The sequence below is a fragment of the Oncorhynchus mykiss genome, chromosome 15, assembly GCF_057628025.1.
Source record: "Oncorhynchus mykiss isolate SJ-2025 chromosome 15, ASM5762802v1, whole genome shotgun sequence".
NCBI lineage: Eukaryota > Metazoa > Chordata > Actinopteri > Salmoniformes > Salmonidae > Oncorhynchus > Oncorhynchus mykiss.
Window position 1 is genome coordinate 63,903,873 of NC_143036.1, and position 144,179 is coordinate 64,048,051.

Sequence of the window (144,179 nt, forward strand, 5' to 3'; positions counted from 1 at the left end):
TATGAAATAATAGGTTACGATTTTTTTGCTTCCTAAAGCAGGTCCTAAAATTCTAAATCAAATAGCTAAATTATCCATAGTATGGTCATCTTAAAACAACTCCATATTTCAGCTTAGCACCCCCCCCCCCCCCCCTCCACATCTTAGACAAATTAAGGAAAAAACAAAAGGTGGGTTGTTGGTCGGGTGTATAATGTGAATGTCTGGCAAACCAAATGTTGCATGTTCAAATCTCATCACGAACAACTTTAGCATTTTAGCTAAAAGGGTAACTTTTCAAATTAATACTTTTTAGCTACTTATCATGATCGGCACTCCTTCCCCTAAATCCTTTAACCTAACTCCTATACTTAACCCTAACCCTTAGACTAGCTAACGTTAGCCAGCTAGCTAATGTTAGCATTAACCACCTAGCTAAAGTTAGCGTTAACCACCTAGCTAACGTTAGCCACAACCAATTGGAATTTGTAACATCATATTTTCAAATTCGTAATACATTGTACCTTTTGCAAATTTCATAACATATCATATGAATTGTAATTCGTATATCATACGAAATGTATGATGGACATCCACAAATTAATACAGACCATAAGAAATGTAACATCTCTTAATAAAAGCAGTGTCTTGGATTTACACACAGAATAATACAAAATGCTCTGACACCAGGTTGACAGACAACACTTTCCGGAAAAACCACCAAAGAGGCCCATAAAACAATCATGCAATGCCATGAATAATGTAAGTAAATTGCTCCAGACATTAAAATAGACGTGGGAGCTGGACAGAGAGGTTGATAATTACTCTCTCTGTGTTATGTAACGGTAGCCTACTGATTTCTGCTTTGCCTTTTGTAATTAGGCATCAGGTTCCAGTGGCTCTAAATGGCCAATTATCTTCTGAAATATAGATGGGCTCCTCTCTGGCTCCATGCAGCCATTAGGCCCTTTATCTATTCATGATGTATAGAGGATGAATATTAATTAAGGATCTACATGTTGGAACACATCTGGCTGCAGTAGCAATTCCATTATCCTCCTTTACAGTATTGGATGTTTTGAATAATTTACTACATTTGTAAAATTATTTTCATTACAGAGCACAGTCTCAAAGTGCACAAAATGTCAAAGAAACAGAAACAAAAATGGAAACAACTAGACAGGGTAACCAACGCAAAGGAGACAGCGGACGCTACACGGGACAAGGACACCAAGGAGCACAGTTATCAACAGAAGGCTGTCCTAAAGAGAAAGGTCTTCAGGCCCGTTTTAAAGGAGCCTTCCGGTAGTAGTATTCATTAGGATCCCCAACTAGCAGCTGCCGAGGCAGTGGCTAATCTTCCTGGGGTCCAAACAGGAATCAAACAAATAAAATACTTAGAGCTACATTTACATTACAATTGAGTCATTCAGCAGATGCTCCCATCCAGAGTGACCCACAGCTAGTGCATTCATCTCAAGACAACCAGGCGAGACAACCACATATCACAGTCGTATCACTACATAATAAATGACATAATACACAGTGTCCGTCATGTTTTTGAATCTGGTTTCATTGCTAGTTTGAGTTACCTGGGGTGGCAGAGAGTTCCATGTAGTCATGGCTCTATTTAATACTGTGCATTTTCCAGCCTCTGCTCTTGACCTGGGGACTGTAAAGACACCTCTGGTTGCATTTCTTGTGTGGTACCAATGAGTGTCTGAACGGTGTGCCAACTGCTTGAACAGACAGTTCTGTACGATCAACACCTCGCACAAGGCCAATAGTGATGCAGTCAATTTCTCCTCAACTTTGACATGCATGTTGACATTCGCCCTCCGTGTACATTAAGTGCAGTACGTGCTGCTCTGTTGTGGACCAACTGCAATTTGCATATGTCCTTCTTTGCCACGCAACTGGGCAGTAGACTAGGTGCGACAAAACTAGGGTCTGTGGGACCTGTCTGGTTGATTGAGATGTCAAGAAAGCAGCGCAATGCCTTATGGACAGACCTCTTCCCATTTTAGCAACCATTGAGTCCATACGTTTTGACCATGACAGCTTGCTATCTAGGGTGACACCCAGCAGTTTAGTCTCCTCAACTTGCTCAATGGCCACATTATTCAATAATAGACCTAGATGAGGTTTAGGTTAGATTTGTCCCAAATATGTTTTTAGTTTGAGCTATTTAGCACCAGCCATGACTGTCCTGTGAGGATCTGAATGGGTCAGATCAGCTTGGCAATGGATGACAATAACCAGACCCTCTCTCATCCACAGAAGAGGGGAGGAGGGAATTACTGCCGGTTCCACAGCTCACACCCTGTCGTAAATTAAAGGAGAGGGTGTCTAGGGTTTTCCCCACCAGTATTAACCAAAGGAATGTCTTTGTTAACAGAGTCTTCCCACCGAAACTCTAACACGTTTTAATGTGAATACTGGAACATTATATCTAACATAAGAATGTGGGGAATGGTCAGAAATGATCTATAGAAAACTAATGTCATACTGGTTTTTATTTTGTGATGTCATTGAACAGGTTATAAAGGAAATACTGTTACTTGGAAAGTATATCCCCTTTATCTAACAAGTTTCCATCCTTAACATTGTCTATGAAATAGGACACATTATGAAAGTATTTTTGTTAAGATATTAATGTAATTTTAGGAGGCATAAGATAATCGATCTCCTATAAACTGTGCATAGTAAGTAGCCACGCCCCGAGTGAGGTCAGAGAGCGAGTCAGACTGATGGAACCATCCCCTTCAGCCAGGATGCATAAAAGGATTGGTAACAGAAATTAACATTTGACCAGAAAAGCGGGGAGGGTGAAGGAAATAAACTTGCCACCCAGACTAGAACATCGTCGGGCTGCAGCTACGGGTGTAAAGTGGTGCAAACACTATCAACACGAGGTGGAGAGAGGAGAAAACTCCCCGTTCGGACAATCACTGGTACGGCTGATTAGCTGTCATGAGTCACATATCTAGAAAAGAGAATCTAAGTGGGACCATCCTACTCCTCTTCAAATCATCCTACTTTACTACTCTTCTCAAATCACCTTAGTACGCTACTCTCATCACCCTGAGGGAACCATCGACACGGCTAGCTAGCTAGCTATCTTCCCAGGAGCATCTTCCAGAGTGAACAACAGAAGAGACAGGTCCGGACCCTTTCGGACAATCCGAGCCTTACAAGTGTGACGGTGAAAGGCCAACCCACCCCCCTTCCTAAGGAGGGCTAGTTCCGACAGAAATAAGGCATTCACACGTAAATACATTCATGATTTTTTTACTCCAAACAGGCGGCGTATCGCGTGCAAAGTATATGATTACTGTGAGAATAGTTCTAAAATGAACCAATGATGTGTCCCTTTTTCTCTCTTTTCCCACCTCTTCATTCTCTGTAACAAACCGCCATATGTTGTCGGTCAGTTAGGGACCTATTTCTCATGTATTAAGTTAGTAAATAAATAATTAAACCAATTTGTGTAGTACTGAATCATGAGTGAGACTGGAGTTTTTGCAGATGCATGAGGTTACGACTGATAAGAGGTAATGATTAATACATTGACTGTTTCATGGATGTGATAGGAAAAGACCTTTAGTTTTTAATTTGGGAGATGGTAACACTTTAAACAAACGCTCTCGTGGTGCCACAAATCCTAATAAGTTAATTGTTACATAATTTATATTGGGTAACAATTAAACCTAGTTGATTAAATAAATAAGTCAAGTAAAGTCACAACACTATTGGTGGTTACACATTTTAAAACTGACTGTAGCTCTATGTTAAAGGTGTAGGTTATTTATTTTACTGTTGTAGCTGACGTGTATACTGTTGAGTTGTCAGCGTACATAGACACACAGGTTTTATTCAAGGTCAGTGGAAGGTTATTAGTAAAAACAGAAAACAATGCACCCCACCCCCCCACCACCCCCCCTTTGTTTTTATACTGCTGCTACTCGCTATTTATTATCTATGCATATTCTTTTTACAAATGACCTCAACTAACCGGTACCCCCGCACATCGACACGGTACCGGTACCCCTGTATATAGCCTTGTTATTGTTATGTACATTTATTGTGTTACGTTTTGATTGATTTGATTTCCTTCGTTTATTTAGTAAATATTTGACTAACTATTTATTGAACTGCATTGTTGATTAAGTGCTTGTAAGTAAGCATTTCACTATAAGTTCTACACCTGTTGTATTCGGTGAATGTGACAAATACAATTAGATTTTTCTGGCTTCCATAAAACACTGTTCTATTAGATAGGCAACTCATCCATGATGAGACAGAGGATGGAAATCCATAACACCTATGTTTTTTCAAGCAGAAGGTTATGATCAATGATATCAAAAGCAGCACCGAAGTCTAACAAAACAGCTCCCACAATCTTATACATTTCTTTCAGCCAATGATCAGTCATTTGTTTCAGTGTCAAGCATGTTGATTGCCCTTCCCTATAAGCATGCTGAAAGTCTTACGTTTTCTTTCAGTACAATATCATTGTATTTGGTCAAACATGATTTTTTAAAAAGCTTGCTAAGCACCGGTAACAGGCTGATTGGTCAAATGTTTGAACCATTTGTTTGAACCAGGAAAAACCACCTATTGCCTACAACCTGGTGAATTACTGGAGGTTGGTAGTGGAATACATGAATATGAAGGCTCAGCATTTGTTTGCTCGTTAACAAGAAAATAAAAGTGGTTGCAATATCAAAGGGTTTTGTTATGAACAAGACATCTGCTCAATGAAGGATGGAGCTAGCTTTAGTTAGCTTTTTTGCCTAGAGTTTTATTTAAGGTACTCTAGAGCTTTTTACAATCATTCACCTTTGTTCCATAGTATAGTTTCTTATTATTTTTGTATAGTTACGTGCTTTCTCATTTATAGTATGTTTGCCAATCTTGCCAAACTTATTTGCTATTCCCTTTGCCTCATCCCTCGCAGCCATGGAGTTTTTCAATTCATCATCTATTCATTGCGATTTGGCAGTTCTAACAGTGCGTTTCTTGATGGGTGCATGACTATTGTCATGACGTGTCCCTTTCTGGGTGTAGATAGTGGCTTCCCCCTCTCTCACTCTCTCCTACACCCAGGTTCTGTTATCTCAGGCCATAAATTCCTGGTGGAGACTCTCTCCCCCTGGTCATGCAGAGAGAGAGACCACAGAGTGAACAAAGGTTGACCTCATGGAGGGCAGGAAACACACAACTCAAATCAAATGTATATGTCACATACACATGTTTAGCAGATGTTAAATGTTAGATACTAGTTCCGACAATGCAGTAATAACCAACGAGTAATCTAACCTAACAATTCTAAAACTACTACTTTATACACACAAGTGTAAAGGGATAAAGAATATGTACATAAAGATATGAATGAGTGATGGTACAGAACGGCATAGGCAAGATGCAGTAGATGGTATCGAGTACAGTATATACATATGAGATGAGTAATGTAGGATATGTAAACAAAGTGGCATAGTTTAAAGTGGCTAGTGATACATGTATTACATAAAGATGCAGTAGATGATATAGAGTACAGTATATACATATACATACAGTGCCTTGCGAAAGTATTCGGCCCCCTTGAACTTTGCGACCTTTTGCCACATTTCAGGCTTCAAACATAAAGATATAAAACTGTATTTTTTGTGAAGAATCAACAACAAGTGGGACACAATCATGAAGTGGAACGACATTTATTGGATATTTCAAACTTTTTTAACAAATCAAAAACTGAAAAATTGGGCGTGCAAAATTATTCAGCCCCTTTACTTTCAGTGCAGCAAACTCTCTCCAGAAGTTCAGTGAGGATCTCTGAATGTTCCAAATTTGACCTAAATGACTAATGATGATAAGGAAGGAGAAACCTGAGTCCAAAGGGCTTCTAGTAGCCTACAGCCTGAGAGTTATGGTTACACCAGCCAGGACCCAAGCCTCCTTACAAAGCGGACAGTTTGGTTACTATGAGGATAGTACACAAACAAATACATGACATCACCATTGCCCCCATTTTCCTAAAGTAGGACAAAACAAGTACATGAGCCATAATCTTTTGCATTATGAATGATTCATTCACAGGAAATCAGCAGAGGCCCGCCCACAGACAGACAGACAGCGGGAGCTTGAGAGATCCTCAGCAGTGGCCCAGTGAGCAGCCATAGTGGTAGGCCTACCTACACCGCCTGGCTCCGGACTTCATCTCCCATAAGCCTTTGCAGCAGCCTCGTGGGCACAAACTCCTGTCTGGAAGTGGGTAACCCTTCAACCCTCCTTGACCACCACCCTACCCCAGCCAGCTCATGTGACTGGACCCAGGCAGTGGGCACACAGGAATGTTAAGAGTCTGCAAAGGCTGTTTAATCCCAGGCATTTCACATCAAGGCACAGAGAGAGCGAACTCTCCCTGCACTATTGTTCAGGCTGCAGAAAGGAATGGATGTGGTATTAGAGCTGTAAGAGCTGTAACTGTTCTTAACACATCTGGATCACTGGGCTCTCCCTGCACCGAGGCCTATGGAGAAGATGGGTTCTTCACCCCACCCCCCACACACGTTGTGCTATGGATTTGATGTGGGTGGTGGTGGTGGCATAGTGTAGTACACACGTGTTACTAGATTTAGGCACACTGCAGTGGAGAAGTGATCAGTGAATCTGTTGGTGTGTCTGTGTCAAACTAAATGAAGCATTATCACAGAGCAGTCAAGGACAGGAAAGAACAGGAAAGAATGAATGAGAGCTATAAAACGAACTGGAAAAGAAAAGCAGAATTAAAAAGCTGGAAATGATAGCATTGCTCAATGCAGTTGTGACGATTACCTGAAGAGCTTTTCTTGGTTCAATGCATGCACTCTACTTGAGGAGACGTGTTGTCATTGATAATAAAAATATATATTTTTACTAAATCTTTGGTCGGCGTTATTCTTCAATTGGCCCCGTAGAGTCACATGACCGCCTCGTCACAAAGACCCAATGTCCCATAGGCAGAAAACAGCTTGGTGATGAAAGATGGCGTTTTACGTCCCATCATTGTCTAACACATAGAAACATCAGGAGCTATATATAACGCGTCTCTTCTCCACTGAGCTGAAGGTAATGCCTGTCTAAAGGAATATCTCTGCCTGTTGCCATGGAGCCCAGCGCCGATGACATCACGGGGAGAGGAAGAAGATGAAAGCGAGTCACGGGGACTGAACAAGAGCAACAAAGATCAGGTGACGTGTTGTGGGGTTGAGGGGGGGGGGGGGGGCTGGGGAGAAAAAGATAGAAGCAAGGAGCGTAAGCACAGGCTGTATAGTTACACACAAATACAGTAGTAGATTGATATGTACACACACACACACACACGTTTGTTTAACTATCCTTGTGGGGACCAAACAACTGATTTCCATTCAAAATCCTTTTTATGGGGTGGTTAAATGTTTTCAGTTTTAAAGCTAATTCACTGCAATTCTACACATTATGCCATGACTAATGCCATGTTAATGATATCCGAATGAGAGTGACTAACAAAATCTGGAGGTCAGGGCCCCTGGGCACGTACTACAAAAATAGATAGCTGGCTAGGCTAACTTCCCAATCAACATTTATTTTGCTGACATGGCTAATTTATTGACTTTCACGCTAACTATGCCACATCTGTTGAAAAACAAAAATCCGCCAGGGAAACATTGTCTCTCTCACACACACACACACACACACGTCAGAGAGAGAACATCCATACACAATATCAACAGGTCCTCTGACTGGTAATAACAGGAGAACTGGTAAGACCAGGGTTGGCCAGCTGTGGACAGTTTCCAGGCTTTGGAAAGTGACATTGATCAATTTCTCCGTCTCATGTCATAGCTTCAGTGGTGTATCATATAGAATTGCTAATACCGACACTGATGCTGTGCACTGACTATAGTCTCCAATCAGCTGTGTCCCTTATTGCATGCAGAAGTTTATGTTGGTGCTCCCTGGGGTTGTAATATAAACAATGTGTGTGTGAAGGTGAAGGAGTCTACACCGGCAGACTGAAAGCAAACATTGCAGATTGTGTGTGTGTGTGTGCGTACGTGCGAGTGAATACAGCACCCCATGACGACTTGGAGGTGGCAGCCAGACAGACTAAGTGTGGCAGCCAGACAGACTAAGTGTGGCTAGTTTAACTATGTGGCCGGTCCAACACAACCACCACCAGGCCCAGATCCCACCGATAAGCCTGTCTTCTCCCTCCAACGGCCAGCTGCTTCATACAGAGATATCAGACAACAGGGGCCTCCCGGGTGGCGCAGTGGTTAAGGGCGCTGTACTGCAGCGCCAGCTGTGCCATCAGAGACTCTGGGTTCGCGCCCAGGCACTGTCGTAACCGGCCGCGACCGGGAGGTCCATGGTGACGCACAGTTGGCCTAGCGTCGTCGGGTTTAGGAAGGGCTTGGTCGGTAGGGATGTCCTTGTCTCATTGCGCACCAGCGACTCCTGTGGCGGGCCGGGCGCAGTGCGCGCTAGCCAAGGTTGCCAGGTGCACGGTGTTTCCTCTGACACATTGGTGCGGCTGGCTTCCTGGTTACGTGCTGTGTTAAGAAGCAGTGCGGCTAGGTTGGGTTGTGTGTCGGAGGACGCATGACTTTCAACCTTCGTCTCCGAGCCCGTACGGGAGTTGTAGCGATGAGACATGATAGTAGTTACTATTGGACACCACGAAATTGGGGAGAAAAAGGGGTAAAAAATAATAATAATAAAAATAAAAAGATACCAGACACAGTAAACAGAGTAAACGCTGTACAGTTCCAGGCAGCACAGGAATAATATGTCCATTGTTCTCCATCACACACACACCACAACCTCCCTCTTTTCTTCAGCGTTAACCGTTCATTAACAGTGTCACTTTTGTTTTTCATTATTTCACACTGCCGCAGCCGAAGCCTGCCACCCCTGCTCTCCAAGTTTTTTTTGTTCTCATATTTTCGGGGTGCTAAAAATATACCTCCCCCAACCGTGGCGCCCATGGGAGCCAAATCCCTGAGCCCCGCTTCACATAAATACATCTTCCTCCCTCCCTCCGTCCGTCCGTCACACATCTGTCTCTCCCTCCTTCTCTGTCATATTGTAATGACAGCTAAACTATGCAAATGTAGCCTTCCTGCACAGACACACTGCCACAGGGATGTGCATGCATCTATAGATGCAAATCAGCGTGTCTATCATGTGCGCACATTATGCAAAATATGGTGCCCAACCCAGTCCTTAGAAAGTCCTTAGAGAATAGAGATCACCGGGTGGAAGACAATCTGTCCAGGGATGGAAGGACGGAGGAAGTAGTGAACGCTCCACAGTGTTCAAGGGTTGTGTGGCTGCTAAGGGGCATCTGTGCCAGTTCAATGCCTCCTCCGCTCCCCTGAGGTGGCCCAGATCTGACTTGGGATATGGGAACTTACAAGAGTGTGTCATAGAAGTGGGCAGTAGTGGTCTATGCCTATGGAAAGTGCCAACTCATTTACATTGCAAAAAGTGTATCTGGGATAACATCTATGACCAATACAAATATGTATCAGATAATCTGAACAAGTTCACACGATATGGGAACTGAATAGGTGTCTCTCACACACGTTAATTCAATGTCTATTCAATGTTGGTTCAACGTAATTTAATTGAAATGTTGGAAATTGATTCCACCAGTGAGCCCCCAGTGGGAGGTTACTGAGGAGATTCACCATAGAGAACATTGTCTCTCATGACAGGCTGTTCTGAGTTGTAAGGTTATAAAGAACCTGTAAACTCCCTGAAAGGTTATAAAGAACCTGTAAACTCCCTGAATGGTAATAAAGAACGTGTAAACTCCCTGAATGGTAATAAAGAACGTGTAAACTCCCTGAAAGGTTGTAAAGAACCTGTAAACTCCCTGAAAGGTTGTAAAGAACCTGTAAACTCCCTGAAAGGTTGTAAAGAACCTGTAAACTCCCTGAAAGGTTGTAAAGAACCTGTAAACTCCCTGAAAGGTTGTAAAGAACCTGTAAACTCCCTGAAAGGTTGTAAAGAACCTGTAAACTCCCTGAAAGGTTATAAAGAACCTGTAAACTCCCTGAAAGGTTATAAAGAACCTGTAAACTCCCTGAAAGGTTATAAAGAACCTGTAAACTCCCTGAAAGGTTATAAAAGAACCTGTAAACTCCCTGAAAGGTTATAAAAGAACCTGTAAACTCCCTGAAAGGTTATAAAGAACCTGTAAACTCCCTGAAAGGTTATAAAGAACCTGTAAACTCCCTGAAAGGTTATAAAGAACCTGAAAACTCCCTGAAAGGTTGTAAAGAACCTGTAAACTACATGAAAGTGTTTCATTTCCCCCAAAAACCTAAACCAACAATAGCTCTGCAGGGTAATCTGGCTAATGAGATTAGAGAAACAAGATAATGGAATAGTGATGTTATGTCATTATGACCAAACATGTCACCATGGCCACTGACCAGACTCTGCCTCTCCTCAAGTCACCCACAACCCAATGACAACAGGCTGTCAATCATTCAACACCCAACAAACAACAGCAGTGCCACACTCCATACAGCTGTATATTCAAACAGACAGGGAAATGCCACCAAAGGAGAATCATCTAGAGACAAGGAGAATTGTCTCCAGTTTGCCAGTTTCCTTGATCACACACACTATGATGTGATGTGTTTTGAATGCGTTTGTGCCAAACACTCAAGAAACACTTGAAATTCAAATATTTAACGCTATGTTAAAGTAACAAAAGTTAAGGAACAAAGACATAGGGAATTAGCATGGTGGGAAAATCACTCCCGTTATACCACTGTTTCACAGTGAAGTGTGTCACACCTTGTGAAGTAAAACTAAAGTTAAACAGACGGATACATTTTGGGGTTTTCCCCAGCAAGCTGTGACATCAACATGGCATAAAGAAACAGGATGGTAAAACAGAAAAATGATGACTACACAAGGATGAATAGATGAGGGTGACTACATGACACAAGGATGAATAGATGAGGGTGACTACATGACACAAGGATGAATAGATGAGGGTGACTACATGACATACGGATGAATAGATGAGGGTGACTACATGACATAAGGATGAATAGATGAGGGTGACCAGAGGAAATGCTCAATCTCACCTGCAGTAAGTTGACTCCCTCCCCCTTTTCACCAACTCCAACTCAGGAGAGCACTGAAGACGCCAGGTTCACTGAATGGTTTGTAAAGGGTTTTATTAGCAAAATAAGGGAATGAGTGTACAAAGGCTCCCTGTCTGTTGGAGAACACAGACAGCTGTGGCTGGTTACAGACCATAACCATGTGTTTGTTCCCCATCCATTTTTACTTTGCTTTACAATTGTGATTCTGCAGTGATCGCAGAGACCAAGTCCCCGAAATCTCCTTAAATAAATCTTAAAATATACAGTAAAATACTACTCCGGTTTAGCTGTTCTTTAATTCCACAGCATAACGTAAGCTCCTTGACCTAGCTAGGGTTCATATTGGATACACATTTGATATGGTGTACTGTTAAAAACCACATCCCTTTGTCAGTATGGGACAGCCTGTGGGCGGGGGCTGCGTTGGTCACCATCGAGACACACACAAACACACCTTTGGACCATGGGGAATTCCGTCACTAAATTGGTTGGGAATGTGCACAAAAGATTGTTAATATCCCTAAGGAAACGTTTCACCTTTTATGTTGGAACAATTTTAGCAGGCAAAAAAACTAGCAATTTGGTCAGTGACCGCAGAGAAAAGGACATGCAAAGGCACAGTACCAACAAACTGAGCTCAAATCAAATCCTTTTCCCCTAACAATTGGGGAGGGAGAAAAGGAATATTTCCACCAAAAGGCAAGCTTCATTTTCCAGAGGGCATAAAAAAGGAACAAACTAAATAAAACAAGCTTCCTTTTCCAGAGGGCATAAAAAAGGAACAAACTAAATAAAACAAGCTTCCTTTTCCAGAGGGCATAAAAATGGAACAAACTAAATAAAACAAGCTTCCTTTTCCAGAGGGCATAAAAAAGGAACAAACTAAATAAAACAAGCTTCCTTTTCCAGAGGGCATAAAAAAGGAACAAACTAAATAAAACAAGCTTCCTTTTCCAGAGGGCATAAAAAAGGAACAAACTAAATAAAACAAGCTTCTTCCAAAAAAGAAGTGTGAGAATGATTTTACAATGACAAACATCCAACACAAATGTTTAAACACAAATTCAAAATGTTCCAAGATAAAAACATAAATAAATCCATTAAAAGTGGAATACAGTACAGCAATGGTCCATAATTGATTCTCCCCACTCAGATTCTCCTGATCTTCTCCCCGAAAATGCACATTATGCAGGCTTTTCACCGCCTAGAGAGAGAAAGAAAGGAAGACACACCATTAGATCTTATTGTATGCCTGGCAGTACAAAAGGCCGTTCCATTCAAATATCCTGAAAATATTGTTTGACCATGCCATGATCATCCCCCAAACATATTAATGAAGCAGAGCATCTAACTAGACTCCCGAATAGACTCCAGAGGGCCTTGATTTCAGATGACTAGATTTAACAAGTAGCTGATAATGAAAGGGTTAAACTGCATCTCAAATGCAGCCTGGAAGCAGCGCAATTCAAACACGTCAATTGATTATAAAACGTTTGAAGTTGGATGCCAGTCTTCAGAAGGTAGAGATACACACGACAACAAGAGCTCCTGAGGATAACTCTCACCATCTGGGAAAGCTAGCATACTAGTTTAGCACACTGGCACTGTGTGCACTCATGGCAGCCACCAGTCAGACATGTGCCCTCAACCATGTAGCGCCAACATCGATCCCCCAGCACTCTACACATACGAACACAAGTTCACAAGTCTGCAGTGCGTTGGGCAGGGCTATGTTGCACAAGGAGAAGCGATGAGAAGGGAGAGAGAGGGAAAGACTGATGGAGAAAGGGAACAAAAAAAGGTGGGCTCACCAGAAAACTTCCATCGATGAAATCCAGGTCTTAGAAGAGTCCACAGTCCTTCAGGTTGTTCTTGATGATGACGTCAGTGACGGCGTCGAAGACAAACTGCACGTTCTTGGTGTCGGTGGCGCAGGTGAAGTGAGTGTAGATCTCCTTGGTGTCCTTCCTCTTGTTCAGGTCCTCAAACTGACACTGGATGTAGGCCGCAGCTTCCTCGTATGTGTTGGAGCCTGGCCGCAAGACAAGAAAACCCCCACATTTGTAATGGTGTTCCTCATAAGGGATGAATCCCAACCTCCGCTTCAGTCATTCTCACTATGTCATGAATTGATGTTAATAGGAGACTAAGTGAGAATTGAAGTGCAAGTCAGAATTCATCCCATAGTTAAGACAGTACATACAGTTGAAGTCGGAAGTTTACATACACATAGGTTGGAGTCATTAAAACTCGATTTTCAACCACTCCACAAATGTATTGTTAACAAACTATAGTATTGGCAAGTCGGTTAGGACATCTACTTTGTGCATGACACAAGTCATCTTTCTAACAATTGCTTACAGACAGATTATTTCACTGTATGAGAATTCCAGTGGGTCAGACGTTTACATACTGTGCCTTTACACAGCTTGGAAAATTTCAGAAAATTATGTCATGGCCTTAGAAGCTTCTGATAGCCTAATTGACATCTTTTGAGTCAGTTGGAGGTGTACCTGTGGATGTATTTCAAGGCCTACCTTCAAACTCAGTGCCTCTTTGCTTGACATCATGGGAAAATCAAAAGAAATCAGCCAAGACCTCAGAAAGAAATTGTAGACCTCCACAAGTCTGGTTCATCCTTGGGAGCAATTTCCAAACACCTGAAGGTACCACGTTCATCTGTACAAACAATAGTACGCAAGTATAAACACCATGGGACCACGCAGCCGTCATACCGCTCAGGAAGGAGACGCGTTCTGTCTCCTAGAGATGAACGTACTTTGGTGCGAAAAGTACAAATAATCCCCAGAACAACAACAAAGGACCTTGTAAAGATGCTGGAGGAAACAGGTACAAAAATATCTATATCCACAGTAAAATGAGTCCTATATCGATATAACCTGAAAGTCCGCTCAGCAAGGATGAAGCCACTGCTCCAAAACCGCCATAAAAAAGCCAGACTACGGTTTGCAACTGAACATGGAGACAAAGATCATACTTTTTGGAGAAATGTCCTCTGGTCTGATGAAACAAAAATAGAACTGTTTGGCCATAATGACCATTGTTATGTTGGAGGAAAACGGGGAGGCTTGCAAGCTGAAGAACACCATCCCAACCGTGAAGCATGACTGTGGTAGCAACATGTTGTGGGGGTGCTTTGCTGCAGGAGGGACTGGTGCGATTCACAAAATAGATGGCATCACGAGGCAGGAAAATTATGTGGATATATTGAAGCAAAATCTCAAGACATCAGTCACGAATCTAAAACTTGGTCGCATTTGTGTCTTCCAAATGGACAATGACCCCAAGCATACTTCCAAAGTTGTGGGGAAATGGCTTAAGAACAGCAAAGTCAAGGTATTGGAGTGGCCACCACAAAGCCCTGTCCTCAAGCCAATAGAACATTTGTGGGCAGAACTGAAAAAGCATGTGTGAGCAAGGAGGCCTGCAAACCTGACTCAGTTGCACCAGCTCTGTCAGGAGGAATGAGCCAAAATTCACCCAACTTATTGTGGGAAGCTTATTGAAGGCTACCGAAATGTTTGACCCAAGTTAAACAATTTAAAGGCAATGCTACCAAATACTAATTGATTGTATGTAAACTTCTGACCCAATGGGAATGTGATGAAAGAAATAAAAGCTCAAATAAAAATCACTCTACATGATTATTCTGACATTTCACATTCTTAAAATAAAGTGGTGATCCTAACTGACCTAAGACAGGGATTTTTTGAGATCCTCTTTCCACTCATGGAGACATTCAGTTCTATTTGTTCAGTTGTGCAAATGACAAAGAAATCATAGAAAATGTACAGACAACTCCAGTGATAAGTCACACACTCATCACCAATCATTCAATAGACAGTCTACCATGGCTGGTTGGCTGTGTTACTGTACCTGCATATTCTGGGTAACAGATAGTTAGAGGACTCTTCTTGATCTTCTCCTCAAACAGGTCTTTCTTGTTAAGGAAGAGGATGATGGAGGTGTCTGTGAACCACTTGTTGTTGCATATGGAGTCAAACAGCTTCATGCTCTCGTGCATCCGGTTCTGGGGAGAGAAAACGGCAACATTGGACAATGGTTTTTGTGGGGTTTCGAGCTACAGGCCTTCATTTGTATTGTTTTACCTTTATTTAACTAGGCAAGTCAGTTAAGAACAAATTCTTATTTACAATGACGGCCTAGGAACAGTGGGTTAACTGCCTGTTCAGAGGCAGAACGACAGATTTGTACCGTGTCAGCTCGGGGTTTGAACTTGCAACATTCCGGTTACTAGTCCAACACTCTAACTACTAGGCTACCCTGCACTGATGTGGAATAACGGGACAGGTGAAAGCAAACACCTGCTAGGACGGCCACCATATTGCTTTATCCTATGTTTTCAGATCAGTGCAGATGAAGGAAAGGAGTTGAGGAGAGAAAGCCTATTTAGACTATCGAGATATACTCAGAAACATGTTTGGACTCGTATAGACAGTTTCACAGACCCAGAATGAAGCTTAGTCCAGCACTAAAATGCATTTTCAAAGTAAATATTATATTGAGAACAATTTTTTGTTCAGGACTTGGCTGGTTTCATACAGATACACAATACCAGTCAAACGTTTGGACATACTCACCTACTTATTCCAGAGTTTTCCTTACAAAATAATAGTGAAGAAATCAAAACTATGAAATAACACATATGGAATCACGTAGTAAACAAAACAGTGTTAAACAAATCAAAACATATTTTATATTTGAGATTCTTCAAAGTAGGGACTCTTTGCTTTGATAGCTTTGCATATTCTTGGCATTCTCTCAACCAACTTCATGAGGTGTTCACCTGGAATGTATTTCAATTAACAGGTGTGGCTTGTGAAAAGTTAATTTATGGATTTTCTTTCCTTCTTAGTGTGTTTGGACCAATCAGCTGTGTTGTGACAAGGTAGGGGGTGGTATACAGAAGATAGCCCTATTTGGTAAAAGACCAAATCCATTATATGGCAAGAACAGCTCAAATAAGCAAAGAGAAACGATAGACCATCATTACTTTAAGACATGGAGGTCAGTCAATCCATAAAAGTTCAAGAATTTCGGAAGTTTCTTCAAGTGCAGTCGCAAAAACCATCAAACACTATGATGAAACTGCCACAGGAAAGGAAGGCCCAGAGTTACCTCTGCTGCAGAGGATAAGTTTATTAGAGTTACTAGCCTCAGAAATTGCAGTCCAAATAAATGCTTCACAGAGTTCAAGTAACAGACATCTCAACATCAACTGTTCAGAGGAGACTGTGAAATCAGGCCTTCATGGTCAAATTGCTGCAAAGAAACCACTACTAAAGGACACCAATAAGAAGAGACTTGCTTGGGCCAAGAAACATGAGCAATGGACATTAGACCGGTAGAAATCTGTCCTTTGAGCCAACAAGTGCTCAGCATATGTGGGAACTCCTTAAAGACTGTTGGAAAAGCATTCCAAGTGAAGCTGGTTAAGAGAATGCCAAGAGTGTACAAAGCTGTCATCAAGGCAAAGGGTGGCTACATTGAAGTATCTAAAATATATTTAGATTTGTTTAACTCTTTTTTGGTTACTACATGATTCCATTGTTTTGATGTCTTCACTGGTATTCTACAATGTAGAAAATAGTAAAAATAAAGAAACCCTTGAATGAGTAGGTGTTTCCAAACTTGTGACTGGTACTGTACATGTACACTTATTTCATGTCCATTGGTTGGACAGGAACTCACCATCTCCTCATCCTCAGCCAGCACCAGGTCATAGTCGCTAAGCGCCACACAGAAGATGATGGCAGTGACACCCTCGAAGCAGTGGATCCACTTCTTCCTCTCTGACCTCTGACCTCCAACATCAAACATCCTGAGGAGGAAGTGGAGGATAATGCACCAGACAATGTAAACGGAGCATGTTTCCATGCACGTCGCACACAAGACAAACAACTTTATTGGCCATTGGCCACTAGGGAAAAGATGGGTTTAAGTGTTAGATGGTTAAACAGGCCACCAGATGGAAATGACAGAGAATACATGAATTTTTATTTTTTTGTAGGCTTTTCTGTGTTGTGGAGAGATGGTACACAGTAGAAATGCTCAACACAGAATAAAATACTTAGAAGGGAGGGTATAATTGTTTAATATTTTTTTGTGGGGTATAAATGCATAAACTTTGTTAAATGTAATGTTTTTGTATTTTAAATAACATTCTTGTTAATACCGTTAACAATTTGCACTTTGAGCTGTGTAACACATTAACGCAACCCAAGGGAACAAGCCCTAATAATGTCACCCGCTTTGTGAGCCAGTTTCCACCCATTGGCACACAGACGGCTGTGGGGCTCTAATGTACTTAGATATGGTTTGCATTGGAATGGCTCCACATAGTTCTCTGTTGAGTTGCACTGAGTGGCTTGGCTGAACAAACTGTTGAGGAAGAGCATTTTTAAAGGGCTTGATATTCAACTAGGATGTGGAGTGGGGGACAGACGTGATAAAACAACTAAATATGCAGTGTTGTGGAAGCTACTCTGAAAATATAGTTTACCAAGCTACCAATTACTTCACACTGAAAGTAGTAAAGCTACACTAATGCTTTCATTAAGGTAAATATAATTTTCTTAACTAAAGTTACTTTTAATATGTAATATAGCCTATTTAACACAAAAAAACTGTTTCAAGTGACAATTAGGCAGGTATTATTTTTTCTTTTTGCAAAAGTAGTAGTGTGTAGTTCCAGTAGTTAGCTACACCACTACATGGTAAAGAAGTATTGTGTAGTTCCAGTAGTTAGCTACACCGCTACATGGTAAAGAAGTAGTGTAGTTCCAGTAGTTAGCTACACCACTACATGGTAAAGAAGTAGTGTGTAGTTCCAGTAGTTAGCTACACCGCTACATGGTAAAGAAGTAGTGTAGTTCCAGTAGTTAGCTACACCACTACATGGTAAAGAAGTAGTGTGTAGTTCCAGTAGTTAGCTACACCGCTACATGGTAAAGAAGTATTGTGTAGTTCCAGTAGTTAGCTACACCGCTACATGGTAAAGAAGTAGTGTGTAGTTACAGTAGTTAGCTACACCGCTACATCATAAAGAAGTAGTGTGTAGTTCCAGTAGTTAGCTACACCACTACATGGTAAAGAAGTAGTGTGTAGTTCCAGTAGTTAGCTACACCACTACATGGTAAAGAAGTAGTGTGTAGTTCCAGTAGTTAGCTACACCGCTACATCATAAAGAAGTAGTGTGTAGTTCCAGTAGTTAGCTACACCACTACATGGTAAAGAAGTAGTGTGTAGTTCCAGTAGTTAGCTACACCACTACATGGTAAAGAAGTAGTGTAGTTCCAGTAGTTAGCTACACCACTACATGGTAAAGAAGTATTGTGTAGTTCCAGTAGTTAGCTACACCGCTACATGGTAAAGAAGTAGTGTGTAGTTCCAGTAGTTAGCTACACCGCTACATGGTAAAGTAGTAGTGTAGTTCCAGTAATTAGCTTCACCACTACATGGTAAAGAAGTAGTGTGTAGTTCCAGTAGTTAGCTACACCACTACATAGTAAGACAGTTAACTACAGAAAACACAACCTAGATTTGAATTTAGTAGAACTACCACCAAGCTACCATAAAATGCAGTTCAATTACTAGTTGAACTACATGTAGTTCACTAATCCCCAACACTGGAAATATGGGTATTGACCAGTGAGCCAACCGTTCCCCTTTCCTCTCTGGCATCAGCCAATGGAATTCTAGAACAGATATGATTCACTGCTGATGTCGTATGGTCAGCTCTGTCATCCAGTCACAATGAAACCCCTGGACTAAGGACATTTCTATGGGTTTGAGAGATTCAATACGCACAGTAGGGAAGTAGATTGAGTTATCCTGTTTAAAGTATGGAATATGACTACACTTAAAAAGAGATTTGGAGGAAGTGCTCACTTAAAGTGGAGGTCCTTGAAGGTGAAATGTGTCTCCACAATGCCTGTGGTTTTGACTCTGGTCCTCAGGACATCCTGCTGGGTCGGGATATAGGTGGCTTGGGATATCCTGTCCAAATCGTTTAAGTAACTGGGGGAGGGGAAGAGAGAGAAAATGTTTAGATGGGAGTCAATGCATCCAATTCACATACATCAACGGAACAATAGGACAATTTTTATTTATTTTATTTATTTGACCTTTATTTAACCAGGTAGGCAAGTTGAGAACAAGTTCTCATTTACAATTGCGACCTGGCCAAGATAAAGCAAAGCAGTTCGACAGATACAACGACACAGTTACACATGGAGTAAAACAAACATACAGTCAATAATACAGTATAAACAAGTCTATATACAATGTGAGCAAATGAGGTGAGAAGGGAGGTAAAGGCAAAAAAGGCCATGGTGGCAAGGTAAATACAATATAGCAAGTAAAACACTGGAATGGTAATTTTGCAATGGAAGAATGTGCAAAGTAGAAATAAAAATAATGGGGTGCAAAGGAACAAAATAAATAAATAAATTAAATACAGTTGGGAAAGAGGTAGTTGTTTGGGCTAAATTATAGGTGGGCTATGTACAGGTGCAGTAATATGTGAGCTGCTCTGACAGTTGGTGCTTAAAGCTAGTGAGGGAGATAAGTGTTTCCAGTTTCAGAGATTTTTGTAGTTCGTTCCAGTCATTGGCAGCAGAGAACTGGAAAGAGAGGCGGCCAAAGAAAGAATTGGTTTTGGGGGTGACTAGAGAGATATACCTGCTGGAGCGTGTGCTACAGGTGGGAGATGCTATGGTGACCAGCGAGCTGAGATAAGGGGGGACTTTACCTAGCAGGGTCTTGTAGATGACATGGAGCCAGTGGGTTTGGCGATGAGTATGAAGCGAGGGCCAGCCAACGAGAGCGTACAGGTCGCAATGGTGGGTAGTATATGGGGCTTTGGTGACAAAACGGATTGCACTGTGATAGACTGCATCCAATTTGTTGAGTAGGGTATTGGAGGCTATTTTGTAAATGACATCGCCAAAGTCGAGGATTGGTAGGATGGTCAGTTTTACAAGGGTATGTTTGGCAGCATGAGTGAAGGATGCTTTGTTGCGAAATAGGAAGCCAATTCTAGATTTAACTTTGGATTGGAGAATTGGACAATAAGCTATTTAAATAATAAACAAATCTTGTTTGGCCATGAACCATGTCTGCTTCTATTTCTTGAACTGGTTAAAACAAGTGATATTTTTCCAACTCTCTTCCACACTATCAGTGCCCCCCAGAATGGTCCCTATAAGCCAATATTTCCAAAAATAGTCCACATAGGGCTCAGTTCTGGACTTGTCGCACACACCTGCCCCCTCCTCAACAGTAAATCTACAGTAGAACCCCCCACACATCAAACACTCTACCCTGTATTACTCTTCCAAAAGATTACGTCAGCAGTAATTACACACTACTCAGCACAGGTGTTTTAACCCAAACAAACAGCAGCCTCGCTGTGGAGGCCGGTCGGCAGGCTACGTGACGCTGGTCTGTGGGTGTGGGTGGGTGTGTGTGTGTGTGGTAGTCCTGGCCAAAAGGATTCTGGGTATTGATTTGGAAATGGCCAGCAGCTACGGCACTTGAGGCCAGAGAGCCAATCGATGACGTCTGTTCCGTTCCAAAACAAGGTGGAGGGGTTTCTCATGACACAGCGCAGGGGTTGCCCCTCTGGTGACTTCATTGGCTAATGGAAAGGCTGTGGCACAATGCGGACGAAAAAAGAACAACCACTTCAGAAAAAAAACAACTGAACTGAGGGAGTTGAGCTCAAACGCTGCCCACTGACAAAGGGATTTGGACATGTTTTCTAGCTCTGCTGTCTGTGGTGTTTTGCTACCAGGGTTTGGTAAACACAACAGCCCTGGCCAATCTGCTGTTAGACAGCTACATGAGATAAATGCTAAGGTTAAGGAATCAGCAGACATGCTGCAGCCTGTGTGTTACAGTCCTACTACAGGGGTGACACCCCCACACAAAACAAATATTGACAGTTTCACTCAAGGTTGAAACACCAAGCAGACTGGACTGTAGGCAGTAGAGATCTACATGTCTGCCAGAGAGTGGGCGGGCATCTGTAATAAATGGACTGCTCAAGGCCTTTGGTTATTGCAGAGGAATGAGAATTAGGGAGGAAGAGGAACTGCAGGAGCTGTGTGTGTGTCAGACCAAGCTGAGCAGACTGTGTGAGCAGGACAAGGTGGTGTGTGTGTGTGTGTGACCCACTATGCTGCAGAGTCGTTGAGCTGGTACTCTCGTGAGCGGCTGAAGCAGGCCTGTACCCCTCTGTCCTTCCACAGGCGTTTGATGACCCCGGCCAGCTCCGCCGTCATGAAGCCTTCCTCTGCCGACCCCGCCAGCACAAACAGCTGTCTCGCATCATCCTGTGAGAGAGCAGTCCGTCAGCACAACCATCACTATTACCATCAAATCGTCACCATCAGTTCCACTGTGAAAATCATCCCTACCATCAATAGCATTATTAATACTGCCATGGCATCATCAGCGTTGGGCATGTGATTGGGTGTGTTTATAGTTTTAGTCAGAAGGCTTTGATAAATGCAATCCATCATCATGTCTAGCCCACTCACGGCTCTGGCGGCGTCTCCAAAGTCGATCTTGAGTCGTCCCATAGCTCTGATGACAGCGATGATGGACTGGATGGTGTTGCTGTAGACCACAGCCCTGTACTGTTTACACTCCTCCTCCGAGTAGCCTGCCTCGTGGATGATCCTGACACACGGGATGGAGGACACAACTACAGTCAACCACCATGAAGAACACAACTACAGTCAACCACCATGAGGAGCAACACAACTACAGTCAGTGAGTCACCATGAGGAACACGGAGCAACACAACTACAGTCAACCACCACGAGGAACACGGAGCAACACAACTACATTCAACCACCACGAGGAACATGGAGCAACACAACTACAGTCAACCACCATGAGTAACATGGAGCAACACAACTACAGTCAACCACCATGAGGAGCAACACAACTACAGTCAGTGAGTCACCATGAGGAACACGAAGCAACACAACTACAGTCAACCACCACGAGGAACACGGAGCAACACAACTACAGTCAACCACCATGAGGAACACAACTACAGTCAGCCACCATGAGGAACACAACTACAGTCATCCACCACGAGGAACATGGAGCAACACAACTACAGTCAACCACCATGAGGAACATGGAGCAACACAACTACAGTCAACCACCATGAGGAACATGGAGCAACACAACTACAGTCAACCACCATGAGGAACATGGAGCAACACAACTACAGTCAACCACCATGAGGAACATGGAGCAACACAACTACAGTCAACCACCATGAGGAACATGGAGCAACACAACTACAGTCAACCACCATGAGGAACATGGAGCAACACAACTACAGTCAACCACCATGAGGAACATGGAGCAACACAACTACAGTCAACCACCATGAGGAACATGGAGCAACACAACTACAGACAACCACCATGAGGAACATGGAGCAACACAACTACAGTCAACCACCATGAGGAACATGGAGCAACAACTACAGTCAACCACCATGAGGAACATGGAGCAACAACTACAGTCAACCACCATGAGGAGCAACAACTACAGTCAGTCAGTCACCATGAGGAACATGGAGCAACACAACTACAGTCAACCACCATAAGGAACATGGAGCAACACAACTACAGTCAACCACCATGAGGAACACAACTACAGTCAGTCAGCATGAGGAACACAACTACAGTCAGCCACCATGAGGAACACAACTACAGTCAGCCACCATGAGGAACACAACTACAGTCATCCACCACGAGGTACATGGAGCAACACAACTACAGTCAACCACCATGAGGAACATGGAGCAACACAACTACAGTCAACCACCATAAGGAACACAACTACAGTCAGTCAGCATGAGGAACACAACTACAGTCAGCCACCATGAGGAACACAACTACAGTCATCCACCACGAGGAACATGGAGCAACACAACTACAGTCAACCACCATGAGGAACATGGAGCAACACAACTACAGTCAACCACCATGAGGAACATGGAGCAACACAACTACAGTCAACCACCATAAGGAACACAACTACAGTCAGTCAGCATGAGGAACATGGAGCAACACAACTACAGTCAGTCACCATGAGGAACATGGAGCAACACAACTACAGTCAACCACTATGAGAAACAGTCAGCCAGCCACCATGAGGAACAACACAGTCAGTCAGTCACCATGAGGAACAACACAGTCAGCCAGCCACCATGAGGAACAACACAGTCAGTCAGTCACCATGAGGAACGACACAGTCAGTCACCATGAGGAACGACACAGTCAGTCAGCCACCATGAGGAACGACACAGTCAGCCAGTCACCATGAGGAACGACACAGTCAGTCAGCCACCATGAGGAACACAACTACAGTCAGCCACCATGAGGAACACAACTACAGTCATACACCACGAGGAACATGGAGCAACACAACTACAGTCAACCACCATAAGGAACACAACTACAGTCAGTCAGCATGAGGAACACAACTACAGTCAGCCACCATGAGAAACAGTCAGTCAGCCAGCCACCATGAGGAACAACACAGTCAGTCAGTCACCATGAGGAACAACACAGTCAGCCAGACACCATGAGGAACAACACAGTCAGTCAGTCACCATGAGGAACGACACAATCAGTCAGTCACCATGAGGAACGACACAATCAGTCAGTCACCATGAGGAACGACACAATCAGTCAGTCACCATGAGGAACGACAGTCAGCCAGCCACCATGAGGAACGACACAGTCAGCCAGTCACCATGAGGAACGACACAGTCAGTCAGCCACCATGAGGAACACAACTACAGTCATCCACCACGAGGAACATGGAGCAACACAACTACAGTCAACCACCATAAGGAACACAACTACAGTCAGTCAGCATGAGGAACATGGAGCAACACAACTACAGTCAGTCACCATGAGGAACATGGAGCAACACAACTACAGTCAACCACTATGAGAAACAGTCAGTCAGCCAGCCACCATGAGGAACGACACAATCAGTCAGTCACCATGAGGAACATGGAGAAACATGACACAGTCAGCCAGTCACCATGAGGAACGACACAGTCAGTCAGTCACCATGAGGAACGACACAGTCAGTCAGTCACCATGAGGAACGACACAGTCAGTCAGTCACCATGAGGAACGACACAGTCAGTCAGTCACCATGAGGAACGACACAGTCAGTCAGTCACCATGAGGAACGACACAGTCAGTCAGTCACCATGAGGAACGACACAGTCAGTCAGTCACCATGAGGAACATGGAGAAACACGACACAGTCAGTCAGCATGAGGAACATTGAGCAACACTTTTTGTTCATGTTCATTTTTATTAACAGCAAAAAAATAACAGAAAAGTAGCAGACCAATAACCCCAAACCCCATGGCAACCTTTCCATCATAAAATGACAGGAGAAAAAAACGAACATTGATAACACTATCCAGGTAACAATGTTTACAGCATCTGAATTGAATGGGGCACTAGGACAATAACAATGACTGATTTCTGAGAACTGTCCACACAGAAGGGCAAAAACAATGCTTTGTTTTGATGGTGTGGCAGATATGGCATCTGGAAGAATGGAAGGAACATACTCACTTCATCTGCTTGACTATTGTGCTCTTCCCCGACTCACCAGCACCTGAGAGAGAGAACACATTTACCAAACCAGTCAAAGCTTATAATGGAACTAATTGCAATTATGCGATAAGAGCGATGTGTTCCGAATCTGCAGTGGAATTTCAAGCCAACACTGATCATAATGTTGATTGCCTGGTATTTAAAAAAACATTTTTTTTATGGGATTACACTGACGAACATACTGAGAAAGAAAAGTCAAATTGTAAAGAGCTACTCATTACAGGCCATTATCCAACCCCATTTTAATTGGAGCGTAGTGGAGAACCCCGAGGTGGTCAAACATACTGATCATTCCCTTCCTGTGTTTCTGTATTGACATCTCTGACCCACAGCGTTGCTCTGCAGCCGTCCGGTTGATACAGACTAGAGGTCGACCAATTATGATTTTTTTCAACGCCGATTCCGATAATTAGAGGACCAAAAAAATACCGATTTAAATCGGCCAATTTTTAAAAATGTATTTGAAATAATGACAATTACAACAATACTTAATTAACACTTATTTTAACTTAAAATACATCAAAAATCAATTTAGCCTCAAATAAATAATGAAACATGTTCAATTTGGTTTAAATAACTCAAAAACAAAAGTGTTGGAGAAGAAAGTAAAAGTGCAATATGTGCCATGTAAGAAAGCTAACGTTTAAGTTCCTTGCTCATAACATAAGAACATATGAAAGCTGGTGGTTCCTTTTAACATGAGACTTCAATATTCCAAGGTAAGAGGTTTTTAGGTTGTAGTTATTATAGGAATTATAGGACTATTTCTCTCTATACCATTTGTATTTACCTTTGACTATTGGATGTTCTTATCGGCACTTTAGTATTGCCAGTGTAACAGTATAGCTTCCGTCCCTCTCCTCGCCCCTACCTGGGCTCGAACCAGGAACACATCGACAACAGCCACACTCGAAGCAGCGTTACCCATCGCTCCACAAAAGCCGCGGCCCTTGCAGAGCAAGGGGAATAATTACTCCAAGTCTCAGAGCGAGTGACGATTGAAATGATATGAGCGCACCCCGCTAACTAGCTAGCCATTTCACATTGGTTACACCAGCCATTAGGCTAATAGGCTTGAAGTCATAAACAGCGCTGTGCTTGCGAAGAACTGCTGGCAAAACGCACTAAAGTGCTGTTTGAATGAATACTTACGAGCCTGCTGCTGCCTGCCACCGCTCAGTCAGACTGCTCTGTCAAATCATAGACCTAATTATAAAATAACACACAGAAATACGAGCCTTTGGTCATTAATATGGTCGAATCCGTAAACTAGAATTTCGAAAACAAAATGTTTATTATTTCAGTGAAATACGGAACCGGTCGGTATTTTAAATTAACGGGTGGCATCCCTAAGTACAGTCCTCATGATCTACATTAACAGCAGTGAAGCATGCAGCCTGCAGAAGTTCCCAGCAACCACTAACACACTATCAACACAACGCTGCTATCAACCAGTTAATAATCGGGTCATTGGGTCTTTGTACATTAAATGAGTTAGTTGTCAGCTCTGCTATACCACCAGAAAAACAACGATCCCTAGTTGTAACCAGGGTTTGCCTGAAAGGGCCTATGAGCACATATTGTGTTACTTCAAGATGGTACAAGCCTTCTATATTGAAATTACACATTACTGACTGATAGGCTGTGTAAACCACTCACATGGGGACAAGAGCCAGGAGGGTGGACACTAAGCTAGCAGCCAATGAGTGAGAGGTGGAGAGGTGATTGGCAATACTCCTATGAGAAAGGCAGGGAACACAGAACAAGCGTTGCTTGTGCCTGGCTGCTGCTAGGGGCTCCGTGCCTCCGTCACACTGCCATGGCAACCGGGTCCGGTACCAAAGCGCTCGCCACACGGTCACCTGAGGAGGGTTGGTGGCGGTTGTGTAGCGATGGCTCATCTCCACAGCCAGGGCATGTATTATTAATAGGAAAATGTCCCCAAAATGTCCCCAATGTCCCCATAACACATAAGTAGAGGATGTGTCATGGGGATTGACTAAGGCAGGCCCCTCCTCCTTGACATAAGAGGAGGACCACTGGGAAATATGGGTTGACCCTGTAAACAAACTCATGATGTTTTCACTTGTTTCGTGGGCTTGCTAAGTCCCTTCCCATGGGGGTTGCTCAGCTCGGACACAAACACAGTCAGAAAAAGGGGAACTGTAGCCATGTCAGTCTAAACTTTACTCATTAGTATTACTTACCAATTCTATAGAAGTTCAGTAGTGGAATAAGAAAGTCTCAACTCATGTTGTGTAATTACAAACGCCATTGCTATGCAATAAAATGCAATTACCAAAGTAGTATATCACATTTTAATACAATGTTGTTGCTACTAGTGTGATTAAAGTTCTTCACTGTTTATTCAGAACTGTAAAAAAACACCCATTAGATTTGCCAGGAGGAAGCTATTTCTGTAACACCCAACCTTCCCATCTCACAAGAACCAGCTAGTATTGCAATACAGCAAGACAATGAGCACATGCACGCCGCACCACACACACACCCACCCACACCCACACACTACGTCAGGGCTTCTCGTTGTGGCAAGTGAAACTTAGGGGCCTGGAACTTTCCCTAACGCAGAAGAGAACCTGAAACCAACATGTAGAAGTGAATTCCTGTGGACAAGCCTTTCTCCAGAGCCTTAGAGCATGCTGATACAGAGTGTGTGTGAGAATGTGTGTGTTTTAACAGTGTGCCAGGCAGGTACCTCCTACTGTTCAGCCTAATGGAATGGCTTTCACCGGAGGACAAATTGTTTTAATTACATGTCACTGCTGTGGTCCTGGCCCCAGAGAGGAGAGGACTAACATGTCTCATTGCTCAGGAGCCAAAAACTAAGAACCCCAGAGGGACTACGAGACAGCAGACACACGTGCACTGTAACACACATAAAAACAAACGTGTGCGCACACAGACACACAGCATTGGCAGCAGGTAAAGTCACCTCCCTCCTTCTGCTAAGGGCCTCGGTGCCAAGGCAGCGACACAACACAGCATTCCACTCCCTACCACACTGACTGGCTGCCTCTCAATCTAGAATAAACATACCCTCTTTACAGGCCGTTGTGTGTTCACTGAACCCTCCCTCTAGATATATGTTTTACTGTCTGACCGACACACTTGATTTCTCAATATGGAACACAAAACCCTGCATAGGGTCAACAAAATGTATGCTAGCAAGTCATAGGAATAATTATTGGATGATATCGCCAAGGTACTGTTCCCTTATGACATTTCTTTAAGTCAGTCCAGACTGAAGCATTTGTTTGCCTAACTGACCTTGCCCTATCCTTCAACTCTAGTGATGTCATAGGGGTGTGGCCCCACCACAGTAACTTTAAAGTCTGATTTGAGCCACATGGGCCATTAGAGAAAGCAGAGACAGAAAAGTGGACCTCATGGGCTCGGATAGACAGAGTCATGTTACCCACCCACAATTTGATACACCCATCAAAGAGCCAGACCAAAACCACAGTGAGGCAGCTGCTTTCTGGCGGTTGGGAAACGACTGTATTTTAAGAAAAATTGTTGAGGCCTGCAAACAAAATGGACGTTTATAGAACAGTACTTCTAAAGCCCACCAACCATCCAACCCATCTCTCCTAGAAAGTGCCCCACGGTGGTTTTCCACAGAGTGAAAAGAGGACATGAATGGAATGCATGTCAACAATGAAGGAATGTTTTTCAAAGTGTTGTGGTGGGATTGGCTACAATCAGGTCTTCATTCCAAATGACAGCTCTGTTGTATTTTAATCTTAAATTATGATTTAGTTGGAGCTTTTATATAACACTAGGGTGGGGATAATAGCTTTTGGAGTTCCTCCCACTCTCTCTCTCCCCCGCTCTCTCTGCCTGTCACGGAGTTGAAGAGGGCTTTCAATTGAGCCGAGGGGTTATCTGTCTGGGTCACTAGAAGAAACCAGGGCCTGTCCTGCCTGGGTTTCAGTTAGGCTGGCCAGGGCATACAGTCCTCTGGCCAGGCTGTCCTGGTAAACAGGGAGCGAGGGACACGGGCTGAGAGGGAGCGAGGGACACGGGCTGAGAGGAAGCGAGGGACACGGCTGAGAGGGAGCGAGGGACACGGCTGAGAGGGAGCGAGAGACACAGCTGAGAGACAGGGGACAGAGCTGAATGGGCTTACGGCTGGGCCTGGCTCACTCTCCAGGAACCACATTAGCGGCACCACATTAGCGACTTGAGCAGGCACCATCCCTCTCTCTTTTCCTCGTTACCATCGGGAGCTGTTGAGCCTCTGAGTGACTCACAAGGGAACCCAGGAAGTTACAGTAGCATTAATTAACCAATCAGGGAGTCATGTAGCTAAATCAGCTGGATTCATCTGCCCACATCCAGGCCAATGGATAATAGAATGTTTCCTCAAACTCCATGGAGGCCGATACTTTACTGGAAGAGACCAGTAACAGTAGTAGATCTAACGGGACGGTGCTGGAGAAGTGGAAGCTATTGAATTCCTCATAATTCATAAGCACTTCAGTTTACAGTAGGCCTACATGAAATCACCAGATGTGATGAATGACATGGTAAAATAGCAGATAGTGATAACCTAGGAATTGCTTGTTTGTTTATTTGAGAGTTATTGCTACACATTTGGTGACAGGTAATTAACCACCATGTGTTGAACTATTTGAAGTACAAGAAAGACAGTTTCCTATCAAACATCCAGGAAATACAAGTGGAAGCATTAGTACTGTAAAATAAAGCCCTACCCGTAATGCTTTACATAAAATGTTACATAGAACACCTACAGAATCCTCTCGACACCAACGTGGTTGGGTTTAGTCAGCCTAATATAGACAAGATGTTGCTTGTACAGACTTGACAGCATACACCCAAACATTCATAGCACTCCTCATACAAATGATTGTTCCTCTGACAGCAGGATGTTGGTATACTCTGCTGACAGACTGCTCATTATGCTGTGTGTGTGTGTGTGTGTGTGTGTGTGTGTGTGTGTGTGTGATATTAGCCGCATGTACAGGATACACATGGTATACACTGGCCAATTAAATGCTTACATGCATCTGGACAACGCAACAATTGTTTTATGCGTGCGTGCGTCCTACCGTATGCCACCCCCCATGAAGTCCACTGCACAGACATGGACATTGTGTGGCGTTGATGGGCTGACAATGTAAAACACGGACGTTTGACGGTTGGTGTCCTTGAAGTGATTTAATATTCACCACCGTTTCTGAGGTGCTGCCTGTGCCGATGTATGCACCATCAGCATCACTGATATGGCTGTGACCTCTTGACCAGGATGTAATTAAACAAAGTATGTTTAGTGGGGCGACTAGGAGGCAGATGAGAGGAATTGAGACTTTTGTGACAGAAGTATAGTAACTGAAGAGACTAATATGTAATCAAACAGCAACCAAACATCTTTTTCCTCTCCATGAGTACACCTTCTCAATTCATAATGAGTGTTAGGGTTTAGACCTGATCTAGAACATTCCTTCCTGTTGCTCCTCTATTAGCATATCTCACGGTCATCTGACAAGGCTGCGTGTGTTACCTGGTTACCAACCTGAATGGCTGACACAGGAAGCAGGTCAGGGTGCCAACGTGCAAACAAGTTTCAATGTCACGCGCACAAGTACAGTGAAATGCCCTACTTGCAAACTCTAACAAGCTGACCTTGCGTTTCAAAATAAATTGACACGTACATATGAACTTGGTTAGATTTTTGAAGTGCTGCAAGTCCCACCTCTCCCATCTCCTCATTGGTTTTTAGGAGCATATAGCCACGTGGGTGATTGAAAGAGGAACTGCAGTCCGCACTCCAGTCAGTGGTGGTAATACACCTTAAAGTTTGTTGCCAACCGACAAAGTCCGACGACATATTACTATTAGGAATAAGGTGACAAGGCATCAGGAGATATGATTTAAAAAAGTAGCAGCAGCATAAATGATGATTGTATGCAAGTGTGTGCGCGTGTGTGTGTAGTCCATATAGATGTGTCTGCGTTGGAGTGTTAGTGTGCGTGCAGAGTCCTATGAGTGTGCATAGACAGGGTCAACTCATTTATTCTGTGTATCCATTCTGTTAACCATTTAGCAGTCGTATGGCTTGGGGATAGAAACTCTTCAGGAGCCCGTTGGTGTCAGACTCGATGCACCGGCACCGCTTGCCGCGCGGATGCAGAGACAACAGTCTATGGCTTGGGTGGCTGGAGTCTAATGATTTTCCTGGCCTTTGAGTCACACCGCCTGCTATAGAGATTCTGTAGCGCCATGCAATCGAGCGCGGTGCTATTGCCATAACAAGCAGTGACACAGTCAGTCAAGATGCTCTCAGTTAGAGGTCGACCAATTATGATTTTTCAACGCCGATACTGACTATTGGAGGACCAAAAAAGCCGATACTGATTAACTGACTTCAGTTACAACGCCAAACTGCAGTCAGGTCAAGTGGTGAGGATGACGAGCATGCAGAGGAGCTTCCCTGAGACGGTTTCTGACAGTTTGGGCAGAAATTATTGTGTTGTACAAACCCACCGTTTCATCAGCTGTCCAGGTGGCTGGTCTCAGACTACCCCGCAGGTGAATAAGCCAGATGTCGAGGGCCTGGGCTGCCATGGTTACACATGGCCTGCGGTTATGAGGCCGGTTGGATGTACTGCCAAATTATCTAAAACTGTTGGAGGCAGCTTATGGTAGAGAAATTAACATTAAATTCTCTGGCAACAGCTCTGGTGGACGTTCCTGCAGTCAAGCATGCCAATTGCACACTCCCTCAAAAGTTGAGACATCTGTGAGATTGTGTTGTGTGACTAAACTGTACATTTTAGAGTGTCCTTTTATTGTCCCCTGCACAAGGTGTACCTGTGTAGTGATCATGTTGTTTAATACAGCTTATTGATATGCCACACCTGTCAGATGGATGGATTGTCTTGACAAAGGAGAAATGCTCACTAATAGGGATGTAAGAAACATTTTAGAGAAAAGCTTTTTGTGCGTATGGAAAATTTCACTTTACATGTTGTGTTTATATTTTTGTTCTGTATATGATACTGGGAGAGACCATTTTCAAAAGAGTTCAAAATATTGGATGTCACAGGTCTGGGATTGACTTTACACAAACTTTATAATTTCACTCAGAGGAATATTTGGAGACCTAAGTCGCAGCCTGCAGCCATAGTACTTGACCAGACTTGCTTCGAATCAGTTTCATCATTCATAGCAACACAGATGAATGTAGCCTTGGCTCTCAACAACAAGGAAGAGGTTTATACCATATAACCATACAAACCTCCGAAGTGCCTTATTGCTATTATAAACTGATTTCCAACGTAATTAGAACAGTAAAAAGAAATGTTTTGTCATACCCGTGGTCAGCCAATCAGCATTCAGTGGTCTAACCACCCAGTTTATAAATGGTAAATATCAACATGTAAAACCAGAAGAAAATAGCAGAAAAACAGAACAGAGACAATGTCCTCACCAAAAGCTTTCATAGCCATCTACTGACAGGCCTACAGTTATTCAGGCCTACAGTTATACAGGCCTACAGTTATACAGGCCTACAGTTATACAGGCATTTCAGGACAGCTGTTCTTGCTCATGGCATCAGTGAAGAATACCCGTATTAATAGAGAAGACACATCCAGTCCTTGTGACCCATATTCAACATGAAAATATTATATGACATGCGTGTCTAGAGCTCTCTTCCCCAATGGAATGGATGGTAGAGCAGTATTTCAAAAACAAGCACTAGTTTCTGTCCAGGGAATGGGCTCGTTTGTTTGTCAATGGAATGTCCACGGTTTTAAATGATTTTAGGCAAAACATATTGTGCAGTAGGCTACGCTCAGGGATAAGTCCATCCACTATTCCACCAACCAATGAGGGTAGTGGTAAGAAAGAACCTCAAGTTTAATTTAGACCTCTTTATCTAAGCAATGGTGGACTCATAAACAGCCTACATCTATGCCTGAAGTAGCAAAACAGGTGATTAAGTCTCAAACAAAAATGTTTTGAACATAGTAGTATAGCACTTGCAATTCTTTATTCCAACAGTTTCTGGGCCAATTACCAAATTGATAACATCATATGCACTCAGCTGGACTTAGCATTCAAACACAATGCTGCTGACAGGCGACAAGGTGTCAAATACTGGGAGGATTAAGCCAATGCATATGGCCCATAGAAACCATTTGTGTTGCTGGATAAGCGTAACAAAAGGGGTACTTTGTTGCAACTGCCTGCATGGGTGGTGACACACCGAAGGCTGGAACTGATGAGCCAGTGTGGACAACAACCTTTTCTGCCTATATGCTAAATCGGAAATGATTCTTCAACTTTTGTTAATTAGGCAATCCACTGTAGCCAATGTGCTTTGTGATTTCAAGGTAGTCTATGCAAAAGTCTATGCAATGTTTTAAATTTGATGATGACAGCTTGTCTGCTATGCGGAATTGTATGAAATCGTGCAATAATTCTCAATTCAAATTGTTGCCATTATGTGTATGCAGACCAATTGTATATCACTGTAAATAGTGCGTTTGACATTTAGTTACAATGTCGCAATCGCATATAATATTGCAGTCATTGAAGTTCACGGATAACCATTGTTTCGTCCCACAATGTATCACGTTGCGGGACGAAGCAAGGACAACCACTTCCCTTACCGAGAAGCAGTAGCTTGACCTCTCTTGCGGCTTTCTCCCCGTCGTCCCGCAAATTCCTGTCGATCATTTTACTGCGCTCCACCGCCGCTTTATCGTCCGTGCTCAGGGTACACCCCATCCTCAAGCAAATCCTCTGGACCCAAGTGATGCAAAAATATCAAATATATACAGTACCAACATGCAAAGGATAAAAAGCGACCTAGTGCTCCCGAGACCCACACACGCCCTTGTGTGAAAGCTATCGGGTCGCTTGGATTTACACTTTTATTAAATATTTTTTTAAAGGACCAGGAGTGTGCTTCTCCAGTCCACTATATTCCTATACTTTCAGTCAGTGTAAGCTATTTCTCTCGTCGTGGCATAAATAGTTTTAATTGAAAACAGTTCCACCGCGAATTTCTCTGTCTCAGGGCGTCCGTCCTTCACTGCCACAGTGAGCTCTGCTCATTCAACTACAATTACCACCAGCTGGCTACACGAATACTTCCTGTTTGTTTTTTTCTGTCAAAATACCAGACTGACCTTTGAGTCAATATGTTGTGGTCTTTGGAAATGCCTAATACTGTAAGTGACATTTGATATCACGCGAGAAAACAATGTACTGTACTTTACTGTTTCTTGTCTGTGTATAAAATATTATAGGGAACACTGGGGCCATCCCACTTCTGACACAGATATAGCTAAACCAAGGCAAACACGCTATTCACCCCCAAGAGAAACCTCAAGAGATATAGCATACGGTTATTATTAGGCTACTAGGGTGTTATAATATATTTTCATCATCAAGCCATGAGGGTTACAGTACAAATATAATGAATTAAAACGTTTTTAATTCCCAGAATAAAACAATATCAAAAGGGTATGCAACACCTGAGTTGTAGTTGTATTTCTGCCACCTGGTGGTTTTATAGAGAAAAGACATCTCCATGAACAGACCCCATCTCCACCTTCTGATAGAGATACCATATGAATAGTATGCATCACAGGAGACTGCTGAGGGGAGGATGACTCATAACAACGGCGGGAATGGAGTGAATGTAATACACGTTTGATACCATTCCATTTCTTTCTTTCCAGCCAGGCATGCCGGGAACATTTCCAGCATGCCTTTTACATAACATTTTACTTTCAAATGGGGATGTTTAGGAGGACATGCAAAATAATTGTTTCCTATAAACAGATTTCCCTTTGTGACCACAGATACAGGCCAGGTGCTGAGGAGAGTATAAGAGGTAGATACAGAATTGTAATGTGGTATGAGACCGCTCCAAACAGCATTACAGCTTGGCTAATGGAAAGCCACAGGACCCATTTTTCAACTAATCTGTTCTGGGTGATACTTTCTTCGTTCTCGAATATCCATGCACAGTTGGAGGTGGTTCTCCACCTGTGGTCTGTCTGTCTGTCTTACAGAAAAGCTAGGAAGATGTGAAGGAGATGGTGAGCCTGGCCAGAGAGACCATCGAACCAGTGGCTGCTTTCAGGAAGGTGCTGATTGTCAGACGACTCCCCAAGACCAGCTCTGGGAAGATCCCTGTGCCAACCTCGTCAACGGGAAGCCATACTGTAACTCCCTTCACCAGCCATTCACCCAAACTACATTTAGGATGAATTCAACAAGCCCATTGAATCATATAAAAACATGTGAGACATTCAGACACACTTTGAGGGATGGTTGCATATAAATTAATAATGGTTGTTTCAGGACAACAAAGGTGGAATTATTCAGTAAGATTCCTGTACAGCTGCCAATTCAGTTTTCTGGTGAGCCAGTTGTTGGATAAATTGAATTCATACAAACAAATTGGATAAAAGTTGGAGGATCATATCAAATATAATTCCATTTAAACTGATTTAATATATAAAAAAGGCTGCCGTGGAAGCCTCTGTCTCCACAGATCACTTCTACCATTGAGGACCCAGATGTGGGCATGGACATTGAGAGGATGGTGAAACAGGAGCTGAGACCTGCTGGACAGTGACTCTATAGGCTGCTCCTGTAACCTCTAACCTGGGCAACAGTCTATTTAGCTATAGTGTCCTTCTCCTGAGTTGTGATGCTGTGAATGAACATTCTAACCTACTTCCTACAGTAGGGGGCTATCTTCACAAACCAACACTCGACCCCAAGCAGTAAGCTAACCAACAGAATATGCTTAAGTCCTCAGCAAGATCCAAAGTAAAACATCTTGTGATTGTAATGAACACGAGGGGAGACAGAGAGCTGGTTTCAAGCGCAGCAGGTTGTAACGGCATTCTTCCTCCTCTTCGGAGGAGGAGTAGCGAGAAGGATCGGAGGACCAAAGCGCAGCGTGGTAAGTGTTCATGATGATTTATTCAAAATGACCTGAACACTAAAATACAAAACAATAAACAATGTGAACAAAACGGAAACCGAAACAGTACCGTGTGGTCCAAACACTCACACAGAAACAAACACCCACTCTCAAAAGTGAAACCCAGGCTACCTAAGTATGATTCTCAATCCGAGACAACAAACGACACCTGCCTCTGATTGAGAACCATACTAGGCTGAACTCAAAACCCCAACAGAAAAACACACATAGACTGCCCACCCCAACTCATGCCCTGACCATGCTAAATAAAGACAAAACAATGGAAATAAAGGTCAGAACGTGACACAGGTGTTTATTGCAAAGAACAACAGGAGGAGGCAGAAGGTCAAACACAGGGCAAAAGGACAACAGTACAGGCAGGGAAAAGGCTAGTAACTAGTCTGGGAGATCAGGCAATAGGTAGATAACAGGAAATCCAATAGGCTGAAGTATAGGCAGAGAGTAGGCAAAAGGCATCATTAGTGAGGCAGGCAAAAACTATCATACACTGGATGGGGGTGTGGGATAAAAAAAATAAAAAAAACAGCACTCTGAAAGACGTGTCACAAATCAAACAATACCTCACAGTGATGGGTTGCAAAGAACTGAACTAAATAGTATGTGATAATGACATACAGGTGAGTGAACAGGTGATTAGAATTCAGGTGATTGGGATCTGGAAAGTGAGCTGCGTTCAGGGGATCTACGTGTTTGAGGGTGTGAGTTGGAAGCATATGTTACAGTGATATCAATTTAAAAAATGAAACTTGGCCATGAACAGGATCCTTTTCACTTAATAATACACTAGAGCCTTCAGTGGCCTCTCATTTAAACTGCACAGGATCATGCTGGTGGCCATCTGGTGGAGAATACAAGTGAAGAGAACATAGTGATGAATACTCATTTGAAGCTCTGAACCCCTGAGTTATTCAATAGCTCAACAGGTTAGTGCTGGAGATCAAGCCAACTCCAACACAGGTTTGAATGCTGTTAGATCACCGCCAAGTCCAAAAAACACTCAGCCATTTTTCCAGCCAAAGATAGGAGTCACAAAAAGCAGAAATATAGACACAATTAATCACTAACCTTTGATGGTCTTCATCAGATGACACTCATAGGAGATCATGTTATACAATGCATTTATGTTTTGTTCGATAATGTGCATATTTATATCCAAAAATCTCAGTTTACATTGACACGTTACGTGCAGTAATGTTTTGATTCCAAAACATCCAGTGATTTTTCTGAAATACTCATAATAATCATTGATTAAAGATACAAGTGTTATTCACATAATTAAAGATAGACTTCTCCTTAATGCAACCGCTGTGTCAGATTTTTTTTAAACTACGGAAAAAGCATAATCTGAGACGGCGCTCATAGCCCAATCCAGCCAGAGAAATATCCGCCATTTTGGAGTCAACAGAAGTTAGAAATAACACTTTAAATATTCACTTACCTTTGACGATCTTCATCAGAAGGCACTCCCAGGAATCCCAGTTCGACAATAAATGACTGATTTGTTCCATAAAGTTCCATAAATTCCATAATTTATGTCCAAATAGCCACTTGTTGTTAGCGTGTTCAGCCCAGTAATCCATCTTCATGAGGCGCGAGCACTTGTCCAGACAAAAACTTGAAAAGTTCTGTTACAGGTCGTAGAAACAAGTCAAACGATGTATGGAATCAATCTTTAGGATGTTTCTAACATAAAACATCAATAATGTTCCAACCGGAGAATTCCTATGTCTGAAGAAAAGCACTGGAACGAGAGTTAACTCTGTCGGGAGAGCGCCTCACAAGCCTGAGACACTCTGCCAAACCACTACCTCAAACAGGTCTCATGAGCCCCTCCTTTATACCAGAAGCCTGAAACAAGTTTCTAAAGACGGTTGACATCTAGTGGAAGCCATAAAAGGTGCAACTTGACTCCATAGGTACTGTGTATTCGGTAGGCCAAGCTTTGAAAAACTACAAACCTCAGATTTCCCACTTCCTGGTTGGATTTGTCTCAGGTTTTTGCCTGCCATATGAGTTCTGTTATACTCACAGACATCATTCAAACAGTTTTAGAAACTTCAGAGTGTTTTCTATCCAATATTAATAATAATATGCATATATTAGCATCTGGGACTGAGTAGGTAGGGATACCCCATAGGGGAGGGATAATGGGGGCACTGGCTCCCTTGGGGATAGTGGGGAGGAAAGGAGGCGCTATTAGCAAAGGTGAAGACAAACAGGGGTATTAGAGAAACAAAAAGAACAGGACAAGGGCTAAGGCAGGCATCTACTACATGTGAGGCATGGGTTCAAATCCTGCAATTATTATCTTCAATCCTCTGATCATTTGCATGGTTAGATATGATGTCATGTCTCAATGGGTTAATGCACACTCATTCAATTCCTAAACAATCAGGTCATTGACAGACACTATGCGCCCCAGATGTACAGCTCACAGCACATTTTTTATTAACCTTTGACAGCTCTTCCAACCTATGTGAAATGAAAAGCAAAACGAGACTGATCTGAGAACCTTGAGCCTGTAAATAATCCCGGCAGTAATTGTAATGTCATGACCCCAGTCTTGCAATGCCATTAAATAGAACTATATTCACTAGATTTCTTCTAATGTAATTTCTAATATGTTGTAACTATTCCAATAGGTTTTACATGAAGAGAGGCATGCTTATGTGCCTGTTGGCGAAGCAAGGACCAAACATTGAAATAGGTTAAGAACTTTCATTGTGGAAATGGAATGGAGAGAGGAGGAAGCCAAGCTCTGTAGATGAAGGATCCAACAGGTGGACTGTAGTGTAATAACACACAATTACACATAGCTGTGGTAGGCTGTTGTGGTGATGGTGTCATTCTGAAGTATCTTAATGTGTGAAAGACAGTCATTTCAACCAATATTTTACTGACAGTAGTTTTGTTGCTGTTGACAATTTACATTTGCTTGACCAGCCTCTTTCAGATAGCAGTTTATTATGTAGAATGCACATGCTGCTTTGGTCTTTGAACAAGGAATCACACATAAGCTTTATTTATGTTTGGCCCTGGTTTGTGCACCTGTTTTAGTGATTCTTCAGGTGGAGTTTGATGCCCCCCTGTGAATTAAATGCATTTAAATAAAAATGTACAATTTAGCAGACGCTCTTATACAGAGTGACTTACAGGAGCAATTAGGGTTTAGTGCCTTGCTCAAGGGTACATCAACAGATGTTGAATTTAGTCAGCTCAGCGATTCAAACCAGAAACCGTTTGGTTACTGGCCCAACTCACTTAACGACTAGGCTACCTGGTGCCCGTAAAGGGGAAGAGCAGGGTGTGGCAGGTCAGGAGGGCAGAGGAGGCTGGTGGGAGGTGTCATAGGAGGATGGACTAATTGTAATGGCTGGAATGGAATATATGGAACAGTATCAAACATATGGAAACCACACTTTTGAATACGTTCCATTAATTCCAATCCAGCCATTACAATGAGCCCATCCTCCTATATGTCCTCCCACCAGCTTCCTCTGGGTCAGGGTGGTTAGGGTCAGGGTGGTTAGTAAAGTAGAGATATGGATGTGGGACTGAGGGTCACCTGGAGGGAAGAGGAGGAACCTAATAACTCTAAGATAACAACACCTGAAAAACGCATGTCAGTATGGTACTGCAATTATAAATACAACAAAAGTTGTAGGTCTGTATTTGCAACAACAGGGGGCATATTTGTGACACAGAATCTCCCGCATACTGAATAACCTGACATTTGACCAGAACCGAGGGAGAAGATAACTCCAATATCACTCAAATTTATGGCTGTCATAAACATGGTTTGCCATAATCATATAATCAAGATCAAGCTTCTCCTTCTTCGTTATCAGCATGGGATTAATAAAGCTCTGCAAATTCCATTGAAAACATAGAGTTGTGGATATATTCTCTGAAAAGTACCCAATTCGTCTCCTCCGACACACCTCCAACAGTGACCATCTCATCTCTTCCTCTAAGCAGGGGGAGACTATAAAGCAACCCACATCCCATCAGGAAATAACATTAGAATAGAATATCCAGTTAACATGAAATACAGAGACCTGTCTGTATTTAAAGGTACAGAAATCACAGTTCCTCTCAGGGAAATCTCCTTCCTTCTTGACTCCTCCTCAGTTAAGCAGAGCTCTAATCAGCTGTCATATAGTGTAGGTCAGGAGTCATCATCACCCAACCTTCAACCCCCAACATTATTATATACCTCTTATCAGTAGGTGGCCTGGTTTAGGACCAGCTACATCTGTCTGTACTTGTCCTTCAGTCTCAGTCTCTCGGTCTCTCCACTGGCACGGCTGCTGCAGGGCCCTACATACACCACAGACAGAAACACACACCACCATGGGTTGCTGTAACAAGCTGTGTGGGCTAAAGGCTGGAATTGGGGCTGGAATTGCGGTGGCCGTATTAGGTATAATCCTTATCCCCGTGGGGAACAATATCATCCGTGAGACTGTTACAAAGGTGAGTGTCAGCTGGCTAGAGCTGTAACCATTGTGGATTTCTAAGAGGCCCATTTAGGAAAAAGTGGTTTGCTGCTAGCGAGAAAGGGACATGAGAGTAGATTCTAAATAGTAAGTGAAAGAAACATCTTCATTTGTTAAATCTCTTACATTGCTATGTCCCAGGTCATATTTTCCAAATGCATCTAAAATGTTGACAGCCACTTTGGTCATAACTTAAATAAATGAGTGCTGCTTTACTTAAAACCAGGGCACTGTGTAGAAAGAGTTAATGTCTGTCTGGTGAATGCAGGAATTGGTCATCGAGCCTGGAACCACAGCCTGGGACAACTGGGTGTCTGCAGACGCACCTGTGTACAGACAGTTCTGGCTCTTTGATGTGCAGAACCCACAGGACGTGGTGGAGAATGGGTCAAAGCCCAAATTGGTGGAGAAAGGGCCCTACACATACAAGTAGGTCCCTACTCACTCAGATGTCTCTAAAAGATCAACAAAATGATGTATATAAGATGATAGGGGATTTCAATGCTGTATAGAGGAAAAAAAACTATGGTGTTCATCACTTTGTATATTAAATAAAATTGGATGACTTTGAATGATAAATTGCTCTTTAATATCTATAATTAATATAGATGAAGAGAAAACACCTATAGTTTAATAAATCTAATCTAGAATCCAATTTAATATGATATAATGTACGAGAGATTAAAAGTCACTGGGTGAGAAAGCAGGAGACGAAAGGGTGGGTGACACTCTTTCGTGTGTCTCGCTCTAACCATCAGGACGCGGTACCTGCCCAAAGAGAACATCACGGCCAACCCAGAGCACTACACCATCTCCTTCCTGCTCCCTGCGGGGGCCATATTTGAGCCCTCCATGTCTGTGGGGTCTGAGGAGGACAGTGTCACCTCCCTCAACCTAGCTGTGGCTGTAAGTGGGTGACAGCTCATACCTTGTGATGGCTCTCTACCTGTCTGAGTGGATGTTGTGTATTCCACCTCTGGCAGAGGTTACTTTGTCTGGAGTAGAGAAAAAGGACAATAAGGAGAGCTGGGGTTGAAGGGAACTAAGTGTCTGGATTGTACGAGCACAACATAAGTTATGGGGCCCTAGCTTTCACTGTTTTTACAAACCACAATTGATTTAGTTGTGAGTCTGGCTGTGGTGGTCTCACAACACTCCATTGTTATTGTGAATGTTTGGTTTGAAGTGCACATGTACAGTGCCTTCGCAAATTATTGAGACCCCTTGACTATTTCCACATTTTGTTACTTTCCTTTGTTACATATTATTCTAATATGGATTCAATTGTTTTCCCCTCATCAATCTACACACAATACCCCATAATGACAAAGCAAAAACAGGCTTTTAGAAATTGAAATATCACATTTACATGCACTACCGTTCAAAAGTTTGGGGTCACTTTGAAATGTTTTTGAAAGAAAAACACTTTTTTTTGTCCTTTAAAATAACATCAAATTGATCAGAAACTTGATGGTTAATGTTGTAAATGACTATTGTAGCTGGAAACAGCAGATTTTTTAAATGAAAGGCGTACAGAGGCCCATTATCAGCAACCATCCCTTCTGTTCCAATGGCACGTTGTGTTAGCTAATCCAAGTTTATCATTTTTTAAAACATGTTTTTACATTTTTTTCTCCCCAATTTCATGGTATCCAATTGGTAGTTACAGTCTTGTCTCATTGCTGCAACTCCCGTACGGACTCGGGAGAGGCCAAGCCGCACTGCTTCCTGACACAATGCATATCCAACCTGGAAGCCAGCCGCACCATTGTGTAGGAGGAAACACCTGGTCAGCATGCACTGCGCCCGGCCCTCCACAGGAGTCGCTAGTGCGCAATGAGACAAGGATATCCCTGCCGGCTAAACCCTCCCTAACCCGGACTACGCTGGGCCAATTGTGTGCCGCCCCATGGGCCTCCCGGTCACGGCCAGCTGCGAACCCAGAATCTCTGGTGGCACAGCTAGCACTGTGATGCCGTGCCTTAGACCACTGCGCCAACCGGGAGGCCCAAGTTTATAATTTTCAAAGGCTAATTGATCATTGGAAAACCCTTTTGCAAATATGCTAGCACAGCAAAAAACTGTTGTCCTGTTTAAAGAAGCAATACAACTGACCTTCTTTAGACTAGTTGAGTATCTGGAGCATCAACATTTGCGGGTTCGATAATAGGCTCAAAATGGCCAGAAATAAAAACCTTTCTTCTGAAACTCGTCAGTCTATTCTTGTTCTGAGAAATGAAGCCTATGCCCTGCGATAAATTGCCAAGAAACTGAAGATCTCGTACAACGCTGTGTACTGCTCCCTTCACAGAACAGCGCAAACTGGCTCTAACCAGAATAGAAAGAGGAGTGGGAGGCCCCAGTGCACAACTGAGCAAGAGGGACAAGTACATTATAGTGTCTAGTTTGAGGAACAGACACCTCACAAGTCCTCAACTGGCAGCTTCCTTAAATAGTACCCACAAAACACCAGTCTCAACGTCAACAGTGAAGAGGCCAGTCCGGGATGCTGGATTTGATTGGGGGAGTGTGGCAGAGATGGTTGTTTTTCTACAAAGTTCTCTCATCCCCACAGAGGAACTCTAGAGCTCTGTCAGAGTGACCATCGAAAATCTATGTCAGAGTGACCATCGGAGAAAATAAGGATGATCAATGGAAACAGGATGCACCTGAGCTCAGTTTCGAGTCTCAGCAAAGGGTCTGAATACTTATGTCAATAATGTATTTCTGTTTTTTATATGCAATACATTTGCAAATTAAAACCTGTTTTTGCTTTGTCATTATGAGGTATCGTGTGTAGATTGCTGAGGATTTTCTTTATTTAACCCATGTAACCTAACAAAATGTGGAAAAAGTCAAGTGGTCTGACTCCTTTCCCGGAGGCACTGTAGATAACAAATTGGGACTTTTGTATCCTATATATTCAAGGATCTATAAGGTTAGAGGCAATGAAGACAACCGTTTGTAGGACACAGCCCTCTCTCGCACGTCACCTTATCAGTCATAAAACGTTGCTGTTGTAATCTTCTATCTATGAGCCAGGGAAGCAGTAATATGCATGTGTGCTGACATTGTGTAATGTACTCGTTTTGAATAATGGAAATGCGACTTCATTTTTCTTCTCCTTCCTTTCAGGGTGGGTACAAGTTGTTTCCCCCATGGGTACTGGAAGCTGCAATAAAGTTAAACAATGTCTCCCTCTTCCAGCGACGGACAGTGAGGGAAATACTCTGGGGTTACAAAGACCCCATTCTGAAAGGGACACTGGGCCTCTTTTTTCCTGTAAGCTCACCAGCATATCAGTTTCATACACCTTCCCTATATAGAATAATACAGATCCTTTATTTTCACACACCTTCCCTATATAGAATAATACAAATCCTTTATTTTCATACACCTTCCCTATATAGAATAATACAAATCCTTTATTTTCACACACCTTCCCTATATAGAATAATACAAATCCTTTATTTCGTTTTATATGTACATTATTTTAAAAAATTACCAATTTAGATTATTTACAGTGGGGCAAAAAAAGTATTTAGTCAGCCACCAATTGTGCAAGTTCTCCCACTTAAAAATATGAGAGAGGCCTGTAATTTTCATCATAGGCACACTTCAACTATGACAGACAAAATTAGAAAAAAAATACAGAAAATCACATTGTAGGATTTTTTATGAATTTATTTGCAAATTATGGTGGAAAATAAGTATTTGGTCACCTACAAACAAGCAAGATTTCTGGCTCTCACAGACCTGTAACTTCTTCTTTAAAAGGCTCCTCTGTCCTCCACTCGTTACCTGTATTAATGGCACCTGTTTGAACTTGTTATCAGTATAAAAGACACCTGTCCACAACCTCAAACAGTCACACTCCAAACTCCACTATGGCCAAGACCAAAGAGCTGTCAAAGGACACCAGAAACAAAATCGTAGACCTGCACCAGGCTGGGAAGACTGAATCTGCAATAGGTAAGCAGCTTGGTTTGAAGAAATCAACTGTGGGAGCAATTATTAGGAAATGGAAGACATACAAGACCACTGATAATCTCCCTCGATCTGGGGCTCCACGCAAGATCTCACCCCATGGGGTCAAAATGATCACAAGAACGGTGAGCAAAAATCCCAGAACCACATGGGGGGACCTAGTAAATGACCTGCAGAGAGCTGGGACCAAAGTAACAAAGCCTACCATCAGTAACACACTACGCCGCCAGGGACTCAAATCCGATAGTGCCAGACGTGTCCCCCTGCTTAAGCCAGTACATGTTCAGGCCCGTCTGAAGTTTGGTAGAGAGCATTTGGATGATCCAGAAGAAGATTGGGAGAATGTCATATGGTCAGATGAAACCAAAATATAACTTTTTGGTAAAAACTCAACTCGTCGTGTTTGGAGGACAAAGAATGCTGAGTTGCATCCAAAGAACACCATACCTACTGTGAAGCATGGGGTTCGAAACATCATGCTTTGGGGCTGTTTTTCTGCAAAGGGACCAGGACGACTGATCCGTGTAAAGGAAAGAATGAATGGGGCCATGTATCGTGAGATTTTGAGTGAAAACCTCCTTCCATCAGCAAGGGCATTGAAGATGAAACGTGACTGGGTCTTTCAGCATAACAATGATCCCAAATACACTGCCCGGGCAACGAAGGAGTGGCTTCGTAAGAAGCATTTCAAGGTCCTGGAGTGGCCTAGCCAGTCTCCAGATCTCAACCACATAGAGAATCTTTGGAGGGAGTTGAAAGTCCGTGTTGCCCAGCAACAGCCCCAAAACATCACTGCTCTAGAGGAGATCTGCATGGAGGAATGGGCCAAAATACCAGCAACAATGTGTGAAAACCTTGTGAGGACTTACAGAAAATGTTTGACCTCTGTCATTGCCAACAAAGGGTATATAACAAAGTATTGAGATAAAGTGTTGTTATTGACCAAATACTTATTTTCCACCATCATTTGCAAATAAATTCATAAAAAATCCTACAAAGTGATTTTCTGGATTTTTTTTCTGTCATTTTGTCTGTCATAGTTGAAGTGTACCTATGATGAAAATTACAGGCGTCTCTCATCTTTTTAAGTGGGAGAACTTACACAATTGGTGGCTGACTAAATACTTTTTTGCCCCACTGTATGTAGACATTCACTGAAAATGTAAGAATAACTTAATGAAATGTAATGTTGTGTAGCTACCTTACTGTACTATGGTGTGATGTGCTCTTCCCTCAGTACAACGGCACCTATGATGGGCCATACAGTGTCTTCACAGGCAAGGATGACATCTCTAAAGTGTCTATCATTGACAGCTGGCAGGGGGAAAAGTGAGTCTATCTTGAGCCTCCACACACTGAAGTTGAAGGAGAGTTGTTGTGAGGGTTGAATCTAAATAGTGCAATGAGTACACACTAACCTTCCCCCCATATCATAACAGGGACCCATGATGTAATTCTCTTACCGTTTTTCCGTTACCAGATGTAAATCCACTTCACCTACTGTAATATCAATAAACAAAATAAAAAATAAATATACTGTAATTCTGTTAGAAAAATGTGCATCTGCACAGTTCTAGTAAATTGTTCAAAGTAGTCCTTGTGCATTGAGTTTGTTATTAAACTTTGAAATCAAGACTTTTTGTTTGGCGTACATCTTAAAATGAAACATCTGAGTCTGTTACCGTTACCGTAGGGTCCATTGTCAGTTCAGTCTAATGACATCATGGATTTACAGCATCATCTGTAGAATTCTCCTTGCAAACCACGTAAAACCACAGGTCTTTGGTGATTGTAGGCAGGCGCGGACTGGCTATCTGTTATTTTGGGCAAATGCCCCAAATAATTATCTGGCTAATAATGGGGGCCTCAAAGAAACAAAATAGGCCTGTGTGGGGACCTCAAGGGGAAAAAAATAGGCTGGTGTGTTTGAAATGCCAGGGCCAATTTATTGTCGCAGTCCGTCCCTGATTGTAGGTAGTTTTTGTCTGGGTCCTATTACCCAATAACTGATGGTTTTACTGATGAGTCCATTTCTCTCTAATAGGAAGGTGTCTTTTTGGAACAACACATATTGCGACATGATCAACGGCACAGGTACAGTCACCAAAACCCCCAGGCAGCAGACAACTTGCGTTGCATCCCTGTCTTGTTGAATGACATTTTACTCTATCATCACACAACCAAAACATTTCAAATGTGTAAGAAATGAATTAAGAACACTGTAGAATCGTTACTAAGTCATCTTATACTCCCATGGCTAATATATTAAATTCTATGATCTTTACCATTGTTCTGACTGTTTTCACCAGATGGCTCGTCATTCTCTCCCTTCCTGGACAAGAAGAAGCCTCTGCACTTCTTCTCCCCTGACATCAGCAGGTGGAGTGATCTGTTCTTCATTTACCTATTGGGGTGGATAGTAATGTTCAGATCTCATGTAGACTGTGGTGTTATGGTAAACAAAGACAAGTGGAGATGGTAACTGATTTAGGTTTTGCAGTGGCCCTAATTTGTAAAGTAACTTCTATCAGCTTTAATCCTGTTCACTGCCGTCATACAGCCAATAGAAATGTACTACTTGTTTATCATACCCCTTAAAGTCTGGAAGGAACTCTTCACTATGTCCATTGGCCTAATATTCACAGACACTGTAGTCAGATCTGGGGCCATATGCAATGAGCATCTCAGAGTAGTGCTGATCTAGGATCCCCCCCTCCATGCAATCTTATTCATTCATCTAAAAGGCTGAACTGATCCTCAATCAGCACTCCTACTCTGAGGAGCTTTATACATACATTATGGCCCCTGATCTTTTATTCTCATCCTCACTTTTGAGGATGCCTTTCTAATCATGACCACAAGAGGTCAGGCCCCAGTAAAAACAAAGAGCCTTGTCTTCTAAAAGCACTGTTCTTCAATGTCTTCAGGTCTGTGTCAGCTGAGTATGAGAGGAGCCTGGACCTGAAGGGGATCGAGGTGTACCGGTTCAAACTGCCCCCGCTCACCCTAGCCTCCCCTGCAGTCAACCCAGACAACCAGTGCTTCTGCACGGACTACGTGGTCACTAAGAACTGCACATTGGCCGGAGTCCTGGACATCAGCTCCTCTCGTGGTGAGGGACACGGGCAACAGTCACTAACTGGTTCCTGCACTGCTGGACATCAGCAGATAAAAATCATATTATGATCTAATGATCTATTAGCACAGTATGAATGGCACAGAAGTCTAATAAATTCATATTTTTGTCATGTTAGCAGACGCTCTTATCCAGAGAGACTTACAGGAGCAATAAAGGGTTAATAGCAACTAGCATTTACTGCAGTTCCATTGGACTACAAGCAGGTCCCAGAGTTTTTCCTGGTCAGGGAAAACTGTGGGTTCTACACAGACTTGTTGCACCCTCGACAACTACTGAGATTATTATTATTTGACCATGCTGGTCATTTATGAACATTTGCACATCTTGGCCATGTTCTGTTATAATCTCCACCCGGCACAGCCAGAAGAGGACTGGCCACGCCTCAGAGCCTGGTTCCTCTCTTGGTTTCTTCCTAGGTTTTGGCCTTTCCAGGGAGTTTTTCCTAGCCACCGTGCTTCTACACCTGCATTGCTTGCTGTTTGGGGTTTTAGGCTGGGTTTTTAGGCTGGGTTTTTAGGCTGGGTGGTACAGCACTTTGAGATATCAGCTGATGTAAGAAGGGCTATATAAATACATTTGATTTGATTTGATACTGTATGCATGTACTGTGTACAGTAACAGGTGATCAACATGCCCATCTTTGATATTCTCAACCAGGACAACCAGTCTACATCTCCCTGCCTCACTTCCTGCATGGTAGTCCATACCTGGTTGAAGATGTGGAGGGCCTTGGTCCCAGTGAGGAGCATCACGCCACGTTCCTGGATGTGGAACCGGTGAGAGCCCTGCATCCATTCACCTTTCACCTCTGACCTCTAGGATATGTCAAAGGACCTTCCCAACTATGCAGTCATCTTTGAATACGCTCCCCAAAAAGTCTTAGCACACATCTTGTGCTGTTCTCTCAATAAGCGACATCCTTTTGCTCTCGCATCTATTTAGATTTTGACAGATCCTGATTGTCTGTTGCTGGCGTGTACAGTACAGTAGGCCTAACTGCTGTGGGAATAAATGTGTTCGGTGTTTGTTTGTTTCTGTCAGACAACAGGGTTCAGTCTGAGGTTCGCTAAGAGACTGCAGGTGAACATGATGTACGGCCCCTCCAAGATCATCACGTAGGTTTAATATCTTGGTCTATTATTTTCCCGTACTTTACTATTGTATGTACAGCCACTCATCCAAGGATATCTCTCTCTCATTACATATTCTCCAGGGTGTTAAAGAAAGTGAAGGACTACACCATACTCCCTATAGTTTGGCTAAATGAGGTAAGTCATTTGAGCTGTACTTTAAAAATATATATATATTTCACCTTTATTTAACCAGGTAGGCTAGTTGAGAACAAGTTCTCATTTGCAACTGTGACCTGGCCAAGATAAAGCATAGCAATTTGACACATGCAACAACACAGAGTTACACATGGAATAAACAAAACATAGTCAATAATACAGTAGAACAAAAGAAAACAAAAAGTCTATATACAGTGAGTGCAAATGAGGTAAGATAAGGGAGTTAAGGCAATGAATAGGCCATGGTGGCGAAGTAATTACAGTATAGAAATTAAACACTGGAATGGTAGATGTGCAGAAGATGAATGTGCAAGTAGAGATACTGGGGTGCAAAGGAACAAAGATAAATAAATAAATACGGTATGGGGATGAGGTAGGTAGATAGATGGGCTGTTTACAGATGGGCTATGTACAGGTGCAGTGATCTGTGAGCTGCTCTGACAGCTGGTGCTTAACGCTGGTGAGGGAGATGTGAGTCTTACTGCTGCCAGGTCTTACTTCTAAAGCTTTAACTTGCCTTTGTTATTGCATCTTTCCAAAGTATTTCCTGAGTATATAACCTCTCGTTTCTGTACATGCTATACCTCAACGACTGTCTGTTTCCACAGACGGCATCCCTGGATGACGAGACAGCGGACAGGTTTAAGAAGGAGCTGTTATCTCGTGTTGACATGCTGGAGACGGTGCAGTTCACGCTGATAGGCTTAGGGTCAGCAGCCTTGGTACTCTGCACAGTGGCACATTGTTTGGTAAGCAGAAACAACAACAAGCTTGTGTGAGAGGGACAATGCTGCTGGACAACAGAGGAACAGTGGGGGTACAAGGACATCAGTGTGCTGTAACTTGTCACTTTTAATATCACGCACATTCTTAATTTCAGTGTTATTTACGATGTGAACATTCTTGCTCTTTTACATAGCGAGGATATATTGTGGACATTGTGTGAGTTAGAAAGTACTTTTTTTTGGTACAAATTCTTATAAATTGTTCTTTCATGTTGTTGTAATTTGATTTGCACACACCTCCCTGGTAGATTATGGTCAGGGATCTTGAAAGCTAGAATATAAAGCAGGTTGAAATTGCTATGACATTAATGTAGTGAACATTCATGACTCCAATTAAAATAAATCAAGCTGATTCAAATGTATTCAACTTAATCTCGGCTCCCACTGAAGTTGAGCCATGAATATCAATGGAGGCAGGAACGGGGAGGAAGTGAAGTTATTTTATGATACCCTGCTTCTCAAGGGGTCTTAAGTAGGGTTATGACACGGCATGAGTCTAGCAAAACTGGCCCACATCCCCATGGGAAGTAACCAGCTTAGGTTCTCTCATTGCTGGAACAAACCGCTCTATTGTACATTTGAAGCCAAATTATTTAGTTTCCCTTTCACCTCAGGTGGCCCGTAAATCAAAATGAGAGTGAAAACACCCCCATACGGATGATTATTCTGTGGTTTGTTTGGTGAGAAAGCACTGTTTTTGCCCTGCAGGAAACCTCTCTTACGTTTAGGGGGTTTTAAATGACCATTTGCCAATTCCCGGGGCTCTTTGATACTTCTGTCTACTCTAGAGAGTACAGAAACAGTGGAAAGTGAGATTGAAGGAGACATTTCTCGCCTTCTCTGCACCAGTTCACTCTGTAAGGAAGCCATTTTCTTTCTAAGCCATATTTTCTAAGATGTGTGACTGTTTGTAAATGAATATTAAATACTGAGTATGAATCTACAAATGGACACTAACCAATATTCAATGCTAGTTCTAACAACAGCTACTGATATCTTCATTGAAATATTCTGAAGGAAAGTAGGCCAATTTGTAAAATGTTTAAACTTGTGGGTACCTAATAAATCACATTGTAAGTCTAGTCAGCTATCACTTGGAGTCATTACATTGTTTCCCAGAATTCTTACCCGTTTTCCATATCCACCCCATTTGCATGGGCAGCTTCTTCCTACCCATAATTCCTCAGAAGTGACCCCTGACCTTTTTCTCAGTATTAATGCTGTGTTCACGTGCTAGTCGGAACTAGGAAACTTACATTTTCAACTTGCTAAATGGTTGTAGTTATTATACACGTACCACGTTCAACCAGTTAGCAAGATGGACATTTCAGAGTTCCGAGTAGCACATGAACATGGCAAATATCTAGCCAATAGAACAGTAATGTGATTGTTTTCAGTCATCATACAATTTCATATGTGGAGGCTGCTGTGGGGAGGACGGCCTATAATAATGGCTGGAATGGAGTCAATGAAATGGCATCAGACACATGGAAACCATGTGTTTGATGTATTTGATACCATTCCACCTATTCTGCTCTAGCCATTACCACGAGACCGTTCTCCCCAATTAAGGTGCCACCAACCTCATATGAATTTCATACATTCAATAAATCAATGTAATTCCTAAGCGTGACTGTAAACAGTGAAAGTGTATCACATCTGAAGAGATAAGGAATGATCCTGCTGTTCCTCTCCTGTCAGATTCATCTCTGACTACTTACGACCTAAATGTAGGAAATTCAAAGTAGTTTCTAAATGCATTTATTCAGGCTGTCATTACATTAATAAATAGAAATACACCACTTTTATGATGACATGGAAATGACATTGAACATCACCATGGCGACACTTCTTTGTTAAAAGTTTGAATCGATCTCAAAACTTAAACGAGTAGTCAGTTGTTATTTTGTCAAAATGAAAATAGTATCTCTACGATTTGCAGATACGGTCGAGAATATCTGATGAAATATGTTAAATTATATACACTAGGGTCACATTCAAAAGCGCAGATCCACAAAAACTGGACACAATGACATAAGTTATAATGATGAAAATATAGAATGAAAAACACTCTGTACACATAACAACCATGAATACATCTACACAGACTATACTTCTGAGACAAACAGGAAAGAGCTATTCACACTATATAAACAGAGTGTACCAATCTGACCATCTCACAAACTGTGAATTAAATGCATTGTTCAAAAATGATTAGAATGATATTCAAGTTAAATGGTCATCATGGTTATTTTTGATCGTTCATGTCTGTCTTGCTGTACGTGACATTAAAACTCCGTAAGGGGATGAAATATATCTCATCAAATCATGGATCAAGAAAATGCAAACCCCAAAATCAGGAGTGTACATGTACCTGAATACAAAAGCTAGGATGTGCGTCACTGCTATACTCCATCAGTATAAAACCAATCCAGCGATGTATTGCAAATAGCCACAAAGTTTAGATGGATTTGATTTACATGAACATGCTTATGTGCTGACAACACAGCATCACACACTATCGAAGAGATCATGGAGAGATACTTGTGCAGTATGGCACAATGTCCCGTACCATTTAAGAACATAAATGTTCCAAGTAACGTGAATAAATACAGGAAAGACGACAGAATGTAAGAATGCTGTGACCTAACATGTTACATGACCTTTGTCCTATTCAACGTGATGTTTAGAAAATGACTGAGTAAGGATTGTGAACATGTCGGGTTCACTGTAACAAAGAATTCCTCCCAAAAAAGGTTCTTTGCTCACACAGCGCTACGTGTTCTAGTGTAACGGTACTGTCCATATGGGTGGCAGCTGAGCTGGAGGTGTACTTTGGCCTAGCCACTATGTTTTCATTTCCAAGGCTGGAATATTTTTATTGGGACCACTTACTATGGACAATATGCCCTTTGTATAGACAGTGCTGCCATTTTATCTGGTGTTAGGAGGGATAGAGTTCCTCCATAGAGACAAAGCTACAATGTGAACATAGAAACAGGTCATACAATGATGGATTTGTTTTGATCTTGATGATAACCCTGTCGTTTTGTTAAATGTGAAACTGTAATAGGTGGTAGTTGTAAACAGTGTTCATGTGGAGGAATATGATATGAATATGAGTCAAGGTTCAGTTGCAGAGCAGAGTGTAAACAGCTAGGGTGCTCCCCATAAAACATCCCTCTTGGATATGTAATGATAATACGCCAATGATTTCCCTACTCAAATCACAATCTTCACCATCTGTAACTCCAGGTTTGTTCTCCTTGGACCAGACATTCATTCATATTAAGCCAATACATGCTGCCTGATACAGTCGCCCATTCTGTAAATGTCTATACTGCAATATACTACATTACTGCTATCAGACCATTGCCTACTGTATAGCGTGACCACAGTATACATGTGTGGCAAGTATTATCATACAACTACGTGAGCAACAGTGAATGCAGTAAGTTATCCTGTGTATGTAGCCTATGACTCCTGAACCCGATGCCTAAATCCACACATCTCTATGTGTCCTGATCCAGGGTCAGGATTTACACCTCTGTCTAAATGGCGAGTGTGACAGGGTGTGAGGTGTGTATGTATATCACAGTAATCTGGTCAGCGTACCTCATGCATATAAGACTACAGACAGCCCCAGGCAGGGTGAGTCCCACTTCCTCCTTGTAAACCTATAGTAGCTAGAGCTGGGGAAGCGTTCAGTTCAGGTCCATTGCCTCTGGGCAGGACGGGAGCTCAGGGGTTGTGTGTGTGTGGCCAGGTGTGTGTGTTCATGTAAACCCCCCTCTCCACAGCCCTGTTAAACCCTTGTCTCCCCCAGTCAGACATCATCAGGCAGTTCCAGGTGGTTTCTGCGGTTGCGGCTCTTCCTGAGGTCTAGCAGGGGCTTGAGCTTGGCCATGTCTCCCCGGAGAGGAGGCCCTCCCCTCGGCCCCTTCTGCTGCCTGGCCCCTTGCAAGCTCTGGAGCTGCTTCCTCTCCTTACAGTACTGCTGTACGGCCAGGCTCTCTGCAGGGCTGAAGGCTGAGAGCAGGGCCTTGGGGTGCAGGGTGCTGGCCCAGGCCCAGGGAGACTGCTGCTTGTCCGTCAGCACCGACACCATGGCCTCACTCAGGACATGCAGGCGGAGCTTGGCCACGGTGCGCTTGAAGGTGTTCTCCGTGGCCAGGCAATAGTACAGGCCCTGGTCTGACAGCTGGACGGAGCGGATGAGCAAGCCGTGGTCAGTGGCGACCACACGGTCACCCAGCTTCACCTGGAAGGGATGAAAGAGCGGTGTCAGTAGAATGGTCTTAATTGTCCTATAGCATAACACATTATCCCACAGCATGATCTGTAGTCAAGTAAATCAAGCAAAGACAAGTCAACTTCAAGTGGCACTCCAGTCTCCTTTTCAGCTCATTTAACACTGGATTGACTTAATGCAAGGCACATCTCAATAGGTGGTCCTGGTATGTCATGACATAGCACAAGGAAGGGGGAGGGCTTTCCTCTTTTATTCTCTATTGTTCCTCAAGCAAGGGGGGAGGCCCATGACATCGCAACTTCCCATCAGCCATTAATGTCCAGCTCCTTGAAATTTGCAGTTGTGTCTAAAAAACACAATTTTGCTGAAAACAAACATTTTTTTTTACCCTCTAGTGTGTCCTTTACTGTATGAATACTGAGGATATCGCTTTTCAACTGTAAAAGGTCAAAAATCACTGGAGGACGTCTTTAAACAGTTCACCTGGAATACTCATTCTCATTGAATCTCTGATATAAGTATTATTCATGAGCTACAAACAGTGAAATCTGTAAAAGATGTGAATCCTTATAAGAGCAGGTTCTCTTTGCACAGCCCCATATCATTTCTCATGGCCTGATGGGCAGCAGGAAGTCTCAGAGGGTGTCAATAATGTGAAATGTTTCCCCCGTTGAGAATAGACTCATTAGTTAGGTCCCGTATCACATGTGATCTACAGTATATCACTACTCATTATCTTGTTACACAGCCAATAAATACTTTACAACGTCATCCCCGAGGCATGACATGATAGTGGTCTGATATTACTTCAAACACGTCGTCACAATCGAAGGATTGTGTTCAAATGCTTTGTTCTAGTTCCAACTAGATCAAGGCATTCGACACAATTATTCGACACAATCATTCGATTGTAACGACGTGTTTGATAATGTAATCGACCACCAACAGCCTTTGTACTCAGTCTGTCCCGTGTGTTACTGAATGAGGAAAAACGATACCCCCTCAAGCCTCCTTCACGTCATGGGATTCCATATTTGCTTAAAAAGTCATTGATTTCCAAGAAACTGGAGTCGGAATTGAGCCAATTGAGCCAGCTCTGACGTTGAACCCATAGAATGAATCATTCCATTTCTGTGGTTCAACACAGCTTCTCAATTAACTTTGACACGGGAAGTTGTTGTCTGACCTCTTTCCTCCTGTCATTGTCTCTGTGGATGAGCCAGCGGACGGAGGCCTGAGGGGACTTAGGAAGACACTCTAGGAAGGTGGTGTTGTTCTTCACTCCATACTGGGTCATCTCCACCGCATTCCTGTACGCTGAAAGAAGAGCGTTTCACACACATCAACTCACTGAGACATAAACCATACAGTAGGTCCCAAGAGTTAGGGTCAAAAGTTGACCTGAGGGTTAGTGACACCTGCAGTACAACCAAACCCTCCCAGTCACTAGGGGGTGAATCCTAACTTCCACTGAAGTCTAATTTTCACGTAGTCTCCCATTGGCTTCAATGTACTAAAGAAATTTGAAGTTAAGACTATCCCCCAAGGATGCTTGTTTGTCAGATTGCATCCAACACTGAGATGCACTTCATATCTGTATAGTAGAACAAGCTTGGTTGACCTGGTCTTTAACTGACAGCATTGTCATCTGATGTTTGTGTCCCAGCCAACTAGCTCATCCCCATGCTGGATGGATGACAGGGTAATTAGCACCGATGACCATGTGGTTTGGTCCCATGACATATGTTCATTTACACAGACTTATACTGGAATGTAGCACTATGGGGACCGTAGCGCCTCCCCTTGTTAGACTGCTTGCCGACAGCTGATTGAGTGAATCATCTCTGTATAGTCTGTTTGCTTACTCACACACACACACACACACACACACACACACACACACACACACACACACACAGTCTCAAGGGGACAATACAGTAAAACACTATGCACCTGCTGCTGAACCACAAGGGCCTGAACTCAAATGACCCATAAACCAACAGAATCTATGTTAGACCCTTTTAGAGTAAAATGAGTACAGCTGGGATAGACCAGCCACAGAGCAAATGAGTCGAGGAAATCAGATAAATGGATTAGCTTACCAATGCCCTCTGTTGGCCAATTCAACAGAGCTGTGGGTTTCTCAGGCATTGGGCACACATTGGCTGGATGTTGTCATACCTTTCAGGTTGAATCCTCTGCACTGAGTCAGTGGGTTGCCATGGATGATGTCCTGTCTTCTGCTCCTTCTGTATAGAAACCATAACCATCCAGAAATATTTCCAATGCCACAATACAGTCCCGTATATATGTTATGTACTGTGAAATGGCATAAACGTTGAATCCTGTCAAATATATTGTATATCTAGTTTAATTACCTACACAAACTAGCTGGAGAATACATACATTTCACAAAGCCCAGTAGCTTAGAAACACGGTTATACCAACCCTCCAGCCCATTATGAAAATCTCTAAAATCCCATAATATCAACAGTGAGGAAGGACCACTGAGCCAGACACAGCGGTGTGAGGAACATTTGACAATGTTATTCCACTGTATGGTTCAGTCGCTTCACATCCAACAGCTACAGGGAGAGAGAGCTTAAACAGCAGGCACATTTCCAGCAGGTTTTCTGAGGAGTAAAGGGGCAGAGACTCTGTTCCCTAACCAAGCTAAACTTGAACTGCGGTTGACTGCAATGGCAGCTGAGCAGCCGGTGAGGAGGGAAACCTTGAGGGGGGACTGTTCAAAGTAGAACAGTATCACTCACTGCTACAGCTGTGTTATGGCTATGGTTGGATCAATTCAATAATACATGGTGTATACCAAACATTATGAACGCCTTCCTAATATTGAGCTGGATGAGCTGGATGTTCTTTGGGTGGTGGACCATTCTTGTAAGAACCGACGCTGATGATGAGAAGCAGGTACGGAGAGTGAACGTTTAATCAAGCACAGACGAGGAGCAGGACAGGAACAGCGTCAGAAAAGGGGGAACAAAACGACATGACGACAATAATGCTGAAACAGGGAACAACCTGGGAACAGACAGATATAGGGGATGAAATGAAAGCAGATGATTGAGTCCAGGTGAGTCCAATGAATCACTGATGCACGCGATGAGGGAAAGGAGTGTGTAGTGCTGGGCAGCCTGGCGCCCTCGAGCGCCAGAGAGGGAGAGCTGGAGCAGGCTTGACAATTATTTATACACACAGGAAACTGTTGAGCGTGAAAACCCCATTTGTCTTGACGCTTTTGACACAAACCGGTGCTCCTGACACTTACTACCATACCCCGTTCAAAGGCACTTAATTATGTTGTCTTGCACATTCACCCTCTGAATCGCACACATACACAATCCACGTCTCAATTGCCTCAAGGCTTAAATATCCTTCTTGAACCTGTCTCCTTCCCTTCATCTACACTGATTGAAGTGGATTTAACAAGTGACATCAATAATGGATCATAGCTTTCACCTGGATTCACCAGGTCAGTCTGTCATGGATGTTTTCTATAGTGTATGTTATCATTATGACCTGCAGATACATTGTATAACCAGCCTAATACATTGCCTTATACCAGTGGAATAACCTAGCTAAGTAATTACAGTAACATCAGTGTATCGTTAGCTCAAACCTTTTGGTATTTTGGGGAAAACCAAACAAACAACTAAGAGCTGTATAATGACTCATTCCCCATGAATAACACCTAAGCTATGTGAAGTGTTGCCCTATACTGTAACCCTTAACAACCTGGGTCCTCAGCACCAATGTTTTACGGGTAAAAGCAGACTGCACCATAGAGTGGAATAACACTGTAAAATGTTAATTGTGCCGCTCGGTTTGCTTCAGAGCGCTCCTTTCTCACAACTGGTATTGTTCTGTTGACCCAGAGTCTGTAGTACCGTACCTCTTGCCAGTGGGGTAGAAGCGGGAGCAGCTCAGGCCGTCCCAGGCACAGTAGGGGTCTCTGGCCAGGCAGCAGTCGGCGCAGGCTGAGCCGTAGGCATGGCAACGGTGCAGAGACACTTGGGACACGCCGTGCTCTGAACTTACGTACAGCTGTTGCTGCAAGGCAAAACAGTTCAAATGTCAACCACACTGTTTGTTTTAATAAGTGGAAGCGTGACTTAACTAAGTTAAGATCACGGACAATTATGGCTTATTATCTGGCTTTCCGGCTGAGTCACAATTTTAATGCAGAAAATAAACTATTGCACTAGGCGATAGCAATGAGCTAATCAGAAGCATTTTGAAACAATATTGAGATACATTAAGCACTGCTTGCAAATACTTACTTTTTTGGAAGATATTCTCAAGTTTGTCACTGGAGCTTGGTTCTGGGAAGAGAGAAACATGCCACAATGTCAATAATATTATGTAACAAATGTTGTGACTCTATGTCATAAAAGTAACGGACCATAATAACTTTCTTATCTTATCATATTACATAAGACTGTAGGTGTGTTTGAGCTAGTCCTTGTTGCACACCGTGAATCTTAGGAAATTCATTTGGTCCTTTACATTCTGTGGAGGGATCTTTTAATCAACGCTCTCACTCGTTCATCACACACTCAGGTTATCTTGCATCCTATTGAATACCATGTAACCTTCCACCGCGCGGCACTAGTAGGAACAGAATGTGAGATCTCCATGACACAACAAACCACATTAGTGGGAGACTGGGAGACCGGTGTAGTCCAGGTGCAGAGAGAGATTAGCTTGGTTGGGCCTTGATCACATGGATGACTTGCTTTGTTTATCAGGCTAAGATAAAACAGAGCGTGTGAAGGTTGGTATGGGTGACTGGCATCGCCCTCTAATGTCAGTATGCTTCCCATCAGTCTTGTGTGGTGGTCTAGTGGCCGGGTCATCACTCTCCTGAATGCCCCTCCCTTAGGAGTACAGTCTGCAACCCCTTGTGAAGAAGCCAAGAGCTCCTATTCTGTCTGCCTTTGATGTCTGTCTGTCTGTGTTTGAGAGAGAGAATTCAAACCTTAAACACTTCCAGCTCTTCTAGTATCAGATCCTGGTCCAGGGAGCGGTTTGTGGGGAGAGCGATGACCTTTTGCACTGTCCCTTTGTCTGAGGACACACACACACACACACACACACACACACACACACACACACACACACACACACACACACACACACACACACACACACACACACACACACACACACACACACACACACACACACACACACACACACACTTTGATTAGATTTTTTTGACAAAATACTTTACAATTGAAATACATTTAAAAACATGAACATGTAGTGTGTGTGTGCATCTATCGGTTCCAAATACATGTTAGAGAATGGAGACAGTTTGCAAGCAGAGGGAGGAGAGAGGAGAGTTACAGCAAGATCTCCTGGAAATCCCTGAAAAAAACTCTCCACGTCCCTGAAACAAAGCCTCCACCTCTCCGCCCTGCAGTCTGACATTACTGGCATGTGTTCAGGAATCTTGGAGGATTGGAAGACTGATAAACATAAACAGCTGTGAGTGAGAGAAAGGAGAGTGGCTCCCTGGGATGCAGGACGTACAGCCAGCTCCACACTCCCCTCTGTGTTGCTCAGACCTTTCCTCTTCCTCTTCCTCCTCTTCCTCCATCCAGTGGGCTGCATCGCCCTCCTAAACGTCTGTTTGTCTCTGTTGCAGCTCATTATAGTGCCGTTATTGTTCTATTCACTGAAGAGCAAGACAGACTACTTATCTTGAGTTCATATCCCCTCTGTAATCATTTGCCTATGAAATGCCTGTGTTATGGCATGAGGGAGCAGAGATAGATTATTACAATATAGAATATAATGGAATTAAGTGGGTCATGTATAATGAGGGCATTGTGGTGGCGCCATCCCCTGGTGACAGAGAGAACAGGTCATTTAGGCCGTCATGCCGGGGCCTGGAGATCTGTTAGCATCCGTAGCCAACATGGATGCTCCATCATGGACGATGTCACACTCTTTACGAAGCATCCCACTCATATAAACCACCGCGTTAGTCAGAGCTCTTTAAAGTGTAACTCTGATGGTTATTGAACACAAGTGGCGAGACGAGGAATATGAGAATGTTAGTCTGAGGGCATCCTGAACAGGCATCCTGAACAGCTACTTAGGTGCTGATGTAGGCGATGTACAGGCCCTGTGCTGCTCCCAGCCTGTGGTGTGTGTATGTTGTGTGGTGGGGCTGGGTGCTAGTTGTCTCTAACAGATCAATAAGGATGTATCGTTCAGTACAAACCTGTGCCCAGGAAGAGGACCTGGTAGTGCCCGTCTGCGGCGGTCACCTGGTCCACAGCGATGGAGGTGTACTTGTAGTCAGCTTGCGTTCTGACCACCAGGGGCCTCCTGCCCACGGGGTAGATAGAATTGAACATGACCGGGTGGTTCCTGACAAACGTCACCACGTCGTCAGGGAACTCCTTGGTGCTCTGAATGTGAGGGGTGAAGGCTCCGCCTGGACACTGGAGGGAGGGAGGCAAGGGGGGAAGGAGAGAGCAAGAGCAAGAGAGAGAGAGATTTGTTATAGAGGTGAATACATCCCTACTACTCAGCTCTGTGACAAAGGTACATAAAGGAAAAGCCTACCCCTGACCCTGAACTCTGCTGTCCTCATCCTCATTGCATAGTGTTTCTCTGACATGGTTTCCTTAACCACATTGATAGACACAGTAGATACACAGTACATACTGTGTAGGAGAACAACAAGGGACTGTACATTTGCATTGGAGCTCTTGTCTTATTTTGAGTTCAATACAGATATAAGATCCTAAACTCACTGTTCCAGGCCGGGGGTAGGGGATCCGTCCCTGGTACGCCACCCACTGAAAGTTCGGCCCATCCCTGTGAGCGAACGGCCCGTTGAAGACTGTCAAGATGTCTGCCATGTTGTAGACACACACGGCCGAGCCCTTAAACACTGAGCTGTGGGAAACGACACACACACATTCTGGTGGTCAGTGTGATGTGAACTGACATCCCAGAAGCCCCCAGATCCACCCAGTTAAAACATCACAGTCCTTTAAACCCTGCTGTTCATAGGATATCCAAGCCATCAAATCCGGGTGAAGCTTACTGCCACACCACTCCGCTCTACCCAACTTGCCCCTCTTCCCTCATTCTTGCTCCATTCCCAGAAGGTTATGAGGATATGATGTGGTTTGGACCGGAACCTAAAAACCACATGACCATCAGTAATACAGAGAGAGCCTTTGTTCAGCGAGCGAAACAGAGGAGAAAGCCTGAAGGAGCCAGAGGAAGAAACACATTGTGCTGATAGGAATGACAAAGTTGCCTGCAGACCTGGAGACTACAGACTGTGTTGGCTATAGAGAGAGAGAGAGATATGAATGACAACATTGCATAGAGACTACAGACTGTGTTGGCTAGAGAGAGAGCGATATGAATGACAACATTGCATAGAGACTACAGACTGTGTTGGCTAGAGAGAGAGACATATGAATGACAACATTGCATAGAGACTACAGACTGTGTTGGCTAGAGATAGAGAGAGAGATATGAATGACAACATTGCATAGAGACTACAGACTGTGTTGGCGAGAGAGAGAGAGATAGATATGAATGACAACATTGCATAGAGACTACAGACTGTTGGCTAGAGAGAGAGATATGAATGACAATATTGCATAGACTACAGACTGTGTTGGCTAGAGAGAGAGATATGAATGACAACATTGCATAGAGACTACAGACTGTGTTGGCTAGAGAGAGAGAGAGAGAGAGATATGAATGACAACATTGCATAGAGACTACAGACTGTGTTGGCGAGAGAGAGAGAGATAGATATGAATGACAACATTGCATAGAGACTACAGACTGTTGGCTAGAGAGAGAGATATGAATGACAATATTGCATAGAGACTACCGACTGTGTTGGCTATAGAGAGAGATATGAATGACAACATTGCATAGAGACTACAGACTGTGTTGGCTAGAGAGAGAGAGATATGAATGACAACATTGCATAGAGACTACAGACTGTGTTGGCTAGAGAGAGAGAGAGAGAGAGAGAGAGAGAGAGAGAGAGAGAGAGAGAGATAATGACAACATTACATAGAGACTACAGACTGTGTTGGCTATAGAGAGTGAGAGAGATATGAATGACAACATTGCATAGAGACTACAGACTGTGTTGGCTAGAGAGAGAGAGAGAGAGAGAGAGAGAGAGAGAGATATGAATGACAACGTTGAATAGAGTCTACAGACTGTGTTGCTAGAGAGAGAGAGAGATATGAATGACAACATTGCATAGAGACTTCAGACTGTGTTGGCTAGAGAGAGAGAGATATGAATGACAACATTGCATAGATACTACAGACTGTGTTGGCTATAGAGAGAGAGAGAGAGAGATATGAATGACAACATTGCATAGAGACTACAGACTGTGTTGGCTGTTGAGAGAGAGATATGAATGACAACATTGCATAGATACTACAGACTGTGTTGGCTATAGAGAGAGAGAGAGAGAGAGAGATATGAATGACAACATTGCATAGAGACTACAAACTGTGTTGGCTGTTGAGAGAGAGATATGAATGACAACATTGCATAGAGACTACAGACTGTGTTGCTAGAGAGAGAGAGAGAGAGAGAGAGAGAGAGAGAGAGCGATGAATGACAACATTGCATAGAGACTACCGACTGTGTTGGCTAGAGAGAGAGATATGAATGGCACCATTGCATAGAGACTACAGACTGTGTTGGCTAGAGAGAGAGAGAGAGATATGAATGACAACATTGCATAGAGACTACAGACTGTGCTGGCTAGAGAGAGAGAGAAAGCTATGAATGACAACATTGCATAGAGACTACAGACTGTTGGCTAGAGAGAGAGATATGAATGACAACATTGCATAGAGACTACAGACTGTGCTGGCTAGAGAGAGAGAGAAAGCTATGAATGACAACATTGCATAGAGACTACAGACTGTTTGTGTTGGTGTTACGTTCCCCAGTTTCTGTGTTCTGGTTTTGTTTGTATGTGTGTGTTTCAGGATGGCATTGCTAATTGGAGCTGACCCCGCCCTCTCGCCAGAGGATACAGCTGTATGCCATTAGACTCCTTCTCCAGCTATATAAGCCAGTGTTCTGTTGCGCAGAAGAGAAATTATTAGTGTGTCCTGCGTTGGTTGTTGCTCAGAGACAGGTTTTTGTTAGGTATTTTTGTAACCGCTGATCTGAGGTATGTGTGTGCCAATAGGATCCAGTGTTTTTGACTCTTGAAATGGATTACTTACGTTTATATTATTCTGTTTCATTTGTTCCCAGGGGGGAAGGGGAAGGCACCCAGGGAGTGCTTAGGCAAGAGGCCTGCGGGCATACATAACCCGTAGTATTTACTGTCTATACACACTAGGTAAGACCTGGGCGGACCACCCCCTGTATTTTGGTAAGCGCACCAGCTGGTGCTAAGTCAGATAAGTAGTGGGTAGGCAGGTAAGGTAGGAGAGGGGGCTTTGACATTTTACTTTCTTTGCTTTGGTTCCGTTCAGCCCATTTTCCCCAAATTTACAGCGTGAAGGAATAAATTCCCAGTAAACGGTAAATTCTCTGCCTTTGTCATCCTTACTCGCACTTACAGTCCCATACCTCTTTCACTCAGTTGTAACAGGGTGTTGCGTTCCCTCTCTAAGAGGCATACGCAACAGTTGGCTAGAGAGCAGGAGAGAGATAGGCATGACAATGCTGCCTGGAGACTACAGATTGTTTGTGTTGGCTAGAGAGATAGGAATGACAATGTTGCCTGGAGACTACAGACTGTTTGTGTTGGCTAGAGAGATAGGAATGACAATGTTGCCTGGAGACTACAGACTGTTTGTGTTGGCTAGAGAGATAGGAATGACAATGTTGCCTGGAGACTAGACTGTTTGTGTTGGCTAGAGAGATAGGAATGACAATGTTGCCTGGAGACTGGACTGTGTTGGCTAGAGAGAGAGATATAGGAATGACAACATTGCCTGGAGACTAGACTGTAGAGAGAGAGAGAGAGATAAGAATGACAATGTTGCATATAGACTACAGACTGTGTGGTCTATGGAGAGCGAGAGATACGAATGGCAACTTTGCCTGGAGACGACAGACTGTTTGTGTTGGCTATAGAGAGAGGATGAGTCTCAAATGGCACACTCCTGCCTATATAGTGCACTACATAGCCCTATGGGCAGGGTCAAAAGGTACAAGCGCCTTAGGATTTATGGAAGGGTCACGGATCTAGATACTGCCCAATTACCCTTGATGATTAAAGAAACCAGGGTTGTATTCATTAGTGCACACCAAAGCAAAATGTTTTGCAATGTAAAAAAGAAAACGTGTTTCTTATTGATAGTTCCCTTCCCGTTTCTGCGCATTTGCTTCTGTTCAGTTCCTAGTGAATACAACCCAGTAAGTACACGTAACAGGCACGCATAGCCATCCTGCAAAAGACCTTGAGAATAAATAAAGTAATTGAACACATATAGTGTCTGAGTTACCACATACAGTAACAGTAGATCTCAGGAAACACCAGGGGTACTACATGGTGATACTCATGCATAATGAACTTGCTGTCAACATTGCGAAAGGAAGCAGAGCTCACTAAATGCATTAAAAGTACATAAGGAAAAGTGATCAATGTAATGAGAACGGTATGGCAAAGTTAAGTCAATGAGCCAAATACTGTAGTGCCAGGGGAGGCTGGTGGGAGGAGCTATAGGAGGATGGGCTCATTGTAATGTCTGGAATGGAGTGAATGGAACTGTATCAAACATATGGAAACCACATGTATGATGTGGTTTCCATATTATTCCATTACCATGAGCCCATCCTCCTATAGCTCCTCCTCTGGTACTACATGCAGGTCCCTATAGTTTGCTCCCAAGTGGCTCAGCGGTCTAAGACACTGGTTTGAATCCAGGCTGCACCACATCTGGCCATGATTGGGAGTCCCATAGGGCGGCGCACAATTGGCCCAGCGTCGCCCGGGTTTGGCCGTCATTGTAAATAAGAATTTGTTCTTAACTGACTTGCCTAGTTAAATAAAGGTTACATTAAAAAAATGTTTAAATGCTATGCTGACTGGCATGTCCAGTGAAAGGTGATACTGGGGGTCTCTATCCAGGAGCTCCTGTCATGTCTGCTTCATTCCTGGTGATATCCGGTGCTGCCATGCCAGTCGAGCAATATTACCGTTGGCCTCACCTTGTGGATGTGAAGACGCCGAACACCAGGAGGCTCTTGGGGTGATCGGTTTCCAGAGAAAACACACTCTCTAGAAGGGAAAACAGAACGTTGTGTTATGGAGTCAGCGTTCATCATGCACCTTATCATTTAATACTCCTGGAACGGAAGAGTCTGAAGTGGAGATGAATTGAATGAATATCTGTTTTGACAGACCTCCATAGACTCACAGAGGACTAAAAGAATACTAAGGGATGAATTGGGTCAATCTGTTTGGATAGTCCGGATTGTCATATTATCAACAAACTATCTGTTAGGTTTAGGTTTAGAATAAAGGTTAGGGTAAGGGTTAGGTTGGGGTTAGAGCTAGGGTTAGTAGATAGTTTACATGTTACTAATAGTCTGTAGATAGTCTGTAGAGCATCGACAGGTGGACTAGCCAACTAAAGTGCAACCCTGAATTCTTTCAATACTGAGAAGGTCAAGAAACAGATGTAAAGACCCTTATAATCTGAAACACCTGAGAATCTGAGATCCATTGGTATTTGTTAAGACTGGCCAGGGAGATGTTGAGTTGTAGGTAAACAGGAGAAGTGGTTTGGGTTGGAACAGAATGTTCCAAGCCTTGGTAAACACAGTAGGTAGGTGTTGGCGTATTCCTCACCGAGCTCGTCAAAGTGTGTCTCGGTGCCGTCCTCCTCCAGAACTGAACACACCATCCGGGCCTTCAGGAACGTGGTCCACTTGTTCACCAGGCTACGCTGGCCACCTATGTCATTCTGTAGACGTTGAAAGAGATGCATGTTAATGTCTCAAGCATGCAAACATATGCAATGCACACACACACACACACACACACACACACGCACACACACACACTTACAGGACACACTCTAGCGACCATGGTGTGGATGTTCTTGGTATTCCCACTGTTGTCCGTCAGTCTCTCTCGGAGGAAGAAATACAGTTTAGCATCGTTGGGATCCGATCCGTCTGGGATTAACTGGGCATCTATGAAGATGGGTTCTATGGAAAACAAATAAACAGGGTCAAAGGTTATAGTATAACGTTATGTCCACTGTCTCCAGTGTCAAAGGAGTTGAAGTACTTTTGATGTACTAAATGTGGATCTCCAACTCCAGATGTGTTAGTGCAGGGATGGAATAAAAGCCTGCCCAACCTCTAGCTTTTCAGGGTCACAGTTGGAGACTTCTGGTGCACATCACATGTGCGTCATATGTTTCTGCTGTACGTGCTCACCACTCAGCCATTTGGAGTTGTGCTGGTCTGTCCTCACTGCGTTCCTCCTGGTGAGGCTCCTGAAGATGGCAGCGTCCGTCCCCATGAAGTCTATGTACATGCCTGAGAACAGCTCCTGGTCTGGAACACAGAGACACATACAGGGCTGTGTTCATTAAGGCACAACATGGAAGAAAACAGAGTGCAACAGGGAGGTACTACCGGAACTTGTACTACCTGAACTTGTCCACTAAGAAAAGCTTGTTTTAATTTTCCTTTACAAAAAGTGTTGCCATATAGTGTGCCCTAATGAACACAACCCTGCCTCATAGCTTAACCATCTTACTCCCATCTGACCAAACAGAACACCCCCCCCCCCCCCCCCCAAGCCCCTGACCCTGAAGACTTGGCAATACAAGATCAATCACTGACTATTAACGGCCAACGGAACAAAGATGTGCCTGTGTCGACGGATATTCTGGGTTCATATTCAATGGTGATGGAGTAAACACAACTATCTAATAATATTTCATCTTTATTTAACTAGGCAAGTCAGTTAAGAACAAATTCTTATTTACAATGACAGCCTTTATTTACAGAGACAGTACATCACTGTGGACAGGGAATGGTGACAGTAAACAGTACTGGAGCCAACAGCCATAGTGTTTGATCTCCCTGTACTCTGCTAATGACCCTGGCTGTGAGCCTGCACTCTCTCTCTTTCTTTCCTCTCCCCACACCCGCTGTGCATTTCATCATTCCATTACTCTGCCACTTCATCATTCCATCAGCCCCAGCCCAGCATGCAGCAGCCTGTACTCTGGCGGTATGGCTCAGGTCCAAGTGTGAGTGTTTGTATGTGGTTGGCTGCTCTGAGGGGAGCAGTGGTGTCAACATCCCCCAGACAGCAAAGGCTCATATGAGGGGTTCAGTATGGAGATAGAGCCTTTTTATCTAGCCCAGACACAGGCCAGATTGTCCACTAGTCTGACTCAGAGGCCTTCTGTCTGCCACCACTACCCCTCCTCTCTGCCAACCCTCGCCTTGTGACCGGACGGCCTGGGCTTGAGGGGCTGATGATGGGTAGGGCTGCTGACCCCACGGGGCTCGGGTGTCAGAAAGGCGAGCTGTGCGTGCGACACGGTGACTCTGGCTATTTCGTCAGCAACTTGACACCCGGCAACCAATCAGAGACCATAGGACGACACAGAGTGACGAGGGTGTGCGGCCCGACCTACGGCAGGGTCACCGATAAGGGGGATGGGGAGTGGGGTTAACCATAGGGTGTTGAAGTATAGCGGTTTGTGTTTTTGGATGACACGTGCTACAGAGACATAAATAGAGCCAATAGGGGGACAGAGAACTTACTAAGCATGACGGAGACAGTGTTGACTCTAGGACTGAAGGAGCACCTTCCCTTCCCAGATTCCGCCCTGGAGTCAATGTGGAACACTTGCTCCTACAGGAAAAGAAAATGTAAATAACAGATTTTAGAATGGGAATTGGGCAGAATTCTACGTTGTACGGGACATTAAAAGAACATGTCCTCTGATGGGCTGAGATGCTGTGGTTCCATCTCAGACCTGGCCCTCTGCCACCCCTCACAGTGAAATGGATCATCTGAATTCACAATCTTGACGGTCAGCGTAAAATCCCCCCGTCCCATCCCCCCGATTTGGTCCTACCCACACTTCAACAGTTCTGACTGAGGGAATGAAGGGGAAGGTGGTGTCGTCAGCCCAGGGACGTTCTCCAGAAAAGCGTGACTGCTCTCCACTGCGTGAAGATTCCCCGTGGCTCTGGCGGTGAACCGTGGTCATTCATCACAGGGTCTGTACGGCGACACCCTCAAACAAAAGGTGACCTGTCTGTGACACTGAAATCCTCCTCACTAGGCTCCCATACAACAATGTGACACAGGTTTAGGGGTCAAAGAGCCCAGGGAGTTATGCGTCAAAGTCCCACACTAGCAGCTTGTTACTGTTAACCCAGTCTGAGACACGATACTGACCCATCCAAGCATTGGCTGATGGGAAAAACAGAGCAAAGCAGCTTTTCAAACAAAATCCTAAATAACAGAAGACGCCATACTGCAGAAAGAGCATGGTTTCGAACTCTGTGCCGATTAGCATTTGGCAGGCGCTGCAGACTGCTGTAACTATGAGTGAGTTCAGTGAGCGCTTTTCTCCTGGAGGGGTTTCTCAGTCTCGTTTCCAGGGCCGGGTGGCCAGAGACCGGGTCGCCAGAGACTGGGTCAGACAGCTCCTCCATCCTTCTCTTCTTGGTCTCAGAGAGACTGACACACATGACTAAACTCAAATGGCTGCTTTCCTGAGGATGTCTTGGATTAAGACAGACTTCCTCTTGCCACAGATGAAACATAAAAAATCCCATAGTTTGAATTCAGAAGCAGACGCCCAGCCGTAAACCTACGAAGCTTTCGTTTCAACAAAATCCACATCACATAGCCACAGGAATTTCCATTTGTATGATAATATGGTGGTGGAAACTAATGTAGGTCAAGTATAGCATAGCTGTCATGGTCTGACTATAGGTCAAGGAGCATACTAACTTCTGGTCTCCTGCCCCTGTTGATGAAGGCACAGACAGGACTGTAGGCACCACTCCCACAGATGAACAGATGGGTTCTGTTGAACGGCTGGACCACCCGGATGAAGTTCCCACATCCATGCTGCAGAGAGATGGGGAGGAAATTAGTTAGTACATGTATGAAATAACCAAAGTATCCACACATCAATCAATCAATCTATCAACAGCAAAATCCTTCCAGACTGCAATTGTTGAGGAGGTCATAAAAGTTAACGGTGGCCAAGTTGTGATTGGTCAGGGACTATGCTTCATAAAAAACAATTACACAGTTGGTTAGCTACCAATGTTACTCCAACTTTCCTCACTAGCTACTTAAAGCTGAAGTCGGACGTTTACATACCCCTTAGCCAAATACATTTAAACTCAGTTTTCACAATTCCTGACATATAATCAGAGCAAGAATTCCCTGTCTTAAATCAGTTAGGATCACCACTTTATTTTAAGAATGTGTAATGTCAGAATAATAGAAGGGAGAATGATTTATTTCAGCTTTTATTTCTTTCATCACATTCCCAGTGGGTCTTGTTGTTGTTTAACTTTGGGTCAAACGTTTCAGGTAGTCTTCCACAAGCTTCCCACAATAAGTTGGGTGAATTTTGGCCCATTCCTCCTGACAGACCTGGTGTAGCTGAGTCAGGTTTGGAGGCCTCCTTGCTCGTACACGCTTTTTCAGTTCTGCCCACAAATTTTCAATAGGATTGAGGTCAAGGCTTTGTGATGGCCACTCCAATACCTTGACATTGTTGACCTTAAGCCAATTTGCCACAACTTTGGAAGTATGCTTGGGTTCGTTGTCCATTTGGAAGACCCATTTTGCGACCAAGCTTTAACTTCCTGACTGATGTATTGAGATGTTGCTTCAATATATCCACATAATTTTCCTACCTCATGATGCCATCTATTTTGTACACCGGTCCATCCTGCAGCAAAGCACCCCCACAACATGATGCTGCCACCCCCGTGTTTCACGGTTGGGATGGTGTTCATCGGCTTGCAAGCCTCTCCCTTTTTCCTGCAAACATAACAATGGTCATTGTGGCCAAACAGTTCTATTTTTGTTTCATCCGACCAGAGGACATTTCTCCAAAAAGTACGATCTTTGTCCCCATGTGCAGTTGCAAACCGTAGTCTGGCTATTTTATGGCGGTTTTGGAGCAGTGGCTTATTCCTTGCTGAGCGGTCTTTCAGTTTATGTCGCTATAGGACTCTTTTTACTGTGGATATAGATACTTTTGTACCCGTTTCCTCCAGCATCTTCACAAGGTCCTTTGCTGTTGTTCTGGGATTGATTTGCACTTTTCGCACCAAAGTAGCTTCATCTCTAGGAGACAGAATGCTTCTCCTTCCTGAGCGGTATGACAGCTGCGTGGTCCCATGGTGTTTATACTTGCGTACTATTGTTTGTACAGATGAATGTGGTTCCTTCAGGCATTTTGAAATTGCTCCCAAGGATGAACCAGACCAGAGGTCTACAATTCGATTATATATTTTTTTTAGGTCTTGTCTGATTTATTTAGTTTTTCCCATGATGTCAAGCAAAGAGGCACTGAGTTTGAAGGTAGGCCTTGAAATACATCCACAGGTACACTTCCAATTGACTCTAATTATGTCAATGAATCTATCAGAAGCTTCTAAAGCCATGACATACTTTTCTGGAATTTTCCAAGCTATTTAAAGGCAGTCAACTTACTGTATGCAAACTTCTGACCCACTGGAATTGTGATACAGTGAATTATAAGTGAAATAATCTGTCTATAAACAATTATTGGAAAAATTACTTGTGTCATCCACCAAGTAGATGTCCTAACCGACTTGCAAAAACTATAGTTCGTTAACAAGAAATTTGTGGAGTGGTTGAAAAACAAGTTTTAATGACTCCAACCTTAGTGTATGTAAACATCCGACTTCACCTGTATATACTGTCATGAAGTACAATCATCATAGTTATTTCCAGTTTTCTCCCTGGCACTGGTAGAGTGGAAAAAAGCGTGTCAACAGTGAAATGTATATTTTGTCAAAGCCCCGTCTCCAGTGCTGAGTAAATACAGCCCTGTGATCTGATTACAGATCCAATCGAGATCTTCCCCTCTTCAGCACAAGGTGGGAGTGGCCGGAGCACTGGGCTTTGTGCATAATAAAAACTCAGACCGCGGAGCGAGCCAGCGGAGGAGAGGAGCACCCAGGGAGCCATTAGGAACTTGGCCATCGCCACGGAAACGGGGCAGCTGCTTCCGCTCACACTCCGCACACCAACTCTACCGAGAAAAACAATGATATGTCCAACATCACACACCCTTCATTCCCTCTCTCGCTTTTTCACTTTCTCTTTCATTCCCTCTCCTCCTAGCAGATAAACACCCTTCAGACGACTCCCTCCATCAACTCTACACCCCCCACTGCTCATATCCAATAGCAGATTTACATATTAACTAATATCATGTCCCAGAGCTTGCTTGTGTTAACTATCCAGTCACAGGCCCCCTTTAGAGACAAGCCAGAGCAACTGTAGTAGGGGATTTAAAACCAGGCTGATGGCCTTTAAGGGAGGATCACACAGTGAGGGAACTTTTAAACATGGATTTATTCAATCTCAACCTTTTATACATACAATAAAGGAATATTTCTCCCCAAATGCCATCCTCCAGCGCTTAACAATGTGTGGTCGTAGTCTGGAGGCCCGATGACCCCAGATTCTATCGTAAAGGAGGAATTGAATATATACACATCAGGAGGGTAACCATAACAAACTGACAAGGGCTGCGATTCAGGAAGACAAATAAAATGTCCGGGAGAAACGGCATTATAAAAACAGAGTTTAAACAGAGCGAGAGAAAGAAAGAGTGAGTGAGGGGTAGAGCGAGACAGTAAGAGTAAAGCGAGAGAGAGCGGAGAGGCCGAGAATGCAAGAGAGAGAGACCAGGCAGGGCTGCGAAAGAGAGGGATGGCAGAGTAGAGGCGGAGGAGGGAGGTAAGCCAACCACGAGTCTTCTCCACACAAATATTTGTGCGAGGCTGTCCACAGAGCTGGAGCCGTGACTATAGGCAGCACTAATAACCCTCCACTGACTGGAAACAGCTTCTTCTCTACTCCTACAGTATAAGACTATGGTCCTACACTGTAGTACTGTACAAGACCACAGCTCTCTGCCATGGTGGATGTTGTTACTAACTACGACTACTAGCTTAGAAACAGTACACCACATGCATGCCTTTGAAGTCACAGTCCAAATAAAAACAGGCCAACACAGTCCAATAAAAACAATGGAACAAAAACAGAACTTTTGTCCTAACATGCAAAACAGCCTAATTAGTTTCAGAAAACTGAATCCCCAGCTGCTGTTTTGAGATTGCCAATGTTGTATATGCTAATACAGAGAAGCAGTGCAGTAAGGGTTCAGGCCAGGTTATGAGATCTGTTGTCAGTCACAGTGGTTAACGTACTGCTTTTATGCTCGTTTGTTTTCTCTGGGTGGATTTGAGCACTCCTACGCCTCATTCTTCTATCGACTAACATAAGGAATGCCAGGAGGAGTCAATGACTCTCCTCAACATCTGCAGCCTCATGTGTTTGGAACCCAGGATGCTAACATGCTAATACATGCTAATGGAAAAGGACCAGAGACATCCTCAGTATAGTGTGTTCATTCATCTAGTTAGCGGTTAGCATCACACATGACTTTCAGTGGATTTAGTTGGCAGGTTAGTGCTACATATTGAGTGTTGGTGTTCTTACCGTGGGGTCCTTGCCAGCCATTTGGCATTCCTCAATCTTGCTAACAGATGCAGGCCAAAACACCTGGTGAGAAACACAGAAAACAGCTTCATTAGGGACCATTGCACATCCTGGTCTTCTAGGAAACCTGGGAATTTTTTTAAACCCAGAAACAATGGACAGTTTGTGGGAGCGGAAGGAAGGAAGAGAAGAGAACATATTGAACAGAAATAAACAGATTCTGAAGCAAACGGACAAACTTCACTTACTGTAGTGACTTCCTAATAGAGATGCTCTACACTGTAGTGACTTCCTAATAGGGATGCTCTACACTGTAGTGACTTCCTAATAGGGATGCTCTATACTGTAGTGACTTCCTAATAGGGATGCTCTACACTGTAGTGACTTCCTAATAGGGATGCTCTACACTGTAGTGACTTCCTAATAGGGATGCTCTACACCGTAGTGACTTCCTAATAGGGATGCTCTACACCGTAGTGACTTCCTAATAGGGATGCTCTACACTGTAGTGACTTCCTAATAGGGATGCTCTACACCGTAGTGACTTCCTAATAGGGATGCTCTACACCGTAGTGACCTCCTAATAGGGATGCTCTACACCGTAGTGACTTCCTAATAGGGATGCTCTACACTATAGTGACTTCCTAATAGGGATTCTCTACACTGTAGTGACTTCCTAACAGGGATGCTCTACACCGTAGTGACTTCCTAATAGAGATGCTCTACACCATAGTGACTTCCTAATAGGGATGCGCTACACTGTAGTGACTTTCTAATAGGGATGCTCTATACTGTAGTGACTTCCTAATAGGGATGCTCTACACTGTAGTGACTTCCTAATAGGGATGCGCTACACTGTAGTGACTTTCTAATAGGGATGCTCTACACTGTAGTGACTTCCTAATAGGGATGCTCTACACTGTAGTGACTTCCTAATAGGGATGCTCTACACTGTAGTGACTTCCTAATAGGGATGCTCTACACTGTAGTGACTTCCTAATAGGGATGCTCTACACTGTAGTGACTTCCTAATAGGGATGCTCTACACTGTAGTGACTTCCTAATAGGGATGCTCTACACTGTAGTGACTTCCTAATAGGGATGCTCTACACTTTAGTGAACTTCCCAATCATGATGATAACTTGTCTACAGTAAATGCTATATTTCCAATCCCGTGAGGAGCTTGAAGGATCTAATGCTGGGAACATATCAGGCAATTACTTTGCAAATGGATGTGCTACAGCTCTCTCTGGGGTAAACTAAATGCATTCCCATCTGTTCTGCTCTTCACACCTGTCAATTACAGACAGGATGGCTCCCTCACTGCACACAGAGATACAATTAGCAGGGAACTTCTGTTACAGAATCACAGAACTGCATCAAGCACCACTAATATATGTCATATATTTTGCTCCATGAAATGGGTGTGATCTAGCATATAAAATGTACTATATTATAATTTAATTACCACCATTACTGTTCTTGTATAAATAACTAGCATCATGTATTCAGCCATGATCTGCCACATGCAAGGAAAGCTAAATGAGATCAAAATAATTTTGTCTCCTTGATAAATAGGATGGAAAGTAATGGAAGTAATGTAGGCAACGGACAGGGAGTTATGAGTCAACACACCATCATACTATAATTCTGTAAGGCAGATGAAGTCAGTATCCTGCTATATCCATTCTCTACTTACAATACTATCACAACAAGCAATGATCAACTAAACATTTCCCTGATGCTGCAAGGAAAATCCTCTTAGCACTTTAACGGACTGCTCAGAGGAACTCACCTTGAGTGTCCCATGGGTGATGTTGTTGATGTCCATAGACAGGACATGGTCCTTACAGCCTACATACATCCTGTCCTGGTCCTCATCCATCAACAGGATCCTGTAGTCCATGGCCTTGTCTGACAGACTGTAGTACTCCACCGTCTGGGAGGCCTGCAGGTCTGTGGGATATGGTGGGAAATAATGAGGAATCTGTTATCGTTTACAGCAGGACTATACCAAGTCAGCTAACACTGACTAAACAACAAGTGCATAAAAAGTGATTGCATCTGTTTTGCAACACATGCAATAGATTCCACACAGCACAACTTTCCAGCCACTTTATGAACACTGGACTATCATGGTGAGCAAAAGAGATCTGTGGAAAAACCATTTACTTGGTTGTCTCTCTGACCGACCAGCTACTGTAAAAGCCCTTATTGTCCTAAAGCTAGAAGGAAGAAGTAAACATCCTCTGTCTCTAAGCGTCCAGAGACGGAGAGCTCTCCATCCAAACCATCAAAGGCCTTCACTGTCTATGCCAAACTCATGCATATTCATCACTATTGACAGAGGGCAGGAGTGGAGGAGTTGAGAGCAAGTTGATCCTTCTTCCTTTGTCTTCTCTCTCTAATCAACAAACAGGCTGGCTGTGCTCTCCTTCAGGCCTCCAGGCTAAAGTCACTTTTCATTATTCTATTCAATAGTATTGCACATTGCTTTTGAGGTCGAGGCCCTTTTATCCTGAATGAAAGCCGTTTTCCAGTGCCTCCCCTGCCCCTCTCTTTTTGATCATGGATGTGTGTTTAGTGCTGTTGCCGTATGGAATAAAGCTAGAGTTGTTTACAGGAATAAGTACCGTTTCCCACGCCTCTTCACTCTATTGATCTTGACATACCTCTATAAGCATCCTCATATCCTACGCCCCAATCACATGTAGAGAAATCAACTGAAGCCATATTGTTAAAAAAAAGCATACATTTGTCGGTTGGTGTATCATGTATAATTTTAGGCATGAGCATTCTCACAGTGCGGAATAAAGAACACACACCACACACACACAAAATATGCTTTGTTTCCACCAGACTCAAATCTAATACGAAGGCCCTTGTCAAACTCCAACAAGCCAATGTGTGTTTAATAAAGGGAACCTCTGGAAAAAGGAGAAGATCCACATCTCAAAAGCTTTACAGCTTAGGAGATAGTGTCGCATTGGGCTCAGGGAGATATTGGGTTAGCTCAAGCCTTCGGCTCATCAGGCTAAAGATGTTCAACAGCAGCTCTGCCAGAGATCAGGCAAGCCAGGCGTGCCACCAGGGGTGAAGAGGTAACTAATTAAAACCATGCTTCACTCCAAACCACTCTTACCTACATCCCTCCAGAATAACAGGCAGGGGAGAGATTTAAAGACCTTCTTGGAAAGGGTTTTATTTAATATTTTTCTTATCCTTGAGGGAAAGGAGTGTTCAGTTTACAAGCCTGCGGGCTCCTGCTTCTGTTTTTCCTGGAGCAAAAGGTGTTGACTCTCACTTAATGATTCCTGTTTACAGAATGTTTTATTGTAGCCCTGCTCAATGTGGATCTGGAATCCCCCCTAAAGTCAATGCTCTTGGTACAGTCTGATTCTATCCATATTCTCCCTCTGGAACATTCCACAAGGGGAACAAAGTGTTCAGAGGGGTGTGGGGTGAGGTGGCCCGGGTGAAATAACTGTTATTATTATCATTAACTCTGTATTGTTTTCTCAGTGGAGGAATTGGAGACTTTCATGTTTCCTCCCGTGGGTGGAAGCCCTAACTAAGTCCAGTGTTTTGGGGGGAAACGCGGCAGGCGTGCGTCACATGACCCCGCCACCCAACTGATCCACAGTGAGGCGAGCATTGCCTCTGGTGCATACCATGGGATCCAGTGTCTGTCTGCTCATCATGACCCCACCAGGAAACACATGAGTCATGCCTGGGCAAGCATTACAGCCTTCTATCTAAATGTCACAATAGCCGTTGGTGTACCACACCTGCACTCTCTAAAGAAAACAACAAGACTCACTTCAAGTGCTTTCTCCATCATTTTCTACCTAAGATACATGGGATTGCACAATTTAACATGGGTCTAATTTATAATGAGATAGGCTTACAAAGAGAGATGGTGGCAGGCAGGTCTGTGGATGTTTATTCTACTACCCATTAACCTTTGACCTGATGGGATCGGAGGTCATCCTTGTGGGACGAGTTAAGATTTTGACCCCATAACATTAATACGTGGCTGTGGAAATGTAATCTAAACTTAAACTATATAATGTCTGTCATAGATCAGTAATAATGAGTTCCAGAAGTATTGCTTAAAGCATTTGAGGACCGTGGCTGATACAGTACTGTCTGTTGCCATATAAATCATTGGGTTGACATTCAAACCCATGCTCTTACGATGAGCTCGGGCCTGTTTATTGAAAACCAAATGATCAAATGGGAGCTCCCATATGCTCTCATCACAATGAATTATAAATCCATCAGGTTGTAGTAATATTTATTAGTCATGGTCTTAGCCTGCTTTCCACTATGATGCCATCACCAGCAGAGACCCTGAGTATGTCATAAGTGTTTGTGGATATAATTGGCAAAATTGTCCTTGTCTGTCCAGTTTGCTATGGCTGGTGCTGTTTATGTAGACTGGATTCACTCAGATGTGGCTTGAGGATAAACTGGCTCTAAATGTTAAGCATAATGAATAAGAATGTTGGTCATTGTTATTGGCTCGGTTGAAGTATTCAGGGGGTCATGAAATGGGAAGACATCACCCTTGACAGAAAGACGTTGGGGAGGTCTGGTATGTAGGTTGAGCTGCTGTGGTGATGACTGAGGATGAAATGGCGTGTCCCTTGTTGTTTAGGCATCATAGATAGGATACAAAAACATTTCTGGCCTCGTTATAGAACATGCCCGCAGTAGGAGAACGCAGAGCAGTGTTGAGGACTGAGTAGAGGATTGTGGGTAGTCTATTATTTATGTGGGCAGGTGGGCCGCACCTTCCCCCGTGTGCCTCCTGGTAGGACTCCAGAGTTCACTTTGACTGTGAGCGTTCACCCATGGGGGCTCCGCTGTGCAGGAATAGCGTTCTGACCAGGCGCGTTCACCCATGGGGGCTCCGCTTTGCAGGAATAGCGTTCTGACCAGGCGCGTTCACCCATGGGGGCTCCGCTGTGCAGGAATAGCGTTCTGACCAGGCGCGTTCACCCATGGGGGCTCCGCTGTGCAGGAATAGCGTTCTGACCAGGCGCGTTCACCCATGGGGGCTCCCGCTGTGCAAGAATAGCGTTCTGACCAGGCACGTTCACCCATGGGGGCTCCGCTGTGCAGGAATAGCGTTCTGACCAGGCACGTTCACCCATGGGGGCTCCGCTGTGCAGGAATAGCGTTCTGACCAGGCACGTTCACCCATGGGGGCTCCGCTGTGCAGGAATAGCGTTCTGACCAGGAGCGTTCACCCATGGGGGCTCCGCTGTGCAGGAATAGCGTTCTGACCAGGCGTGTTCACCCATGGGGGCTCCGCTGTGCAGGAATAGCGTTCTGACCAGGCGCGTTCACCCATGGGGGCTCCGCTGTGCAGGAATAGCGTTCTGACCAGGCGCGTTCACCCATGTAGTGGACTGCGGGTTGCAGAGCAGCCGACCGCTGCAGGTGATTCAGCACAGTAATACCTCTAGTGCCTTTGAAGAGTGGTTCATTTGTGAGAGCTTGGTCAAGCGGAAGCGGCACAAAAACCTTCAGTCGGGGCCAAGAGACCACAACGGTCATTCAATATTTAAGAGTGGTGGTGGGTTGCGGGCTTCGCATGGTCGTACACTGCCGCAGAGCAACTACAGATGTTATCTAGTCTGAGTGAAGTAGTCTACATATTTCGCATGCAAGACTAAAACCCAGATATAAATCCATACTAGCGGTCACCCAAGACATTGGGTCAGAGATCCTCGATGGTGATAATGTAACTAATGAGCCTAATGGATACACATTCACCTTGACATTACAGCAGGATCTCAGATTATCTATATTTCATCAGCTTATTAACACACTTTTGATTCACATTTGCATTGATCCCCTGTCTAGTGAACCATGTGCACGGAGGGCAAATCTGTTTTAGACAGCAGGCTTTTAATCCAGTCTAAAATGTACCCACCAGGAACGTCTAGTGACATGACAAGACTACAAGCTTTGATCATCATTCCCTATAAATGAGTCCTCTGTAAACTAAGGGAGGATAGCAGAGAAAGGCAACAACCGTCCTGCATGCCACATAGTACTGTCCAAAAGGAACAAAACAGTTGTGATGTCAGTCTGTACAATCTAAGTGAAAGGATTTGGGCAACAGCAGGGACTTGTCCTTCCGCCCATGATGGTTTTACTATAATTAAAATCAGAAGAGATTGCAGTGCTCAAGAGATTGCAGTGCTCATAGATGGGATAGGCCTTGTCTTGTTTCACAGTGCTGTGATTACATTGAGGGGGGGGGGGGGGGGGGGGGGAGAGATGGTGCCACCACAGAGAATAAGGAGTTTCCCTCCGGCGAAGTGAAAACCCATTACACGGAATGACAGACTAACTCTCCCATTTGTTAGGCTGATCAAAGTAGTGGGCCTCCACCATGATCCCCACCAGTAAACAAGCCAGTGGTGTTTTAGGTTTGGCTCGCCATACAAGGAACAGTTTATCACATTGCAGAATCGTAAAAATAGAGATTCAGCGCCGCTGGAAAGTACGCCGTCTGGCTTTTACAATAGCGATGACTTTGTGGGTCCCCCCAAGACCGGGTTTAAGGACATGGAGCCAGCAGTCTGTGCTGGTCGGCCCACTGAGCCACCCTGACAGACTCATTCTACTCTCCCTTTCTCTATGTGGGGGGCACCAGCTGGGGACTGACACTCTCAGGCTGTACTGAGCCATGACACCTGTAGTCCAGCTGTGTCCAGGCAGGGTCAGGTGCACAAGGAGGCAGGAGAGGTATCAAAAGTTCAGGATTACGGCATCGTGTGAACTGACAACTTCCTAATATGGATGCCGTACACGGTACAGCATGGTTCCAGCCAAGGCTTTATCTGGGGATGAAGTTTAAGAGAACCAAGTCTACACAACCAATATTTAATCCACTCTACTCATAGGAGTACTGCAAAGCTAGACTAGGTTAAATGGTTAACTAGGCCTGTGGAGTGTGAGTTCTTGCTGGATGTTGGCTACCTCGGTGTCTGAGAGCCAAAGGCCCAGAGGTCTTCAGACCCCATTAACACCACAGAGCTGGGCAGGCGGCCAATCACAAACCTCCCTTTGTGTCTCAGATTCAATGCAGTCCTTTTCAAATGGGCCGCACCCTTGAAGGCCATCATGAATTCATTAACCACATGCAAATGAGGCATCATCTATTTTCAACGAATAGGACCTGTGTTCCACTGTTTTCAGGGGCAGGAGTAGGCGGATCCCAATCACTCGCCTTGATAAATATTGAAGCATGGGCTTAGTACACCCCCGCCCCCTGATTCATGTACCCATTGAAGATGGAGTGGGTTTCTTTATAAACGTCTGACTTTAGACCTCTTGCCAAGTGTCGGTGCTCTTTGTGAGGACAATGCCACATCTCCTTGGGTTCAGTTCTGCATGGCTACACTCCTCTAATACAATGTTGGTACATTCACACATACTGCGCCACTCACAACCTTTATCCTGGCAACTCAAAGCTTCGGTCTGGCTCTGGAGACACTGACCCGCACGAGGACATTTCTTCCATCACCATGGGGATATAGGCCTAGCCTACAGTAACTCTACAGTATACAGTGTTTTGGCAGGTGGTATATAGGCAGGTAAAGCAGAGGGGGTGGTTTGGGTATCGTGCCAGAGTATGGTCTCCTCCTTGTCCCTCCTCGTAAAGAGGGACCACCCAGAGTGGCCAGTGCAGGGCGACAGAGTCGTCTGGCTGGCTGTCTATCTGACATTCTCCACATTCTCGGCCAGGCAAGAGGAGCAGGAGCACACAAACTCACCGCTCAAGCATCAACACACTCATCTCCATAGACATACAGGGAGAGGGACAACCGCTTGGCTGACTAACTCTCATCCCATCCAATATATCATCCTCTTCCCACCATTTTCTGCAAGTTACTGCATTATCTAGCAGTCTCCAGACATAATGTCAGGGGAATCTCATGGTCATATGTCGGATGACTATTCTCCTTTTAGTCTTTGGTATAACCTCCCTATCATTCATTTCTCACTCCATCTTCACTACGTAGGACACAAGGGTAGGACAAGATGGAACAAGAGTCTCAGAGTGTGGCTCTCTAAGACTCTGCAGGGTGAGGTTACTCATCACCAGCGTCAGAGCAATCTTCGTTACACGGATGACCTGAGATGCGGCGGCGTTGGGTAATATTCCCTTCAGGAGTCTGAAACCGGAGACGCAAATCAACCTGTCCATCACGCTAGCTAGCGTTAGCCTTAATTAGCACCTGGCATCTTCACCTGCCACAGAATCCCACCAACCCCATATAGGGCCTCTCACAACCTTTCACCTAACCAGTCCTCCGGTTACACCTTCACCCTGCCCGCAGATACCAAATCAAATGTATTTTTACTGTCAGTTAAGCTACAGACTACGGGCCCCATGAGACCAGAGGGAGAGTCAATATTGGACTATAAAATGTTCCTTCCTGTATTATACTTCTGCTAAAATGTTTTCTTCTATTCTACTACCATTTACTTTACGTACGTATTCTTAACTTCTATATCTTCTTCTTGTTGCATTGTTGAGAAGGAACCTGCAAGTAAGCGTTTGATTGGACGGTGTATACCATTTGACTAATAAAACTTGAAACTGTCAGGTTCAGGGGAGGTTTAATAGACAGTATTGGGCCATGAGATTCTCTGATTTATTAGTGATGGTGGTGGAATTGAAGCAAAGGCTGAGTAAAGTTTAGGCGAATGGGGCGGAGATGACATGTTGAGATCGTCGTTTTGTTGGATTACAACGTTAATATTTCCTGGCTGACATCATGCAGGTCAAATGGTCATGTCAGTGCTGTTGGATGATGGTGAGGGTCAGTGGTGTAAAGTACTTGACTATTTTTGACGACTTTTACTTCGCTACAGTGATTTCCACTGGTATAATAGAAAGTTAATCCAAAGAGTCACTCTGAGCCTTGTTCCATTGTTAGTGAATGCAGTGCATTCGGAATATACTCAGACCCCTTGACTTTTTCCACATGTTGTTACATTACAGCCCTTTTCTAAAATTGATTAAATTGTTTCCCCCCCAATCAATCTACAAACAATACCCCATAATGTCAAAGCAAAAACAGGTTTTTAGAAATGTTTTATAATGTAAAAAAATTACATGTTTTAAATATCACATTTACATAAGTGTTCAGACCCTTTACTCAGTACTTTGTTGAAGCACCTTTGGTCGAGATTACAGAGTCTTCTTGGGTATGACGCTACAAGCTTGGTACACCTGTATTTGGGGTGTTTCTCCCATTCTTCTCTGCAGATCCTCTCAAGCTCTGTCAGGTTGGATTGTGAGCGTCGCTGCACAGCTATTGTCAAGTCTCTCCAGAGATGTTAGATCGGTTTCAAGTCAGGGCTCTGGCTGGGCCACTCAAGGACATTCAGAGACTTGTCCCGAAGCCACTTCTGCGTTGTCTTGGCTGTGTGCTTAGGGATGTTGCCCTGTTGGAAGGTGAACCGTCGCCGCTGTCTGATGTCAGTGCTCTGGAGCAAGTTTTCATCAAGGATCTCTGTACTTTTCTCTGTTCATTTTCACAATCCTGACTAGTCTCCCAGTCCCTGCCACTGAAAAACATCCCCACAGCATGATGCTACCACCACCATGCTTCACCGTAGGGATGGTGCAAGGTTTCCTCCAGACGAGACGCTTGGCATTCAGGCTAAAGAGTTCAACCTTGGTTTCATCAGACCAGAGAATCTTGTTTCTCACGGTCTGAAAGTCCTTTAGGTGTCTTTTGGCAAACTCCAAGCGGGCTTTCATGTGCCTTTTACTGAGGACCACTCTACCATAAAGGCCTGATTGGTGGAGAGCTGCAGAGATGGTTGTCCTTCTGGAAGGTTCTCCCATCTCCACATAGGAACTCTGGAGCTCTGTCAAAGTGATCATTTGGTTCTTGGTCACCTCCTTGAGCAAGGCCCTTCTCCCCCGATTTCTCAGTTTGGCTGGGCAGCCAGCTCTAGGAAGAGTCTTGGTGTTTCCAAACTTCTTCCATTTAAGAATAATGGAGGCCACTGTGATCTTGGAGACCTTCAATGCTGCAGACATTTTAGGGTACCCTTCCCAGATCTGTGCCTCGACACAAACCTATGTCAGAGCAAGCACACACCGGTCTATATAAGCTCTACGGACAATTCCTTCGACCTCATGTCCTGGTTTATGCTCTGACATGCACTGTCAACCTTTCCAAACCATGTCCAATCAATTTAATATAGTGGACTGCAATAAAGTTGTAGAACCATCTCAAGGATGATCAATGGAAACAGGACTCACCTGAGCCCAATTTCGAGTATCATAGTAATGGGTCTGAATACTTATGTAAATAAGGTATCTGTTTTTTTAATGCATTTGCAATGTCTAAAAAACAGTTTTCACTTTGTCATTATAGCATATTGTGTGTAGATCTATGAGATAAAAAAAAAGATCATTGTTACAGTAAGGCTGTTACATAACAAAATGTGGTTAAAGGGAAAGGGTCTGAATACTTTCCCAATGCACTGTATGTAATAGTCTAGCTGTGTTAGTTGAACATTTTCCCTTTTATTATGTAGATAACCTTGGCCTTTTTCTATGGAAACTCACTTAAGCTCAAAACTAGTATGAGAATAGTTCTGTGTGCAAAATAAAATATTTAATGATACATCTGTAAAAAAGACAGAAAAACAACATTGAGAATACATTTCACAGAATCAATAGCCTAAATTCTCAAAGACCAACCGTCACCATTTTCATTTAACCTTGTGTATCTTCCAGAAAGATACTGTCTCTTCCATATTGATGGCCATTGATTTCCCTTCAACATGGTGCACGGGATGAACACTAAAACATTAATCTGGGGCGGCAAGGTCAAAGACAGGAATGTCAAAACACCGAGACAGGAAGAGAAAGGGGAGAAAGGAGAGAAAAGGTATGACTGACAGAAGGCTTGTCAAACCCTGTCTGCAAACACAGCAGCCGTAGGCTTTGCTGCAGCCTGTACCCGCTAACCTTCACTGGAGAATGTCCTGTTTCTAACTCAATCAATTAGCTCGGCTAGTAACAGGACACATGCCTGGAGACACAAACAACAACCACACAAAAAAATTACCCTTGTCAGCCTGGTTATTTGTATGTCTAAACATCTCTCTGTCGACAGTATTGACAGGTCACCGGTTTGTATAGCCTTGAACTCCCTGGAGCATACCATCACGGATGTGACTTCACTTCAAAAGCAAATTATGTTGCAAATTAAATTTAGATGCACTCTGGGAAAAATATTGTAAAGCAGATATGGGATGCTGTGTGAAATTATAAGCATTTTACATTTTACTTCCATGCCCCTGAGCACTAATGCAGACACACTGGTCCACTTTTGCCCCTCGTCAGCCCTGCCTATAACCTTTGACGACCTTCGACTTCCTATTGGCCCTGCTGACGACCATGCAGGCAGCAGTCTGTTTGACCTATCCAGGCCCCGTAATTGCGGAGGGGTCGGGGATAGAAGACAAAAGGGCAAACCTACAGAGAACACATTATCATGAGATCTGGGGCAAGTTAGGCGATTTATGGTCAGGTTTAAAGGTTTAGGTTCGGCAAGGATAAAACGTTGAACATCAAACCACTGGCTCAGACCTTCCCATTAGATGTAAAGTGTGAGACATTATCTTACAGGAGGTGAATGTTACATTGGCACGGTTCTGCTGTTTATCTTCCAAATGATTCCTTCACGTAGGAATTCAGAGAATGTTTTACTTTGGCTGTGTTTCAGTTTCACTGAATGCACCTTATGATTTCCCTCAGTAAAACGCAAACGTTTTTCAGGATACCTGAAGTATTCCAAATATTCACTTAACAGCTCACAGCCTCAATTTGTTTTATAAAGAGGGACGAAAAAAACCCTGGTCAGTTTCCATGGTGATTCAGCGGAAAGGTATACCATCAGAAAGTAATCAAATGTGAAGAATTTGCATGAGCACACACCCACACACCATCCCACAATTAAATAAACATACTTTACAGTTGGACGAGCACCCGATTGTCATCCTTTATAAGTAATGAGGGCTAGGAGGAGATTCTAATGACGCATGATAAAAGAAGGAACTGATCTGAGGAAGCTGGGGAACCAGAGCATCCGTTCTATGGTGAAAGGCTGTGAGACAGACGGCTGTGTGTGTGAGACGTCTGGTTCCGCTCAGGGTTTGGCTGAGAACAGGAGTAGCTCCCAGAGAGAGGGAACATTCATTACAAGAACACCATCTTAATCAATCTCCCACACATCTCTAACTGCAGCTAAGCGACCAAGGCTCTCTACCAAGGACTAGACAGGAGGATTCAAATAGACACCTGCTAAACACACACACATACACTTTACTTTTTTTCCCCAACATAATTTCCATAGTGACACCCTGACCACCAGCAGTGTTTTACCAGGATAGAAGGACATTAATGACATCTTAAACAAAGACCACCACCCACCCTGAGCCACACGCACCCTGTCAGCGGTGACAGTGACCATGACTTTCAACACCCACTGCCTTAGTGTATAATCCTCTCCACAATCCCCCAGAGAGAAACAAAACCCAAATCATCCTACCAGATCGTATACAGACAGCCTTAGATGTGTAATAAATCTTCTTAGGGTTAGGCCCCCTTTTTTTCTAAATTTCCACCTGAATGACGTGCCCAAAGTAAACTGCCTGTTGCTCAGGCCCTGAAGCCAGGATATGCATATAATTGGTACCACTGGAAAGAAAACACTTTGAAGTTTGTAGAAATGTTAAAATAATGTAGGAGAATATAACACAATAGGTATGGTAGGAGAAAATCCAAAGAGAAATCAACCGGAATATTTTTATTTGAGAGAGACCATGCTCTTACAATGGAAAGTATAAGGGCATACTGGAAATTAGCTTCCTGGATGCAATTCCTATGGCTTCTACTGGGTGTCAGCAGTCTATGTGCAAGGTTTCTTCAAAAAAGGTAACTTCAAAAATGAAGAAGAAATATCAGTTTTAGTACAGGGACCCAGTCTTGGAAATTTGTGTTTGCTCTCGCCATGACAGAACACACCTGCTAAAATCGGTTTCCTATTGAACATACTTCTTTCCGTAAGAAATAATACAGTTTTCTTATATTTTAGGGTATCTGAGGAGTAAGTAGAAACATATTTTGACTTGTTGAAACAAAGTTTAGGGGTAGATTTTCAGATTCCTTTCTCTATATGTTGAACGAGTGGATTACTCAAATCGATGGTGCCAACTAAATTGACTTTTTGGGATATAAAGAAGGATTTTATCTAACAAAACGACACTATATGTTATAGCTGGGACCCTTTTATTGACAAATCAGAGTAAGATTTTCAAAAGGCAAGTGAATATTTAATCGCTATTAGTGAATTTATGAAACCTGTCCCGGTGGATAAATATTTTGATGTGGGGCGCCGTCCTCAAACAATTACATGGCATGTTTTCACTGTAATAGTTACTGTAAATCGGACAGTGCAGTTAGAGTAACAAGAATTTAAGCTTTCAACCAATATGAGACACTTTTATATGTACCTAAATGTTTAATATTCATACCTTTTAGGATTATTTATTTGAATAGCGCACCCTCCAGTTTCCCCGGAAGTTGTCCCGCTTGTGGGACGCCTAGGCTTAAGAAGAAGTTGCCATAGCCCTGGGCTCGCAACTCGTTAATATGGCCTCCTAACAATTAGATGAGGGCTAAAACATTGTCTTCCTGGCATGTAAACTCACTGGCAGGTGCAGAACGCAGCCTAACAAAGGTTGTGAAATGTTTCACCTGGGTCAAACAACAGAAAGTATCAACATGGCATGAGCCAGGGCCTTTCTGACCAAGAAACTGATGATCAAACGTTTTCTTCTATGCTCAGCGATTTGGCTAAATAAACTGAGATGACATCCAGATACTGCATGTTTGAAAGTCTTTTTTTTGCGGGGTAAAAAGCCAAGAGAGAGAAGTTCATTCGGTTTCTGATTAAAAGCGTATCACCTATGTCACTGAATCCATTTGAGAAAGGACAATGCTATATGACCACTGGACTAGATCCAGATACATTTTCCACCTTAGTTGAAATGGAAACAAATCTCCATTAATCTATAGCAGGGATTTAAATCAACACAGATTATCAACATCGCAGTGCACTTGATTTGTGGACCATGACAGAGGTGGTAGTAGTAGCCATCAAATCACCACGCCAAGGGCTCCAAATCACAAAGCTTTCTCTGAGCAGGTGAAGTGTGAATCTGAATGGACTAGGTAATCCTAGCCCAGGATTCAGCCAAATATTTTATTACATTTTCTCTGCTTTTGTTTGGATCCTGGCCTTGGATTAGACCTAGCCCAGTCTAATCTACACCTCACCTGCTCAGAGAAAGCTATAGGAAGCCTCACTGTTAGTGGTTTATTATTCAGTCCTTAGTCCTGGGCTTTGTACCATTCTCACATTTTAATGATTCATGGGAAAATATGGCCCTTATCTTCTTTTATCCATGGTTGACAAAACACAGATTTCGGAACACTCTGCTATTCATTATTTTAACTTTCACTGAGACAACAGATGGAGTCTGTGTTTTGGAATATATGAAATGAAAGGGGACGCGAGACTAAATATTGGAGAAAATAAAAGTGATTGAAAACAAAAGTTTAAAAACAAATCCCTTATCATGCTAGTAAATCCATAATGATTTTTGCAAAGAATTGAAGCCCCTCGTTTATTTTCCAGCTTTATTGAAACGTATGGCTGTATTCGACTGTTTATTATATAGGACTGCGTTCTGGGGCCTGCGTTTCTCACTGTTTATTATATAGGGCTGCGTTCTGGGGCCTGCGTTTCTCACTGTTTATTATATAGGGCTGCGTTCTGGGGCCTGCGTTTCTCACTGTTTATTATATAGGGCTGCGTTCTGGGGCCTGCGTTTCTCACTGTTTATTATATAGGGCTGCGTTCTGGGGCCTGCGTTTCTCACTGTTTATTATATAGGACTGCGTTCTGGGGCCTGCGTTTCTCACTGTTTATTATATAGGGCTGCGTTCTGGGGCCTGCGTTTCTCACTGTTTATTATATAGGACTGTGTTCTGGGGCCTGCGTTTCTCACTGTTTATTATATAGGGCTGCGTTCTGGGGCCTGCGTTTCTCACTGTTTATTATATAGGGCTGCGTTCTGGGGCCTGCGTTTCTCACTGTTTATTATATAGGGCTACGTTCTGGGGCCTGCGTTTTTCACTGTTTATTATTGTGTTTTGGTTGTTGTCCCATTGCATTGCGTTTGCCTCTCCGAGACAATATTAAGCAGTGTGAGGGAGCAGGAATGTCAGTGACGGCAACCTCTCCTGGAGACGCAAGCTGACTCACTCAGCCACGTGAACCTGCCTTACCCTCGGCTAGAGTTTCAGGAGAGAGGGAAGAAAAGATGGGTAGCTAGAGGGAGAGAGAGAGAAAGAGAGAGAGAGTGAGATAATGTGTACTGACACAAGTCTCCTCCCAGAGTTTGTTTTCTCTTATTTTGGTTTAGTCAGTTTAGGCTGTAGTAAGAAAGAGTGTTTACTCCAGGGAACTACAGTATATCTCGCCTCCAGTGCAGAACCTTTAACACACACCCTTACACTTGCTGCTGACTGGACCCCCCACCTGTTACCCTCTCTGGGCCCTGCACCTCTCTTCTCCCCACCCTGGTACTGGAGAGAGCCCATGCACCCCAAATACTTCCCTCAGTGGGGAAATCCACACTGGAGTTTATTGGAGAGAAGAGCCCTCTCCCTGGGTCAGAGGAGTATAAACTCCCTACATCTGGATCTCTCCCAGGCAGAAGCTCCACTGAAGGCAGGATGAGATATGGAGCCTGTCCGCCCCAACGGCAAATTATTTCCATCTCCACCAACAAAGATCAGTTCAGCTCAACTCCCCTGTGCTTAACATCTAGGATAGAATAGCTCTAAAATCACAGCATGGAAGCTAACCAACACCTGAAATTTTGGCTCCCAATCACATCTCCATTCCTTTCTTTACTTTGAAACGTCCTTCTGGTCACTGCCAAATCCCCTCCCCTTCTGTTTTCACACTAATTCAATCCAATGAGTCCCATGAGAACGAAGCACAGCGAAGCACCTACATACATCATCCTAAGTGACAGACACACATCTGACTTTAAAAAAAAGAAGAGCTTCTACCGGTCCACCACAAAACCAGAGCTAACCAACCAAGAACCACGTTAGAACATATTTGACTGATAATCGCTCCCTTTGACGTTTCACTAAGATACAGTAGAACTACACTAAAGCAAGAAGTGGGGACAAATCAAATCCACACATGGAAAAGGGATTGACCAATCCCATGATCAGCAGCAGGGATAGATTCATTCCCAGTATGTTGATGGTGAATCCTGGAGGATAGACATTTTAACAGGGCAGGAGTGAATAGGCCTACCGTGGTTGTATGTAAAACCACAGAGGTATTTGAGTGGTTTGGTCTGTTTGCAGTGAAGTTAGCAGGCTTTTTCCAAGCCACCAGTAATGCTCCACACATCACCTAGACAAGAGTATACAGCCTGGGTCCTGTCTGTGAGCAGCTCTACTGAGTTGGGCGTTTCACTGCCTGTCTCTGGGCTACAGCACTGGGCTACAGCACTCAAGACAATCATAGAGAAACACAGAGAGAAGAGAGGGAGAGGAGAGAGAACGTCAGTAAATGAAAGGAGAAAGGAGAGACAGTAGGAGAAAAGGGGCAGAGAGAGGATGAGAGCCAGTGAGAGGAAGAGAAAGGTGCCTGGAGTCAAGGAAAAAGATGACCACAATACATCACAGCCGTTCCAAAAACAATGAGTCACAGTCACAACACCTCTTAACACTGTCTGAGCACCTAGATGCTGCACAGACACATGTGCAACACAGACATGAACTCAGCAAAAAAGGAAACACCCCTTTTTCAGGACCCTGTCTTTCAAAGGTAATTCATAAAAATCCAAATAACTTCACAGATCTTCATTGTAAAGGGTTTTAACACTGTTTCTCATGCTTGTTCAATGAACCATAAACAATTAGTGAACATGCACCTGTGGAACAGTCGTTAAGATATTAACAGCTTACAGACGGTAGGCAATTACGGTCACAGTTATGAAAACTTAGGACACTAAAGAGGCCTTTCTACTGACTCTGAAGAACACCAAAAGAAAGCTGCCTAGGGTCCCTGCTCATCTGCGTGAACATGCCTTTGGCATGCTGCAAGGAGGCATGAGGACTGCAGATGTGGCCAGGGCAAGAAATTGCAATGTCTGTACTGTGAGATGCCTAAGACAGCGCTACAGGGAGACAGGGCGTACAGCTGATCGTCCTCGTAGTGGCAGACCACGTGTAACAACACCTGCACAGGATCGGTACATCTGAACATCACACCTGCGGGCCAGGTACAGGATGGCAACAACAACTGCCCGAGTTACACCAGGAACGCACAATCCCTCTGTCAGTGCTCAGACTGTCTGCAATAGGCTGAGAGACGCTGGACTGAGGGCTGTAAGCCTGTTATAAGGCAGGTCCTCACCAGACATCACCGGCAACAACGTCGCCTATAGGCACAAACCCACCGTCGCTGGACCAGACAGGACTGGCAAAAAGTGCTCTTCACTGATGAGTCGCGGTTTTGTCTCACCAGGGGTGGTGGTCAGATTCGCGTTTAACGTCAAAGATATGAGCGTTACACCGAGGCCTGTACTCTGAAGCGGGATCGATTTGGAGGTGGAGGGTCCGTCATGGTCTGGGGCGGTGTGTCACAGCATCATCGGACTGAGCTTGTTGTCATTGCAGGCAATCTCAATGCTACAGGGAAGACATCCTCCTCCCTAATGTGGTACCCTTCCTGCAGGCTCATCCTGACATGACCCTCCAGCATGACAATGCCACCAGCCATACTGCTCGTTCTGTATGTGATTTCCTGCAAGACAGGAATGTCAGTGTTCTGCCATGGCCAGCGAAGAGCCTGGATCTCAATCCCATTGAGCACGTCTGGGACCTGTTGGATCGGAGGGTGAGTGCTAGGGCCATTCCCCCCAGAAATGTCCGGGAACTTGCAGGTGCTTTGGTGGAAGAGTGGGGTAACATCTCACAGCAAGAACTGGCAAATCTGGTGCAGTCCATGAGGAGGAGATGCACTGCAGTACTTAATGCAGCTGGTGGCCACACAAGATATTGACTATTTCTTTTGATTTTGAACCCCCCCTTTGTTCAGAGACACATTATTCAATTTCTGTTAGTCACATGTCTGTGGAACTTGTTCAGTTTATGTCTCAGTTGTTGAATCTTGTTGTGTAAATATTTGTATGAACATATGTTAAGTTTGCTGAAAATAAAAGCTGTTGACAGTGAGAGGACGTTTCTTTTTTTGCTGAGTTTAGCACAACCACACAGTCTCTCCTGCATTGGGCCTGAAGGTACTGAAAGATGATCAAACATACCCATCAGTTTCTGTACAACATCAACACCAGTGTACAGTTACACCACTTATGAGGAGGGGTAGCTGGTTCCTGAAAGCATGAGAAACAAGAAACAACCCCTCCTCCCCCGCAAACTCCTTCCTAGTTCATAGGGTTAATAATTCATCCAATTATCTGTGTCATGGAAATTAAATAGAAGAAGAATCAGACCAAGAGTCTGTAACAACACTCACAGGGAAAGGAAACTGTGCCTCCACCCACTGTGTGTGTTTAACGTTAACCAGGACCAGGCTGAGCCAGGGCAGTCAGTCATTCATGACACAGTACAGTACAATCTCACAGAGGTACGGCTCTGGCTCGCCTCAATGACATGGAACAGAACAAAGAAATGGAACCACGATTTCAGGGTCTCACAGGCCGAAACCAAGAACATGTCGATGTTAAGGCCCACAGGGACTATGCAGCATGGGTACTTTAAAGGTTAGAGCCGGCCTCCCACTATCTGGTGGAGAACACTGATTAAATGTCAGTCAAGGGAACATTCAACGATCTCATCTCAGACATTGCAGAGAAGGTAATTATAGAGTATTTTCTCATTAGTTCAAAATGACAAAGATGATTGTACATCCTCTGGTTGGGCATCAATCTGTTATTGACCATATGTGACCCATTAACACTATAAACTAATAGCTTCATTGTGTTTCATCACAGCTGTGGTAAAACACAGCAGACCAGGATGAGACTAAGCCTAAGAGGTAATGCTTTACGGATGTTCTGTAGAAGGTTAGATGGAGGGCATGTCTGTCCGATGCTTAGGAATTCACTGTTGGAGTAAACAGGACATTTCTTTACCTTCGAAGGAGAGGAAGACTCTTGGCAGTGGCTGGAGGAAGCTGGAGACACAAGTGAGGAGGAGAGAGAGAGCCAGGAGGGTGGATCTGACTCCTATCCAGGGCGGGGTCTTAACGACCCCCTCCGGCCACCTCATGACAGCAGGGCCTCACACCACACCTAGTCCAAATAACCTGAGGGAGGAAGAGAGAGGGACATCACTGGTCAGACTACAGTACCACAGATATGGCAGGGATGTTCAAATCCAGTCCACGAGGGCCACAGCACTGCTGATTTTATTATCTTCCCGGTAGTTAATAGATCCCAGTAATTGATTGATTCACTCATCTGGTTTCCCAGGTCTGAAACAATTCCTGATTAGAACGGTAGGATGACAACTAGCAGTGATGCAGCCCTCCATGATCTATTCCTGTCCTATGGTGTCTACTTCCTGTCCTATGGTAACTACGTCCGGTTCTAATAATAACACTAAATAAGGAGGATCCGTTTTAAAGGAGAGAGATCAGAGCGTCACATGACAGTTAAATCCATCAGTTACCACATCGTTTAACATGGCTCACTGTTAAATATGGATGAGATTCATCTACACAAAAGAGCTGGGGGAGAATCTCCTGCCCTGCCTTCACTCTGCTTCCATTATTGGACAAGAGGAGCTCCATTATTGATGAAGACAGGTATTACCAGGGGATCTTCTCCTGTAGAGAGATTCTCTTACTGCGAACCAAAAAATGTGCAGGCTCTTCTGCCCATGGCCATGCCACTCAATGTATTGTACGCAAAGTATCCATATTGGTTTAATAACAAAACAAAAAAAATGGGGGAGACAATAAAATGCACCTAAACAAAGGCAGATCTATATTCTCATGGCTTATAGATGAGGGTGGGATATCTATGAAACTTTCAATTTGGGATGCAGCTGACGGAAAGGTTGAGGCACTGGGATCAGATGAACCATATATCACCCAGCTGAAATGTAACCTGCATGACGGGCTTGGGTCGTCGTTTGAGGGGCCGCGTGTGAAGAATTAGAACGCATATGGAAAAGTGCAGAAGGGTTAAGATCTCTTTGGCAGAATGGCTTCCTAAACCGGCCCTAGCCCTCCCTATCCCAGCCCACCCTAGCTGGGGTGAGTTCACGGAGAGAGAAGCCCTTGCGCTGGACTGGAGATGTCAGCCTCACAGCTGCTTAAGCCATCGCTGGAGACCGGAGCCTCTACTGCTGTTGAGTGCCAGGAGTCATTACAGTGAGAGAAGACACAGGCCTGCCATGACACACCACCTCAGCAGGATTAGACACATACAACTGAAACTTCTCTCCTGCTTTAAATCTACCACGGTCATACTGTATAACCTGTCAGGTGATATCATGGAGATCCCTACAAATATGACTGGCACCTAGCTAGTACAACTGACCCGCCCAACTGACCTCCATGTACACAACCAAACTCCACATTGATGTACATAACAGCCTTATAAGGAGCAATGCTCCACATTCTGGTGTACAAAGCCATGTGGATAGCCATAAACATTCATTTGTCTGGCGAGACTGTAGTCAGTCCAGAAATACTGCTGCTTGCTGAAGCCTTGCCAGGAATCCTGGCGATGACAATTAAATCGGTCTCCACAAAGGAGGTGGACTTGAATAAATACAGCAATACATTACCGAAGGGGTATAAGAATAATTGGGTTTATTGTGTGTTGTTTGGCCCTTTGCCTAAGGAATGTTCCATCTGACCACTTCAGAGGGAGTCTCTCTTTTCAAAAACGACCAGTCGATGAATGTATGATGACATTTTAAAACCGATTCGTTTTTCCTAGATGCTGAACAGGAGATCTGATCATCTGGCTCTGCCATAATGTCCTTATTGAATGAGAGAAATTCCTCTGTCTTTTGTAATGGACTATTCATATTTCACACAATTGAGCAGGTTTACAGTGCATTCGGAAAGAATTCAGACCTCTTGACTTTTTTCACATTTAGTTTTGTTACAGACTTATTCTAAAATGTATTAAATTAATGTTTTTTTTCTCAATCTACACACAGTAACAATGGCAAAGCGAAAACAGGTTTTTACATTATTTACATAAGTATTCAAACCCTTTGCTATGAGACTCAAAATTGAGCTCAGGTGCATCCTGTTTCCATTGATCATCTTGAGATGTTTCTACAAATTGGTTGGAGTCCACCTGTGGTAAATTCAATTGATTGGACATGATTTGGAAAGGCACACAGCTGTCAGAGCAAAAACCAAGCCATGAGGTCGAAGGAATTGTCCGTAGAGCTCATGTCTTGGTTTTTGCTCTGACACAGGATTGTGTCGAGGCACAGATCTGGGAAGGGTACCAAAAAATGTCTGCAGCACTGAAGGTCCCCAAGAACACTCCATCATTCTTAAATGGAACCATTAAGACTCTTCCTAGAGCTGGCCGCTCGGCCTAACTGAGCAATCGGGGGAGAAGGGCCTTGGTCAAGGAGGTGACCAAGAACCAGATGGTCACTTCTACAGATCTCCAGAGTTACTCTGGGGAGATGGGAGAACCATCCAGAAGGACAACCATCTCTGCAACACTCCACCAATCAGGCATTTATGGTAGAGTGGCCAGACGGAAGCCAGACGGAAGCCACTCTTCAGTAAAACACACATGACAGCCCAAAAGGCACCTAAAGACTCTCAGACCACGGGAAATGAGATTCTCTTGTCTGATGAAACCAAGATTGATCTCTTTGGCCTGAAGGCCAAGTGTCACATCTGGAGGAAACCTGGCACAATCCCTACGGTGAAGCATGGTGGTGGCAGCATCATGCTGTGGGGATGTTTTTCAGTGGCAGGGACTGGGAAACTAGTCAGGATCGAGGGAAAGATGAACAGAGCAAAGTATAGAGAGATCCTTGATGAAAACCTGCTCCGAAGCACTCAGGACCTCAGACTGGGGCGAAGGTTCACCTTCCAACAGGACAACGACCCTAAGCACACAGCCAAGACAACGCAGGAGTGGCTTTGGGACAAGTCTCTGAATGTCCTCGAGTGGCCCAACCAGAGCCCGGACTTGAACCCGAACGAACATCTCTGGAGAGACCTGAAAATAGCTGTGCAGCGACACTCCCCATCCAACCTGAGAGAGCTTGAGAGGATCTTCAGAGAAGAATGGGAGAAACTCCCCAAATGCAGGTGTGTCAAGCTTGTAGCGTCATACATAAGAAGTCTCAAGGCTGTAATCGCTGCCAAAGGTGCTTCAACAAAGTACTGAGTAAAGGGTCTGAATATAAAAAAATATATTTCAGTTTTTTTTATACATTTGCAAGCTGCAGTATTTCTGGACAGAGTACAGTCTTGCCAGACAAATTAATGTGAATATTTATGGCTCTCCATATGGCTTTGTACACTAGAACGTGGTCATTATGCGGTATTGTGTGTAGACTGATGAGGGGAAAAAAAACAATTTTATAAATTTTAGAATAAGGCTGTACCGTAACAAAATGTGGAAAAAGTCAAGGGGTCTGAATACTTTCCGAATGCACTGTACATGGACCGTAATGAGGAAAAAGCAGTCTCATCTGGGTTACGACTTGATAAATGGCTTGTTTTGGTCTAGACTCGCTCTTCTTCCTGGTCCTATTTGTACAAAGATTCCTACTTTAGATAGAGATAACCACACTGTAATTACAACACATAAATTAGACAAGAGACTGTGTCTCTCTCTCTAGTCATGACAGAGATGCTATTTAGACCTAGAGCATGTAAATAATAGCAGATGGTAAATAATAATAATAATAGTAATAATAATATATTGAGAGTATAGAGTTAATCTGTGTGAATTGTCTGTATCGGAGTGATCCCTCTGCCTACAGGATCTACCAGAGGGCCTCCGAGTATTCACACCACACCTTGTCACTCACAAGTTAATGGCTCGGGGACATGGACATGTTGCCAAGCACACGTTTGACTAGGGAGAGCTAAGGAAAACTGAGTGATTGTGTTCCGAAAACAGAGGATTCAGGGCTCTACAGTAACCAGTTGAATAGAATTGAATAATACTTTTTTAACAATATCTTTGGTTTATCGTCAATCATCTCAGACTCACAATCTTCTATTTTTACTCATATAGTTAATGTCAGACAACATGACAATCTCAGTCCCAGAGCAAAGGCACACTTGTGATCACCCTGATATATTTGTAATAGTACGACCTATAACAATTATACTTCTTTCTACTCAATGTAAATGTTAATATAACATGTATCCCACCATAAATACAGAATGGTGTGCGAACATCAGTGATGAAGAACAATCAAAAACACATTCAATGATCAGCAATACTTTGCAGACGCCTCACAGCACGTCATTCCAGACATATTGTGACAAAACTCAACACAGAAAACCCCTTATCCATCATTATAGAAAGGAGAAAATAAACCACCAACCGTAAACAGGCATCTAAATTAACAAGACACAAATTTAGCTACATTTGGATGAAGTATTTTGGAGATTTTCTTAATACTTGTCTAAATGTGTTCCCTTTCAGCCGTTCTTATTCCCTTTCCGTCTGTCTACCAGTGAGACCCTGCACCTGTTAGCCCGAGTCCACGCAGCCCTCTCCCACTACCGCCTCTGTGTCACGGCCCCGGTGAGTGATCTCTCTGTCACAAAGATTGACTGTCCACATACCCCTGTCCCAGCCTAGGACAGCCCAGCCTACGACCCACCTTATAAGGCTTCCTCTCCTGCTCTGTCTCTGTCCCGATCCCAAAGCCCTGGTTCCCTGTTTGTTCTTGTGTTGACCCAGTCCTTATCCTCTTCAATCACTTTAGTACCACTGAGACGGTTCCCTGGTGACTCTCCCAGAAAGAAGACAGAGAAGAGAGCGCTGCTGCTATTCCATCCAACCGCCTGCAGGACTGACTTGATGAGTGAAAGAGAAAGAGATGATAGAGGGTAGGGGAGAGAGAGGAGGAGAGAGAGAAAGGGCTGGCTTCCTATTACATACTCTACTGAAGTCCCCCCCCCCTCGTTTCTCTTTCTCTCTCCCCCTCCGTCAGCTAATGAGACAGCGAACTGATCACCCAATCCCTCCCAGTACTAACATTTATCTGGTGGAGGATTCCCATCTCACACAGACAGAGAGGATTCCCATCTCACACAGACACAGACAGACAGAGGTCTCCTACCTCACACAGACACAGACAGACAAAGGACTCCTACCTCACAAAGACACAGACAGACAGAGGACTCCTACCTCACACAGACACAGACAGACAGAGGACTCCTACCTCACACAAAGACACAGACAGAGGACTCCTACCTCACACAGACACAGACAGATAGAGGTCTCCTACCTCACACAGACACAGACAGACAGAGGACTCCTACCTCACACAGACACAGACAGACAGAGGACTCCTACCTCACACAGGCAGACAGAGGACTCCTACCTCACATAGACACAGACAGACAGAGGACTCCTACCTCACACAGACACAGATAGACAGAGGACTCCTACTTCACTCAAACACAGACAGACAGAGGGCTCCTACCTCACACAAACACAGACAGACAGAGGACTCCTACCTCACACAAACACAGACAGACAGAGGACTCCTACCTCACACAGGCAGACAGAGGACTCCTACCTCACACAAAGACACAGACAGACAGAGGACTCCTACCTCACACAAACACAGACAGACAGAGGACTCCTACCTCACACAGGCAGACAGAGGACTCCTACCTCACATAGACACAGACAGACAGAGGACTCCTACCTCACACAGACACAGATAGACAGAGGACTCCTACCTCACTCAAACACAGACAGACAGAGGGCTCCTACCTCACACAAACACAGACAGACAGAGGACTCCTACCTCACACAAACACAGGCAAACAGAGGACTCCTACCTCACACAAACACAGGCAAACAAAGGACTCCTACCTCACACAAACACAGGTAAACAGAGGACTCCTACATCACACAAACAGGAAAACAGAGGACTCCTACATCACACAAACACAGGCAAACAGAGGACTCCTACCTCACACAAACAGGAAAACAGAGGACTCCTACCTCACGCAGACAGACAGAGGCAACCAGGGAGAAAGCAGGAGAAGCAGGAGAATATGAGAGAGACTGAGCCAGTACCAATCAGTTATGTCCAGCAGAGCCCTGGACAGTTTATCTAAGGACACTACCCAAACACATTCAGTCATATTGCCCTTCAGCAGTAGATGAAATTAAAACACAGACTCTTCCTTCTTCACTATCTACACTACACACCAACACAATATTAAATATTATTCCTGTTGAATGTTTCCAAATAATAAAAATCACAACTAACATGGGCTGGAGACAGTTTCAAAAACAACACATTCATTATTTCATAGTAGTGTTGTAAAATGTTACAGCCCAGATTTTGAGTTAGTCGGGGGACATATTTTCTTCATGCTGAAATATTTCAAATCGGTTGTGAGACGTTATATGAATTCTGATGATAATTTGATATCCTAAGGAAGTTACTATGGCATTCACACAAATATTCCTAAACTATTCATTTCCTCCGCTTTTGTTCTTATGTAGCCTGGCTCTCCATTCTAATATACAGTATATATATATACACAGCTGAAGTCGGAAGTTTACATACACCTTAGCCAAGTACAATTAAACCCAGTTTTCACAATTCCTGACATTTAATCCTAGTAAAAATTCCCTGTCTTAGGTCAGTTAGGATCACCACTTTATTTTAAGAATGTGACATTTTTGAATAATAGTAGAGTGATTTATTTCAGCTTTAATTTCTTTCATCACATTCCCAGTGGGTCAGAAGTTAACATACACTCAATTAGTATTTGGTAGCATTGCCTTTAAATTGTTTAACTTGGGTCAAACGTTTTGGCAGCCTTCCACAAGTTTCCCACAATAAGTTGGATGAATTTTGGCCCATTCCTCCTGACAGAGCTGGTGTAACTGAGTCAGGTTTGTAGGCCTCCTTGCTCGCACGCACTTTTTCAGTTCTGCCCACAAATTGTCTATAGGATTGAGGTCAGGGCTTTGTGGTGGCCACTCCAATACCTTGACTTTGTTGTCCTTAAGCCATTTTGCCACAACTTTGGAAGTATGCTTTGGGTCATTATCCATTTGGAAGACACAAATGCGAGCAAGCTTTAACTTCCTGACTGATGTCTTGAGATGTTGCTTCAATATATACACCAGTCCCTCTTGTAGCAAAGCACCGCCACAACATGATGCTGCCACCCCCATGCTTCATGGTTGGGATGATGTTCTTCGGCTTGCAAGCTCCCCCTTTTTCCTCCAAACATAAATATATTTATATTTTTGTTTCATCAGACCGGAGGACATTTCTCCAAAAAGTACAATCTTTGTGCAGTTGCAAACCATAATCTGACTTTTTTTATGGCGGTTTTGGAGCAGGGGCTTCTTCCTTGCTGAGCGGCCTTTCAGGTTATGTCGATATAGGGCTCGTTTTACTGTGGATATAGATACTTTTGTACCTGTTTCCTCCAGCATCTTCACAATGTCCTTGCTGTTATTCTGGGATTGATTTGCACTTTTCGCACCTTTTCGCACTTTTCGTCTCCTTCCTGAGCGGTATGACGGCTGCGTGGTCCCATGGTGTTTAAACTTGCGTACTCTTGTTTGTACAGATGAACGTGGTATCTTCAGGTATTTGGAAATTGCTCCCAAGGATGAACCAGACTTGTAGAGGTCTACACATTTTTTTCTGAGGTCCTGGCTGATTTCTTTTGATTTTCCCATGATGTCAAGCAAAGAGGCACTGAGTTTGAAGGTAGGCCTTGAAATACATCCACAGGTACACCTCCAATTGACTCAAATGATGTCAATTAACCTATCAGAAACTTCTAAAGCCATGTCATCATTTTCTGGAATTTTCCAAGTTGTTTAAAGGCACAGTCAACTTAGTGTATGTAAACTTCTGACCCATTGGAATTGTGATACAAGTAATTATAACTGAAATAATCTGTCAACAATTGTTGGAAAAATGACTTGTGTCATGCACAAAGTGATGGTGTCATAACCGACTTGCCAAAACTATAGTTTGTTAATAAGAAATGTGTGGAGTGGTTGAAAAACGAGTTTTAATGACTCCAACCTAAGTGTATGTAAACTTCCGATTTCAACTGTATATACACACTTTATTATTCCATTACCTTTACTAAGGTATAGCCTAAAGCCTACATTCTAAGTCACAGGGTAGGTTAGTGCATCCCTGAGAGATCCACTATAGTTGGGTTGCCTCTGGGAGCATATGGCTTATCATCTGAGTGGTATGCCCTCTCTCAGACCAGAAGCATGCAACAAAACCATGCAGAGACCATATCACTTTCAGAGTCACCTCAAAACACACCCACCAAACACACTTTAAAGGGGTCATTGGAGTCTTGGGTCATGTTCCTGGGTCATGTTCAAACGTTTTGCAACATGATATGAACATTGACATTTCTCCTTAAACAAGTTTAGGTAATCTTTCCTTGTTTCAGTACATTTTATTCAATTTGGTGCCTAATGAACACAACCCCGTTGTGCTGAGTCAGCTTTGGGGGGTTACAATTAAAGGGGGTCCTGAAAAGAGGGAGCATTTACTTGTATTTTCCACCAGTGAGTTGAGTAGGAACCTCAGGATGAGATATGTAATGGTATCTCCTCGTTTGTACCTCTACTGCCCAGCGAATTGTGCCAAAACAAAACCACATTGTTCAAAGGCCTGACACATACCTAAATACATGTGTGTTACCACACATAGTAGCCACATGCCAATGTGTGCTATATTTCCAGAGTGTGCTCCAGAGAGCTGTGAGGTACTGTACATTCTACCCAGGTTGTGTTTCCATGAATGGGCACATTTGTGTTGCTCTTGGAATGACTTGAATGACTCCTGTCAGTTTATGGGTAAAGGCAAGCAGGATTTACACTTTTACATTTTAACAGCTTTGAGGTTGAGTTTTCACAGAGTTTGAGAGCTTGGTGCAAACCAATATGTTATGGTTTCAATACATTTTCAATATACAATCAACTCGAAAAATGCATTCCAAATGTGTTTTATGAAACTAAGTCAGAGAACATTTGTTAAAAATAGATTGCAACACAATATTAAGACAAATTAATTAATTTAGTGTGTGTGAGCGAGTGTGTGTGTATTTACTACCACTATGTGTGGGTGTGCTCCTACATGTCTATTTAAGGGAGGAAGAGAGGGCAGTAAAGCTAGAAGCGGAGACAGGGAAATAATTACCCCTCTCTCTGACAGATGGGCTGATTTATGCCTCTCCAATTAAACTGTCAGGATATGGAGCAGCAGAGCGGGAGAGACCATTTCATAGGGCCGTAAAGCCTCTTCTCTTCACCCAGAGAGAATTGAGGCAGAAGGGGTCTCTTCTTTATCCAGCCCCTCTACAGATGAGAGGAGGGAGGAGCAGTAAATTACTAATGGCTGTGATGAAGCTGAGAGCACGTCAGCCTCAGACAGAAGGGATGGGCTGCAACTATCTTCATGACATTACATACAGAAATGAGAGATATTATTATAGAGGACGAGAGGAGGGAAACCTTTCCGAATAACAGCCCTCTCTGACACTGTAAACGATGTAGGTAGCTGCAACTCTCTCACACTGAGAACAGGATGCATTCTCTGTGGTGTCATGTAAAACACGTCCGCTCTGTGTAGAGATTCTGAAGGCCAGAGATGATAAAACATTGGTATGCTTCATTTGGAGTTTTCCAAAAACGTCTTGTTGGGAGAATAAATATATTTTCAGTTTAGAGAATTTATCAGGCAATCTGGACTGTCCACCTGTACTTATGACTGTGTCTGTGTTTCACAAGCAGACCGCGCACACACACACACGCGCATGTGTTTTTTGTTTGCCACACCTAAGTTAAATACATTGAGCGATGGCTAGGTTTACGGGTGGTTCCACTAAGCCAAAATGTTCCGTCACACACATCTGCTTTCATGGTATGTGATTCTATACCAGAGAGTTCATAGTGTAATACAACAAAAACTCGGAGACTACATGGACAATCTATCAGGCTGAGCATGGAATATTCCTCCCTTCAAGTTAGGTCTTATTCTTCACACAAATCAAGATTTCTCCACACTCATTTTTCTTTGGACATTTGCCTTCAGCTTCGCATCATTTAACAGATGTTTCTGGCAAAAGTGACTAAGAGAGTTGTATTCAGTGGCCTGTGTGGGAATTTAACCCACAACCCTGGTGTTGCCAGCATCATGCTCTAACCCACTGAGCCAATGAAACCTCGAATTGGTTCCTACTGTGTGAGTACTGCCTGGTGAAACAGTACAGTTGGGAAGTCATTATCATAGCTACAGGCTCTAACTAATTAGCTCCAATAAACAACTAATTGGAGATGATAAAAGATGTGAGGCAGAGAGCTGACCTTGTCTTGCTCCCTCAGTGTGTATGCAACACATGGGTATTGAACCCCCACCAGCTTGAGTACAAGCACTCCACAAGCACTCCATAGTGCTCTGGTCAAAAGTAGTGCACTATACACTGAGGATACAAAACATTGGGAACACGTGATCTTTCCATGACACAGACTGACCAGGTGAAAGCTATGATCCTTTATTGTGGTCATTTGTTAAATCCACTTCAAATCAGTGTAGATGAAGGGGAGGAGACAGGTTAAATAATAATGTTTAAGTCTTGAGATGTTGAAACATAGATGGTGTATGTGTGCCGTTCAGAGAGACAAAAGACATCCAAGCCAACTTGATACAACTGTGGAAAGCATTGGAGTCAACATGGGCCAGCATCCCTGTGGAACGCTTGACACCTTGTAGAGTCCATTCCCCGACAACTTGAAGCTGTTCCGAGGGCAAAAAGGGGGTGAAACTCAATATTAGGAAGGTGTTCTTAATGTTTTGTACACTCAGTGTATAGAGAATAGCATGCCATTTCGGACAGCATATGTACCTCTGCCAAATACTACCCAAATTGCACACAACATTCCAATCATGGACTGAAGCTTATTGCAAACCCTCTCCTCAATTACCAAGGGAATGACGGGCATGATAACGAGGCAGGAGTGTATGAGTAGTGGACGCCTGAACGAGCTAATGATGGATTGATTTGCGTGTTGTGCGTGTTATGAGAGATATAATCAGGACATATTGTTTTCTCTGTTGGTGCAGCTGCTCTGGTTTTGCACATCTCTCCCTCCATCTGTGCACACAGCACAGAGTTGAGGCCGCCGCTGCCACTTAGCCATGAAAGACTGCAATAACAACAGCAGAAAACGTGAATAGTGGGATCGGTAATAACCTACCAGGCAGCAAGAGGGGGGAATCTGATCTGAAAATCACCGTGTGTTAGATTAATAGACTGGCCGTTGCCACCCTGGACGGGGAGGGAGGGAGAGAGGGAGAGAGGGAGAGAGGGAGAGAGGGAGAGAGAGAGAGAGAGAGAGAGAGAGAGGAATTCATCCTGAGTCACACTCGGTGTTGAAACAGCTTGAGGTAGATCTCCTCAGACACTCGTCTTTGAAAGCGTTCCCCTCAGACGGTGTTGAAGAATTCCATTATTCTGGCAGAATCAGCGCAGCCGAGACTACTTATTCAGTCTAATGTAGAATGACTTGGCATTTGAGGGAAACAGAGGGAGATTTTTCTACAAACGACTGCATTTCCATATCTAAAGGACATCATCTCACAGTGGAGGCTGGACGGAAGGTCCAGAAATAACAGCCTATAGAGAAAGGAGAGGAGAGGAGAGGAGAGGAGAGGAGAGGAGAGGAGAGGAGAGGAGAGGAGAGGAGAGGAGAGGAGAGGAGAGGAGAGGAGAGGAGAGGAGAGGAGAGGAGAGGAGAGGAGGAACTCAATTAACTAAGTGACTCATAATACCCAGACAGACTCATAAGAGCGAGTCTGTGTCAAAAGGAACGATTACTTCTAAACTAGCTTCTGGCTGAAGTCTGTTTGACCCCAGACTACATGAATCCTACAAAGTAAATTAAACCCAGAACACTGTTCATAATATCTCCACACCTGATCCTATTATGAATCGCATACCTTCGAGGTCGCCCAATGAAGACTAAGGCAGCCAGACATCATCAGGTGTCTAATAATAGCGCTGCTTCTCACCATTAGTTCTGCCAACACAGTCTCATACATACCAGCTCCCAGAAAGTCCCACAGGAAGGGCCAGAGTTAGATTATGGGATCAATCAACTGTTATACTACCTCCACCTTCCTACTACTCTCCTCTTCCTTCCCTGAGGTGCACTGTACAAGTCAACTTTAATCTCAACTGGTCTAGACTGGCTCTGTATGAGGCCTTCCTGTTGTTTATGACATGTATACACCACACCTGGGTTCAAAGACTACTTGAAATACTTTGTATTTCCTGGCCAATAGAGTAGTCACAATAGTGCAAACCCTGACCGTCTGGCACTCCAGGCAGGCTAAAACAAACACTAAAATAATTTGAAAGATTTCAAATAGTATCTGAACCCAGGTCTGGTATACAGCAGCGTGAACTGTTTGGAGAACCCCACCCCTCACCCCCTGCCACTGAATAATATTGTCTGTCACAGTGCCAGACACCTCAGCAAGGGGTACAACATAATCATATCATATGTTACCTCGCAGGTTTAATCTTCTCAATTACATCTCTCTAGCTCAGGCCTTAACTTCAATAGGAAAAGCATATTGGAGTTGAGTTATAAGATTTATACCACTTCCTGTAGTTTTGTCTAGCCATGGTCTGTGATAAAGGGTACAGTTACAGTTACTAGCAGAGATAATTCTGACCTTCCTATCCAGGGATCTATGGCATATCATTTCAATTTCATGGATTTTGGAGGGTGACAGTGGTACCTTAAGTCATGATGAGAACAGTTATCAGGAAAAGGTCAAATTTAAAGGACCATTGTCCCATGTACACTGTAATAATAGCCTCCTCCAATGATTCATAATAGCGAATGGAAGATTCTATTTCTTTCTGTCCATGTTTCAGCTGCTCAAAGGGCTCCATTCACATTGAGAAGCCACAGACATCTGTGTAGCATTACTCAGTGGATGTTACCAGCTACTAAATAAGTTATTCAAATGATAAGAGAGCGAGCGAGAGAGAGAGACACAGAGAGAGAGACACAGAGAGGGAGACACAGAGAGAGAGACACAGAGAGAGAGACACAGAGAGAGAGACACAGAGAGAGAGACACAGAGAGGGAACGAGAGAAAGAGACGTGGGGCTGAGGGACAAAAAGACTGACCGATCGGCAGATACCACAGTAGGTTTCACCTCATGACCAGAGCTATAGTACAGTGCTTCTCATTCTATTCCATTATCATAGCTTCCTCTATGCTTGTCAAGTACATGGTTATGGGTCATTACCCTCCCATAAAGCACCATTCAATTTCATTACAATGACTTCTGCCTTCTACTGGATTTGATTACATTTCATCCCTCATTTTACATCACTGATATTGTGTTCATTTCATTCTCCTCATCTCCCATCAGCCAACAAGCACTACTGATGAAGCGTTTTAGTACTGATGGAGAGTTCTACTGCCTTTGTGGTGGAAAATTGAAACAATATCAAAGCAAGTGGCCAAAGGAGGTAAAATACCACAGTATGAACAGATCAGAACAGCCAGCTGAGCTCATACTCCTGGAATAGGAATAACACCTGAAAACACTCTCCTTCAATCCAGAGTGTATCAGTTCCCAGGATCTAGCACAAAACGCGACTCCTGTCTGGAACTCATGTGACCCTGCCGACAGTTTCTACTGGGACAGAAAACAAGTGAACACACAGGACGTAGTTTGACCTTCCTTTAGACAGGCGGACTTATTAACTCTTCCTACTCAGAGAGGTTACAGATGGATACTAGTTTAAAAACACATAACCGAAGCCTCAGAAAGAAAGCAGCAGTATTCGTGCCGACCCGCCCGGTAAGTTGGAAGCTGAAAATCTGGTATGAAAAGCAGCTTTCCGTCTTTCCGGGGATTGTTGCTTTAACCTCAATGTAGACTAAATTCTCCTATCAGCAATGTGCTAATGATTTGGGTGGTGGGTCAAAAGCTTTTGATAATACCTCTGATTACTTTGACACTGAACACCCCTAAAGACGGACGCTGATGAGTTACTAGAGAACCAATCAGAGCCTAGAGAACCTTTAGAAAACAACATTCCACGCAGACCGATCCATCATAATCTACTTGGCTGTAGCTGACAGTTTAACATGAGGGTGAAGGCAGAAGGTTCCTTTAGGGCGTTTTTAGTTCTGCTTTATCTTCTGCATCTAGACTCCTGTAATTTGACTGTCATCTTGGATCATGTGGATCATCACCGGGATCATCAGCTGTTCATTGGGATCCTCTGCCGGAATTTTAATCAGCTCGTGTCAATGTAGAAAAATTCTCAACGGGACATTCCTTCTTCAATCGGGTCAAGGCGGGGGCGAATCGCTCAATAGTCGTTCTGCTCAAAGCAGCAGATGCCAATCAGTATTCTATGGCCATTCTTCCCTGAGCAGATCATGTCAATGTCAACTGGGAATGGTCATGCTTCTCCGATTGAGTCTCCGTCACAATCCAAGTGTCAATCAGAGGAATGACCTTTCTGACCGCTGAGGAAATAGAGAGAATGCCTGATTCACTACATATGCCTCCACGTTCATCTCTACCCATTCATCACAGAATAGCTGTCAATGGTCTGTCTGGCAGCCCAAAGTCTAAGCCCAGTTTGTGTATGTGGAAGTCCAAGCCTCTCGCTACGTCAATGGTAACAATAAGGTATAATGTACACAAAGTCTCAGAGCAAGGGAAAGTAAGTGCCATCCATCTTGGAACATGTAAACGCCTCACGTTCCCCAAAGACTCAAATTCACAATAGCTTTCATCACGGATGGAGACCTGAATGGCCCACAGATGAACAACCTCAATGTTATTTGAAATGTCTATCCAGATAGCAAATGAATCAAAATATATAAATAAATGTTGAGTTTAGCCTGACTTTCAACTCAACCAAAGCTGTTTGAGTTTCATAGAAAGTTCAAAGTTCAAGAAAAACCGCTGCATTAGATAAGGTAAACCTCTTAGGATAGGCAACATAAATCAACGAGGGTCAGGCTATCCCAGAGCATACAACTCCAACTGCCATCCATTTCCATACACCAACAGACTGCTATGGATGCACAGAAGCCTCGGCCCAGTGGCCCCACATGCTGCCTGCCTCTGAACAGATGTGCTGGGAGCTGCCACCCCCTGATCCAACGATGCGTGACGAATGGCTGGATTTCTCTAGAGGTCAGGGTTCAAGTCATATCCCTTACCCGGTCTGGGCATTAAACACAGATGCAAAACGTTAGTTTCCATGCCGATGCTGCCTTGGGAGACCCACGGTGGAGCCTGTGACCGTGGCCCTCCCCACGGACCGGCAACCCCAACAACCACTCACAATGAACTCAAACTAACTAGCCCCATGTACCCAGCCCTATTTCATCCATCCCAATGGAGCTATGTAGACCTACAACCCTACATCCACTCAAGGTTACCCCAGACCGCCCCCCAGATACCCACTAAAGCCACTCACCTGTGGATGTAGAAAGCCTGAACACAGAGTGTAGGGGAAGGTCAGCATGTTCCCTAGGCCTAGGTCAGGGATTCAATTTTCAATCTGCCGTGGCCTTAAGTCTTTCCCAACCCAGATGTCTCTCTTCCTGGGAGATAAACACAATTCAGCAAAGGCCCGACCAATGTTTCCACGGCTAAATCATCTGCACAATATTATCAGGCATTGTTACAGTCCGCTATCTGGAGCATTATTGGATAATCATTGGTTTTATGGAGCTGGTGTAGAATTTGAAAGCAAACAAGACCCAATTCGGAACAAAAGTGTGTTGCCAAATGCTTCACTATTTCCAGAAATCTGATGTTTTAGATCTGATTTTCCACTTGAGAGTGACGTTTTGTTTACTAGCAGATACCATTCCTGGAACCCCAGTCACCAGGAATAATGTTTTTAACCTCTAACATCCAGCAAAACATGACAAAATGTAACCCACTCCCTACTCAAAACAAATGGAATTGCATTGTGACCATGCTTTCCCTTTCCCAACGAGTGCCTTATCTAGAAATCACATGATCAATAAAGCTATACATTTTCATTTAACCTAGTGACTTCATTCTCCATGAGTAACTGCAGGCAGGGGGCCCTGTGTATTGTGGTTCCTCCCTCCACATGCTGTATAAATTAGGTAGAAACAAAGACAAATGTATCTGATTAGAGTGGACTGGCAGGCTAGCACAGAGAAGGGAGGGGAGGGGATATTGGCCACTGTGTCTCGCAGCACTTATGAATTGGCCTTGTGCAAACATCCTGCTGTTTTATATGCTTCCTGGGGCCAGGGGTCAACAGGCGTGCATGACCAATCACAGCCACAAATCAGGATCTGAACGCACTCTGTCATCAGCACAGTGGAATTCAATTAGGTTTAATTCATTTTAAAGACCTGCTATCAGCCTCATTGTTACTTTGTTGATGAATGTTTTTTTTAACAGGCGAAGGCTATGCTAGGACTGCACGCCTCCTCGTGTCAAAAGGAACTGCAGTGAGTGCATTAATCCAAAGAGGAGAAAAGTGACACTTGTTTTCCGCTTACCAGTTTCATTCCAGAAGCTCTTTTGGTCTATGCCAGCAGACCATTATTTATGTTGGGTCCACAATTCAATCAGGAGGTCCCCTAAGACCAAACCAATCAGCAGCAAAGAGACTGATTTGAGCCTCAGACATGTTAATCAATAACTGCATTATTGGTGGGTGGATAGGTTTCTCTGCAGAAGTACTACTTCTGATTAGTGTCTGCATTTTGAACAGGAAGTGAGTTCTCTTGTCTATCCATTGTTTAGTCTTTTCAGATTAGGTTTAACATATTCCAGTCTTAACTTTTTGAATTAGAAAGGCATTGCCTTAGCCTAAACTCATATTTCAGATAACTGAAAGAAAAATGGCCCTATAGCTATTTTATTCTGGGCATTTAAAAATAGCTTAGTAACAAAAAAACTGCACCGAAAGCCACTGATCAAGCAGATACAGCTAAATGAAGAGATAAGTGCCTTGCGAAAGTATTCGGCCCCCTGGAACTTTGCGACCTTTTGCCACATTTCAGGCTTCAAACATAAAGATATAAAACTGTATTTTTTTGTGAAGAATCAACAACAAGTGGGACACAATCATTTTATTTTACCTTTATTTAACCAGGCAAGTCAGTTAAGAACAAATTCTTATTTTCAATGACGGCCTGGGAACAGTAACTGCCTGTTCAGGGGCAGAACGACAGATTTGTACCTTGTCAGCTCGGGGGTTTGAACTCACAACCTTCCGGTTACTAGTCCAACGCTCTAACCACTAGGCTACCCTGCCGCCCCATGAAGTGGAACGACATTTATTGGATATTTCAAACTTTTTTAACAAATCAAAAACTGAAAAATTGGGCATGCAAAATTATTCAGCCCCCTTAAGTTAATACTTTGTAGCGCCACCTTTTGCTGCGATTACAGCTGTAAGTCGCTTGGGGTATGTCTCTATCAGTTTTGCACATCGAGAGACTGAAATTGTTTCCCATTCCTCCTTGCAAAACAGCTCGAGCTCAGTGAGGTTGGATGGAGAGCATTTGTGAACAGCAGTTTTCAGTTCTTTCCACAGATTCTCGATTGGATTCAGGTCTGGACTTTGACTTGGCCATTCTGGATATGTTTATTTTTGAACCATTCAATTGTAGATTTTGCTTTATGTTTTGGATCATTGTCTTGTTGGAAGACAAATCTCCGTCCCAGTCTCAGGTCTTTTGCAGACTCCATCAGGTTTTCTTCCAGAATGGTCCTGTATTTGGCTCCATCCATCTTCCCATCAATTTTAACCATCTTCCCTGTCCCTGCTGAAGAAAAGCAGGCCCAAACCATAATGCTGCCACCACCATGTTTGACAGTGAGGATGGTGTGTTCAGGGTGATGAGCTGTGTTGCTTTTACGCCAAACATAACGTTTTGCGTTGTTGCCAAAAAGTTCCATTTTGGTTTCATCTGACCTGAGCTCCCTCTTCCACATGTTTGGTGTGTCTACCAGGTGGCTTGTGGCAAACTTTAAACAACACTTTTTATGGATATCTTTAAGAAATGGCTTTCTTCTTGCCACTCTTCCATAAAGGCCAGATTTGTGCAATATACGACTGATTGTTGTCCTATGGACAGAGTCTCCCACCTCAGCTGTAGATCTCTGCAGTTCATCCAGAGTGATCATGGGCCTCTTGGCTGCATCTCTGATCAGTCTTCTCCTTGTATGAGCTGAAAGTTTAGAGGGACGGCCAGGTCTTGGTAGATTTGCAGTGGTCTGATACTCCTTCCATTTCAATATTATCGCTTGCACAGTGCTCCTTGGGATGTTTAAAGCTTGGGAAATCTTTTTGTATCCAAATCCGGCTTTAAACTTCTTCACAACAGTATCTCGGACCTGCCTGGTGTGTTCCTTGTTCTTCATGATGCTCTCTGCGCTTTTAACGGACCTCTGAGACTATCACAGTGCAGGTGCATTTATACGGAGACTTGATTACAGACAGGTGGATTGTATTTATCATCATTAGTCATTTAGGTCAACATTGGATCATTCAGAGATCCTCACTGAACTTCTGGAGAGAGTTTGCTGCACTGAAAGTAAAGGGGCTGAATAATTTTGAACGCCCAATTTTTCAGTTTTTGATTTGTTAAAAAAGTTTGAAATATCCAATAAATGTCGTTCCACTTCATGATTGTGTCCCACTTGTTGTTGATTCTTCACAAAAAAATACAGTTTTATATCTTTATGTTTGAAGCCTGAAATGTAGCAAAAGGTCGCAAAGTTCAAGGGGGCCGAATACTTTCGCACGGCACTGTAAACCAACCCCTTCCTTTCATTCCAGGCTTTTTGAAATGTCATCCGTAAGGTATGACAATAACAAGTAGAAGGAGTACATAGCTATTTACTGCATATAACAATGTCCTACAATTTATGGTGTTCAATATGTGTTACCATCAATCAAATACACATTAATTTACTGATACAGTATGTGGATATACTGTAAATCGCTAGACAACTTGCAGCTTTTTACAATTTCCAAAAGCGTTCTTACCAGTACATCTTGACGATCTTAGACTTTCCGTATAGCCCGCTGATTGCAGTATCTTCCTGACCATATCCTGGAATCACTTACAGATTTGCTTATTTTCTTCTTCATGTTGGAAGCTCAGATATGAACTCATTCTCTGAGGGAGGGTTGCTGCAGTGTTAAGGCCAGCTCTGCATCATAAGAAACATGCTCATTACACCAAACCATCAGGCAGTCAGCAGGCTGGATTAGTAACACATGTGGACAACATGAGGCAAGGCTGGGAGCAAGGTGACGATAAGACATACATATTGGGTAAATAGAAAACAAACAAGAAACACCCTCACACTCACAGACCGTTCTCCCACCACAAGCTACGGGTGTGAAGGTGAAACGTTGGCACAAAATAAACAAGTGACACTATGAAAGCGCAGTGTGCTGGGAGCTTTTTTTCTTTCAATCAAGCCATCCTTACCCCCTAGTCTTCCCATTCACTTTCACTCAATTGAAGAGGCCTATTTTGAGTATGCTGCTCGTTCTTTTTTTTCTCTGACCTAACAGTACCAATCAGTTATATTACTCTAACAGTGTGACAGCCCTATTTAGTCCCTCATGTTTTAAAGGGGATTACTTCAGGCCAGATCAATATCGCCCAATCCACAGGGACGGATGGGATGCCCACCCCTGTATTCTAATCCCAGAGGTGTGTGTGTGTGTCTGTCTGTCTGTCTGTCTGTCTGTCTGTCTGTCTGTCTGTCTGTGTACGCATGGCTGTATTAATACCAGCTATTTAATTGGCCCAGCCTCAGAGTGCTGAGGGAGCTGTATCCAAGCCCCTCTCCCTCTGTAGATGAATAGTACTTTGCTAATTACGTGAATGGATGACCTGGGGACCCGGGCGGTACAGGCTTAGGTAATTCTACTTAGGTTCTGATTGATTCTGTCAACATTAACCTGTGGTTCATATTCCTCCAGCACGCTATGGGCCCTCTTCCTCATTACAGCCCCAGAGAGGACCAAGGTTCATCTGCCATGTGTCCGGCGCTGCGCCAGAGGTCACTTCTTCCATTGATGCATCCGCAAATGTATGAGAGGTTCCCTGCATGGCATGTGTTGAGTCATGGACACTAGAACCTGTTATTAGTGTTTTAAAGAGTTAGGGTTTAGTAAGAAGTAACAGTGAGTTTTGATTCTCTGTATTTCTAGATGAATGGCTCCATGTCAGGCAGTACCGACTGCATTAATGCACTCATGGACTCCATGCTTCAAGCCATATACTGGACCAGATTAATGAACACATTTACTGTTCTGCATAATCAGCATATATGTCCTTGAGAGTCACCGCAAAGCTGTAAAGCAATGACTTGAATGTGATAAAGAGAAAGCTTCTTATCTAATCATGATGTGTTTAGGATTCCATGCTGATTCCATGTCTGGACTATGAGACTGAACACGCTGCAGGAGAATCAAAGCCAACGCTCAGGACAAAGAGCAGATGTTCGCTAGATAACCTCTCTCTGGGCAATCTTGGCACCCTAACCAGACAAGGATTTCCTGGGTAAACTTCAAGTCGGCTGTGTTGGGAGGGATTCACAAAGGCCGGGCTGAAGTTGAGCTTTGTGCAGATGGACATACGCTATGTCTCCCACATATATATCAGTGGGATCAGGAACAGTAAAAGCTCATTCCTAGAGCTATGTGCGTACCTTAGTTGACTGCACATCAATCATAGGCCTATTTAACAGATAGGAGCAAACATGATCATAACTGTGAAGTCTGTCAGTGATGCCAAGATATACAGTGTCTTCGGAAAGTATTCAGACCCCTTAACTTTTTGTTAAGTTACAGCCTTATTCTAAAATGGATTCAATTGTGTTTTTTCTCATCAATCTACACACAATACAAATGACAAATCTAAAATCAAAAATTTTGTGAAGTTACAATAAATAATAATTTAAAAAAATCACATTAACATAAGTGTTCAGACCCTTTACTCAGTACTTTGTTGAAGCACTTATGGCAGTGACTACAGCCTCGAGTCTTCTTGGGTATGACGCTACAAGCTTGGCACATATACTTGGGGAGTTTCTCCCATTCTTCTCTGCAGATCCTATCAAGCTCTGTCAGGTTGGGTGGGCAGCGTCAATACACAGCTATTTTCAGGTCTCTAGAGATGTTGGATCGGGTTCAAGTCAGGGCTCTGGCTGGGCCACTCAAGGACATTCAGAGACTTGTCCCAATGCCACTCCTGCATGGTCTTGGCTGTGTGCTTAAGGTCGTTGTTCTGTTGGAAGGTGAACCTTCACCCCAGTCTGAGGTCCTGAGCAGTCTGGAGCAGGCTTTCATCAAGGATCTCTCTGTACTTTACTCCGTTCATCTTTCCCTCGATCCTGACTAGTCTCCCAGTCCCTGCCGCTGAAAAACATCCCCAAAGCATGATGCTGTTCTGCCTTATTATTATTCAACCATGCTGATCATTTATGAACATCTTGGCCATGTTCTGTTATAATCTCCACCCGGCACAGCCAGAAGAGGACTGGCCATCCCACATATGCTCTCTCTAATTCTCTCTTTCTTTCTCTCTCTCGGAGGACCTGAGCCCTAGGACCATGCCCCAGGAATACCTGACATGATGACTCCTTGCTGTCCCCAGTCCACCTGACTGTGCTGCTGCTCCAGTTTCAACTATTCTGCCTTATTATTATTCGACCATGCTGGTCATTTATGAACATTTGAACATCTTGACCATGTTTTGTTATAATCTCCACCCGGCACAGCCAGAAGAGGACTGGCCACCCCACATAGCCTGGTTCCTCTCTAGGTTTCTTCCTAGGTTTTGGCCTTTCTAGGGAGTTTTTCCTAGCCACCGTGCTTCTTCACCTGCATTGCTTGCTGTTTGGGGTTTTAGGCTGGGTTTCTGTACAGCACTTTGAGATATCAGCTGATGTACGAAGGGCTATATAAAATAAATTTGATTGATTGATTTGATGCTGCCACCACCATGCTTCACCGTAGGGATGGTGCAAGGTTTCCTCCAGGTGTGACACTTGGCATTCAGGCCAAAGAGTTCAGTCTTGGTTTCATCAGACCAGAGAATCATTTTTCTCATGGTCTGAGAGTCTTTAGGTGACTCCAAGCAGGCTTTCATATGCGTTTTACTGAGGAGTTGCTTCCGTCTGGCCACTCTATCATAAATGCCTGAGATGCTGCAGAGATGGTTATCCTTCTGGAAGGTTCTCCGATCTCCACAGAGGAACTCTAGAGCTCTGCCAGAGTGACCATCGAGTTCTTGGTCACCTCCCTGACCAAGGCCCTTCTTTCCCGATTGCTCAGTTTGGCCGGGTGGTCAGTTCGAGGAAGAGTCTTGGTGGTTCCAAACTACTTCAATTTAAGAATGATGGAGGCCACTGTGTTCTTGGCGGCCTTTAATGCTGCAGAAATGTTTTTGTACCCTTTCCCCCGATCTGTGCCTCGACACAATCCTGTCTCGGAACTCTAGCGACAATTCCTTCGACCTCATGGCTTGGTTTTTGCTGTCCACTGTGGGACCTTATATAGACAGTTGTCTGCCTTTCCAAATCATGTCCAATCAATTAAATTTACCACAGGTGGTCTCCAATCAAGTTGTAGAAGCATCTCAAGGATGATCAATGGAAACAGTATGCACCTGAGCTCAATTTCAAGTCTCATAGCAAAGGGTCTGAATACTTATGGAAATAAGGTATTTCTGTTTTTTATTATGGGGTATTGTGTGTAAATTGCTGAGAATTTTTATTTAATCCATTTTAGAATAAGGCTGTAACTTAACAAAATGTGGACAAAGTCAAGGGGTCTGAATACTTTCCAAATGCACTGTATCTCTCTCTCTCTCTGATTCCGAGGGGTTGGGTTAAATGCGGAAGACACATTTCAGTTGACACATGGACACATTCAGTTGAAGGCATTCAGTTGTACAACTGACTAGGTATCCCCCTTTCCCTTTACCTTCTCTCTCTCTACATGAATCCTCATGTGGACACATTGATCACCACATCATATCCCTCCTACTATGTGTTATGTATTCTCCAGGACACGAATGCTTCAACTCCTCAACCCAGAGCATCTGCAGAGTCCTTATGTGACTCAGTCAACACATCTGTTCCCCTGAAAAACACCATTAACAAGAAAGGAGGGGAAAGGGGGATTCAATAAGCCAACAGCTTTTTACTTTCTACTATGTGATCCAAGTTAACATACTTTCCCCATTGTGGAATAAAGCCTGGGGTGTGTTAGGCCAAGCAATGTCTGTCATATGGACACCGCTTAAAACTCCCATAAGGCACCACTCCCATAAGGCACCACCACCCAGCGGTGACGACTAAGGTATGATCTAGGGAGGTTATGCTACATGTGTCTCTTACTGATGAGGTCATCAATTGGAGACTGTCATACCCCTAAGGTCAGATGGCGTGTTGAAATGGAAGGATGAGCAGTTTGACTAAACGGCTCTCAGGGTCAGGTTGGCTCCCCGAGGGCCACACACGTCTTCACAGCTAGTTTCACACTGAACACACACACATAATGGCCCTACTGCCTCTGGTGACTGGCAGCTCAGGGGTGGGTTGGAGCGCATCTGAGGGGAACACACACAAAGACGAATGCGCGTACGTGCATACGCACGCAAGCACACAGGTACTGTATGTGCACACTGACGCACATGCACCTAATTTCACGGTTTACTCTGTGAGAAATAAACACTTTAATTCCCCGTACGTCAAGGACTAACACGGGGTTTCCTGTATGTGTTGACACAACAGCACGATGCACATTAAAACCATACGAAGATGGCTACAGAGAAAACAGAGCCTGCTGACCACAGATACTACAGTCACTTAAAGGGGCAATCTGCAGCTGAAACATTCATTTTTGGACGTATACATTTAATGATGAATTAATTGATTCTTGAAGAATATAACCTTTAAATGCCTCATGAGCTTAGTTACTCCAATGTTTGTAAACAAAGTAAATATAAACAAACACTATACAGCCTCAAAACAAAGTTAAAACTGTAATTTTTATGTCCTTGCATCTATAGCTCTGTCTATGAATTTGAGAGTGGTTACATTTCTCCAGCCCAATCTCACAGCTAAATGTATTACTGAAACAGGGGCGGGGATTATACTTTGTTATTATTTCATCTGTGGATTACCCTTTTAATGATTATTTCTTAAATAAACAGAGAAAATGATAGGATGGAAATCTGCCAAGGACCTAAACAGTTTGGAGTTGATTTACAGTCAAGTGTTTGACTGTTTCAGTCCCACCTTCTGTTTCTGGGTCAGTAACCATTGGCCTTAAACCTCAGTGCAGGAAAGTGCAGTGTTTCTTCTAAAAGTGTTTTCCAGCAGTCAGCACACCTCATGCAGCCAGTTGTTTACTCATTACTCACAGTTGTCTTCTTATGTTCTCCAAGAAAATCACACAAGAGTTTCTCCTTGGATGACAACCAATAGAAAAATCAGTTGTGTGATAACTGCCTCCACAAAGATGCCAAGCAACAACGGGAGAGAAACCCACGCCTGTGATGGCAAATACATTTGCACAATGTCCAAAGTGAGAGAGTCTATTAAAAACAGATTGCTGTAACCACATAGCTAATACACTGAGTCTATTGTGGGGACTGGACAGTACGGGGCAGTGTGGGCGCGTGATAAGGCTGTTGCTCCTCTGGCATTAACTGCTGGGTGGTGTTCAGTAGAGATAACATGTTGGTGTAGAGAGAAACGTGGAGGTATACTACCAAACTTGTCCAGTAAGAACACAGATCTGATCTTTTTCAGTAGCAAAAACGTCCCTGGCGGGCTGAATGGTTGTAGGTCTCGGTCGGCCTCATGCCAAAGTGATCAGGGGTCTCTGGGTCCCCCCTGACCCCCTCTTCTCCTTCCTTCTTTTCTTCTGCTGTTTAATCAGTGGGCCATGACAACAGCTATTTGACAGAGTCAACAGACCCTCACCAGAGAGTGCAGCTAAAAACTCCCTGAGGGATACAGCCACCGGCACTCACCCCCTGACCCCCCAACACACCCCCTGACCCCCAACGAACCCCCTGACCCCCAACACACCCCCTGACCCCCCAACACATCCCCTGACCCCCCCAATACACTCCCCAACTCAGCCCCTGACCCCACCAACACACCCCCTGACCCCCAACACACGCCTTGACCCCCCCCTACACAGCCAACACGCCTTAACCCCCCAGCACACCTCCTGATTCCCCAACACCCCCCCGACCCCCCCAACACACCCAACCCTCCCAACCCTCCCAACACACCTTGACCCCTCCAACACACACCCTGACCACCCTCACCACCCAACACACCCCCTGACCCCCCCAACACACCCCCTGACCCCCCCCCCCAACACACGTCTTGACGCGCACAATGTGATTGAGAACTCTGACTCATCTGGAACACATTTCAATTAGAACGAGACCTGCTTGAAACATTCCTTTTTCTGTTTATATTGCCTGCATCAATCCCATGTGTCATCAAATAAATGACGACGACGCAAAAAAAACGAATGCTGGATATGATATGGAAAATGCTGTTTGTCACAGCCTATATTACAGTGACAGTGATGAGTTCAGATGTGATTTAACTGCAGCGTGCGCCGGTCTCATTTGGGTCCCTGCCAGGGCTTGTGTGAGCTGACATAGCTCTTCAGGAGGATCCGTTTTGTTAAAGATTATCTTTACCTGATGGAAGAAATGGAGTGATTCACATGTAAGCAACTATATCTGAAGCAACCACATCTGTGCTGTTCATGATCTCCTCTCCAGCCTTGTGGAAGTCAATCAGTACCTGTAAAACACCTGTGATCCCATGTTTATTGGACCAATCAAATTTTGAGGTGCAACAAAAACAGATACAGCGGGCATCCAGTATCCGCAAATTCCAACGATTACCACAAGGGAATCTTTTCTAGATATGACCTAGATTTAGTGTTACCTGAATTCTTAGTTGGGGGTACCCAAGTAGTTAAATCACATGATCAAAAGAAAAAAGTACACTGAACAAAAATATAAACACAACATGTAAAGTGTTGGTCCCATGTTCCATGAGCTGAAATAAAAGATCCCAGACATGTTCCATACTCACAAAAAGTGAGCATTTCTCCTTTTCCAAGGTAATCCATCCACCTGACAGGTGTGGTATATCAAGAAGCTGATTAAACAGCATGATCATCATTACACATGTGCACCTTGTACTGGGGACAATAAAAGGCCACTCTAAAATGTGCAGTTTTGTCATACAGTACAATGCCACAGATGTCTCAAGTTTTGAGGGAGCTGTTGCCAGAGAATTGCATGTTCATTTCTCTACCATAAGCCACCTCCGATGTTGTTTTAGAGAATTTGGCAGTAAGTATGAACGACCACACAACAGCAGACCACCTATATGTTTCAGCATGATACTGCACGGCCCCATGTCAAAGGATCTATACACAATTCCTGGAAGCTGAAAATGTCCCAATTCTTCCATGGCCTGCCTACTCACCAGACATGTCACCAATTGAGCATGTTTGGGATGCTCTGGGTTGACGTGTATGACAGCGTGTTCAAGTTCCCGCCAATATCCAGCAACTTTCCACAGCCATTGAAGAGGAGAGGGACAACATTCCAAAGGTCACAATCAACAGCCTGATGAACTCTATGCAAAAGAGATGTGTCGCGCTGCATGAAACAAATGGTGGTCAAACTAGATAGTTTTTTTAAAGGTACCAACAGATGCATATCTGTATTCCCAGTCATGTGAAATCCATAGATTAGGGCCTAATGCATTTGTTTCAATTGACTGATTTCCTCATATGAACTGTAACTCAGTAAAATCCCTGAAATTGTTGCACGCTGCAATTATACTTTTGTTCAGTATAAATATGTAAATGCTCATATATCACATTTCAGATGGATCGACAGAAATGGTCGGAAACATATTGATCTCATCTGTATCATATTGGCAGTATAACTGTCCTGGATCTATTGCGACCTCTGTATCTACCATTGCTTTTCGAACTAAACTGAGAAACATAAAATGGGGAAGAAAAATTATTAAATGACACACACACACACACACACACACACACACACACACACACACACACACACACACACACACACACACACACACACACACACACACACACACACACACACACAATGAACATTTCCCCTTGGGAAGCAAGCACCTGTGGTAAGATTACACCGGGACAAATTGAGTTAAAGGCCCTTGCAGTGGGTTGTGTTGAAACAGAGCATACCAAAAGTCCCATGAGAACCCAGCACCCCTACATAACAATACCAGAACTCTCATGACAACCCAGCACCTCTACATAACAATACCAGAACTCTCATGAGAACCCAGCACTTCTACATAACAACACCAGAACTCTCACGAGAACTAAGCACCTCTACATAACAATACCAGAACTCTCATGAGAACCCAACACCTCTACATAACAATACCATAACTCTCATGAGAACCCAGCACCTCTACATAAAAATACCAGAACTCTCATGAGAACTAAGCACCTCTACATAGCAATACCAGAACTCTCATGAGAACCCAACACCTCTACATAACAATACCATAACTCTCATGAGAACCCAGCACCCCTACATAACAATACCATAACTCTCATGAGAACCCAGCACCCCTACATAACAATACCAGAACTCTCATGAGAACCCAGCACCTCTACATAACAATACCAGAACTCTCATGAGAACTAAGCACCTCTACATAACAATACTAGATAAGAGCTATAGGGGGGAGTAGGAGAGAACCACCTCATGCATAAGCCTCATCACTCCCTCCTTGACAACTATCTCCCATCGCTTATCAACTGTGTCAGGGGCGCTATGCACAACAAATACATTTTGTGGGAACATGGAGCAGAATGCCAGAATTCCAAGAGCTGTGATAAATGTGGCCGCTTCGGTTACTGAGCATTATGGGGTTTTGGAGGAGAAGCCTTCCCCAAGAAACCACATCAAAGCGGGCAAGTGCTTGGCAAGAAGTAGATTGACAGTCTATGCTGTGAAACTCACCTTTGAGGGCAAAAACAGCGACAGAAGGATATATTAACCCAATCCAATGAACGCATGGCATACGTAAATGTACTAAACAGCTTATATTTATTTGATCTGTTTTGAGACGTAGTTTTAACTATTCTTGGTGACGTGATTCAAAGTATTGGTAGTGTGTTTATGTAATTTAAGGCTGATCTCATGAGCTCATGCAGGCTGTTAATGTAGGTTGTTATGGGTTGGACTCTACCCTCCTCATACTGTGTAATTGGCTGTTGGATACACTGAGGTATCCCAATCCCTGACTAACACATAGGAAACAAACACACACACAAGCGGAGACGCACACGCTGTTGGCACCATCCCCCCTATCCCCTCTCACTGTCAAAGCCAGGCTCCCTAGCCATTATACATGCTATATCAGTTTGTCAAAACTCTGGATGGACAGGGACATATTTCAACCCTCCCTTCCACCTCTGTACTAAAAGTGGGTGGGGTCACATTTCTAAAATCCTACCTCACTATCAGCCCCTGGGGAGTAGGGATTCTAGATTTAGGGTTCTGTGGGCTGCCCACGTAACATGGCATGGACCCTAACCAGAGTTACAGGATTTGTACATTGCCATGGTCACTAGGTGGCATCATTATCTGGGTAATAGCATCACACTGTGCCTGGCTCTATAGCTCATAAATCAGAACATCTGAACCAAACCAGAACCATCTAAACCCCTCCACCCCGTCCTCTTCTCTACCGCCGCCATGTGTGACAATGATTAATGCAAATGTTTTCTTTTAAAATCGCTTTAATCTATTATTCCTCTTTTTTCGGCTCACAACATGAACATATTCTTTCAATGTTTCAAAAGTAGGAATTTGGCCCATTTTGGCCGTGCTGAGGGGCTGCCAGTGGAATGTTTTTCATGGCGGGGCCGGAGAGTGTGTCTGATGCATGGGATACAGGCGCTGGATTACTTCCTCCTCATAATAATAGGGGGGAAGGCGGGGGGGGGGGGGGGGGGGGGGGGGTGCCAAGTCACACCACAAGGCTGCTGAGTCTGTAAAGGTTTAACAGCACGGCGGGTTGCCAGATTGGGTATTTTTCCTTCATCACTAGACAAGGCCTTAGTTTAATGGCATGGCAGGTTGCCAGATTGGGAACTTATCCTTCATCACTAGACAAGGCATTGGTTTAGTAGCCTAAGTAGTCCCAGATCTGTTTGTGCATGATTGTTTGGGATGACAATGACCATAGGAGCAACACAGCACAAGCAGATCCAGACCAGGCTATTGGTTTAATATATGTGCAACACATGGAGATGTTTAGGCCATCGGTCCTCTTTGCCAGAATGGAATCTGGAGTGAGAATATATGGGTGACATCTAAAAAATAAAAAAGTATGCAGTTGATCAGAGTTAAAAGGCAGCGGTGTTCATTCTCTTCAACTCAGCTGATATCAATAACACTTCATGTTACCTCACAGGAGTTTGGAATTCCAACCAGGTTGGCTAGAAGACCGCAACTCAACCCAAGGTCTGATCCATGGTCTTTAAACAGAAAGGGTTCCCTATAAGGACTTTGATGAAAGGCCGATGTCAACCATCTCCTCTGCTTCCTCCTTGTAATTGTCAGGACATTGACTACTATGACAACTACAAGCAGCAGACCAGCCATTTAAGAGACTGTGCAATGCTGCCACCTGGTGAGTAAAAACAAATCCAACCAATATTGTCTCTACTTAATTTCAAGAATAGGGCCCTGACAGATAATGAAGCTGGAGAAGCAACGACTATAATGGAGATAGTCCAGGAGGATCTCACAGCTCTGAGGGGACAGAGGGGTCCTGTCTTTGGTACAGGTTCTTCTGAAGGAACTCCAGGAGCCTCCTCCATTTGGGCTGCTCTCTCCACAACATTATCACTGCAACAGCACATTACAGTTTTACAGTAGGGTAAAAATACTAATGAAAAACAATCCCTTTCAGAGACTTGTAATGTAATGTCTAGTGATACTATCGACTGTGTCCTTGATCTAGCCTTACAGTAAGTCGGAGCAGATGAGAGATGCTCTGTAAAATCCCTCACCTTTGCCCCTGGAGGTGCTGGAGCGGAAGTGAGGAGTGTAGAAAGGTTTGATCAGGTGACCAGCCCCAGGGTAAGACACAGGTTCCCTACCCTCTCCAACAAACTGTACTGCGCATCTGTGCATAGAGGTCAGAGGTCAGGTGATATCTGGGATAGGCCTTTTAGTGTGCCAACTTGTATGCATTATCAGGTAGTGGCAGGTAGCCTAGGGGTTAAAAGTGTGGGGCCATTAACTGAAAGGTTGCTAGTTTGAATCCCCAAACTGACTAACCCTAATTGCTCATGTCTGTTGCTCTGGACAAATGTCTACTAAATAACTTAAATGTACAGTACTTACATCCTGGACAGATTCTGCAGTGGCACAGTTCTGGTCAGCTTCTCCAATGACCATCAGTAATGGACACTTTAACCTCCTGACCTATGGTGCCAAAAAATAGGTCCACAAACATGTCAGTTCCTCACTGTATACATACAGTATAGTGTGCATATAAATACATACAGTATAGTGTGCATACAATGCAGTCTGAAAGATACCATCACCTCTACTTTAGGGCCACTCTCAGTGATGGGCTGGATTGTGTCTCTCCAGATCAAATGGTTGTTCTCATCAAAGTGCATCTTTCTAGAGATTTGAGCAAAATACAACTATAATTTCAGTGCATTCCAAATGAGGTCATTTCCCATTGCTTTAGAATCGGTTAAAACACACTCACGTGTTGTACTTGTCAGCTATTGACACAAGCGACAATCTGAAAGGGAAAACATGGCTGCCACTTATACACACCATACATCTGGGCTGGAAAAGAGGGGAATTATCAACAAATATGTTGGCAAATAGGAGAGGGGTGTGTCTACAGAGCACCTGTAAAATAATTGTTTACAGTATTTGAGTTCACCAATTAACTGGTTATCAATCAAATAAGTCAATTTCAAAGAGGAAGGTGTGGAATAATCATGTTAATGACATCAGAGTAAACGGCCAGGGATAAGGACTCCCAGTGAGGAGCCAAACATAGCCTCTATCACTGGCCACCTGAGGATGGTCTCAGCATAGTGAAGGCTGTCTGAAGTAGGGGCGGCAGGTTCACAACAAACTCCAGAGCACACACACTTCAGGCCTCTTGCATCTTTTTCCCCAATGAACTGTGCAAATACCTCAAAGTACTTGCATCCTATGGCAACCGTTGTAGAGACGTCCGTGGGGTACTGCAGCACTAAGGAGACGTAGCTTTGGGATGCTAACAGGGAGGAGCGATGCTCAAACAGACCCCCTCCTCCCCCAGATAGCTCCAGCTCAGCAGGGAATGGTCCAGGACCTTATAGAGGAAAACATATACAGTCATATAGTTACACTTGCATCCAATATTTAACAGTCCATCACACTTCAAGGTCAACATTCTGGTCTAATGATATACCGTAATGCGTTTTAGGATATTTAATCGCGTACAAATATCTTGTTTAGTCACCTGCTGGTATAAAAAGGGTTCCCTGGATTCCGTCCTTGTAGATGTCTATCTTTTGGACTACAGGGGCCATACACCAGCGCTCTACGACTGTACAGGCTACAGCAGCCTGCTCACTGAAGTCCTGGCTGATGTGGACAACTGTACACAGAGATCTGAACCAGCAGTGGAGTACAGATATCCTTCTTCCTCAACCTGACACAGAGAAAAGAAACAGTCAACTATGTAGGGAGAGCTAACTGAAAATAATTCAAATTCATACTGGAGCAGAGGCATATCTTATGCAATTTGGTGTGGTGTGTGTGGTGTGTGTGTGTGTGTGTGTGTGTGTGTACCTGGGTCATGTTTCACTGCCAGACACAGGCCTCATGATCCACAGTAAGCCCATGGACTCACACATAAAAACCACCAAAACGGATGCCCTCGGCAACTTCACACACGGTACGTGATAATAACACAACTCAGTTGCTTTCCTATAGCAATTTGTACAGTTGATAAACGAGTCAAAATATTGTAATTTTCATTTTGCATGAAGTATCACAAACATAGATAGTAACACCTGGCAAAGTAGGAACACAAGCCCAAAACCATACCTGTTCTTACCTTTGACCATCCCCGTTTCATCACTGGCATAATGGCCGAACGCCTCCCATCCTCAGAGCGCTGAAAGGAACGAAGGGTGATCTTCTTTTTGGGGGAAAAACTTCTTCACCACAGTTTCTCATCAATGAGGGCTCTAGTGGGCTCTACCGGGAGCATGGGGCATGGACTCACCCGTGCCTTGATGTGTGACCACCAGGAGAGCTAGACCAGTTCTATCACCATCCGGAAACAATAGCAACTGGACACAGAGAAGGAACCTGTCATCTGTAGGCAGTGGAAGAGGGGGAAACATTGTAAGCAACAGTATGTCAATGGAAAGTCTGTTCTAGCAGCGGTGGACTATGTCGCAAACAGGACACAGATTAGGCACTCGTCTTTCTTTGTAGCCATTGAAGAGCTGGAATGTGTAGATCTGGGGGGATGTGTAGAAAGCCTGAGGCCCCATGTCTCACATCTAGTCAGACATCCTCCCTGCAGGCTAGAGCAGCTAAAATCCTCTAATTCCAAAATAAAAACAGTTTGGGACTGAGGCAAATCCCTACCCACGTTTTTGCAAATGTGAATGAACATCCTCAAGTCATATCAATCATTTGCACATAATCATAACAAGGCCGTATCAAAAGAGGACCATAGAGTGCTCTCCAAAAAGTATTGTTGGTGCGTAAAACCTGTGAATCCAGATAAGCCCAAAAAATTGTAATGGGTCTGCAGTCTAAAAGATGCTGCATAAAGCTTACTTCATTATAAATAAATCATGTTTTTACTGCATCAGGATAGCATACACATACTTTTCAGCTGAACTGTCTTCTTCAGTGTTTATCTTGGTTCATAACATGCCCATAATCATGTTACACTTCAAATAGATATATATTGATCATTATTTTATTATAATATCAATTGCAGAGAAATAAGCTGAGCAAATTGATACCCCTGTCTTCAATGTTACAGTTCAATACAATATTTCTGCACCTCACGGGACTATTTTTTTCATGAAGCTCCTTTTCGCAACAGGACTGTGCTGGGAAAAGATTATGTGATTGTGATAAACAGCTGGACAGAAGATTTGATAAAGACCTGTAATGAATCATGATGACAGAGTGACTGATAAAATGTTTAAAATGTTTGTTTACATCTGAAGTCCTGGAACAAGACGGAATCCGATAGATAGAACATGAACAGGATATTGTTCACATCCCTCCTTTCCCCACATCCTCCTTTCAATATGATTAGATCATATCATCATTTGATCATAACCAAACACATTATCAGAACAGTCATTTTGATTATACAATACAACTCAATAGAAAACATCCTTTACATTTTCTGCCAAAAAGTGACTTGTGTTACAATATAAAATGATCAGTATATTACAGTATCTAAAAGAATGTGTCCACATGTCCATAACACTAGTTGTGCTGAGGTGTTCTGGGTAGGGGCGTCAGATCTTCTTGAATGGCCCTGAACAGCTGCAGCAGGGCGTCTCCCCACAGTGCCTTCTGGTGTTGGGAGGTGGTATGAACCAGAGTCTGGGCAGTGTACACCATAGTGAGCACTGTGCGCTCAAAGTCCTCCCTGCTTAGGGCACCTCTGCGCTGGGACAAGTGGGAGGTCAGACGTCTGATCTCGGATAGTCTCTTGGGCAGGACGTCCTCACAGATAACCTCCAGCTTTTGGACCCTCCTCAGAGACGCCAGCTCCTTGTCTGGGATCACGAAGGGCTTGTCCTCACCCTCAATCTGCATTCCTGCCAGCAGGATCTAGAAGACAGACACAGTTGTATCAGATTCTTTACAGGTTCTGTCAGATCCACTTTTCATACGTCCATCTGTCATATCAATACCTTCATGTTCTGAGATTGTTTGATTGATTTAATCAATTGACTGATTGAATCAACAGAGCAATTTCCCACACATAGTCAGGGTGAATCTCATCTCATGCGCCACCAATGGTATAACTGGAACACAAGTCAAGCTCTTACCAGTAGGGGTCATACAATACATTACAAAATATGTTTGCTGCCTTATTCCTCTGTTGAATCGGACTAAACACTCAATAATTAAGACCTTAAAAATAAGTTTACGTTCCTTCCATGGATAGAGGGAAGTTTTACCTTGAGTAACCTGACTCCCATTGGCATGCATTCATGGATGCCAAGGGAAGTCAGGCTTCCCCCCAAAAATTGTCCAAGAAAAAAAGTTTAAAATAAATGTATCTTTCGTGTCAGTTTTTCAGAGGCGGAATGCATCTCACCAGAGAAAACATTAAAGCGAGTGAAATTGTCCCCCTTTGTCTCTGTATGTGTAGGCCATCTATCTGATGATGTCTGGTCAAAAATAGTTTGGCCTTGATTTAAAAAAAGGATAAAATAATAGCCAATCAGTGTTGAGCTAAATTGTTAATGGTCCTGGCTCACCAAAAAAAGTGTCAAGGGAAGCCAGTTTTGATTTGGCTTCACCCCTATCACATCACATCGAGACCCAAACGTCATTGACAAAAACAACTTGAATTGTTGCATTTCGTTGTATTGTTGTCCTTCGGTGGCTAGCTAGCTAGCTAAAATTGTCCCTTTCCTAAATTAGCCATCGATGGAGATAGGGATTTGGACTTGCGGTTTTACTTAATTCACCATACTGGCAAATTATTATAACTGTGATTCTGATTCAAGGATAAATTCATACATTGGTCTGAGAGGATGGAAGTTCAACATGTAGCTAGATGTAGAAGGCTAATGTTAACTAGCTAATGTTTCCCATGAAAGGAAGTTAGGCTAGCGAGCAAGCATTTTAGCAAGCATTTTAACAAAAAATAAAAGCATGTACTGTATGACAGTCATAGACCGTTTTGTCAACATGAAATAGAGGAGATCGGCATTGGCATTTTTCTACAAGTAGGGTGAGTGAACGTGTTTTTTCTACTTGTACACACACACACACACACACACACACACACACACACACACAGAGAGAGAGAGAGAAATCAGAACCATGGACAGCCACATCATATTTAGCTCACGTTGATTGGACTAAATAGTTTTTGGTGTCTTTTAGTTGTCACTGTATTAGACTAAGCATAGGTGATTTGATAATGTTGAAATGATGAAGATGAAATAGTGCTGGAATTGTGAAGGCCGCTCCTGTTTCTTTGCGACTTGCGGTACCTCTCCATGGTTCTAAATCAATAGCTGTTAAGTAGTCCAAAAATTTCAGAAACATTCATTTGCTTGACCATGCTGTTGTTCATGTAACTGTTGGTTACATTCAATATGCTTTGTGGACTTCACTGGACAGAGGTTGCTCTCTGGTTTTGTAATGATGAAACAAAGGCCTGGTTGAGTTTATTCTGCCAGTGTTTTCTTATTGTCTCGGCCTTAGGCCTATATATCATGGTGTCAAGACGTATGAACTAACAGGTTATAGAGCAAACAACGCAATTATCACAACACATAGGTTGTAATATGTTTTTTTTATCCTGGCTTGGTTTCCCCAGTGATTTTACCCACACACTACGACTGATGACGACTGCTGACTGAGGCTTCAGCTTCCCTTTCCCAGTGGGTCAAAACTACGTTCCTGCTCCAACCATGACTCTCGTTGTCCAAGTTCAACTGTATGAAATTCAGAAAGTTTGAACCCATGAGCACTGTTTGCCTACAGCTTCTCTGTCTTTGCCCTTCCCACCTTCGACCTCCATGTCGAAGGTGGGAAGGTACCCACAGGATTCACATCAAACAGGAAATGTTTCAGCACTTCAATTAGTAGGAGAAGAGGAGTCAAACATTCACTACGTCTTTAACTTTCACTTCTCTCTCTGAATGGAACTCTGAAGAGAGGAGGAGATGAGGAGATACACACACCTACACACATAGGCCCACTGCTGAAGACAAGAGCTCTCCATCTTTGCTTACTGCACACGTACCTCTTGGTTTCCGTTGTTTGCTCAGCTATGTTCGGAGCTCTGTCATAACAAACTGTAGAAATGTAGCCTCTTCCCATACTGTATTGCCCAATTCCAAATCAGCAATTAGACTCTATGCGCTCTCAGATCTCCATAGGGGTCTATGGGCCAATTTGATATTTGGCACTGACAAGGACTGATAGAAGAGTTTACTACAGCATGGAGAAAGGGGTCCCTACGGGACCTACAACTCACTTAGGTAACTAACAGAGTCTCTGAAAGTTAAGAATTCTTCCCAAAAGCACAAGAGATGAGCTATCAGATATTTTTGACTTGTTATGCCTAAGATATTTTATTTAGAAGCAATGGTGAATATAAAAGCTTGAGTGGCATTGATTCTGATGCAACATGTTTTGCTGCTACCCCACAAGATTCACAAAGATTCAATAACCTATGACCTCTGTGTCCATGTTTTCCACTCAAACATCAGAGCGGTGGATGGTTGAACTGTATATGTCCAGACATAATGTTTGCTTCTTGGGCTCCAACATACCAGCTGTAGTATGTGTGGATGAATCTGGGTTGTGCCCACAGTGGATATGGTCTGGCTCAACAACGAGAAGAAGCAGGGACCTCTGGGATATGGAGTTCAATGTCAGAACATTATTAAGTAATAAAGTCAAAACTATCTGAGAGGAGGGTCTCTAGATGATCCATTGTGAGTCGGAGAGAAGAGCCAGACTGTTACAGACTGAGAGCATGCAATACAACTTTACATTTGTGGAAGATTTAACTTTATTTGACAAAAATCTTATTTTTTTCCATGTAACATTCACAATAAGTTAAATCCCCTTTTAAGCCAATTATTGTCATTTCAGCAGAGATGGCTGTTTTTGACTCACCTCAAACAGCAGGTTAACATCTTCCACAGAGTTCTGGAAGGTGGGGTTGACCAATGAGTGTGTGCCACGCTTCACTCTAAAAGCTGATGTGTAACGGGCTGAAGAGAAAGGGGAGAGAAAGTGAGAAGAGGAGAGATAGAATTTTGAGTAGTTGAATGACTCATCAAACCAATGGCAACCAAAAGAAGTCCTGAAATACAATAGATCCAGAATTTCCCGTTGAGCGGGTGACTATGGTTGCTGTTGTTGTGACCAGGAGGTCAGTCAAACTCAGCACACGTTGCAGTATTTACGCAGTGGCATACAGTATTCAATATAGTCCAATACATTGACACAGTGGCTATAGGTCATGTAAAATCCTACACTTACTGCACACTGTAAACATGTCTACATAGGTTAAACTATCGAGCCCCAGGTTTGTGGGAGACAGCTAGGGTGTAAACTGCAGCAGATGTCCCTATGTGAAACCGGGTGAAAACCTTTTAACCTCTGACACCGGTAATCGCAAGTATGTCCCACGTAATAGATGTCCCCTCTTTTCAAAGAGCCAGGTGTGTCTATAGGGCATAGGCTATAGGGTAGGGCGGTCAGATTTCAAAGTGTCAGGGCATATGTGCCGCAGCAGGCCTGAGAGTTCAGGATCTGTGGTCTGCTCTTCATAAAAGCCCTCTCTCTCAGCCTTCAGAACCGCAGACTCAGGCAGCTCTGTCATTTATAAGGGGAGCTAACCAGGAGCAGAAGCAGAGAAACACCTGGACACAAGCTTACCAACTGGGTTCCAACCTTGGTCTCTTGCATACCACAAGACTGCTGAGCTAAAGGCAGCTCTTGAGCTAAATGCAGCTAAGGCAGGTATTCTGATCTCAGATGAGACCATTCGCTGAACCACCTCCTTCACACCTATTCTTTGACCTGTAAGGGAGATAGTAGTTATTATATCTACAAAGGACTCGCCTGTTTTCTCAAAAATGACCTAGGCCTGATTAAAATGAAGTGAGATAATGGGACTTTGAGCGGCTTCATTCAACAGTGTTTCCTCTGTATTACTCTGAGCTGCTTCTGAACAGTGAGGGGATGATTTGAGGCAGGAGTCACAGTAGTGACATGGTAATACCATTCACCAGTTTGAGAGGCAGCTACAGTACATAGGGACATTCTTGTGGGTCAATTATTTGACTTCAACAGAAAAATATGACACGTTGAGAAATGTTGTTAACATGACCTAGAGATGACCCAGCCCAACCCAAAGAAAGTTTGGTGCAACAGCATCTCTCCCTCAATACGTTATTCACTTTCTTTTCCATTACAGCCCTGAATACCTGGCAGGGACTGTTCTGAAAGTACAAGGCCATGTGCTTTTGGGTTGAAGGGTCAGGTACAGACAGACAAGGTCCAAATAAGAAGCTTGATTGGAAGTCGGAGCATGTATGAAGTGGACACAAACAGACCATCGATCATGGAGTGCTTCAGTCTGTCTGAGGAATGCCTGGGCCCTGGACAGAACAGAAAGGTTATGGCAGGAACACAGCGTGACTAGGGGTAAATTACGTTTTCCTCTCAACAGTTAAGAGTTCAACGCGGTTGTGACTGAGCTTTATAAAACATAACATGCAGGGAACTATTTGTCCATACTTTACTCTCATTCTCTCATAGAATGTCACTCTCTGGTAGGTGTGTCTATCTGAGCTTGGATAGATTCCCTACTACTGTAGAACGTGCTCTTGTTACTAATCTAAGCCAGATATCCAATCACTGTACAGTAATCTGCTGTTTGAGCCAAGAGAAATATAGGCTCACTGAGCTTAATGAGGGTCATAGTTTAAACATTGTCCCTCTCAATGGAAACTGATCAGGAATAAGCTCCTGGTCAACTGACACCCAGCACAATTCCACTCACTGTTCTCCGACTGTACTCCTTATGGAATCTGATCCAAGACCAGCTCTTGCTACTCCCAGTCCCCCTCCACTGAACTTCTAACTGTCCCGCCACCAAGGCCTCACACTCTCGACAGGACAACACTTGCCACATTCTCCCAATTCAGAAAAAGGGTTAAATATTCAGCGTTGGAATGTATAAGCATATAGAACACACCCATAGGGACAACAACTTTTATTGGCACAGAGCCAGTGTGAACAGTGAGGTTATGAGGTCTATGAGGTTCATTTCCATGCTTATTTTTTCCATTAATCGTTTGATGTTAAGGCGATGCCATACCTCTGTGGAGATATTAGCTCCAAAATGGCTGCTCCAACCAGCCAGCAATTTTTATGGGTTTCACCACTAGTTGCACAGGCGCCATACATACAGCAGCTGTGAGGAATGCCAGACATTGCCGTCATCGTTTTCACCCAGATTTGGGCTGATATGTGCTACTGTGCATCCAAGTGTGATAATGATTCAGTATGCATTGGAAAGCCTAAGCCCCAATGTTGACTTTTATCCAGGAGCACATCCTTTCCTGATGCCTTCCAGTGTGTATCTATAAGTGGAGGTAGGTGGAGCTGGAATTCCACACACAGAGATGATGAGTTGAGTCCACTGTGTTGAGCCCGAGTCAGAAGTGAAGAACAGGAGGGAACCTTCTTTTCACCTCAGCAGAACAACAGCAACACAAAGAAACATCTACGTTCAATGCCCATGTAATGTGTAATCTTGCCTGAGACCCAAAGACTTGTGTAACGCCTAGGCTTTAGCTCAGCGGGCTAACACAGTCGTCTGATACACAGTAGACTCGGTTTCCAAATCTAGCCGGTCACATATGGAATAAGTGCTTGCTGGTTTAAAGTGGATGATCCACCTCTGCAAGTAGATCTCAGTTTTCAAACTCTGAGCTAGACGAAATCAATCATCGCTCGTGCTTCTCGGCCCACTGTAGCGCTAGACTAAATAATCAGTGTTTGCTAGACTAAATAATCAGTGTTTGCTAGACTAAATAATCTGTGTTTGCTAGACTAAATAACCAGTGTTTGCTAGACTAAATAACCAGTGTTTGCTAGACTAAATAATCAGTGTTTGCTAGACTAAATAATCAGTGTTTGCCTGACTAAATAATCAGTGTTTGCTAGACTAAATAATCAGTGTTTGCTTGACTAAATAATCAGTGTTTGCTAGACTAAATAATCAGTGTTTGCTAGACTAAATAATCAGTGTTTGCTAGGACACTGTCCCCTGTGTCCTGACAAACAAGCAGGGAACTTGTAATCTCCCTCTAAGCACATGCAATGAGCCAGGGGAAAACACAAAGCCATTCATTACAAGCAGTGCTAAATGGTCCTGGCTGGAATTGTGTCTTGATTTGAGAAAAGCAGCAAAAACAGAGGCCACTGTCCTCCAGGTTTACAGTAATGGTTATTTGGATTAAAGTCAGAGCCAAAACCAAAGTCAGGAACATTTCCCATACTACAACTGATGAATTATGTTTTCTTAACCAGTTTACACATTTGTATTGGGATGTCTAAACTGATATTTTCCACAGAATAGACACACTCCGGAGCAAGCTAAGTATATGTCCTAATTAGAACTTTCCCAGTGGACTGAAGACCTGAGAGCTCCATATATGGGACAAGATATGTCACAATGTTGAAGGGATAACAATATATCAAGTCAGATATGCAGATGTTTTTCCAAGCTGCTGCAGTCAAAACAGCTGGGGGAGAATTGGGGAGCAGTCAGAGGGACACAGTGGACCAGAGACAGTCACATGGGCTACACTTACAGTTTGTCCCCTATTCTAAATCACTGTCTGCATGTCCCCTCTATCAAATCATAAATATTCAGATATGGTCTTTAGGGGCGATCTGACATTCAATAGCCATACAGTAGATAAGCTTAGTACTAGTATGACATGGATGTAATAATGTAATAATACATTCAGAATGGATACTGAGACACATGACTGATTGACAGACCAGTTTCCCCTATGGGACTAATAAAGTTTGTATTATTTTATCTGATCATGTCAGGCTCGTATCCACACAGACACATCATGCATATGACTGGATCTCATCTGCCAGCAAAGACCTGAGCTAAGTCACATTTCCTGAAGCAGGTTCAACATCATGTGACTGATTCAGTGATTGAAATCCACCCTCCTACATTCCTTAATTTGGAGGGATCTATTTTTGGCCGTCAACATTTCTAAGGAAGCAAACATTGACGTGTGTGGGAGGGAGGGAGGGAGGGAGGGAGGGAGGGAGGGAGGGAGGGAGGGAGGGAGGGAGGGAGGGAGGGAGGGAGGGAGGGAAGGAGGGAAGGAAGGAAAATGTATGAATGTGGATCCAAATGTTTGGACCCAATTACAAGAAGGCACTTGAAGTTGTTTTTCGCTGGGAACTTTGTTGAAAGATATTCAGAAAATATAATCTCTCTCCTTCTCGTCAACACAATCATATACATACAGGAGACTAACACCCACAGCCTTGCCAAAGCAAACAAAACATTTGTCTTTTCTTCAAAAAACATAAAATCTCATAAAAGTCTGCAAACACATCAGAACAAAAGTCTGCATACATTTGTTTTTGCCTACTTAACTCCACCTAAATAATCTATTTGGCAGCTAAATGTTCAGTTATAATAACACACAACGGTACTTAATACATAACCATATTGTAGATTTTTTTCCTTTGTTTACAAAATGCAGTTCATTACATCTTATTGCTTTTAGTTCTGAAAACGTCTACACAACAACCATTAACTTTCTATGAACGTGTCTGTGTTGACCCCTCAAACTGACCTGAAGTCAGCCTAAACTCTGTGAGGTACTCAGGTGTCCTACCTTTCCTCCAGTGTTGAGCAGCAGCCAGGAACAGCTGGCAGTAGAACACAGTGATGAATAGACCCCACTGATGCATCATGCTGACTCTCGGCCCAGCGCACACACACTGACACTTCCCTGTCGTCTGTCTGTCTCAATGGAATCTGAATGTGGATCAGTCACCAGCCAATCAAAGCAGCCAGCCAGGCCCCAGCTGGAGAGAGCTGTGTACAAACAACCCTCAGGAGAATGAGGTAAGAACGCTGACTGGAGCACTGCTAAACCACTTCACATGCAACTGCTTCATCCTTTCCTCTCCACCACTCTGTCTGTCTGTTTCTCTCTCTCCTCCCCTTCCCTATCTCTGCCTCCCCCCTCTCTCTCTGTCTGTGACTGAGTGCTGAGTTCCCTCTGGCCAAGCTGTCTGGGCTGTCATCTGGAAGTCATCAAGACCCAGGGAATGGCTGCTCTGTTAGTGGCTGGCCTGCCGCTCACCGTGCTACTGGCTGAGGCAGAGCTGACACCAGACTGGCTGCAGCTGGTCTACAACCTGTAAAACCTGTCCAGTATCATCATCATCATCATCATCATCATCGTGGTCACCGTCTTTTCCAATATGGGTACCATTAGCATAATGGTCATCATGGTCATATCGTAACCTCGTCCCCAGGCTTATTGCTACCTCACACAGAGACAACGATGGTGGCTGAGACTATCACTTCTGTGAGGAATACCACGTCTCCATCATTATCTTCATCTTCATTATCATCATACTCTGTCTTAGAATCCACCTGCATTCCACATATTGTATACACAGTAAGTCTCTGACAGCTTCATCACAGACAAGAGTAAAACACCAATATCTGCCCACTTCAAATACATCCACTCCACATACAATAGGCTACAGTGCAGTATAGCATTTCAGGGTTCTCTTCGTCTCTCCATTGTCCCCTCAACCGTTTCTGTTCTCTTTGTAGTCACATGATGTCAGTTACAATAACATTCAGAACTCTCGCTACCAGGGCCAAGGAGCATAGTGGTTTGCTCAGGAATCCAGGGGCTTTGCTTTGGTTGGCCTGTCCTCTGAGATGAAGGAAAATAACTGGAAAAACCAAGCGATTTCAGAAACGAGTCTGCTATTATTAAATAGAATTACACCATTCTACCTCAGCTTACTGACTGCGGATGACAAATGTTTTTGCAGTATGTATTTCAGAGCTCAACCAATATCGGCTATATCAGTACTCTACTGCTGAGAACTAATGGTCTATGCATAAATTATCATTTGGGTTAAACGGTTTGTTTTACTATTACTGCTTCTATATTATCAGCTCATGATCATAAAAAATATGACTGATGACTGATGTGAAATCTAAATGAAAATCTAAAATTGCCAGTAGTTTTAATTACCCACTTCACATCACTATTGCCACCACCTTGATTAGGTAACTTCAAACATTTCACTGATATATCAGGCAATGCTGGAGGGCATGATTAATTGAGTGCCCGCTAAAGTTATTTGCTTTACGAACACAATATGTTGAATTGAAACGTTCTCCTCTAAAACCAGATGGGCACCTGAGGTATTCTGCCCTTCCGTGTCTCACTGAAGGAACAGTATATTCAAATAAAGCATGATGAGAGAAGGTGATGATATTCCCAGTGAACAAGTTTTAACACCTGTCTCTCAGTACGTTACACAATCAACTCATAAGGTAATAACAGATGGTGCTCCTGAGTCGGAGAGAACAATGTCCAGTAGGTAAAGAAAACCTCACCACAGCCTGTCTCTCGTCTCCTTACTGGAAGGGTCATGGTAGAGAGGAACTCCAGTCTTTTTGTTGACCTACCCAGCACCTTTACTCTTAGAAGAAAGACCGTAGTAAATCAGCCTGTTGAAATGGATGAGGAGGTGAGACTGTGACACAGGACCATGTCCACAGCCAGGATTTACTCCTAGTAAGGTCAAATGGTCGAATTAAACATATCCCAGAGGTCACATGGTCAAGTCAAGCATATCCCTAACTGTAGGCTAAAAAATTAAATGAGGTCCACAGGAGCTCCTGGATACATGAGCAGGAAAAAGTCCCAGCCCTAATAATTTCTACTGACATGTAGTTCTCCATTTACCAGCAGGGGGAAGGCTAAGAACATTCTGTATGTTTCTTGTTTTTCCCATCACTCCAGCACCCATCAGACTGATGCCCTTTTCAAACTATTTTGGTGATGCTGTGTGAATTTGAGAACGAATTCTATTAAGATAAATGCTCACGATATGAATGCACTTGAGAGAGATGTAAGGGTTGTTTGGGTTCAGGTCCAGGTGGGGACCCTTGAGAAATCGCTCAAGTGCTTAATTGCCCAAGTCGTGCTGTAAAGCTCGGTAATGCATAAAATATGCAAATGAATAGGAGGGCATTATAAGTCTGTAAAGCTTCAATAGTCAAATTACCTTTAGACAAGACAAGTGCAGCTGCAGTCCCCACAGGAGAACTACAAAAGAAAAGCATATTAATGTATACACTTCAGACTCTAAATGTCACATGACTGTAAATACCAGCAATCAGGATGGGGCAGTTAATACAGAATCGTTATTTGAGCTGTAGCAAAAGGTTTAATGGACAATATAAATTCTTGGCAGGGTCAGCACCAGTGCCTATCTGATACGTCTTCCACCACACAATTCTGAGTCATCCGATATCAAGATTGAACTGAATTTCCCTAAAAACATCCAACATAAGAGACCCATTATGAATTGACAAAACATTACTGTAGAAACATATCCTAAACCCTGTCAGGAGGATATTAGTTCAGAGCTAATTTGTCTGGACACAGACAGCGGCTCAGCTGCGTGATCCATCTCCACTGTGTCTTAACTGCAAATGGAGCTGATGTCTCCTGGCCCTCTCCCATGACAGCTCCTCTTATTATGGTTGGCCAGAGGACACACACACCATCCAGGCTCTCTTAGAGAGATTCCAATGCTGCTGCTGTTGATTATGCCTCTCCCCAAGACCAGCGGAGCCTGCAGAACTAACCAGCCAAATCACAACACCCAACACCAGCCTCAATACTTAGACATAGAAACAATTACAATGCAATAACGACTCACTATGGACATCATGCTTCGTAATTGCTCTGAAATTAATGACCACCGGTGACGAAGTTCCCTTAAATGATCTTTGGGTTTTTCTGTTGCACCACCACTTTTTGACCAGTCCAGCACTTCAGTAATGAGAAGGAAAAACTTGATTGGTGTCTAAAACTTCAACAGAAGGTGATATTTGCTCCTTCACTTTGTGACAGCAGTGTTTCAGTCATTAGTCTTAGTCATTGCAGTTCCAGTTGCAGGTATTCTGAAGCTTGTCAGTGTCTATGTGCTGAGGCAGTATCGCATGTCTTTGCTGAATTCCTGCAGGTTGTTGTTGGTGTGTCGTGGGCAGTGACACATTCGCCCTGGGTAACAGATTTTCCTGTGACTTTCCTGTGGTGAGTGAGAGGTGTTGATGATGGTGACACGCTGAGAGCTTCCTGCCGTGTTACATGTGGGCAGAGTGATTATTTCTGACACAGTGATTAGGAAGGTACACAGACGTCTCAGGTCATGCTGTAGCAATTAATAATTATAGCACAGTGTTAGTAATGTATACAATGAAGGCATGTTTGCTGACCAGAGAGCCATCACACCTCTATCTCCTGCCCTCCTCTCCCTCCCCCCGTCCCCCTCCTCCTGTCCCCCTCCTCTCCCTCCCCCTGTCCCCTTCCTCTCCCTCCCCCCATCCCCCTCCTCTCCGTCCCCCTCCCCCCCATCCCCCTCATCTCCGTCTCCAGGGACAACTCGGTCACCTGCAGAATGGTAGAGGGGAGTGTCACCGGACCAGTCTGGAAGTGACGGGTGCATGGTGATGGCGACATTGCCTGGTGATACGACTTTGGTTGACGGAAGGTTTGGGAAGGGAAATTCTGGTTGCTACGCCCAAGGGCTGCACACACAGGCAGGCTAATGTTGAGAGAAATGCATCTGCTGTTGAAATAGTTGGGGATGACTCAACATGCGGACAATAGCTGGTAGAAATCGCACCATCTTGAAAGGACATTGTATTTATCTACACAACCTGTTGTTGTTTCTTGACGGTGCTTGATGCCATATCAAGTAAAGATACATAAGAACATAATTGAGGCCCTATTGTCCAGTCCATGCCACAACCCATCAAGCCATAACTACCAACCGCTTCCACCTGATCTATGTCAGTCTCTCCAACCCCTCTAATAATAATAATAATAATAAATGTATTTTATCAGTAGAGGCTGCTGAGTGGAGGACGGCTCATAATAATGTCGGGAATGGCATCAAACCCATGGAAACCATGTGTTGATGTATTTGATACCATTCCACTGATTCTGCTCCAGCCATTACCACAAGCCCGTCCTCCCCAATTAAGGAGCCACCAACCTCCTGTGTATTTAATAGGCAGGGTAGCCTAGAGGTTAGAGTGTTGGACTAGTAACCGGAAGGTTGCAAGTTCAAACCCCCGAGCTGACAAGGTACAAAGCTGTCGTTCTGCCCCTGAACAGGCAGTTAACCCACTGTTCCTAGGCCGTCATTGAAATTAAGAATTTGTTCTTAACTGAGTTAAATAAAGGTAAAATATAAAAATTACACTTTTCATACAGAATCTCAAATTCACGGAGCTGGCAGTTGATGGGAGATAGCTAGATCATGATGCAGTTCAGTAAAGGAGTAGCTTGAGTGGAGGTGGCGTCGATGGTACAGCCAGGGATGGAGAAACAACAGTCGGGAGCTCTTTATCAGGCACCTCTGAAGTTCACAGCTACTACTCCTCTGTAGGCACGCTGGAACATCCACCACCGAATGTGTAGCACCAACCTGGGTGATGCTTCAGCAGCTATAAGTGCCTGAGAGACAGAGGTGAGCCTCTGTAATCCTCTCACACCATAGTCCACATCCTTCCAGAAACCGAGGCATCATTCAAATTAGATTCGCTATCTAGCTAATGCTAACCAAGCCAAGTAAACAGACTTCCCAGCTGGTGAGCTAAGGCTAGCGAAGCCAAGTGACCAGATTTCCCAACTAGTTAGTTAGTAGTTAGTTATTGCTAGCAAAGCCAAGTAAACAGAAAGACCAAAAGATAGAGAGAGAGAGAAGGAGAGAGCGAGAGACAGAAAGAGAGACAGCGAGAGAGAGGTCTGAAGTGAACCCACCTGAAAGGGTGAGTTGGGACACAGCAGGCTCTCTTGGGGGGCATTCTAGGACAGGTGGAGGGGTTGTTCAATGAGGTCCAATAGTCAGGGTTGGGGGAAACGGAAGGACCTCAGAGTAGCGTACGTGTTGTTTTCCAGAAGTGGACACCAAACACATCAAAGGGGGGGCAGGGTAGCCTAGTGGTTAGAGCGTTGGACTAGCAACCATTGCAAGTTCAAATCCCGAGCTGACAAGGTACAAATCTGTCATTCTGCCCCTGAACAGGCAGTTAACCCACTGTTCCTAGGCCGTCATTGAAAATAAGAATTTGTTCTTAACTGACTTGCCTAGTTAAATAAAGGTTAAAAAAAAGCCTGGACCAGAGGTGGCTGATGGTAGGATGAGTCCAGACCTCCTGCTAGATGCACAACACAGGAAACATGCACTGCCAGCAGAAACAGAGAGAACAGAGAGAGATAACTTTTTTCCCCCTCATCAAACAAAGAGAGAGAACAGAGAGAGGAAAAGTAACTGCACAAAGAAGGGGAAAGGATGGGAAGTGTCTGAACAAAGTGGGGTTAGGATCGACCAAGAGGGAATACGTATGTCAAAATGCATCCAAGTCAACAGTATTGGTTGAAGCGGACAGACAGTGCATTCGGAAAGTATTCAGTCCCCTTCCCTTTTTCCATATTTTGATACGTTACAGCCTTATTCTAAAACGGATTACATATTTTTCCCCCCTCATCAATCTACACACAATACCCCATAATGTACAAGAAAAAACAGATAAAATATCATATTTACATAAGTATTCAGACCCTTTGCTATGAGACAAAAATTGAGCTCAGGTGCATCATGTTTTCATTGATCATCCGTGAGGTGTTTTTACAACTTGATTGGAGTCCACCTGTGGTCAATTCAATTAAGGTCCCACAGTTGACAGTACATGTCACATCAAAAACCAAGACATGAGGTCAAAGAATTGTCTGTAGAGCTCCTAGACAGGATTGTGTTGAGGCACAGATCTGGGGAAGGGTACCAAAAACATTCTGCAGCATTGAAGGTCCCCAAGAACACAGGGGCCTCCATCAATTTTAAATGGAAGAAGTTTGGAACCACCAAGACTCTTCCTAGAGCTGGCCGCCCAGCCAAACTGAGCGCTCAGGACCTTCCAACAGAACAACAGCCAAGACAACACAGGAGTGGCTTCGGGACAAGTCTCTGAATGTCCTTGAGTGGCTCAGCCAGAGCCCGGACTTGAACTTGATCCAACATCTCTGGAGAGACCTGAAAATAGCTGTGCAGCGAAGCTGCCCATCAAACCTGACAGAGCTTGAGAGGATCTTCAGAGAAGAATGAGAGATACTCCCCAAATACAGGTGTGCCAAGCTTGCCAATACCCAAGAAGACTCGAGGCTGTAGGTGCTGCCAAAGGTGCTTCAACAAAGTACTGAGTAAAGGGTCTGACCACTTATGTAAATGTGATATTTCTGTTAAAAGCCTGTTTTTGCTTTGTCATCATGGGATATTGTTTGTAGATTGATGAGGGGAAAAAACTATAGAATTAACAAAATGTGGAAAAATTCTAGGGGTCTAAATACTTTCCTAATGCACTGTAGGTGTTGTATCAGAGTAGCCAGCACGCTTATGTTGGTTTACAGAGGTCCATCAACCCACAGGAGAAGAAGAGGATATTGTATACTGGCTGCAGTATATACAGTATGTTGTGTTCACCCCTAATGCATTATACCGTATATACTGTAAACGTACTACAAACGCAACATGCAACAATTTCAAAGATTTTACTAAGTTACAGTTTATGTAAGTAAATCAGTCAAAGTCACATTAAAAAAATCGGCCTCACAATGGGTCTCAGGATCTCATCAACGTATTTTTGTGCATTTAAATTGACAATGATAAAATACAATTGTGTTCGTTGTCCACAGCTTATGCCTGCCCATACCATAACCCCGTCACCACCATGGGGCACTCTGTTTACAACATCGACATCAGCAAACCGCTTGCCTACACAAGGCCATTACACATGGTCCGCGGTTGTAAGGTCGGTTGGATGTTGGAGGCGGCTTATGGTGAAGAAATTAACTTTAAATTCTCTGGCAACAGCTCTGGTAGACATGCCTGAAGTCAGCATTCCAATTGTATGCTCCCTCAAAACTTGAGACATCTGTGGCATCGTGTTGTGTGACAAAAATGCACATTTTAGAGTGGCCTTTTAATGTCCCCAGCAAAAGGTGCACCTGTGTAATAATGATCCTGCTGTTTAATCAGCTTCTTGATATGCCACACCTGTCAGGTGGATGGATTGTCTTGGCAAAGGAGCAATGCTCACCAACAGGGATGTAAACAAATGTGTGGAAAACATTTGAGAGAAATAAGCTTTTTGTGCATATGGAACATTTCTGAGATCTTTTATTTCAACTCATGAAACATGGGAACTTTACATGTTGTGTTTATATTTTTGTTCAGTGTTTTATATGATGACTGTGGTTATGTCACTCACCTCTGGTAATCTCCAATAACGGCGTTAGGGTAATAAGCTCCCACAAAGCAGAACCATTATGTGATGATTCCACTAACCTCCCTTGAGACAGTGATGCAGCTTGAAATAATATAAAATATTATGTTTGGCATTGAGAAGATGAACATTTCTCTCCCATTCTCTACTCTCATTGATTGCCTTGTTGCTATGCAGTGTAATCATTTCCCTAACTACAGAGTTCTATGTAAGAAAAAAAATGAAAGGTGATCTTAGCTACATTTATGACCTTACCCTCTGGGCAAAAACTGATTGAATCAACATTGTTTCCAAGTCGTTTCAACCCCCCAAAAATCTGTGAGGATGTTGGAATCAACGTAGAAAAATAATTGTATTTGCAAAAAGTCCTCAACGTAAAGGCATTTCGTCTTTTCTCACCCACATTTCAACATAAATCCAATGACATTGCGATTTTTTTGCTGTTGATTTCACGTTAGTTGTCAACTCAACCAAATGTAAATCAAAACTAGAGGTTGAACTGACGTCTGTGCCCAGTGGGTACCTGTACTGCATGTAAATGAGACTGTGACATCAAGCTGATGTAAAGAACTAACATGCATATTCAATAACCATGTCAATCTTGTCAATGAAAGTGATGAAAGCAAAATGATTGGCTGGATGTACTGTAAGGTTAGTGTAACGGACATACAGTATGAAAGAATAAATGAAAGCAAAGTCATTAGATAACCCAATAACCCAATGCACATTTCTTTCAATCTTTCAAGCAGAAAGAGAAGCATCTTCATATGAAGAGCTAATTCCACAGCTTTAGCTAAATTTGAGGCATTTTTTATGTTACACAATGGCAGTTCAGGGCTTTGGATTCCTATATCCAATTTGAAATAGATGCACAGCATTTGAGTGGGTGGGACTCAGCTTGAAGCACATCTTTTTGTTTTACTCCTTTGCAACCTTTTCTCTGCTCAACGCTTGCCAAATCAAATCTTCTCCTTGTTAAAATCTCACTCTTCCTCTTCTGAAATCCCCTTAAAGCTGTCTACCGCAGAGCAAAATGCCTCGTTAGATCAGAGGCAGAGCTGCCGTCTATATTACAGACCGAGACATTTCCAAATGCAACAATGGCTCTTACATGTAACAATCAGCCCATACCATAAAAATATTGTTGCACTACAAAGCCCCACACAAAAAGACGCCTGCACATCCCCCTGCACACATATAGACATACAAAAAGACACCTGCACATTATCCTACATACATATAGACAAACAAAAAGACACCTGCACATTCCTTTACACATACAGACAAACAAAAAGACACCTGCACATTCCTCTACAAACATACAGACAAACAAAAAGACACCTGCACATTCCTCTACAAACATACAGACAAACAAAAAGACACCGGCACATTCCTCTACAAACATACAGACAAACAAAAAGACACCTGCACATTCCTCTACACACATATAGACTAACAAAAAGACACCTGCACATTCCTCTACAAACATACAGACAAACAAAAAGACACCTGCACATTCCTCTACAAACATACAGACAAACAAAAAGACACCTGCACATTCCTCTACACACATATAGACTAACAAAAAGACACCTGCACATTCCTCTACAAACATACAGACAAACAAAAAGACACCTGCACATTCCTCTACACACATACAGACAAACAAAAAGACACCTGCACATTCCTCTACACACATATAGACTAACAAAAAGACACCTGCACATTCCTCTACACACATATAGACATACAAAAAGACACCTGCACATTCCTCTACACACATATAGAGATACAAAAAGACACCTGCACATTCCTCTACACACATATAGACTAACAAAAAGACACCTGCACATTCCTCTACACACATATAGACTAACAAAAAGACACCTGCACATTCCTCTACAAACATATAGACATACAAAAAGACACCTGCACATTCCTCTACACACATGTAGAGATACAAAAAGACACCTGCACATTCCTCTACACACATATAGACTAACAAAAAGACACCTGCACATTCCTCTACACACATACAGACAAACAAAAAGACACCTGCACATTCCTCTACACACATATAGAGATGCAAAAAGACACCTGCACATTCCTCTACACACATATAGAGATACAAAAAGACACCTGCACATTCTCCTACATACGTATAGACATACAAAAAGACACCTGCACATTCCTCTACAAACATATAGACTAACAAAAAGACACCTGCACATTCCTCTACAAACATATAGAGATACAAAAAGACACCTGCACATTCCCCTACACACATATAGAGATACAAAAAGACACCTGCACATTCCTCTACACACATACAGACAAACAAAAAGACACCTGCACATTCCTCTACAAACATACAGACAAACAAAAAGACACCTGCACATTCCTCTACACACATATAGAGATACAAAAAGACACCTGCACATTCCTCTACAAACATATAGACTAACAAAAAGACACCTGCACATTCCTCTACAAACATATAGAGATACAAAAAGACACCTGCACATTCCTCTACACACATATAGAGATACAAAAAGACACCTGCACATTCCCCTACACACAGAGAGAGAAACAAAAAGACACCTGCACATTCCTCTACAAACATATAGACTAACAAAAAGAC

The 144,179-nt window shown here is 43.6% G+C and overlaps 4 protein-coding genes and 1 pseudogene across 8 annotated transcripts; 1 reads left to right on the forward strand and 4 right to left on the reverse strand.

Annotated features, from left to right (window-relative positions):
* Positions 1 to 11,187: 11,187 nt before the first annotated feature.
* LOC100301656 (guanine nucleotide-binding protein G(i) subunit alpha-1) lies at positions 11,188 to 34,163 on the reverse strand. Its single transcript, XM_090200776.1, has 9 exons — positions 33,514 to 34,163; positions 24,812 to 24,854; positions 21,719 to 21,860; positions 21,354 to 21,511; positions 19,065 to 19,193; positions 16,866 to 16,995; positions 15,030 to 15,183; positions 12,944 to 13,164; positions 11,188 to 12,336 (listed from the first exon to the last, which is right to left on the reverse strand). Exons 1-8 carry the CDS (start codon positions 33,629 to 33,631, stop codon positions 12,974 to 12,976), a joined length of 1,065 nt encoding a protein of 354 aa, XP_090056902.1. The 5' UTR covers positions 33,632 to 34,163; the 3' UTR covers positions 11,188 to 12,336; positions 12,944 to 12,973.
* A 5,844-nt stretch (positions 34,164 to 40,007) lies between these two features.
* On the forward strand, positions 40,008 to 50,651 carry LOC110490485 (platelet glycoprotein 4). Of its 2 annotated transcripts, none has more exons than XM_021563892.3 (12): positions 40,008 to 40,346; positions 40,638 to 40,798; positions 41,128 to 41,275; positions 43,505 to 43,651; positions 45,594 to 45,685; positions 46,401 to 46,450; positions 46,666 to 46,735; positions 47,284 to 47,468; positions 48,153 to 48,271; positions 48,537 to 48,610; positions 48,709 to 48,763; positions 49,393 to 50,651. In XM_021563892.3, exons 1-12 carry the CDS (start codon positions 40,224 to 40,226, stop codon positions 49,561 to 49,563), a joined length of 1,395 nt encoding a protein of 464 aa, XP_021419567.2. In that variant the 5' UTR covers positions 40,008 to 40,223; the 3' UTR covers positions 49,564 to 50,651. The 2 variants fall into 2 exon arrangements, with proteins under 2 accessions (XP_021419567.2, XP_021419568.2); XM_021563893.3 differs by having other exon boundaries at positions 40,098 to 40,346; positions 43,577 to 43,651.
* A 663-nt stretch (positions 50,652 to 51,314) lies between these two features.
* Positions 51,315 to 107,712, reverse strand: LOC110490773 (semaphorin-3C). 4 transcript variants are annotated; one of them, XM_090200775.1, is made up of 18 exons: positions 107,490 to 107,712; positions 91,896 to 92,068; positions 74,383 to 74,543; positions 72,588 to 72,650; positions 68,817 to 68,936; positions 67,613 to 67,703; positions 66,266 to 66,385; positions 65,889 to 66,031; positions 65,670 to 65,784; positions 65,027 to 65,096; positions 60,610 to 60,754; positions 60,072 to 60,294; positions 58,818 to 58,906; positions 58,120 to 58,161; positions 57,732 to 57,889; positions 56,003 to 56,070; positions 55,008 to 55,138; positions 51,315 to 53,830 (listed from the first exon to the last, which is right to left on the reverse strand). In XM_090200775.1, the coding sequence occupies exons 2-18, from the start codon at positions 92,029 to 92,031 to the stop codon at positions 53,396 to 53,398; spliced, it is 2,310 nt and encodes a 769-aa protein (XP_090056901.1). In that variant the 5' UTR covers positions 92,032 to 92,068; positions 107,490 to 107,712; the 3' UTR covers positions 51,315 to 53,395. The 4 variants fall into 4 exon arrangements, with proteins under 4 accessions (XP_090056901.1, XP_036800769.2, XP_036800770.2 ...); XM_036944874.2 differs by lacking the exon at positions 107,490 to 107,712 and adding an exon at positions 96,601 to 96,850; XM_036944875.2 differs by lacking the exon at positions 107,490 to 107,712 and adding an exon at positions 96,396 to 96,552.
* A 14,200-nt stretch (positions 107,713 to 121,912) lies between these two features.
* On the reverse strand, positions 121,913 to 124,031 carry LOC149978146 (bile acid-CoA:amino acid N-acyltransferase-like; annotated as a pseudogene).
* A 1,079-nt stretch (positions 124,032 to 125,110) lies between these two features.
* On the reverse strand, positions 125,111 to 134,751 carry LOC110490486 (protein FAM180A). The gene is made up of 3 exons (XM_021563895.3): positions 133,818 to 134,751; positions 129,043 to 129,140; positions 125,111 to 126,003 (listed from the first exon to the last, which is right to left on the reverse strand). The coding sequence occupies exons 1-3, from the start codon at positions 133,894 to 133,896 to the stop codon at positions 125,653 to 125,655; spliced, it is 528 nt and encodes a 175-aa protein (XP_021419570.2). The 5' UTR covers positions 133,897 to 134,751; the 3' UTR covers positions 125,111 to 125,652.
* Between the last annotated feature and the right edge of the window lie 9,428 nt (positions 134,752 to 144,179).

Bases quoted from the DNA above. Each gene is read 5' to 3' on its own strand.
- LOC110490486 (XM_021563895.3), bottom strand. From the start codon at position 133,896: ATGATGCATCAGTGGGGTCTATTCATCACTGTGTTCTACTGCCAGCTG. The intron at 129,141-133,817 runs GTAGGACACCTG...CTTTCTCTTCAG, and splicing joins TGCTCAACACTGGAGGAAAG to CCCGTTACACATCAGCTTTT. The intron at 126,004-129,042 runs GTGAGTCAAAAA...TCTGTCTTCTAG, and splicing joins ATGTTAACCTGCTGTTTGAG to ATCCTGCTGGCAGGAATGCA.
- LOC100301656 (XM_090200776.1), bottom strand. From the start codon at position 33,631: ATGGGGTGTACCCTGAGCACGGACGATAAAGCGGCGGTGGAGCGCAGT. The intron at 24,855-33,513 runs GTAAGGGAAGTG...TCTCTCTCTCAG, and splicing joins GGTCAAGCTACTGCTTCTCG to GTGCTGGTGAGTCGGGGAAG. The intron at 21,861-24,811 runs GTGAGTATGTTC...CCCGTGTGTCAG, and splicing joins ACAATAGTCAAGCAGATGAA to GATCATCCACGAGGCAGGCT.
- LOC110490485 (XM_021563892.3), top strand. From the start codon at position 40,224: ATGGGTTGCTGTAACAAGCTGTGTGGGCTAAAGGCTGGAATTGGGGCT. The intron at 40,799-41,127 runs GTAGGTCCCTAC...TCTAACCATCAG, and splicing joins AAAGGGCCCTACACATACAA to GACGCGGTACCTGCCCAAAG. The intron at 48,272-48,536 runs GTGAGAGCCCTG...TGTTTCTGTCAG, and splicing joins CGTTCCTGGATGTGGAACCG to ACAACAGGGTTCAGTCTGAG.
- LOC110490773 (XM_090200775.1), bottom strand. From the start codon at position 92,031: ATGAGGTGGCCGGAGGGGGTCGTTAAGACCCCGCCCTGGATAGGAGTC. The intron at 66,032-66,265 runs GTGAGCACGTAC...TGTTTTCCATAG, and splicing joins CAACTCCAAATGGCTGAGTG to AACCCATCTTCATAGATGCC. The intron at 57,890-58,119 runs GTAAGTATTTGC...TTTGCCTTGCAG, and splicing joins TGAGAATATCTTCCAAAAAA to CAACAGCTGTACGTAAGTTC.